Below are 141,866 nucleotides of genomic sequence, written 5' to 3' on the forward strand. Positions count from 1 at the left end.
ACACCGTATGTGAGTAAACTCTCTACAACCCCTCTGGTACCTCATGAAGTAAGGTCTCTGCTGGGCCTGTTTCATGGTCATGGTGGTGTTGACCAAGTGAGGTTCTCAGAGAGCTGAACTCCAAGGAACTTGACGTTGCCCACTCTCTCTACTGGAGACATATAAATAAAACTGAATCTAATTCAGTGTCCATGGTTACACAGTCTTGCCATGAATCACTCAGAAAGCCATTAAATTTGAGTGAATCATAGGCACTATTGATTTTTGGGCTTTTATTTTTATCTCAGCACTCTAGTTATGAGTATTTACTAGATGCTCCATTTAGCCGTTGAGGGTCGGATGTAACACAAATAGAGCTATGACGCATTATATCACCCACATCTGATACTTTCCCTTAACCCCACCCAGAATCACCATGGCATCATTTCTTATGCCTGCCTCATCCTGGCTCACCCACACTTTGCTATCCTCACTTCCCTGACCCCCTACTTCCTCCCCCTCTAACCCAGACACCCCCTGTGCAGCCTCGCCCTAAATCCCCCTACAACCGTAAAATTGTCTTTTCCAAATGTCTATCTTCCACAGCCCGACACCTTCAGTGCTGCCAATCTTTGAAAAGATAACTTCTAGATATGTTCATGCCCAGATCAGTTTAACTAGTAACTAAAAATTAAACAAACAGTTTTTTAATTGGTTAGACAGAGGAGATGTGTTGTTATACCTTGATATACTGTATATGCACTATAAATGTGCAAGCATGTGTGTGAAAGTGATTTCCTGCGTGGGTCAGTGTTAGCATGGTATATGCGGTGTATTAGTGTGTCAATCCCCCTGTTAAGCCTCAGCACTGCAGGGGTGCACTCCTTATTTAGGTCATCATATGGTTAAAGAGTTAAACTACTCTGGATTGCTCCAGACAAAAAAAAAAAAAAAAGTGGTTTCAGCTCCAACAGCTGGTCCATGTGGGCTAGATACTGCACGCCACCACATGAAGGCAGCCAACTGAGCTTTTTGTTTGTTTTCTTGTAGCATTTCTCTACTGGTTAACAGTTTTTATTACATATTCCTTCAGTATGATTTTGCCGATAAACAAACTAAGTTCCCACAAGCTCAACTACTCTTATGCATTAGCCACCAGGAAAGGTTTCACTTTTGGTACGCTGGAGCAATCGGATTTAGACGTGAAGAAAATCATTTATTTCAGGACAACAAGTTACACAAGTTACCTCCAGATCACAACTGTTTTTCCTTTGTGTTAAACCTCATTTTGTACCATTAAAAGTTCCTCCCTTTGGACTGCGTTTTTTCCTTTCAGTCCATTTTTTTTTTTTTTTTTTTTTTGTTTCATCAACAGACAGTTTCTATCAGAAAACACAGTTGCTCACTCACTTTTTCTGTATTTCTTTAAGGGAATCGAGGGCATCACCAGGCCTGAGTAGCCCCTGTCTGTCTATTTGTCCTTGAGATAAGCCAGCACCTGTATGCTTTGATGCTGAGACCTCAGGCCTGGTTTGTTTTGGATGGAGCGGGGATTCTCAAGACCCCCTCTCTTTATACGTTTTAGCAGATGTATACTTTCAATACAGGGTACATATATTCAATACCGGTTGTTTGTAGTATCAGTATGTAGTATCGCTAACACCACTGACAAAGCATCAACTACAAAAGTGCTGAAACTTTGAATAACAAACACCAGCCAAGTTTCTTAATTTTAGTGTACCCTGAAACCCTTTCCATTGTCATTTGTGCTTCTGGTGGTACATTTCTGTATTTGCAGCGCATAAGTTGTTAAACTAATGAAGATATTTTCTTATTAAGGATCGACCGATATGGATTTTTCAGGGCCGATACTGATTATTAATAACCAAGCGAATCCGATAGCCGATATGTAAATATTCATTTGTAGTAAAAATAAAAATTTTGGTGTCAAAATTTAGAGTAACACATCTTGGATTCGAATGAATACAGCATACTGTTTGTTTGTTTTGTGTATACTATAAAAATGACCTTAACCTTTTGTAAAATAACACAAGCACAAAATGCGTAACAGTTTAATTATTTTAAAACAAAAGTGCAGGGGCCTTCTGCCAGCATTTCTTAAAACTCACTCAAATGAATAAATAAAATAACTCCCTAATTTTTTTTGAAAAAAAAAATAACAAAATAAACTGAACTGTTCTCAAATTTGGGATTGAGTTAGTACTTCCAATCTAGTAGCACCGGATTGTTATTATTGTGCGTCTGGTCCCAGCTCTAAAGCGGTTGCAGCATTTATAATATAGCGATGGATCATCATGAAATGGCCTACGCCGCGATGTTCTGAACAGTTTCATCTCCAGGGCCAAACAGCAGGTTGTCCTCCCTTGTACTTGCTACAGCCTACCGTCATTATGTCTACTTTTATTATTATTATTATTAAACAAGGAGCTTCAAGTCATGTTCACTTAGTTACTTTTTTATTTTTATTTATTTATTGTCGTGCATGATGCAAAGTCTTGCTTGATGTGCTTAGACAAGTAGGTTGGTGAAATGTCGACTCTGGACCTGCATGTTATCACTGAAATTTATCATAAGGTTGTGGTGTTTTTTAAAACTTGATCCTAGGGGGTTTTGAAACTTCGGCTGACTCTGCCCTACCTTCTCCGCTGGCTCACTTGAGCAGTGGTCCGCTTCTCCTCCTTGTCTGAAGCACTGCATGTAGAGGCTTCAGTGTTGATTGGCTGTCACTGACTCACTTGTGCCGCGTAGCCAATCAGTGAGGGCTGTGGGCGGGACATTGTTACAAAGCCAAGAGAGTAGTGACTTCAGGCAGAGAGACGGCTGCATCAGAGCCAAAGGAGCGCGTTTAAAAAAAAAAACAAAAAAAACATGAATTAATTTTATCGGTTATCGGTGGGGAAAAAAAAACCAAAAATAATAAAAAAAGAACGGCCGATGATCGCAACAATGCTGAATATCGGCCGATGTTATCCGTCAGGCCGATAATTGGTCGATCCCTATTTCTTATGTTGCTTGTTTATGTTCTGGATATTTGCAAGTGTTGGGCTGCTTTCACAGTCACCATAGTGAACACCGCTCTACTGGAGTATCACCAACGCCACAAAAAGATGCAAAGTACTGTCTCAGCGTGGCAGAGAAGAGCTTAACATAATCTCTGCAATAATAAAGCAGAGGCTAACTGCTGAAGACTGGTCATGCACGGGTGAACCATTTCAGGCTGTGACGGGCAGAGCAAGGAGCAGGTTGATCAGTGCAGAGCTGGGCTGGAGCACTGTGACTGGTGAGTAGTGAAGGGTTAGTGTCAGGTGTGCAGACAAATAGCAAAACAAGAGACGGCTGGGGGGCGGCACAGTGGCTCGGTGGTTAGCGCTAACGCCTCCCAGCGGGACCGCGGGGAAGTCCAGCTCTGGGTGGAGTTTGCATGGTCTCCCTGTGTCTGCGTGGGTTTCCTCCCACCTCCAAAGACATGCTCGTTACTAAAACTGATTTGGTCATTTCATTCCTCCTGCTCTGCTCTGTTCCTTATTATGGATAAAATAATATTTAACCGCAGCTATTTAACCTTAATGACCTTGAATGGTCCAGTGACATGGTCTAGCTAGATTATACCTGATTTAAATATCTGGTGTGGCAATTTAAACGCTTAACTGCACTACATTACAGTAGATGACAGTTTAAAAATGAAGCCAAAGAAAGTAGAGCTCCCACTGGTGTCAGGCTGCAGTATAGGTCATAAGCTCCACCCCATTATGTTATTGGAAGGGACTTGGGTCAAATTAAAACATGAAGGTACACATCATTTTTTTTTCTTCCAATGATGATTCCTGTCGTTTTAGATAGTTAATAAAATGCTGATGTATGCTCAAGTGTCCATTTTCCAAAGAGGTTTTGTTGTATTTGGTTATCTAATGCTATAGAAAGTGGATGTGACCTTATGGTCACTACAAGTTGCCATGCCAACCGTGAATGACAATGAGAGTTGGAAAAATTGAATTAAAAAATCAGTGCAGTCTGTACTGTAATCCAACATTTCCTTGGTAGAGGTAGGTAAGAGCATAGTATTAATTAAATGAAAACGCGAGTGAGTCTGGAGCAAGTGTGGGCATGTCATCGATATCGCAGTTTCAGCGGTATAGTAGCTCCACTCTCAGACAGCGCAGATGCTGGCTGAAAACCCACAAGATGGCGCCACCCTTATCTGTTTCTCTGCTCATGAACTGGTTTGCAAAGCTGAACAATCAATGAGAGCGATCTGTCACTGATGAGCTCAGCCAAGAGCCGCCAACCGGTCTGGCTAGTGCCAACACTGCAGGACAGACTGCCAAAACCAGCCCAACACTGGCCAATAGCTGACTGTCAGATTGGTGTGCTATGGTCCTTATGACTGTGGTCTAATTCCACACTGTAACTACTGTATGGGTGCAAACAAGAAAATAAAGCAATTGCCAAAGTGTTTCAAGACACAAGACACACAACTACAGTGACCATGTCTGCTGTCTGTTGTATAATATAGCCTTCTGTTCTCCTGCTAATCTACTGTCCGCTGCAAAATAAATGCACATTAAAAGTTATTGTTTGTTATCATTTTGAAAACTAGTATTTTGAAATGAGAAAAACTATGACTTTTTGCACTACAGATCAGGACTAATTGTAAAGTTGGAACATACTAATAAATGGTGAACAGCAAGCTCATACAGCCAAACCTCTCATTAACTAAGCAAGTATTTGTCAGATGTTTTTATTAACTGTAAAGAGAGATCAGTGAACAGACAGTACACTTTATGATATAATATACACTGACTTTTCTATATCACTGTATATAATAATAAGACGCACATCTGCATCTTACCTTAAAAACTAGGGAATTAAAAGTCTAGACCAGAGCTGCATGCTCATGAATTCCAACATAACAGAGCAAGTTTGTGCACATAGTGTGTCATCCAACTACAGGAACAACTACAGGATCATCAGAATGTTGAGCATTGACAGTTGCTGAAGACTTCATCTTTGTCATTTCCGCACGTTTTAATGAGAGATGATATCAGGAGGGCGATGCAATATAAGACAAGTAAGACTGAGAATGAGAAGAAGGAATGATACGGCAGAAGAGGAACGAGAGGGAGGAGAGATTAGATGGTGCGACAGACAGACTGAGTTTTGATAAAAAATGAATGGAGATGCTGATGATGCAGGCAGGATCATTATGTAAGAGGCTGGAAGACGGGCGAGGGGGGTTGATGGGCTGTGACGCAGTTTGTGATTGAAGGGAAACCACCCCTGACTTCTCCTCAGCGTGAACCTGAAGAAGAGACAGACACGCCCTCTGGTTTGAGTCATCAAGAGTAACTGCAACAGACATCCACAAGAACTCAGACACACCTCAGTTTATTGACCAGCCGAGATGGAGGGAATGTGGCTTTTAGTGGGGCTTGGAGATGAGATTTATGATTGTTTCTTCAGGGGAGGTCAGCCAAAGTTAATCAATACTTGATTACAATAAAGATGTTTCAACAGAGGGACACAATGATTTAAAGGAAGCAATTTACACAGATTAATTGTTAATGATAAAGTCACAAACATCAATATTTTATGAATGTTTTGTTAATTAAATTCAGTTGATGAAATGACTATAGAGTAACAAGGCAAGAGAGGGAAATCACCTAGGAAGAGCATGCAGGAAGCAGGACTGCTCATAATTTCCCTTTTGCCATAATTTTCCTTTAATTTGTCTGATTTAGGTTCTGGAATCGTCTTCAGTTCAGGGCTACAGCTCAAAACAGCTACAGTGTTTATGTATGCCCTCACCCTGACTGCTGTTAAAAGCTCATCTTACCAACAATATGCTAATGTTATTTTGTTTGCAATAACTGCCCGGTATTTTCCATTTTATTGGTATGAGCTTGTATTTTAGGGGCTTCTACTATCTTAGATATGGATGGATGGATGGATGGATGGATGGATGGATAGATAGATAGATAGATAGATAGATAGATAGATAGATAGATAGATAGATAGATAGATAGATAGATAGATAGATAGATAGATAGATAGATAGATAGATAGATATTTGTATTTGACTGCAAATATGAACAGTTTATATGGTTCTGTGACCAGACTTTGTAGCACTGAATACTGTGTTGTTTAGAGTCAGAGTTGCCCATACTATTATAATCTGAATGACAACCACACCATGGCAGTTTGGGTTCAGTACCCCTATGGGCAGAGGACAAAGCAGGTGTGATGTCATTATGATATCCATTTAAGTAACACTTAGTTTAGTCAGCACTGCAGTCATTAATCACAATCCAATGTTTGATGTAACATTGTAACGGTACTCATTATTTCACTGATTCATTTTTGTGTTTTCAAGTTGAAACTAAACTGATTCTTGACAAAATTTTAAGGTTGGTAAAATCAAAATTAGAAGTATGAGGACTGCTGAAGGGCAGCATTTTTCAGGTTTGTAGACATTTGTGACATCTTTTGACTTCCCAAGTTTTTCCAGGAAATCTTCCTGCAAGTTCCTCCCACCTCCAAAGACATGCTCATTACTAACTAAAACTGATTTGGTCATTTCCTTCCTCCTTCTCTGCTCTGTTCCTTATTATGGATAAAATAATATTTAAGCATGGCTATTTAACCTTAATCACCTTGAATGGTCCAATGACAAGGTCTAGCAGTGAGGCAGTCGAAATGACTATGTTTTATGACCTGTCCTCTACATCGTCACTTTAGCTGTCCAGGCAGACAGGACAGGCCACTCCAGAGAGCACCAGGACGGGAAGAGGCGTCGGCTGACTAAGCAGCTGAAGGAGATGAAGAGATGTTGGACCACCCAGGAGATTAAGGAGGTGGTGAATGTGAAGGGGCGTTGTAAACCAGATCAGACTAAACAGGATCAAGATCAGAGCTGACTTCAGGAATGGGAATGACCCCAGGAACAAGAAGAGAAATGACCCTGGGACTGGACCCAGGGATGCGCCAGCAGAATGGATCCGTGGTGCAGGCATAGGTCGGGCACTGAACAGTGCAGGGGTGGGCTGGGATGCAGCGTTGGACTTAAGTTGACTGTGAACCCAGGAGCTGTCTCGGACAAGAAGATGGTCTCTAATGCCAGAAAACAGAGGACGTCACCAGACCAGGACACTGGGAGATCAGGTGGAACAGAAACAGCTCGCTGGTGGTTAGCAGGTTGGCGGCTAGCAGGCTGGGGAATCAACAAAGACCATGCCTCCCTATCGGGGTCCTCATTGCGACATGAGTGCTGTGAATTTTGTTAAAGGAAAATACTTTGAGATATAACATGGAGGTATGTATTAAAGAATCTGCATCTGTTTGTACTACCTGCCCTTTCCTAAATTAATTCCCAGACTGCTGATTGCTACCTGACTGTTTGTTTTTTGTCGCTTGCCTGCACATCCTTCTTGGGAATGGCCACCTTATGTTGGACACCCTTTCTCACCTTACTTTAAATGCAATCTTCATGGTTGGTCATATTGTCATCCATGATACTAAGCTTCAACAGGATGCTTTGGACTCCCTGGAACATAAGATGATTACGGATCAGATAGAGATGGGAGCTTTTACATGAAGGGTGCCGCCACTGTGATGAATATACAGAATCCATAAAGATGGGTCATCAATAGGTGCTGACAAATCCTGACTAAGAGGATCCGGAATGATAAAATCACAGCTGATCAAATAAATCATTATTTGATCAATAAGAGTCATTGCTGTGTAGTTTGATTGATAATAGTTAAAATAAATCACTGTCTGTAAGGGCAGAGGATGCGCTCTGTAAATAAAGACATTCTCATTTGGATGTGTGTACTTAGTGACTGTTTTTTTTTTTGTTCTTGCGTACTGTACAGTATGTGATTTTTTGTGAAATAAACAACAGCAGCAGATCAAATGGGAGCCATAATCCGAGATAATCCTATAGAACCCTATGCCTCTCCATCAGCCAGTGAGTCATCTGGCTAGCTAGCATCTCACACAACCTTTTCTGTCCTCCACTTTCACAATTTCTTATATATATCAGATATATAAGAAAACCATTACAGCAGTTACCATTACAGCAAGGATTTTAATTCTATTAAATTACTTTTTCCTAGTTTCCTGCCAAGGACTATCATCAGATCAGGATATTTTGCAAATGCTCTGAATTAAAAGTAAAAACAGACAAGGCAGTCAAGATGATGAAACCTAGGATAACCTAAAGATAATGTGCCCATGTTGTAGAATGTGCTTGTGTAATGTCAATTAATTCAAACTCTGCACTTCAGCACTATGCATGCTTCCAATTTTAATGCCAGCTACTACAGAAGGGTTGCCTTGTAAGGTCGCTGTCTTTTTCTCACTAATTGGTGAGTGAAATGTATTTTAAGTGATATTGTGGTATAATAATAATTACAACAACAACACTACTAATAATTTCCCTTGTATGTTCCTTGTATTTCAACTGCTACAGAGTGTGTAATAAAAGAATCAATGAATGCAAAGACATAAATTGTGGAAAAGGCGTTACTAAACTTTACATAAACTTTACATAACAAACAAAGACATTAAAACAATACGAAACTAAAATCAGTAGTTATTATACTATTCGCCACAAAAATGTCTAATAATGTGTTGTTGTGTTTTTGCTGTATTTTTCTTGTTCTACCTAACCATCTGTCGTCTTCCTGTCTGTCTTTCAGTCACTTCTACAGGTGAATGTGTTTCTAGAGATGCTGTTGATAGCTGTCTCTGTTGAATATCTGTCTTTTATGACATTTTGGTGATGGGTACCCCGTTTAACAGCATTTCTTGTTACTGATGTTATTAGTGGTAGCAGAGGTAGCCAAGGTAAGTCAGGCATTGGTAGAAAAGCCTAGTTATCTTTGCCTCAGGGCCCTAATTTCCTGCTGTACAGCACTTGATGCAGGGCTGCTGTTTGTCACTGGCTCAGAACATGGTCCACGTGATGGTCTGAAATTATTGCTTTAAGTATGCAGTTTTTTTCCTGGTTTGATGCTCAGAACCGGCACAGTAAACCCCAGGCCTAAATTAGTATTATCATTTGCCTTGGGTAAAATTCTTCCCCAACTATCTATCTATCTATCTATCTATCTATCTATCTATCTATCTATCTATCTATCTATCTATCTATCTATCTATCTATCTATCTATCTATCTATCTATCAGCCTGCATGACAGTCCTTTCAGGTTACCTGGCAGAAATTATGTCTGCCTCTTTTTGTTACCAATTTGAGCTGGTAGCAAACATAACTACCATCGTTTCTCCCCATGGTAAACAATCAATCATCATATACTGTATAATAATTGCACACTTTCCCTATCAAGTTAACTGCATTTCAGTAATCTGATGTGAAACAACTGTCGGATAAGATAAGACAGGATAAGATTTATTTATTTGTCGCATACATAGCACAATGCCAAGTGAAATGCCAAATAATAATAATAAAGTCAAATAATAATATTATTAATAAAAATTAATAATTACATACAGCACATAAGACAAAAAATATGTACAACTGAGGAAATAAAGGGGGGGGGGGCTCGTATATACATGCAGATTATTTTTAGTATTTTTAAAAAGTGTCAGTAAATTCAGGCATGTGGTGTAATGTAGTAATGCAGTGAGGACAGTGTGCAAGACCAGAAAAATGATCACCGCTTCATGAGTTAAGTCACTGTGACGTCACAACAGTGAGGCGAACACTGTCACTGTCAACCGTAAAAATGTAAAACCTAAAAGGCAAAAACACTAACTAGAAGTTTTGTCACATACCGGCCACTGCCAGTCATAGAAGATTTAGGTTGAACTGGATTAAAAGGACTGGAATGACAATCCACAACAGTCATATTTGCAGTGCACACTTCATATAAGGTAAGATTAATATGTAATGCATCATCAGTTTCAGCCTGGATAAGGTCATGAGTTAATAAACAATAAATAGTGACTGAAATTACGTCATATTGATCATTATTTGGGGGATTCTTGTTAATGCTAATCCTAACCGCTAGGTTAGTGAACTCAAAGTTAGTGTTTCAGGAGTATCCAAGCAGAAGTTGTATTTGCTACGCTAATTTCCACAGTGGTCCCGCTTACTTCTTGTGATATCTTTGTTGGAGAGGCTTCACTTGATAAAGACAGACCAGACTTCGTACTCTCTGTGTCCTGTCAAACCGCCCATCCAGTAAGTGAAAGTAGTGAATGTATTCCCATCAGTCAGTCATTCTTGCCAAAACACTCCTGCTAACCCTTACAATCAAGCAAATTTGAGATGTTTTGCCTCCACGTAAGCCCCGCCCCTCAAAATACGTCACATTATTTACAAGCAGTGAAGGGTTATTTAACATCTTGGATCCAAGTTGGATATAGGTTACTCATTGCGTGACAACAATCTAGTCATCACCTTTACAGTGATGTTTTAGAAAACAGCTAATCCGGCTACCGACCAAACGCTTATATATCCGGCAGCCCGTGAAGGAGGCAGCCTCCCCGAGCTGCCTGCAGACTCACAAGACTCCTTTATATCGCTCCCGGCTCCCGATTGGCCCAGCCGGCTGGGATAGGGGGCGTGGTCTGCGCCTGAGTCCTGGCACCAGTCTGCTCTGCAAGCAGCGAGAGGTGGAGAGATTTTCCCCATCACACACTCTGACTGTCACACGCACACACACGCACACACACACTCTCAGCGAGAGAAACGGGACACATCCTAAACGGTGAGTGGATAATTTTACTGTTTTTCTCACATTCGGGACGTGTCATGGCGTGATTGTCTTCATTTTCCCGTGTCCCCCGATCTGCACCGTCCTCCTCTTCCTTTATAAATGAATGATGATTTTTGTTCATATCCGTAGCGTTATGCAGAAACCCGGGTCTATATATAGCTTATATGTACATGTTTAATGGCGTGTAGACATTGCTGTGTGCTTCCCCATCACAATGGCAGAGGATGGTGGGCGTGTGAGGAGATGGGGATGGAGGGGGAGGGGGGTGGGTGATTCTGTGTCTCATGCAGAGGTCCGTGGATTCGTGTCTCTTTGTTATGGTGGTGCCGCAGTCGGGATGGTACACCCCTCCTGCTGAAAAATCACCAGGCTGCTGTGGAAGTCAGAAGTGTTCCATGGTACTCCTGAACCTTGGGATCAGGGTAAAGTGCAGTGGCCTCATTGCATGTGATGTTTATTTGAGACTCTCCTTTACTATTATAATATCCGTATATGGGTCTACAGTAAGATGTGGAATGGGATCAGTGGTACTTATCTCTAGTATGTAGGTAAACAGCTGCACCAACAGTACCCAGGCCTTCTTATGTAAAGGCTTTCTCCCCCTTATCTTACACCGGTTTTAGGAATAGTCTCTGGTGTTCTATAGGGACTAAGCCAGCCAGTATACAACGATACCCTCCTCCCTGCTCTACACACTCAGACACACACTGCATCCTCTGTCCTTGCGTGGATTAGCACACATTGTGCCATCTAATCTCATATTTTCCCTCCCTGGTCGTTTTTGTCTACAGCCTTGTTCACACGTGAGACTGAATATTCTTCCATCGATGATAATAAATGCCCTGTAGGCTCATTAATGAATAGCTTTCCGCCACAGCACAGACCCTATGAGTACTATGGGATGCTTATTGCACACTTAGCATAGAAGTGGCTCTGAAGTTCTTTTTAGTAAACACCGTAGTATCTGTTGTGTATGTGACCATTGCAGCACTGATGCAACGCTGAGTAAAATCTTTGAAGTCGAGACACGTGGCTGCACCATTACGTAAAACAGTAGTCTGGGGCCTTGTCTTATACACTATATATGTCAGCCTGACCGGTGCCTTTGGGAACTCATGGATCTGAACACGAATTGGAACTAATGTGTTTAATGTGCCATCCTCTGCATCTGTCAGACATACCGCAATGTATTTCACCATAATGTCTAATTATTCATCCGTTCTTTGCCCTGCCACAAGCAATCGATCTCATTCATTTGCTCAACTGATCAATTCATCTTTCTAAAATAGTGAGACATGCCTGCAACAGTTTCCCTCCAAAGTCCAACATGGCCTCTTCTACGGCCTGGTTGAGTTTTAACGTTGATATGAAACAAAGAAAAGCAAACATCTACCAAGTTGATCAGAATGTTACCAGTTCATTTTCCATAACTCCCAACGACTTGTGACATCTAATTTTAAGTCTATTATTGCAAAAAAAATGTGTGATAGAATTTTGTGAACAGATTTTTTTTTTATCAATTGTTTTGTGTTTTTACCTAATGATCAATCATTACCATTCTACAATATGATGTAAGTACTTGTACAGATGGTGTATCTATGCAGACTACTCTCCAGTGTTCTACAGGAGGTTTTTTTAATGCATTTTGGCAATTTTAATTCAGCATTTTTTCCTTTTTTTTTTTTTTAAAAAGTCTGATCTCTTCCTGGTACTAGAGGAGAAGAGGTAACAGAAGAAGTGGTGCAAAGATGTGAGGTATATTTAAAAAGCGCCAGTCAAAACTCACAGTAAAAAGAAAATGGCAAGTAATGGTATTACGATGCTTTTGGTTTGTACATTACTTTAATGAAGGTTACACTTTTCTCAGAGCTCAGCACTGATGTAGTGAATGTATGCATTGTGTTCAGTTTTGCATTATTTGATCTGCCATTTTTTCCACATCCTGAAAGCCTGTAAATTTTCTTCAGATGTTCAAAGATTTCCATGAACATTTGGAGAGACTTTTCTGCACAAATTGAAAATAAGAAACCATGCAAAATATTGATGACAGAATGCGAACCCAAATACAGTCTATATGTGATTCACTTGGAAGAGAAAAATATAATCCATTCCATTACATTGCAAGTGCAGTAATAAATGAACAGAGAAACAGCTCTCATGCACAGAGTAATATACATATTTACACAAATCCGCTATATTAAATGTTAAAACCAACTTCCTAATATTGTGTAGGTCTCCTTGTGCCTCCAAAACAATTGTGACTCATCAGAGAATGGACATGGTCCTTCTGAGGGTGTCTAGTAACAGGATATTGTTAGTGGGGGTCTTTGGGTTCTATGGGTTGAGGGGAGGGACCTCTGTGGATCATCCCACAGATACTTGATCAATTTGGGATCTAGTGAATTTGGAGGCCAGGTCAACATCTTGGGCTGTTCTTCATGTTTTTTAAGTTGTTCCTAAACTATTTGTGTGTGTGTGTGTGTGTGTGTGTGTGTGTGTGTGTGTGTGTCTCCATCCTGCTGGGTTTGTCTGCTGCCATCAAGGAGTGTCATTGCTATAGGGTGGGGGTGTCTGGTCTAGGTGGGTGCTACATGTCTAAATAGCATCTACACAAATGCCATTTCCAAGAGTTTCCCAGCAGAGCAAAGAAATGTCACAAGATGGTCAATGTGATTTACTTCGCTTGTCAGTGGAATTGTGTATGTAGACATTAAAAAGGGGAAATTGCGTAGTGTGGAGGAAACTGAGGTAAAATTATTTGGACTTCAAAATGTGTGCTTATTCTACCAACCAGATAGTGTTCATGTAATCCCATGATGCAGTGTAACTAACTTTACATTACAGACTTTTAAAGCCATATCAGACATTAATAATGATTATAAAAACTAGTGTCCGAAATATAACTTTTGTGTTTTTTTTTATTATTATTTATTACAGTATAAAGTCCGTCAGTGATATGCCTCAGCCATATTAGATGCTAATAACCAATACCTTGTGCCCTGGGGCTGACTGAGGTCAGTTGAAATGATCTAAAATGATCTTATACTGTGAGGTAGGTTCCCTGAGCCTAACTATGCCTGATCACCTGTGGTTTGGGAAATTTGATGCAATTTCTGCAGCTCTGTACAATGGGTAGAAAATCAGGAGAACAAGCAAAAGCCAGGCCAGATCCCTGTCTTTTGTGATCCCATTTCACAGTTGTTCTTGAATATCTGAAAGCGATGAAACACAAGAGACAGGCGGATGATGCCTGTGACTACATGCAGGAAGCTAGATGGATTATTAGAGATGTTCTAATGCATAGCTGTTGTGATGTTGAGTCCATGATTTCTGCCTCAGGGATTGGTGGGATTATGTGCAATCCCTCTCAGATTACCAGCCAAGGCAGGCAGGAAGTCAGTGGTCATCAGCCAGGTATATTCAGAGTTTTCAGTCCATTTGCCAGGCAGGAAGCCACTGCAGGAGGCAGTCACTGTCACTAAGATGGCCAAGCACTAACTATGTATGTCTTTTTACATCATAATAATATTGGGGATAATCAACTGTTTCTGTAGGAAATGTGTGAAGCTTCCCAGTCATTCAATAGTTCAACAGACAACGGCTGTACAGTAGAGATGGGATCCAACAGTGTTGTAGTACCCCTAGGCAATCTCAAAGCCCTAATAGTGGTTTGTAAAATTTAAGATTATGTAACAGCTTGAGGTCAAAGCATGAGCTATCTCCTAGTTTTTCTGGCCCTCATCAACTCAGGTTATATAAAGACACTGATAACACTTGCGGTCATGAAGATCACTTTCTGTCTTTCTACTTCTTTAGCCATTACAGAACAGGAATGAGTCCAAATACAACAAAGTACAGATTACTATTCTGCCAGCAGTCTGAATATGTAATACTACAACATATGAATTCCACAGCTTGTCCAACTGACATGGATGGCGTGCAACATGTGTCTTTTGCTACAGTTTGAATGGATTAGCAGCTTCATCGTGGAGACTGAAGATCAGACATAAGATGACTGAGTTGGCTATCTAGTATACTCTTTTTCTTTGCGTCCACAAATTAACACCATTCAGGTACCCAAGCAGAGATGGTATATATTTCTACATTTCAAGAATATAAAGCTTTTAAGAATGTCATCGGAATTCTACATCGTTGGTAACGAGTAGAGTGCTTAACTTCACCGTCTACTCCTACTGATCAGGTTAATATACTTCCAAGTTGGGATGTCATCGATTGGTTTTGACCGTTTTTGCAGTGGCTGGCGTGAATCCAGGTTGCCCTTTCTGCTACCTTGACCCGAGTGTACTTGGTTAGAAGGAGTTCTTTCTGAACTCTTTTACCACCACCCAATCACCTGGATTCAAAGACTGAGGAGCTGGTGTGGCAGGAGGCAGTAGTGTTGCTTTTACCTGTTGAGAAATCTGAGAAAGAGCAGAGCAGCAGACAAGTTCTTACAGTAATGCTACATATCATTTTCAAACAGGTCAGTAGAGGGGAGAGGTCTGGTTCCAGGGACCACTCCCATGGCTGGTGGTTGTCCAAACTGTATCTTAAATGGGCTGACATTTACTCTGGACCTTTTCCTCATACGCATGTACATCAGTTCCACTGATAAGACCTGTATCCATGATAGTCCTGTTTTTGGGTTACATGTATAAAATATAGTATAATAATGTTCAGAAAACATCAGAGTAAATCAGAGTAACTCTTAAACAAATTAATGTCCAAATAGTCAAAGATTTAAGTCTAGCTCTAGTTGTTCCATGTCTATTAATGTAAATTCATCAGGACACAAACAGAACCCTTAGTGCTAACGTTCCTCTGTGTATGTCGGATGTGTTAAAGCCGTGTCCTGTTGTTTCTGGTGTTTACACTTTGGCCCGTGTGCCCAAATAAATCAGTTGATGCAGATTTAAAGCTCTGGTCTGAAAATCTTTTGCTCCAGGCGTCTTTACTTAACTCTTGCAACCTTATATTGTTCAAATACTGGCTTTCTAAACATTTCAACCCCAACCAAAGCTACTTAATTAGAAATTAGAATGGTTTTGCAAGCGATGTAGTAGTGTCACCAGTGGGTTCACATATCATTCATACTATATTTTCCTTTCCCTTTCAGTATCTAAATATAGTCTAGTCAGATTCAAATAGCAATGATGGGAATATGTGGGCAAGACCAGTCACACTTCAGCGCACTTAATGAGCAATAGTAGTTCTGACTCATTACTGATGACCATAGAGAATTACTGAAGTTATGAGTTATAAGTTAGAAGCCTTTCTTAGCGCCACAGTTTGGACATAGGACCTGAAATCCCTGGAAAATTACGTCTTACTCACAGTAACTCAGTCACTGAAAGAAAAATGACTGCACTATTGTGTAGGGGGCACAATACAGACTGATATTATCAGCTATTAAGAAATATTATTGAGTTTTGTGTCTTCATTGTACTGTTATCTAAAGCGCTGTTGAAATTTATTTGACTTAAATGTTTCTCTTCATACGAGGAGTAGTGAGGAGAAGGTCTCCTGAACAGCCTCAACTTGGATCTACTTTAGTTGTGGTTACCATGGTGACCTTTCTTGGTTAAAAGTAAACCACCTTTGTGAAAATGAAAGGCCTGTGTTGAATCACTGACTCACTAACACACTATTCTTGGTTTGTGTGAGAGACCCTGGCAATAACAGAAGTCTTTTCACTGATGACATGAACAGAGCTGTTTGTGAGAGCACTGATCTTTTAGGCTTCAGATTACTTGAAAAGTTTTAAATTTGCTATCTGTGGCTAATTTAAGTAACGCAAGAGCAATTGACACGTATGACACACTAATGGAATTATGTTTGTGCATTTTAACTGTAAACACACGGGGTGTCTGTGGAGATATACCTGTGCAAAATCACTAGCCGTACATATTTTGTTATGTTTATATGGCCAAACAAATAAGACTTTCATATTATAGACACTGAATGACTTCAGATTTTTAAAAGTTGACTATTGTGTTGTGAAAATTGAGTCCACGTTGACGAGTCGATAATGTTACTAAAATAAACACAGTTGAAAGTAATGCTTAGCAACAATGAAATCTATATTCTTGACCTGAATACACATTGTAGAGTCTCCCACAAAGGAAGACATGGGGACTTTTCTTCAAAGTAATTGAAGCTTGAATACGGCTACTATTGGCCCACGTCAACACCATAAACACCGTCAGTCAGACACTTCTCTCATCTCTACCATGACCTCTGTCCCTTACATGGTGCATTTACTGACATCAAGAACAAAAAACATGCTCTGCAACCACAGCAACAAGGTCAAGTAATAGAACACAACAGAACTGAAAATAAACACTTGAACAGCATATTGTAAGAAAGAATAATATAGGTGTTAAAGGCTTTAAAAGTATCCTTAGGACTGGTCTGACTTTACCTTGGCCATGCAGTGAATGGATCAAACAGACACTTCAGAGAAAACAACAAAGGTCATCCTCTCCTGCAGAGACAAGAGGCTGAGATTCAGATATGAGCTGACATCATGTGATACAGCAAAGCCAGGGAAACACTCTTTGTTTCCCATCTTCATCATCCTCTTCCTGAGAGCTTCCACCAGTCTGTCTTTTGTGATTCTGAACAAGCAAAGGTCATTTCTGTCCTGCTGGTTGTAGAGTTTAAGATTGATATCAGACCTGACACCAGACAGTACAGCAGATGTAGGGCAGAATAAGCATAAAATGTCTCCTCTATCAAGTGTCCTCAATGCATTAAAGTGTGTACCCTGTACACTGCATAGCAGTTAGAGTTCATAATTTGACCTTGGAATCAAGAGTAGAATAAACAAAGTTAATTGTGTTGTGATTTCTTTTAATGGTGCTGGTGTAATTAATAAATAGGAATATGTGTACTTTTGTGTCTTGTCCTTACTTTAACCTTCACTTGTATGATAAATATTCTATATGCGTGTTCATTGAAAGTAGCACTTTATTGCCATGACTGATTACTATTTTATTGATGTTCAGGAGAAAATCTATGTTGCAGACAGCTCTGAGTGCTGGAAGTTCTCCCCTGCAGAGTACTTGGGTACATTATCTTCGAGTGCATCTAACGTTGTGACAAATGTGACCAATGTGTATGTATGTATGTATATTATTATTATTATTATTATTATTATTATTATTATTATTATTAAAACATGACGATGCTATTGGCCCCAGGGGAGAAATTACAAAGGACCTAACATCTCGACTTTGCACCCTAACATCCGTCAAAACTTTGGTTTACAGAGGCAGAAAAAATGTCACAAATCAAACAAAAGTCTTGAAAAAAATGGTGATATTGGTGACATTAGCTGCTTCTGACACAAGCAATTCTTTGAGCTAACCTTCAACTCGCAAGTAGCGTAGGGGTATGTAGTTGTCAGGTTTTAAGAAAGACAAAACATCTAGCATTATTGGCACTCCATGACAGTTTAGATTTTGTCTGAACTGTCTCATCTCTTTCATTTGCTCTTGTAATCTTCCTCCATCCCATCCCCTACTGTGAAGTCTTGATTTTGCCAGATCACTGTGAAAACACACAGACTCAAGCACAGCACAGAGCCACGTCTGGCAGATTTATACATTTGGTGATCAGGCTGGTTGAATAGATGCACCTTGCTCTGATATAATCATGCTGTGTGTGTGTGTGTGTGTGTGTGTGTGTGTGTGTGTGTGTGTGTGTGTGGTTGACACAATGTGTTGTCAGCAGTAATTTAAACTGCTGCTCATCAGGGACACACTGTGCATGCATGTGTGTGGGTGTGTCGGAACTTGTGCCCATCATCAGGAAGGAGACAGCGAGGAGTTGCTGAGTCACCATGGCGACTGGCTGGGTAGCCATGATGAGATTTTATTAACACGTTAGACATGACTCTGGAAAAAAATGGAGCTTGTCTTCAAGGAGCAGCCGTGGTTGTGTGTTTTCCTTAACTTGCCCTATCCCTAATAGTTGATCAATGAAGTGGGCTCTTTTTTTCATGTGCACACTATTACCCAAATTGTTCGCATCCTCGTTCCACACTGATTTCCTTTCATCAGATGTAACAGATTTTTACCAACAACATAAAAAAGGAGAAGAAAATGAGAGAACGTGAATAGAGCTTCTCAGTATAATGTAGTCCTCGACATGACCAGCACTTTCAGAGTCAACATTTTTGAACCTCCTAATGGACTCCCAGACACTTTTCAGCTGCCTAGATTATTAGCTCCTAACTACATTAAGAGACTCATTTATCCTCTGCGTCTGTCGGCCTTGTCATCTTAGGCGTTGACTCTTTGAATGTATCAGTCAGTCAGTTTAAGACCTAAGTCTTGTTTGTCACTGACCACACAGACAGCAAGCACAAAATAGCGTAGTTCCTTATTGGACTATTGCAATTTTGCATTTTTGTTTTATGTAGAAATGATACTAAGTGTTAAACTAAATTGTGTCCATGCTCGGGCTTCCCCACATCAGAGAGGGCAGTGTCAGTATTTGGACTTGTTACAGCGAGCTTTGTCAGATTGTTGGTTGATTCCTCCAAGACTCTCCAGAGATAATTCTGGCAAAACTTAAACCTGCTACCAAGGTACATGGAGGAGGAAAAGACATTGAAGAAAGGTCAAAACTCCAGCAGAACTTGTGGTAGTGTATGAAAAAAACTTTATTGTCATTAATGGTCTGTATTACAGTCATGAGGACTTTGTTTTGCCTATATATTCCTAAAGTTAAGCAACGTACTGTAGATTTGTTCAGTTTTTTTCTTTCTTTTTTTTACTACTGCCTGTAAGTTTCGAAACTTTTCTTGTTAATCTTAGATTTTTATTAACATTACACTTGAAGGGAATATAAGCAAACTTTTGCAGATAAATAACTCATACACTCAAACTGCTTACACGTTTCAAATACACTGGAGAGCAGCATTGTCGTACAGCCGTCGCATCTGAGGAGGCTTTTTGGCGTTGTTTTTGTGTCCTTGTTCGAGGCACTACATAAATGGACACAAGGACAACTCACAGGCACTGACTAGCAGACAAATGGAGAAAATTATCTGTGCTCTAATAGTCCAAATTAACATGTTGAACTGGGTAGTGTTGCCTCTGTCAGCATGCTTGAGTGTTGCTGCAATTTTGTTTTGCTTGTCCACTACTGCAAATCTTTTTATCTAAACTGGTTGTTTATCCGTTACGTAGCTAAGAGTTTAAATCTGCATATGATGTAATATAGCTTTGGATCACTGTAATATACATTTTTTAAAATTATATTGGGATTCCTCTGTGTTTAAAATCCATTTTGACTTTATTGTGACTTTATACACACACATAATGGTTTACTAGTTTTATCGGTGGTTTTAGGCTGAATATCTCTAGAGATTAATGGTTATTTTCCTATGTGCGGCCTTACATTTAAGCTGCTACAACACAGTATTGTATGTTGTACTGATGTTCAGAAAAATGGATTTGGCAGATATTCAGTGTAGAAGGATTGTATGGTAGGTTTCTGTAGGTTATATTTTATTTAAGTGTGCAGTTTTTGATAGAACAGAAATAACAGATTCTTTTTCACTGATGCTGATTTCCTGCATTAGGGCTCTTGAGTTTTCTCTTGTCTGCAGTAACTTGATAGGAGGTTTGGTAATGTAGAATTTGGCTCTTTTGTGACTATTTCTTCTCCAGGCTCATCTACATAAAGTTTCATTAGCTTAATAGAAGTTGGCGTTATATTCAGGCTGACATTAGCTCAGATATAAGTAACAAATGCTATGCGAGGAGGGGGCATTTTGAAAATGTAATAAAGCTGAAGTAGTGACTATTACAATTTTCTACACATGGGCCACCATTGTAGCGTACATGTTGCCAAGAAAGTCAAAAAAGAAAATGCAAATGGATCAGTCTATCTTTAGAAAGTAGACAAGAGTGTAAGAGTTATGTGTTAGTTCATCATGGTGATGCTAAACCTTTACTCAGGTACCATTCCATTAAACCACTGCAAAAGAAAAGAGCACAGTGAGATATTGCATGAGCACTACTAAAACCTTAATCTCTTAAACAAATGTAGAAACCATGATATTAATACGATGTTAATTTTCTGTATGTTCGTTTGATGAATGTAACGGTTTCCTAATTGCTAGCTTGAGATTTCTTCTATCCATACACCAGTGATTTCAAGTGTAGAAATGTTGCAATATTGCACTGTAGATCAACATGAAAACTGCTTGATGGAATGCTCATATGGTCATTCAACCAAAAGAGATTGTGTTGATGTCCTTCATTTGAAATTTTTATGATAGAATGTTTGCAAACTGACAAGAATACAAACACACCCTTCATTATTCTGATATTGTCTCTCACACTCACTCTCCCCCTCTCTGTCTTACTGTTTCTCTCTTGAACTGTGTGTGGACCCAGCAGTAGACTGGACAACGAAACTGGAAGTTGCTGTGTTGTACACATGCTGTTCTGTGAGTGGAACTCAAAGCATGCTATAGCAGAGATGAGTGAATGTTCTGCCGGGAAACGTTTGGGCCTATTATTCACGTGGATGTTAATTAGATGTAGCACCCACCTAGACCAGACCAGACACCCCCATCTCATCGCAATGACACTCCTTGATGGCAGCAGCTATCTTCAGCAGGATGCAGCCTGACACAGACACACACACAACAACAGTTTAGGAACAACTCAAAAATCATGAAGAACAGCACAAGGTGATGAACTGGCCTCCAAATTCAACAGAGACCAAACTGATCAAGTATCTGTGGGAGGACCCACAGCCCATAGGACTCAAAGGCCCCCACTAACAACATTATGGTACCAGACACCACAGGAGGCAGAAAGGAGACCTACGCAATATAAGGAACATTGTCTTAATGTTATGCCTGTTTGGGTTACCCAAGTGCTCCAACTACCAGCTGCTCTTTTAACCCTTTTCTCAACCTTTTTGTGTTCCTTCTTTCTGATGTTGACAGCTGGTATCGCTACATCTATCACCACAACCCTCTTCTGCTCTTTGTCCACCACCATTATACTCAGTTGGTTAGCCAGGTGTTTGTCAGTCTAGAACCGTGGTCCTATATGCACATCTACATAAAATATATATAGTGAAAATGACCATGAGTTGGTTAAAATTTTTATTTATACATTATATGCTGTGGCAACGTATATATTTTTTTAAACAAACAAGATATGTATGAATGGAGATGATTCGTATTACAAACACTATGAATACAGGAAGGAGTTGCTCCCCAGGGCAACTAACCACTCTGTTCACTGTTGTTACATCATTTGCACACATATTGTTCTATGAGTCATTGCGGAGCTGAACTGACCTGCGGCTCATCTGCAAAGCTAACTAATGTCCCGTCATGGAGTAAAAAACAGCTGTTTTCTGCTGTGTAGGCAGATATGCTGATATGATATAGTATGGGAGACATGTTGACTCCTGCTCTCTCCTGCAGAAAACCACTTGATACCCAGTTAGTTTTTTAATTTTCCTTGGTTTATACCGTGGCTCTTCACAGAATGTGTTAGTAGACTCACCATAATGCTAAGTACCCTGGTAGTAAGCCTATTCCTCCATCTTGTCCACTGTTCTATTATTCAGAAGTCAGTGGGGAACAGAGAGTAATCACAACATCTCGTGGCTGTAGACTCCTCAGATTTTCCTGGGAATTTACAATCACATTGGCTATGGTATTAGACTGTGGCCAAGCAGTATGCTTAAGACATATGCAAACCAAGAACACCATTCAGTAGAAATACAGTAATTACAGCACTTAAGTATAATCATTGTGATTGGTCAGTACAGGCATGTGATTAGCTCAGCTGCTAATTTGACTGCACAAAATGACTCATTGCTACTTTGAAGTGTTAGTTCAACATGTTAAAACTGAACTACCTTCATTTTAACATGTTTTCTGTATCTGGATACATTATCTGCATAACCAAAGCTGTTCCATGTTTTAGCTGGGTGAACTTGTCAATAGACATGTCGTGTCCCAGGACAAGGGGAGCAATGTTATGACACGTGTCCTACATTTTCTAAATGCTTTGCATGCTTGTAGCCCTCGATGTTAGCAAAAAGTAATCCAAAAGGCGTCAGAATAAGAAAAAGCTACTTAGATGAGCGGAGAAACGTCTTCTCTACAAGTCCAGTTGCCTTTTTTAAAAGCCTTTTACGAGAGCTAGGCAACCTTTCAGTTTGTTGGCTAATTCAAGTGCATCACATTGCTTTCTGCGTCTTCTAGCAAAACACATTTAGTCCAGATAATTATTCTGGGGTAACAGCATTTATTAAGTTCAATAATAAGGGTAGTTTAGGAGGGTAGTTCATTCCTGGACCCGAAAGCTCCAGCAGACGGACTTCTCTACCACAGAAATAGGCAGATCATCCGATGTTATTAGAAATACAGATGAAACCCAACAAGACTGGTCATAGTCACTATTTCTATTCTGCAAATCAAATTCAATTCAAAAGGTGTTCTGAAGGCTTGGTGGAGGTGATATAAAGTATTCACAGAGTTCCTGGAGTCTTTTCTTCATTGAATATTTATTCGTTATGCAGGATAAGATGTTACAATCCCTTGTGCCAAAATCACAGGTAAAACACATTTAGGAGCCCAGTCAAACTGAAAAACAGACCAGCAGGCTAGCAGTCAGCTACCAGCTAGCAACCAACAAGAAGACACCTCCTACCTAGGCTAGCCAACGGCAGTAGGCAGTATGCCGCAGATCATTGGGGTTTTCAAGAGGAAGTACACATTTTTCTTTCATCGTAGACAATATGAATTTTGTGGAAGGAACTACAAATTATGGAAACACATGCTCGTTAGGCTAATTGGTGACCGTAAATCTTTATCTATCATGATCCCAACAACAAACATTCATGAGCTTGCCTGAAAGCAAGAAGAATGTCCACTGTTTTTTAAGATGCAAAGTTGGTTTGGAGTCACACCATTGGTATCTGACTACCTTTGGCAAAGACTGGTCCAATCAAATTGTTTGGGTGGGCTTTATGTGGTGATGAATACAAGAGTAACAACAGCAGTCATGCTCATATGCAACATGAGTGCTGTGGAGATGAATATGGTCACAACAAAATGGTTATGATAAGCTGTATGATGAAACGCAACATAATGAAATCCAAAATGAGTGTTACATGACTCATTCTGATATATATATATATACACACATTCTGATATATGCTTGACAGCTTTGCAGCAAGGAATCTCAAAGTATATATATATATCTATATTTGTAGTACCTACAGAAGTTTAATTAAAAAAAAAAAAAAAAACAACAGCAACAAAACACTGCTCTTAAGTTAAGACTTTTTTTTTTTTTTTTTGTAAAAAAAAAATATAAAACTGCTACTGCAGCTGTGCATACAGCAGCCGGCAACAATAACAGGACAATGGAGCTTATTTTCAGTGATGTTTTATGTTCACATTCGATGTAATCTACCCAACCTATTTTTTATAATGACAGTAAAGTGTTTGATTTCCTGCCAGTCTGCTGCCTGTGTAAGTGATTACGTGAGAACTGTCCGGGTTTCAGAGGATGAGATGATTATAATACTTCATACATAACCCTGATATTTTACAAGTATTTGATGATTGTCGCTACTGTTAGCTTTATGTTTAAATTTCATGTAACATGCATCAACTATATCGGTTCTCTTGTTTGTATCATTAGTAGATGCTAGATGTTTGCTTTATTCAGATAAATGTATCCTCTTTCTTGCCACTGTTGCTTTAGTGCGGGCTCTCTGGGTTTTAGGCTCTGGGTTCTGTAAAGCATCTTCAAACAAGTGGAACGACTAATTCCTTCTAAAAATGTGCATTCAGTTTAAGCCATCAAGCCTGGTTCTGTTATATTTACCACTGCATGCAATGTAGAATTATTTTTAAGTCAAAATTTACTAGCTTTTAGCTCTGTTCGGGTCTCCACCAACACCCTAGAGAAACCTCTTTACCAACTGTATTCACCATCTAGTCACTCACTGTCTCTTAAACAGTTAGTGTATAGTGGGTCCGTCCGATCAGCCTGCTCCTGCTGCCCGCCATCGAAAGCAGAAGTTCGACCGACCCAAATAGACTGAACAGCTGGTCTGAGCTGAGCAGAACTGCAATGATAAATAATTAACACAAAAACAGGCTGAATGGGTGACAAAAAAAAAAGAAAAAAAAGCTCCATGGAATATCCCAGCTTATGAAACCTCTCTGTCGGAGTGCTAAATATTGCAAAATAATATGTTCAGAGTGGAATGGATGTTAAGAAGCTCCTATTTAGGACTGGTCCATTTTTATATTGCACTCATGACATTATTGTGTGTGTGAGAGGGGGAGAGAGGGAGGGGAGGGAGCAACAGTGTGTCATTAGAACCAATGTGAGACCTTCTCATTGAAGGGAATTGTTTGGAGAAATTGTGTGTGTCCAAGACAGAATCAAAGCCAAAATCAAGAAATTCATTTTCGGAATAGAATAATACAGAGAAACTACGTCCACTGTACTGTGTCCCTCCCCTGAAACAATGGCCTACAGTTCTTCTGAAGGCCTGATAACGCTCTACTGTATGTCCTCTGCTGGCTGCTGGCCACAGTGTGTGTGTGTGTGTGTATGTGTGTGTGCGTGTGTGTGTGTGCGTGTGTGTGCGCGTGTATGCGTGTGTGTGTGTGTGTGTGTGTGTGTGTGTGTGTGTGTGTGTGTGTGTGTGTGTGTGTGTGTGTGCGTGGTGGATGGAGGTACACATTCAAGACAATGACAGCTTGTTTGCCGGGAGTTTGCATGAAGGGATAAACAGAGACAAAGGGCAGAAAGATACAAGAGTTTGTACAGGGGTCATGTTGTCTAAGTGTTAGGACACCATGTAGATTTCATGCTTGAGGCATTTAGGAAGAGAAGTTAAGGGTTAACTCTAAAGTTACGATAACATTGAATAATTTTTTTTTTTTCATTCTATGTGGAGCTCTTTCCAAACACTCATGTAGTCATGTGGTTTGGTTCTTGTTCACAGGGCAATCTAGTCCTATGCTTGCAAACAGATAACAGCGCTGCTCACTGAACTGTCAGACTTGCAGACTCATGTGAAGTGGTCATTTATACATAATAATACGTGTGGTGTCCACTGTGACTCAGTAAGCAAAGAATAATATAGTAATTACACTCTTTTGTTTCCCTTTCCTCTCTAGTAACAGGACTATGGACCTGAGCCTGCGAGATGCTCTGGGTGGTGGTGGTGGTGGGGTCCCAGGTGGGGCCCCTGCTGAGGCCCTACTGAAGAGAGATTTTGTGGCCACACTGGAAAAGGAGAGCTATGATGACAAGGTGGGGGAGACAGTCTCCAAGAGCGACTACCGACCTTTACTGGATGGAAAGGATACCAAGAGTGGTAAGTCGGCACACGCGCTCATGCGAACACATGAAAATCGGCCAATGCCTTTGGCAATGTGATGTTGGTCATATAGGGAAGTTCACTTCGTCCAGTGAGGTCAAATTTGAAATTGCTGGGAGGCATTTCAGGTTTAAGTGAGTAGTAGAATTAAAATGCGCCTCAACCATTCAGCTGTCTGTTTGCCCAGATGGGTAGACTGGTTTAAGGCAGGGGATGCCTGTCTCTCCTGCCTTAAACCGGTCTACCAAAGGGCAATTGTTGCAGAGATATGGGGATGGTTTGGCATGGGAAAATAAGCAAGAAACAAGCAAATTCAGTGCTGTAAAGTCAGCTTGGAATCATTTGTACACTGAGAAATGAAAGAATCTGTCAAAGATTGGCAGAGAAGCCAAAGCTGATATTTTTAAGATGAGCTGATGAGCCAGATTCAGATGAGAGACGAGAGACAAGAAGAATCAGAGCAGGAAGTGTTCCCATGTGTACTCGTGTACTCGAGGACTGAGGACTTGTGAAATGTCATCATTCACTGTCCAAGTAAGAAAAGTACACATTGGACTAAGTACAGCCCAAATACCAGGATGTGTACTTGCCTTGTCTGTTTTACTGGGCGATACATTTTGTGGACCTGTTACAGCCACATATTCCACAATGGATTTTGCGACAGAACTGAATAATAAACACACTAGAATTAGAAAAAGTAAGTTGGACAATTCTCATTAATAGAGTCGTTCATTTGATGATAACAGTTTCAGAAATGTAATAAACAGAAGAGAGAATAGCTGAATAGAGATGATCCTCCTTATGCTCCTGCTCCTTCCAGTTGAAAAATCATCAAAAAACCCTTAAAACATTTGCACACCCTCGACATTTCTGGAGCAGGCTTTCTTTTAAGACGTTTCATTATCCTAGCTCCTGTCTTCACATCTGACCACTAGTGATCTGATCCCTCAGGACACATGTTAAAACCAGGTCTGAACAGGGACCGGTCCAGAACAGGACCGGTGTTAACACCTTCAGAGCAACACAAGGCATCACCCAACAGTCATATCCCTTGTGACTACTAAAATGACCCTTAGGTGTAAAATATCCCATAGCTAATTTGACACCTTGAAGTTATTTTTAAGATAATGAGCAGCATATTTATCTCAGATCTCTGCCAAGAACTGTAGATAAGCATGTGTTTGTCTGGAGGCAGGTAGATCTGAGTAAAGTTCTGTTAAGCTCAGAGGAGATTGATTATATCAGTAAGTAGGATAACTGGCAGAACGAAACCGCACACAGTTAGCAATTAGGAATAATAAGAATGAATTAGCCCCGCCTCTTTAGCCTCACACAATGTCCCATCTATTCCTTGAAACAAGGAACAATGAATAATTCCATCAGTTGCAAGTATTCTGCTGTGGATTATAGTACAGCAGCACTACAATGACAGTGCCGGGAGATAGCATAAGCTCTTCCATGTTTACCTTTCATAAATGAACTGAACAAAGGAGGGATGAGAGAATGATGGGAACGTAAAGCCTTCTCTGAGATTAGAGCTAAGTAATGCAGATACAAAATTGAACGGTGGAGATCGAGGAAGAGGACAGTGAAGGATGGAGAGCAAGGCAGTCATCCAGACTGGAGAGTTAACTAGAGCAGACACACAGAGACACGGTTTGTTAAAACCTATAGAGGGGGATTTGTTCTGATTTCTAGGGGAGGGTGTCATTTGTGCTAACAGGGGACTACAGTAGTATTATTATGAACTATGTGACTGTAGCACCATTCGTGGGGAAAATTCTGCATTAACCTACTGTGAATATATTCTCTATTAACCTATATCTGGATATGAATCATCACCTGATGGATCCAGAGGTTGCTGCTAAAGCAAACTGACCCCACCACTGGAGCTTCACATTGAAAAGCATTTAACTGAGAAATGTTCACAAGAAATGCAATGTGTTACCAGTGAGCTTAGCACTTATCACTATTATTTGTCACAAATGCATCTACAAAACAACAGTTTTTGACAGTGGATGAGTTTGAGAACATTCCAACGAGTAAGGGAACAGGTCTGAGCAGCTACAGAGAGCTGATAGATGAAGAGCTGCAGGCCAACTCCAAGGTATCCTGGTGTTCATAGACATGTACCATGTCAGTCATCCAGGTCATGATATATAAAAAGGAAAAGCAGAAACAATTGCAACTGGACTTACAGAGTTTCTTGAAATGACAGTAACCACCTTCGTTTCAGCCTAAGGCCAGAATGTACAATTAATCCTGATCACTTGATATAATACACACTTGATTGAAGGTCTGTGATGTATTTGTGAGAGCATACGCTGGCAGCACACACTCTGGTTCTCAATGTCGTGTCCATACAGAATGGAGCCTACAGGCCTATGTAATCACCAGTGTTTTAAATCACATACACATAGTCATGTTTCTGGCAGTTTAGTAGAGACATACCCTAACCCTGAATGCTAAATCTATTCCTTAACCTAAGATTAAAGTGAGTCTTCATCCTTATGATTTACCCTATGGTGACCTATGTTTTTTTCCCATAAAGAAGCTGAGATAGTAATTTGTGTCCACACAGTAATGAGGATGCAACTACACACACACAGCTGCGAAATGTGTGCCTGCTTTTGATGATAAGTATCATGCCAGCTGCGCATGTACATGTCAGAGTCCATGTGAGATGTTACAACAGGCTGATGGTTTATCATAAAGGATTAAAAAAAAGCATGCATGCAGCTTAGACTGATGTGCCATCTGTGTTTAGCATCATAGCAATCACATGATTCCATCTATCTGTGGACTTAACTAGTGTTACCATTTCATTAGCACAACTTACTGTATCTATGACATTAACTTAATAGGTTATAAATAACGTTTGCTGATCGAAAGTCACTGTGAGCCATACGGAGAGTAATATTAAATGCGGAACAACTAGTTAGAATTTAGCAAAAATGCTAAATATGCTCCTGCTGCATTAGTTGGTTACAAGCATTTCAATTAGCATGTAAAGAACAGTCATGAGGTCTATTATATAGCTCGGTAATGCATGGCACACAGAATTTATCCTCCACATTCATTTTAATGTGGTAGCATTAAAACTGTAGAGTGCAAAAATGCTGCATTTATTTCTTATGACTTTAACAACTCATTCATTCATTTTAGATTAGCATTGACATTTTGTGTCTACATTGTGCTGTTCTGGCTGCACATTTTAAACTTTTCCTGTGTCAAGTTTTCCTGTGTCCTATAGTGTTTACCACATCAAAACTTGAAAACAGAATATAAAGAGTCTTTGAGCATGTTCTCAACCTTGGTCTTACGCTGTTAGCTCAGAGGTTTAGCATGGAACACAGGAGCCAATGTGCACATATTGGGTAATCTTTTGCTGAAGTTTATATCTAAAAGTCTTAATATGATAACAGTGCTGTATCCAGGCTGACACAGCGTAACAATGAAAGGTAGGGAGAGTGAGGAGGAAGGGATCAGACACAGAAAGAAAGAGAAAGCAAAAGAGAAACAGGTGAATCATGATGAGGGAAGATGGAGATGTACGTTTAAATAGTTTGTTTCTCGTAATTTTTGAAGTAACCCCCATTTCCTGGGAAGACTTTGTGCCATGAAGGCCTTGGGATATAAAGCACAGTCACAGAGCTTGGTTGTCTCCATTTTGTGCAGTGATGCTAACAAAGGATTCGATCGCTGTTGGACTGATATTAAAATCACACTCAGCACTTAGCATGCTGTCCCCTTTGTTGCAAAATTAATTATTAACAAAATATGTTTCTGCAACCAGGCCAATACTATTCAAGAGAATAAAGGTGATTCATTCCTCATTTTATATCCAAATCAAGATTTCAGAGGGAGACACTCCTCCACTTTTAAGGAGGTGAAGGTTTTATTTGGTGATCAATAGTTTTGTTAGATATGAATTAAACATTCCCTGGTAAATCTCTCATGAAGTGGCTTATAAATATTTATTTACTCTTGTCGTGGATATCACAGTGTAGTAGGACCAAGATATGAACCATTACTCTGGTGATGGGATCTTTTCAAGGATTTGACTCTTGTTTCTTCTATTTTATTATAACTTAGCAATTATGAATAGTTTGTGGCCGTGTCATTCATGGATGACACATTACTACACTGCTCTGTTTAAAGAGAAGCACAGTGAACAGTTCGTTCAGTAGCTGTAACTGACTGGCAGGTCATCGACAGTGAAGCATGGCACATTAAACTGCTTTAATTTTATCACTTCAAAAGTGGGTCAGACAAAAATGGGAGCTAGGCATGTGAAGTAGCTGGAGCTGGACGAGAAGATGTAGATGAAGTGTATCGACTAAAACGGGCTTCAGTCATATTGAAGGAATGTTAGAGCTAGTTACCTCATAAAAGATATTCCCTCGACTTGAAGCAATAATAATAAAAAAAAATACAAAAGAGGAGTAAGGGAACAGTGACTGTAGGACAAGGGTTACAATAATATAACATAACTGCAGGTAAAATGTGTTCGGTATTAATAGAAAATATTTCTGTCATAATGTCTTGCTTGACTGACATATCGACATATCTAGTTGGATGGTCAACACACATGCCACAATCACTTCAGTCACTGAGATCGATAGCCGGAGACAAGCACATACTTTTTTGTCTTCCATTTTTCACCATACTCTTCTGTTGCTTCATCCTCTTTCTCTTCCACGTTTTCCGCTATCCCTGGGTTCATGGTATTCAGCGGTAGGAGGTGTTTTCCTTTCTTTTCAGTGTTAATAATGTGGAAGTCATCTAGTCATCTGAGGCCTCAGCTTTCATGAAGGGCTGTAATTAACCTGACTTCTGCAATATCAACTGAACAGGAAGCCTAAAGCTCATCTGTCCTCAATGTCAGTGAGGGCAAACCTTTTAGCTGTGCCTCATTTTTCTTCCTCCAGCTCATTTCCCATGCTCCTCTTTTACTTTAAGGTTGTTATAGAACCTAAGCCAAACGATTTAAGCCGCTGAGATGCTACTGTAATTGACGAGCTAATCCTCATTATGATTAAAACATAGTCTCAGACATAACTTTACAGTGATGAATCAGTCGGTTTGTTCTTCATCAAAACAGTTATATGCCATAGACTGATAAAGATGGCTGTGGAGCTGCTCCCCAAAAGTGAAGCCAAAGCAAGTAGAGCTCCCCCTGGTTGCTGGCTGGAGTATAGATTATAAACTCTGCCTTCTCCATTTTTGTGGGTGGGACTTGGACCAAACACTAATAAACATGTGCACATACAAAGATTTGTTCTGTCATTTTAGATATTTACAACAATACTGATGCAAAATGTACATTTTTCTAATAAGTTTCATTTTTAGTTAGTTATTTTACGCGATACAGACAGGATGTGACACCATGATGACTAGAAGTTGCCACGCAACCACTCGGTGAAGCGACCCTCGTCGGACTGTGAGAATTAAAGAAACATAAGTAGACTATGTAATTCGCGTTGACCATATTTACATACAGTCTATGTAAAACTTACACTAATTGTTCTAGACAACCAGATGGTGCTTCAACAAACAAAATCTTGTTTCCCTTCTGGGTGGAACACCTGACTTGGTAAGGATTGGTTCCTATTTATAGTCACACCCTTTAATTATACCCTACACAAAATACCTTCAAATATATCTGTATTATAATTCCTACATTAGTTTGAGAGGAATGGATTGAGCAGGGGTGCGGTTTATTTTAATTTCCTCTAGAAAACTAAGACAGATGCTCTCAGATCTAGGAACAGAGATGAAATATGCTGACACATCAAATGACTTTGTTAATGTTGCCTCAAATGCAATAAGATTGCCATGAATTTCACAGCACCTTACCTACACCATCACAAACGTAGTCCTTGTTACATGGTTGTGTGCAGCAGAGCACCATGTGGCAGGGGGTTCTGTTCTTTTACAGTCCAGATTGGAGTAGATATGAGAACCTGAACTTATTGCCCCTCACTTATCCTACATAATATGCGTTAAACATTTGAGAGCGAAGTACTGGTATTTGTTGTCAAGTGCTAGTAATTAACACTTGGAATTAGGATGTGAAAAATAGTTTCAGATTTTTCTTTTTTTTAATGAAAACTCACATAATTCACATGTTACATGTCCTCACAAGGTGGAATAAACAAACAGCCCTGCAGCAGTAAAGAAGGTGCAGCAGCAACTACACTTTTTGAGAGCACTTTGCAAAAGTGAACTGAAGCAGAAGCTTCCCTGTAATCTCCATCTTTCTAGTGTACCATCACGGAGACTGTGCTGTCATACTGCATCTCTGTGTGGGTTCTGACAAAAAAAAGCAACAGACAGTGAGAAAAACAGCAGAAAGAACCATGGGCTACTCCTTGCCTTCACTGGAGGAGACCCCAGGCCCCCAAATGCCTCTGCAGAGCAAAATACATTTTAAAAGACTGAACGGTTCTCTCCTGCCCTCTGGCACAACATGCAAGAGTGCAAAGGCACGCACATGCAGTCTTAAAAATGACCCGTGGCCATCGGGCTGTAAAATTCCCATATTTGCTCTGCAGCCTTAGTGCAGTATTTTACTTATGTTCTTGCACTATTTTTTAACATTTTACATCATCTAGTTACATCTTTTATATTATTTCTTGAAAACGTATGATTGTATGTGGTCTTATTGGTTGAATATTTGAGGCATATATATCAAACCTCTCTGCTTAATAACTGTCCTGTAATAGTAACACTACTATAAAATGTACATACATACGCACAAACTGAGTGTGTTTGTGCGTTAACATTTACTGCAGTAATAATACCTGAATTTCAGTATGAGTGATCTGGTAGTATATCTTATTTCTGGTGCTAAGACCCAGGACTTTCTTTAGTGTAATTTGTGAGTGCGGGGGTGGACTCTTAATTTTTTGGATTACACACTTTTCACATATTAGTAAGGTTCTGTTGACTTTGAGTTGAGGCCACAAGGTTCACATGGATCCAGGGTGAAATACAGTTTATTGTGAGCTTACGTAGCAGCATGGTGGGAGTAAAGTTACTGCAGTCTGCCTGTGTTTTTGTCAAGCTGGGATATTGCCGGGTTTGCTGAGGCATGATAACACATCCCTGCAGTGTGTGTGTGTTTTTATTGTACGTATGTGTGATCGAGGTACAGGCGAGGGAAGGGAGAGGAGGGATGTCTCTGCTTTGACAACTTTGACTTTGTGTGTGAGTCCGTGAGGCTTGGAAACCCACAGTGACTCTGCAGCATGTATGCACTTGAGGCTTTTTGCACTCATCCACTCCTAATCCACTCCTCGGTGGATGCATTTGCATGCATGTGCGTTACACCACAAGTCACTGCAGTCACATGTGACTGCAGTACAGTGGAGCATCAGTGCCAGCAGTTCTGGTGAGGTCATCACACACCTTGACTGTCATAGCCAATAACTGGGATGTGTGTGAGGGTGTGTGCTGAGCTCAGCAGATGTGTTGAAGTGACAATGATGTAAGTGAAGCTTTAGCAGCACTTCTGGAGCAGACAGACAGACAGACAGGCAGCTGAGCAGATGTGACATCCTAAACCTCTGAGACAGACAGGGCACCATTTTATCTCGACTGTAAGAGGTCAACACCTCGTGCTGTTCTTCATGTTTTTCAGTTGTTCCTAAACCATCAAGGAGTGTCACTGGTCTGGTTTAGGTGGGTGATACAAGTTTCCACATGAATACCAGGTCAAAATGTTTTCACACAGAACTGTCACACACTTCCAAGGTCTACTTTCATAACAGAACAAAAAGGTCAATATTTTGTTTTACAAATAACAAAACTGACCGTACATTATGCTACTAATAGCAATAACTACAAAAGAGATTTAAAACAACATGTGTCTCACACTCTGTCATATATAGTTTATGTAGCCGAACTAATGTTGCCACAGCAACAGTAACATTGTAACGGGGAGCAGTTCATTTGTTGTTACCAGGGTAACAGAGATGTTTTTCATATGCTGGTTTGTTTAGATGTATACGCTGTCATTAAATTAAATATAAAACGGATCAAGTCGACCCTCGATCATTTTACATGGTGTCAGAAGTAGTTCAACGAACGTCCAAGAGATAAAGTAAGAAGACAGACGGCAAGAAAAAAAGAAGTGGCTGAGTTTAACCATTTTTAAGTCATTCACGTTTGCTCAAGAGGAGGAATGACTTTGTCATCGTTATGGGGAAGTTTACGATTACTTTTTCCTGAGGAGGAATGTTATCCACGAACGGACATATGAAAAGAAATGTGGCAAATGTAGGAAAACACAGCATAACAGAGATGAAAAGTGCCCTGCAGAAAAAGCTACCTGCCACAACTGTCACAGAAAGGGACACTAGGCCAGAGTATGTCGCAGAAGGTCAGTGAATGAGGTCACAGAGACTGAGAGGGCTGGGCAGACCTCTTACTTCCTGGGTTCAGTGTGTGATGCTAATGAAAACAGTGAACAGAGGACTGTGCTACTAAAAGTTGATTCCTCTCCAGTAGAATTTAAGATTGACACGGGAGCTGATGTCACTGTCATAAGTGAAGACACGTTTCACACACTCACCCCTGAGAGAACACTGGGCCCACCTGACATTCCTCTGGGCAGCCCTGGAGGTGAGCTGCTGTGTCTGGGCCGCTTTAATGCAACAGCCAGTCACAAAGGAAAAGATTATCCATTCACAGCCTACATAGTACGTGGACGTAGAGTCAACAGTCTCCTCAGCCGGGCCCTGTCACTAAGGATGAACCTGGTGAGGTGAGTAGATGAGTTGAAATGCATCACCAGCCATCTAACCCACAGTGAGCATGCTACTCTAAAAACTGAACCAGTCAAAATCCAGTTAAGAGATGATGCTGTACCATGTGCTGTGCACACTGCACACTGTGTGCCCTTTCTCATGTTACAGAAAGTCAAAGTGGACAGATGATGAAGGATGGTGTCATCGAGCAGGTGACACAACCTTCTGAATGGTGCCATGGTACCAATCCTGAAGAAGAACACAGGCACAGCCCGAATCTGCGTTGACATGACAAAACTAAATATGTCAGTCAAAAGAGAACGCTACATCCAACCTATCTCAGACGAGATAACAACCAAGCTGAGCGGTGCAACTGTGTTTTCTTCCCTTGATGCTGCCAGTGGATTCTGGCAGATCCCTCTGCATCCAGACAGCTGCAAGCTGACAACAATCTAACACCATTTGGCAGATACTGTTTCAAAAGATTACCTTTGGGCATAACAAGTGCACCAGAGATTTTCCAGTGGAAGATACTGGAGAATCTAGATGGACTAGAAGACATAGCAGTCTTCATGGATGACATCCTAATCTATGGGACCTCGATGGAGCAACATGATGCCCTACTTGAGAAGGTGCTGCAGCGTGTTGATTTAGCAGGGTTGAAACTCGCTTCCAGGGTCATCTCATCGACCAGTCAGGGGTCAGACCAGACCCTGACAAAGTGGAGGCCATACACCAGTTGCCACACCGCCTGAAAATTTGCAGGAGCTAAAAAGAGTCCTTGGCATGGTGAATTACCTGAGGAGGTTCACCCCAGCCCTTGCAGCGGTGGGACAGTCGTTGTATGAGCTGCTAAAGAGCAAGAACATCTGGACCTGGGGACACTCGCAGCAGTCATTTTACACACTCCACTATAGTTTGTCACTGTTCCATCTTCCTGGTAGTTTCCTGCAGGTTGTGAAAGACAATCTATGATATGGTGGGGCCCAGGGTTGGTGGGGTCTGTCATACAGACCCCGTATGTGTCAGTAAACATGATGATGTTTTTTAACAGGCAGGGCTTAGCTCTAAGCAGAATCCACAGGAATATGGTTGTTAACTCTGACTACTAGCAGTTTGTGTATGCTTGCGTGACAATGGTGGAAGACTTAATTTACAAAGATTTAACAGATGCATTTCGTTTTCTGTGAACTGAAGTTGTGCCTAGATAGGGGCAAGGTTGGAGAAGTAACCTGTATCAGGCTTAGGTTATCGTGAACAGAACCAATGGCTACATATTGACAGCTAACTGCATCTGCATGGCTGAGGAAGTTACAGGCAAACTGTATTTGTCAACTTTAAAGTTAACTACATATATATGTGATGTTATATAGCCCAATAAATGGCTACACTGGCTAATGGTAATGTCAAGAGTAATGTTTTTAGGTGTGTGCTAACACACAACTAAAAGTTAGCTTGTCTAATGCACCAATTTGGAATTAGCTGGTCATTACCAATTTTTAGCGTAGTAAACAAACCTACCTTTTACTTATTGTGGCTGCAAGTACTGCAAGTGACATTCAATTTTCATAACGGTAGCCTCCTATGCTTAATGCCATCAGACTGTGCAACAGTAGTGAGAACAGCACACAGCTCTGACCTCACTGAGCCCATATGTAGCATACTTACACCATCACTTTACTGACTTGTGGAAATGATTGTGCTGTATAAAAAGATAAATGTAACCTTACAGTGTAGAGAGAAAAAGCCTTTACAGCAAGAAAGATGGGGTGGTTGTTTAAATGTAACATGTCAGTTCATAACATCAGTAGTAATGTAAATGTAAAGTACATATGCCACTTATCTCAAGGATGTGTCTTTTTACAGCACACCAACATTAATGTTAGGTATATAATTGGTCTTTTAATGGAAAAACATTACTCCTTTATGACCACCAGCAGCTCCAGATTTTCTTTTCATACAGTGTAGCTTAAAAGTATTTGCACTACTCACATTTTCCACAATTCTGCATAAAAAGTCTAAAATATTAGCAGATTTTCCTGATAGTAGACAAACAAATGAAACACGAATGTTATGCTTTTGTGTTTGTCAAGAAAAATAATTCTTACGTAGACTGACTTGTGTGGTTGGAGATGTTGTCCTCCTACATGACCCAGTTTCTTGTAACAGTCATCTCATGGCCAGATGTCCTGGCATTTTCATTTAGAACGGTTTAATTTAAAATCCATTGGTCCGTATTTCGGTGATGAAGCAAACAACAACATTACCACCCCCACATTACTACCCCCATGTTTCATGGAAGAGGTTCTCATGCTGACATGCAGTGTTGTTTAGTCTCCAGACATTATACTCTTGGTTAAACCAAATAATTCTTCTTCAGTTTCATCCATCCACAAAACATTTCTTTAGTAGTCTTCTGACTTGTCCTCATGATGTTGATCAGACTGCGGACGGGCAGAGATGTTCTTTTTGGAGAGCAGCGTCTTTGTCCTTTCCACTCGGCCAAACACACCATGGTTGTTCAGTGTCCTCCGTGAACTCTTTGTGACCTCTAGGAATATTATGTGTCTTTCTTTTGGAGTGATGTTTGTTGGCTGAGAAGCGTCCTTTCATCTCAGTATGTACTGCACCTGCTAAAAAAACGTTGAAATGACAATAAAAAACACTATGACCGTTAATCTGCTGATGTTTAGAGTCATGTTTATGCAGAGCATATAAAACAAGAATATAGAAAATCCAGAGAGGTGCAAATACTCTTAAGCAGCACAATATCCTCCTCCTGTTTATCTTTGCCTCATCCCTGTTCGTTCTTTCTGCTTTCCACTGCCTTCCTGATCCCTCCCACACTTTTCTGTTCTCGCCGCTACATTCTCTCCCTGCTGTAAGGGCTTGTGCCTCTCCTGAGAGAGTTAAGAGCTGTGACTGAGGATGCAATGCTGTAGTTTGACATTAACCTCCCCTGCCCTTGGCAAGCAAAGAGAGCACTGGGGACATATACTTATGTACGTGCCAATATTTTCTGCATGGACTAGGGACACAGAGCAATGATAGCATGACAGCATTAAGTGATTATGATGGAGAAAAATCCTTCATTAACAGGATGTCCCAAGCCTGTCGTGTAAGGATCAGTATTAATGTAAAGGAATCATTTAATGACTGATCAACAGCTAAAACACTGTTGTGCTTTGTTGATCTCAGCTTCCTGATTTGGTTCTGGCTTTCCTGGCTCCCCACAGCGCGTCTTTCCTCACGCAACCCTCCAGCAAGTGTCACCAACAGCTGGGGGGTTGCGTGAGGAGAGACATGGTGCGGGTTCCAGACATGGGTCCAACCGTGGGCTGGCCCAGCTCATCGACACTTCCACTCCAGGGTGGGATGAAGCAGAACACTATGATCCCTGGAAAAAAATCTAACTGTATTTCTTCCAGCTGTGTAATGTGGGTTGTTTATGTGGGGGTTCTCTACTTGTATGTCTTGACTTGTCTCTGCTGGCAGAAAGTTTGAAAGAGCTTCCAGTTCAGTGATGCAGCAATAACATAAAAATAATGTTTGGGAATACAAAGGAGATGTTTGACCTTGAGGCTTGACACTGGCTGCTGTCCCCAGAGCACTGTCTGAGTTCTGGCTGTGAGTGCACGCACATACTGTAAAGTACCTCATTCATCCAGGATCTGGGGGGATAAGCTTGATTTACTGGTCTTGTCGTGGCACTTTGGACTGAGTCATAAATGAAGCTGGACATGCATGATTGAAGAGAACTTTAGAAAGAAAAAAAAAAAAAAAACATTTATTTTGAGGCAGACACATCCAGGACATCTGCTAAGTAGTGAGAGACAAAATGCGGATTTCCCATCTTTAAGTCCAACTGTCAGGTTCGTTTTTGCATGGCCCATGTTGTGTTAAATTTAAGAATGTCGTTTTGAGTCTGGCTGGAAGGTCAATTTTTTTCATCATCTCGCCCTGTGTTGAGAGCACTGGTGTATTTCAGTGTTTGTTGATTTTAGAATTTTAATTCAGACTTAACGGTATGGTACCGTTTGTGATGTGTCTGTATTTTTAAACAAGTACACTGGGATGGATTTTTTAAAGCTTTTCGGGTATGGCCAACTCTTGCATACTACAGGAGTAGAAGAAGCAGCAAAAAGAGATGTGCACTGAAACGAATGATAATAGTCAGGGGTAGAAAGACATAACCCAGCGAGCCCCAATGCTGAAGGGTGATAACCAGACACAGAGGAAAAACCAGACAGAGAAAGAAAAGGATCCTGTGGCGGTCTGTCTGGAATGACTCTGCAGTTTATGTGTCTGCTGCTTGTTTGCATGTGTGTGTCTGTGCATTCGTCACAGACCCAAAAATGGACACTCAGGCACTCATTGCACCAAAACTCACAGTTAATGCACCTTTGTTAATTATTTATGTTGTCCACCATTACAGATACTGGCAACTTGCCAAAAATATGTGTCCTCATTTACCCTGAAAGAAAGCACAACACAAAGAAAACCAGAGACAACAACACAAACAAAACACACAGAACAACCTAACTTCATGTGTCTAAATAGTTAAAGTCATTTGTGATGTGCAAGAGTAGGCTACACTGCATTTTTTATTCTTGATATTTCAGCACCATGGACAGTTACATACCATAAGATCCTCATAATGTAGCAGCAGCTAGTCATTGCATGGAAAGAAGAAATAACCAAGAGCAAACTGTTGATAGCAGTTAATAAACATTTAGCTCTGGTAATGTTTGCCACCCACATTTACTCAAGTTCATTATTTAAATTTGAATTTGAGATGCTTGTGCTGTGGTTACAGTATGTGTTCCTCACATGATCACACTCAGTCCACTCAGTCCATCCTCCCGTCTATGGACTGGGTGTTGGGATGCGGTCAAACCTGAAAGGGGCTTGCAGTTTCGTTTTCATTCATTTAGTTTTCATTCAGTGTAGAAAACCCAACTTAGCAGATATATGGGATGTTGGGAATGGGAGCTGTGTTGACAAACATACTTTCGGCTTCAGTTTGAAATAATGGTCAAATTTAATTCGGGAACAGCTAACATTGCTAATGTTGTCAAACATGTTCCTGTACACTCATCAGATGCCATATGCAGATAGTTGACATGCTCCGTGGGAGTGAGAAAGTCAGAGTACGGAGTTAAGTTGGCCTTGAGATCATCATGATTATTTTTTTTTATTATTATTAGGTGAAGATGGAAGTTTTGGAGGTTCTCGTAATGTGTTGCTAGTGGTGGCTTTCTCTCTGAAAGAAAGCTCTGTAGCTGCTCAGAAACCTTGGCTAGTGAGCGCCTCCTTGTGGTGTGCGAAGGCGCCACACAAATCGCCACACTATCGTTGCGATTTGTCATCCTTTTATTCAATATAAGAAATAGTTTTAAGAAAATCTTCCTTTTCCTGCTCCCCCTACCTCTATTAGAAACATTAAACGTGTATTTTATTTTTATTAGTCGACAGTGTGCGTGTGTGGGAGTGTTATGCGTGTGCTGGTGTATGTGGAGCACATGCATTGATCCTCTAAGACACGTCCGCCAGCAAGTGTTGCTAAGGGAACCGCAGATGCTGTCATCCTCTTTTTGCGTAACCATGGTGATAGTCCCTTCAGCGACGGGTTGTGTCTGCTTGCCTCACTGTCAAAAGATGTAGCACACACACGCACAGGCTGATTTGGGGACGTGAGGCCTGTTTGAGCGGCAAAAAGCTGACAGGGCAGAGTGACAGACAGATTCAGGTGCAGTTTTCAGTGTGTCTCACCCACTATGTCTAAAAAGTAAGCCTGCAGATTGCTGTGTGTGCCAGCGAGAAAAATGTGGTTCAGTCATCCAAGTTAGGGTATTTTTAAGGGATCTCGGTTTATCAGGAATACATTTTTACTCCTGTATTAATGTATTCCAGTGAAAACTGTTGCCATAGACTGATGAAGAAATCAGTCACATGATGTTTATTTGATGAGGATAATAGCAATGATGCTCTTTATCTCCTTTAGGTCCAGGGATGATGTCATCCACGATGTCATCAGGCGGACGCCAAGACCCACCAGGACAGCCAGCCTTCAGCTCTGACTACCTGTCTGGTGAGGGAGAAGGGGGAGTGTGCAGATCATGCTAGCACAGAGGACACTGAGTTGATATTAAAACTGTTGGCCCCTCCATCCATCCCAGCTATTAAACGTGCAGTACAATTTAAGGCTAAAACCAACTCTTGTTGACTGAGTTTTCAATCGATTCATCTTTTTTTCTTTTTCTCTTTGCTGAACTTTTGATTATTTTCTGAGTAACCCCTAGGTGATTAATGTTACTTCAACCATCAACCTGAATGAGACATTCCAACAGGAAATATCAGTTTATCCCAGTGGACGAGAGGCAGGGTACACTCTGAACACTCTTACTATCACAAGACTAGCACAGAAATGCACCATTACACCACTGTGCCACCCAAGCAAATGTGTTTTTTTTCTTTTACTATATTCTGTTTTCCAGATGGATCTTCACAGGTACAAGGATTGTAAAGTGAATATGGAACACGATTTGTCCACATCTCCACTAGAATCATCATGTGAACCTAGACTAGGAAGAAGAAGTATTCTTTAGTTTAAACAGTCATTTTCTCTATATACTAGATATGGGAAGTAGGGGTTTAAGCCATTGAACAAGCTTTTGTTGCATTAATTTGCATAAAATTATTGTTGCTACATGCACACATACAAAATAACCAGGTGTCTGGATTGCATATGCAGATCATGCTGATTTGATTTGCAATGTGTGACATTTGCTTCATCATTTGTATTTTGTGTATTTTCCCACTGTCCTACATTCTGCTCGTTGTCATTCACCTATTTTTTGTCGCCCCTACCACTCGTTGTATCTCTTTTTCTATGTCACCCTCTATCCTCTTTTCATTTGCCAATTTCTTTCTGTCACTGCATCTGTCTGTCTTTCTTTCTCTCAGGTCCTATGATGGGTGGGATGACTGATCAGTGGAGCTTGAACAAGACAAAGGACAGCAGCATGCCTGATTCATTTCTAGGTTCACTTTACTTTTTCACCTCCTGTGTTATTTTTACCTTTAACTGTACATCTGAAGATGTGCATATGAAGAAACTATGTTCATTCAGGTCGTTCTTCATCAGTTTGAACCTGGCTAGATTTTAGATTCAATTACCACTGCAAGATATTTTGTGAAACAAAAACTACCTAGGAGATGAACATGAAGCTTGGTGCAAGCTGCTGCTTTGTAGTTGTTCGGTGCTGTTGGATGTTGACTCACACATACCATATGTATGTGGTTGACAGCTCCTGCTCCTTTCTTTATATTTGACCCAGAATTTCTTTGTTATGCCACACACGCTCACTTTTGCTTCCTTTGTTGTCTGCTTTCAGGGCTGGGATGAGGGAGGGATTTTCTAAAACCATATATCACAAAGTGGCACTGCATGCAAACTCAAATTTAAAATCATGAGTTTGCCTTAATTCTGTCACAGGACCACAGTGGTATTTTACAGGTCACAGACACAAATGCACCACACTGACATTTCAAAGGCAGTTACCAGATTTCCACGTTCCCATGAATTATTTACAGGATGTATATTTGCACAGAAGGGGAAGAAAACAAAGCACATTGACTTCAAATTGTAAAAGAATATCCATTTCCAGGCTACTGGACTGATGCATTTAGTGTGGGAAGATATATTATGACGGCTGTAGATGGAATATGGATCAAGTTATCACACTTGGAGTTACTAAATCACTCTTAATAATGTGTTATGTTACAGTGCTGGAGTTTTTTCACTTATGTACCACACCTAGCATATATCTAGTGCAAGATTCTAATAAATGCTAACATTAACATACAGGATTAGGGAAGTTCTATTCTTTTTGTGCTCAAACAGAAAGCCTCAATTTAAAGTTATGCCAACATTACTTTTTTAACAAGAGGTGCTGCTGGTTGACTTGACTTTCACAGTGATTTCTCACCACATGTTCCCTTGTCTAGCTGGGTTATAGCAGGTAGAGTAGCCTTATTTTTATTAGTGTTATTTTTACTGGTTTTCATCAGTTGTTAGTCTATATTATTGTGACAACCTGTTGTATTTGGAAAACACAATTCAGATTCAAAGGTAATGCATTTTAGAATGCTAGAAACAAACATTTTAAACTTCCAGGTGTCAAACATCTATGTGATCACAGAATATTCAAAATTAGTTTAGTTTTATGAACATGCTGAAAAATTCACTAATTTTCAATATCTACATATGACAATAACAAGTGTGTAATAGTTGTAGAAAATGCACATTATACTTGTTGCCTTCATTTGTAAATGCATAGAGCTGCATGTATATAAAGCATACACTGTATATGTATATCTTTGTTCTGTCTCTCCATCAGGCTTCTCTCAGTCTGGGATGGGAGGGACCATGGGGTCCAGCCTGCCGCCGTTCCAGACCAGTATGACTTCTACTCTTGGCCAGACTGGGATGAAACCAGCTATGGACACCCAGAAGAGTTCCAGCTTGTTTGGTGTGGAAAACAAAAGCGCCACTAACACCAGTGGGAGCAGTCCCTTTAAAACCAGTGATCCATTTTCTTCTGGCAGCCCGGGAATCCACACTGTGGATCATTCTGCAGGTATCAGAAAGGCGGTTGGTTGCATGTTTTACTGTATGCTGAGCCGGCAGGGTATGTGATGTATGGAGGATTCATAAGCATTTAGGGACTAGGAGGGGGTTGGTTGGATTTTGTCACACAGCTACAGACGAGGGTGGAACTTGAACTGAATAATCCAAATCCATGGTCAGATCATACATTCAGTTTAAGGAAGCCTAAGATGTGATACCTATGGCTACTGTATTAAGTTGGCCTGGCCTTTCTGAGGCAGAGCAACAGGGACGAGAGGAGAAAGGAGTAGAGTAACAGCAAGACCGCACAGGACACACTTTCAGCAGCAGAGGGCAGTGTCTTCTGGTTGTAGTCAATATCACCAGAGCACTCCCAGCTCTGCTTTGCTTTGCTGGTGGCATCATGGCTTTACACTCGCTGTTCTCTTCATGTATCGACAGACTGACAGACGGATGGGTCTTATGCAGTGATCGTTTTGAATTAGGAACAACAAACACTTTTTCCCAGCATCTGTTTCACTTGCCTTCATTAGTGGCTGCAGTCTGAAAGAAAATCACAGGCCCCACAAGACAATTCAGCTCTCATTTGTATCGTGGGTTGTTGATATTTATCATAATCTACAGCTGCTCAAGTGAGTAACTACGGATCAATTTGGAGTTGGCGAGCAACACAGACCCACGGTTACATCATAACTTTTTGCTGTTTTCCTGTGTAATTGTGGCCAAAAGCAGCATTTCAGAAACTAGAGACATGTAGTCAGTCACAGCTTTAAGGCTGAGTCCACATGAAAAATGAAGCAGTTGCAGGATACTGATGCCCTCAGCTTGGACCTATTAAACATTTAGCCCCAGTGCTATTATTCAGCTCTTCTCCCTTCTGCCTGCTTAACGCCGGCAGTTATGTAACGTTATGTGTGCTCATGCGATATGATGAATACACACTACAGATAATCTAAGCATCTTCAAACATAAAAATATTGCCTTTTTTCTGTGTGCGTTGTGTTTAAAAATGAAAAAACTTCCAACAAAGAGCCTGCACTTGCAGCTATTCGCAAACGTTGCCAACCAGGCAGAATCCCTGCAGACGTTCTGTGAAACCCTGTTGCATAATTTCAGGTGACAACAATCGAAAGTCAAATGTAAGCTAATCTTTGACCTTACTGCTGCAAATCTTTCTTTTATTTGGCATTTACTGAGCATTTGCTGAGCATTTGCTGATCTGTAAGCCTTTTGCAAACCCAGTCTGTTGGAGGAGCCCAAAAGCAAAATAAATAGCTTAAGAATGGATCAGCAAGGGAAGATGGGTTTACAAACATAAAAACAGTGGATGGAACATGTTATTTTACGCAATTACCTCGACAGGGCTGACTCTAGCTCATACCCAACCTGGCAGTTAATGTTTTGGGACTCTTACAGTTCATTTCTCATTACCTTTGGAGGTAACATTGTCTTGTTGAACGTATCATTGCTATCTGAACTAGCCAGGCTGAGATGCTACAATAATCTCATGAAAATTAATACAAATTGATGTGAACAGAATTCAATAGAACATGCATTGTCTGTTCACAGTTAGCATTATCATTTCTTCTATCTTCTTCTATCATTATCATATCTTTCTAGGTGTTACTTCTCACTAGTCCTCTACAAGTCATGTTTTGCAGTTCATCCCGGTTGGTAGATGGAAATTCAGACAGCTATGTCTCTCTATTCCGTCCCGTCTCACGCCACTGCTTATCTAATGAAGCCAAAAAGGTTTAAAAAACCTTATGTAACGTTGCTTTTTTCACAGAGAGAGCATGTCGCTCGCCCAGGGTCGGCTTGCTGTTGATGGGAACCTTGCATCTAAAAAGAGCTATGTTTAAAGTTAGTCAGATAGTTAGACTTGAATCATCCACAAGGAAAATTTCTTGGTCACAGTAGCTTAGTTGAACGAACACTCTTAAGACCCACAAATAAAAAGAAAGATAAAAATTAAATATAAGTAACTTAAGCAAATAAATATAAGTGACTTCTGCAAAATATTGATAAAACATTTACTAGCCAGTCTTTTTCTTTGTCTGCGTTTTCTCTGCTGTACTTGAGATGCACCTGTTAAGTCTGTGCAGGGGACTCATTGTGTCGGAGCCCTAAAAAAAATTCTAATCGCCACTCAGACTGCATCTTTGCATAGGAGATGTGTTTGGAGTAGCCTGTGCTCCAACATTAATGTATCTCTTGGCAGTTTGCCCGACTCCAAATTAAGAAGTACTCCCATTAAATACCTCATTACATTAAATATTGATGATATAACCTCGGCCCTGCCTCTTCGTCAAACTGTTTATAGCTGGGGAAGCATCAGGTCACAGCGAGAAAATAGCTGTCAATTTAAATATGCAGGGAAATGTGCCAGATATAGAGGGGAATGCACCTTTCTTCTAAACTTTCATTAATATGCAATGATGCTAGACAGATGAAAGGATGGAATAAAGAAAGCCGAGATGGAAGAATAATATTTACGGACAGGAAATGACCTGATGAGAAGACTGAAAGGGTTGTAGGGGTCATTCAGTTTTTCATCCCTCCAGCTGTCTGTTTCTAACTGTCTGTTCATCTTTGCATCTCTCCTTCTCTGTGAGCTAATGAAGTACTCGTCAGTAATAATTGAGAAATACGGCTCTAGGGGGAAAAGCTTCATCCAACTGTGATGACTTAATTTTCCAATCAAGAGACGTTAGTGGGAACAGGCAAATAAGGGATCATTTTACCCCAAGTTGAACATTTTTTGTCTGTTAAAGCTTGTATGCGCCCATTGTATCGCTGCCATTTCTGTAATGTACTTTTTTATGTTTGATGTGTCATTTTGGCTCATTTCAGCATGTCCATGTGTGCACTGTGATTCTGTGATTCTTTGGTCATGCATGCGTTTCATTTTGATCACGCATGTACGACGTGCACTTGATTTTTAAGTTGCTTCCAAGCTCTGTTGATCCCAGTGCATTTGTTTTGCTTTGTTGTGTGTGTCTGCTCCCTACACAAGACCAGGTCTGTGCCCTGGATGATGATGATGATGATGATGATGATGATGATGATTTAAAAGAAAGCACAGTCCTTTCCAATCAATATTTGGAAAACTTGATAAACTACACAACATGATCATTTATAGGTGGGCCGACGGATCTTTGACTTCATTTCCTCTATTTATACTTTTTTTATTTATGGTTGTAATAAATGAGAGTAGTGGCAGCAAAAGCAGGGAGTCTTAAATAAGTGCTAAGTCTAAACGTCCACATATTTAATGTAGATGTTAAGAGGACGTCCAAACATAATCTGGCTTGTTCCCTCAACAATTTGCCAAATTCGTATCAGCACTTATGCTGCATGTGAAATGCAAATCCAAGAACATTTCAACTCCGCTGAGATGTGTTTCTGCTACGACACAAATAGTGATACCTTTAATTAAGTATTATTTACTCAACTTTAGAGAGAAAGTAAGTAAAGCAAATTTTGTTGAGTGTATTTATAAAGGAATGTACATCACATGTGATATTTTATTAATACGTTTCCAATGGTGCTTCAAAAGGGGTTCACACAGTCAAATTATGGTTACTGTTGCTGAGAGCTCCAGAAACTTGACTTCTCCATACAGTATATTTCTTGCATGGCATGCTGTAGACCATGTTAAAAAGCATGGGAGAGACTATTTGCAAAGTGTGCTACATACTGTACATCCAATACTTTAACCAGTTAAATTAGTCTAAGTTTCACAAGTAAAGATTCTTCATCTGGACTAAGCCAATTATTTTAGATTTTACATTTACATGTATACTTGCACACATAAATTTATAGACCAACTAATAGGCCAGTCGTCCAAAATCTTCCTTACTTGAAAAAGTGAATAAGTGCTCTTATTATTCACAGAGATTTCTTCTCATGAGTAGAATCGTTATCTAAACAGGTGCATAGGCACCCTGAATAGAATTTCATTCTGGCTTCTCTCTATTAATGGCCTTTGAGGAGTACTAACCCAATTTAAAATTGTGCTCTGACATTTGGCCATTTTTGGAAATAAGTTTTTTGACTTCCTTGCAACTGTCAGAATAATAAAAGATAGACTATTTTTTAGATCTGGTGTGCACCAAAGAAACTTTGGAACTTTGGACTGTTATTGTATTTCGGGTTCTTCAATTATTCAGAATCCAAGACATTTTTTTTCAACTGGTTTAACTTCAGTTGGATTGGCATCAACAATGTTAGTGGTTAATATAACTGTCTTTTGAGAAAAACGAATTCTGTGGTAGTTCACCCTTTCAAAAAACTACAATCCAGCATTGATTATGAGTAATACATGCACCATTCCTTCAGAATATGACTTGTTCTGGTATGGATCTTACAGTTTGAAGAAGACCAGGAGAGAATGAACAAGTTAGACCAAATTTAAACCTGAAATAATAAGGTCTTCTCAGGTAACTACACTCTGCTGGCTTTTTAGCAGGTGTTTCTCTGACACACTATGTGATTGGTTCCTCCTTTTATAAAACCCTCCCCCCCCTCGGCAGCTCCCGTCCTCTCTCCCAGCGGCTCAATGGATGACAGCAGCCCCACATCCTCCAACTCTGAACCCCTCAGCCCCGAGAGAGTGGGGCCGGGGGGCGAGGCTGGCAAGCAGCAGCGGCGGCGGAAGAAGAAGAGGAAGGGCCGCGACGAGGTCTACGACTTCCTGGATAGCCAGGAGAATGACGTCGGCCATTTAGACAAGCATGGGACGCAGGATAAGGGCAGAGGGGAGGCGGAGGAGGATGAAGATGAGGAGGAGAACTGGGAGTGGGAGATCAGAGAGAGTGGAGGAGGCGGTAGGGTAAAAGGCAGGAAGGTTAAGAGTCGGGCAAGACTTCCAGAGGAGTGGGGAGCGCCCCAGCAGCCTGTTTCTCCCACACCCGCTACTGTGGCTCCTAAATGGGATACAGCTACTGATCCTTGCCCTACTGAACCCAAAGCTCCAAGCTCCAGCACCAGCCCTGCTTTCCCTTCTGCCCCTGAACAAATACCCACAAGTTTCACCAACTGTTCCCATGTTAGCCTTGCAACAGATTCCTCTCCACGCTCCTATGAGCCCATGTCTGTAGATGATTTCCCCATGTCTGCTAAAGATGGACAAAAGGCAAACGAGGGGAAAGTTTCAAATAGTAAACCTGAAGCCCACACTGGCTTAGCAGCTAATGCTACCAGCAAGACTGGTTTAGCTGGGGATGTCAGCAGAAGTTTAGCGATAATGTCAGGCGACAATCTGAGCCCAGTCTCCCAGACCTTCTCGTTCCTCGATTCAGTCCTCCAGACCCCTCCGGGCTCCACCCCTGACTCACAGACCACGACCCCTATCACCAACACCCCCTTCCTTACCACCGCTTCCCTGACCAAGTCCACCCCGACCGAAGCCACCGTCCCTGCTTCACCAGCCTCTTCTGGTATCAACCCTTCCAAGAGCACTCCATACCTTCCTCCCACTTCCACTCTACCCACCAATCCATCACCATTAGTTCCTGCAGAAACGCGCTCTCCAGCGACTGCAGTCGGGTCAGCCCTCAATGTTGATGCCAAGCCGTTCATTCCCTCGGCCTCACTCATGTCCTCCACTAGTTCAACTGCAGCCAGTCCTATTGCCAGTACAGGAGTAGCAGCCTCTGCTGGAATCAGTGCTCCCATGACCATCTCAGCCACGCCCCTTAGTTCTTCAGCCTCTCCCTTTAAGAATGATGCCAGACCCCCATCATCATCATCAGACACTCCCCCGAAAAGTGCAGCCACACCCCTTAGCTCGGCCACACCCCCTCCCTCCATCGCCCACGCAGCCCCTCCCTCTCTCCCTGCACACTCAGAGCACCTGGAGTCCTCGTCGCTACAGCTCCCCCCACTGGAAGGTTGGTGAACTACAGGGAAGATTATGAATAACATGGGGCTAATTTGAACAAAAATGATCGCAGGCTAGGATGGTAGGAAGCTGTACTGTTTGTTTTCCTGTATGCATGGCTCTCTGCCTGTGGATTGAGCACGAGGCCTGCTTGGTGCTCGATCGATTTCCTCTGTGTATTTGTAATAACCAGGGCCCGACACATAAAGATACAGTGACAGACACAAATCTGCCTTTGTTACCATTTCAAAACATTTACCAGAGAAAAAAAACAAACATTTGTGTCCAGATGTATCTATTGCTGGCATGAGTGTAGGACACAAATGTACCACACTGGTCGGGCCCTATATTAACAAAACTGCAAGGATTAACCGTTAAGTTGATTTCCCTCTGCCTGCCTCTGTGTGTCTGTTATCATGATCATAACAACTGTATAACCTGACCTGCTGCTTTTGATAGCTTTCCTGTCTGTGCCTGCTCCACTGTCTGTTGTCTCATATGAGTGTCGGCTGCCTGTGTAACCTCCTGCCATCACCTTTTTTGTCTATAGAAACATATCCTGGTTCTTTGCATGGCAAAGCCAGTCTGCTAACGCCTTTTACAATATTAGCCTAGTGGCAGAGAAGATAGACGTTGACATGACTGTGACTAAGAAGACTTAAAACGTGTCTAGATCTATAAGACACAACTCACAGTTATCACGGTTTTATTGATGCCTGATTTTTGTTTTCATATTAACTGTGACTAAATTGTGTAATTACAATACAACTGTTATGGAATATTTTTGTTTTTTCCGAAATTCCAATTTGAATCCGTACCATTCAGTAAATCACACTTCATAGTAATTCATAACACTCCTTTAGTATTTAACATTCAGATTTATAAATTAAGAGTTTCAGACTAACAACAACAATTAACTTGACTTACTAATATCTTACACAACTAGAGTTTATCGTGGGACACCCTTCTGCCTATGGATAACCACTTGTCGGTGACCAAAACTCCATACTTAGGATTACTTAAGTGATGATGACAATTGCTAGTACAAATGAATCAAATCCATGATGTGGCTGAAATTGCCAGAGCACTTCTTATAGCAGACTTGAAATGATGTTGTTTGTTTATTTTTTTTCAAGGCTTATAGATACCCAAAAAAAGTTTAAGTCAAGTTAAACCACTCGGAACATAATAAAAATGTAATTGAATTATTTGTGTTTTTGTTCGGTATGTTATCCACCATGTATCAGAGTTTTCTCTGGTTGTTTTTACAAATGGCATAATTGTTTAAAGCTAATCATCCCCACAAGTGAAAAATAGCGACATTAGTGTCCAGTGTCAGGGATGGGCGAGGCAGCCCTTATCTGTACCTGACCTATTGTACCCTTGGGAAAACCCTGAGATGACCTCAGTCTATGTTTCTTCCTGTTAGTAAAGCTGAAAGTCAGTCCTGATCACTCTGTCTCTGACTAGATGCAATAGCCTGATGATGAAAATTTATATTTCCACGTGATTCCCACAATGGTTTTCTTGAGTCCTTTGTAACACCTAAAACCCGACCACCACTTGAAAAACACTTATGTGTAACATACGCATTAAAACCTCCAAATGTAAAAGTTTCTGCCACTTAGATGAATCCCAGTCTATCATTTGGATTCAGATCCTTGTACCATAGTCATCGAGACTGACATACAGTGGTAGCACTGACTAACTGTTACATTCAACCTGTAATAGTTCAAGATCTCAAAAAAATTCCTTTAACTACTAAAAACTCTAGCTGGACGTTTCAGGTTCTAGCACCAAGACGCTGAGTTGATGTTAGCGGACAGAGAAGCTGATTCCAGGGGACTAAACATAATTGTTTCTCTCCTTCTTTCTCTTTCATTCTCTTCCATGATGCCACCAACGACGTGACCTTGATTAACAGGTAGGACACGCTTTTGTTCTCCTTCTTTCATCCTTGCATGTTTTGTTCTCAGGCATAAAATTGCAAGTAACTTTGAATTCACCACAGCTGTATTTCTGAGATTGTTTAGATGGTGGTGACATCATTTAATAGAACACATAGAACATAACTCATGCAGAAACATTGTTTGGTTTTAAAAGACGAGAAAGAGAAGTTTATGGGCAGTCATCAGCGTACTATTACATTCATTCATCTGTAACTAATTGTCCTCTAGAGGGTTGCACAATACATACAGTATATGTGTACATATATATTTTCCATGTAGCCAGGCTGTTCCCAGTGCTGTGGGCACATCGCATTGAAAAGATAAATTTTATGTTTTGTCTGTTTAACTGAAAGCTGACACAGCACTCCACAGCCAGTGAGTAGAACCAAATTAGAGAAAAACTGTTGCTCCGTTGTGATCATGCACTAGCTTTCAGCTTTGTGTCCCTGTGAAAGGCTGCCTCTGCTGCAGAGGCCTGTCCACTTTGCTTATTCAGTCAGCACTAAGTTGCCCCAGAGTGAATGTGTGCTTCTGGTCTCACTGCTACAGTACAGTCACACAAACTTCGTGGGATTTGAAAAATGAGGTTATTGAGACTATTTAGAGTGAAATACAGTGTGTTATTTAAAAACTGATACAATGCTCAATAGAAACCCAGGCAAAAGGGGTTATCCCTCAGCTTAACCTTAGGTGTTTGTTGCTGTTTTGCTGCTGATTGCCATCCCTTTCATTGGACTGTCCGGACATGACACAGAGAGAGAGGTTGATGCCTGTGGTGGATCTGTGGACCCACCTTTTTCTTTTTGGTTGCTATGATTCTTTATTGTGTTGATTTCGTGATGTTTCCTTTCAAAATGAAGCATCACATTTCGAAAATCTCTCTGTGCTTTGTAAAAACCTGCCATACACTGCCTGTCTAGCACCAGTCATCTAATGGACCCAGTCAGGGACTCACTGGTATGTTGTTGAGCATTTAACAGCCTAAAAGAGGTAGGTAGAGGTCAAAAACAGAGCTAAAAGAGACATTTGTGAGGCCCGCTGACAATGTTTCTTTGTGATGACATTCTTGCAGGTTCATATTATGCTTTATGTTCTCTACATAAATATCTGAACTGATGAGGTAAAGCTCAGTGACTTCTTTTAAATCGCTTCTTAAAACACATATCTATTGATTTGCTTTTATGGGATGTCATCTTTAAATCTTATTATCTTTTTATTGAATTTTTTATGATCTTACGTTGTTGACTTTTCTAACTTTGGCCATATAATTGCTTTTATTTAATTTCATGTTGATGTTTTTATGTATTAATTATTTCTTTTCACCCTGTATTACATCACATTTTGGCTTTGGCTATAGTTTTTTTTATTTTATTATTCTCAACAACCCCAGCGTCACATGCTCTTGCTAGCATTTTCTGTCTCCGCAGCTTCATGGTCTTCGCTTTGACTCTCATTAGAAAGGATTCGCCTACAAACTAAACAACACATGCTCTACGTGTGTGACACTCAGGACAGTAGCTGTCCCCTAAAATTACAAAGGACATGGCTTCAGGTACAGGTAGTCATCACTAGATTCAGTATGTAACATTGGATTTATGTAACCCAAGGTTCTATATAGAAATACACAACCGTGTGTTTCGAAAGAGAGTTTGGATGTTAGCTGAAAGCTGGAGAAATAATACGGCTGGAGATCAGAGACTGTGATGGAATTTGTAGTCTACCCTTAGAAAATAAATACTGTCTCTTTTAATGTTTCAAGCAGCCTGCCACAGTTTGCCCAGTACAGGGAGAGGGCTTTTATTGTCCAGTCATCCTTGGAACCAGTGAGCATACTGTAATGTGCGGCTCTATTATTCTGTCTCTGTCTAGTTCTTTCTTTCTTGTGTTTCTATCTTGTCTCCTTCTATTTATAAACCTGCATACCTTTCTTCTCTCATATACAATATTGATGGACTTGCCTGTTTCCTTATATAAGACAAACATGACCTCACTTATGAACCATGTGCGTGTGTAAAAAAAACAACAAAAAAAACACACACACACAAAAAAAAACATTCCTTCTGCATGGACATCATTCTTATTTGTGACACAAAGAAAGCTTCCCAGTCTAGTAAGCAAAGCAAAGCTATCTTTTTCCAAGATGCAGTGACCTGGTTTTGTCCTTGACAGTGAGCCAGTGAGAAGGAATCAAGATGAATTCCATAAACTGAGATAAGCGCCGGGGACCCTCGTGTGTTGTGGTTGGCTGTGCTGCGTTGCAGACAGATAATCCTGTTGCATTGTGCGTTGGTTGGAAAACGCAGGGGGAGGTTGTTGTTGGTGTTTCAGCCTTTGCTCTTTGGCTCCATCAGGTGTCTGCTGAAGGGAACTTCAGCTGTGAACACGATGTAGCTGAGGAAAGACAATGAAATGAAAGGCAATTGACTGCAGAATGAGCTCATGAAGCCAGTATTAACAAGGTACAAATATAATACACTATTGTTATGGTTTGAACTGAAAATGCTCTTTTGACATTGCTGCTAAGAGGAAAAAACAACATTGTAAGGCACCAGATTCAAATTTTCTTCTCATCTTATTAAATAAATAGATTAACTGGACCATCTTGTAGGTGTTTCCTTCTGGTTCAAGTATCTAACTAGAGGCCTGGCAGCTTTAGGGTCCTGCACAGTATCTTAGTTGTTCCCAGCACTGCATTTTTCTCACTAAAAATCTTGTCTTCACTTCCTACATGTTTTTTTCAGCCCTTAGTATTTCTCAGTCTTCTAATATTCCTTCCTCTTGATTGCTAGTACTGTTTGTCCACCACTGCCATGTCCTGTTGGTTGGCCATCACCAGTTTGTCAGTTCCACAGGATCTTAGCTGGTTGTTCTCTGCTACCATGGTTGCCTCCTACTTTGATTACGAGGAGTCCAGAATGGTTATGGTATTCTGCGTACTGCTTGCCTGCTACCATCCTACATGATTGTCTTTAGGGGCATCTTTGCATCTCTTGCAACTGGTGTCCAGCCTTATTTTGCATTTATTTAGCCTGTCCTCAATTTTTCAACTTTTCATGGCTTGAAGTGTTAGAAAACTGATCATTGTTTTCGTACTACTGAAGAATATTGTCTGAACTCTATGGTGTTGAGGCTGATTGGATGACGGCCCAATGAACTCCACACACATATTTAAGCATCTGTGTATTTACTGGCCAGCAAGGGGAAAAAAAAGATGGTTCCATGCTGAAAGAAGAATTTAAAAGATCACACATCTATTTTGCATTTTTTTACTGAAGTTGCATAAGAAAATAGAACCATTTATGTTTCTCTAACGCAAAAGATTTAGAATTTTGTTAAATAATATTCACTTTCTGGCTCAAGTTTAGATAAGATAAGATTAGATTAGCTCTTGTAAACTCTTATCTCTGTCTATGCGTGCGTTAGTTTAGTATCTGATGACAGTGTTGCTCATTTCATTTCCCTGCATGTGATGGATCTGTTAGCTAGCTTCTCACAGCAGGATACCAGTGCATGGGGGGGAATGAAATCTTATTTTACAGTTTCTCTTACAGCTAAATTTCCCCTCATGAGGACTGTGTTCTGCGGGATGTCATTTAGGTCTCCTTAATGAATGGGTTGGCGCTGAAGGTTATCATCGTCTTTTGCCTTTTTCATCCCATCTTTATCAGTAGTCCTTTTTCTGCTGCTCCTACCATCTGCTGTTCCTCTGCAGATGTGTCGTTAGTCATTGCGTTCCTGCCAAGTCTGACTCAGTGACATGTAATATTATTGCAATGTGCCTGTCAGTCTTTTCTTTTTTAAGAATAACTGTCGTAAAATCGGCATTTTCTTGATTTTTGGGAAAACTTATCACCAGACTCTAGTATCCTCCTTTATCTCTTGCCCTATTGCTCTCATTCCTCTCTCTGGTATTTTCCTCTCAGTATCTTAATTCTCCTCACATCCTCCATCAATCTTGCCTTCATCTGTTGCCCTTCCTCATTTCTCATCTTTATCTATTCCTGGATTCTGCTCTCCCTAATTCTGTTTTCCTCCTTCCCTCTGTCTACCTTCCCTCTCTCTTTATCCTTTCCTATCCCTGCTTCATCCCTCATTTTCCTCTCCCCCCATCTCTTTGCCCTTTCTGTCTCCTCCATCCACGTCACAACTTCCCCTCTCCTGCCCAGACTCCCTGTGTCGCTGCGGCACCATAATAATCACTGCATCGCCGATTTAGGCGTGTGGGGGGTCGTGGGGGTGTTGGTGGCGGTGGGGGGGGGGGGGGGGGGGGATGTCAGGGAGAAATGGGAGGCGGTTGCCGTGGAAACAGAGAGACTCTGCTAGTGAGAGATGGAGGGATACAGAAGGGGTGGACTGGGTGTGACAGTCAGTGAGGTTGAAGAGTAAAAATAGAAACGTTCTGACAAGATCCTTCCCCCTCCTTCTTCTCCTACCACCCCCCCCCCACCCCCTCCTCCTCCTCCCCACCCACACCAACCCCTTCCTGCTCACTCTCTCCCTCCTCGCCCAGCGCCAACCAGCTGTAGTGTCTCTCCTCTCTGTTTCCTCCATCTCCCATCGATGTTCAACAATCCATGACTTTCAAGGGCAGGATTTGCGGTGACCTCTAAGATTTTTGCTTACGCTTATTTGTTATATACTTATTTGTTTGTTTTTTTTTCCAATTCTTGTGAATTTGTCTTAATTCATTTCTGTCCCTGGTGCCTACATTTTTCTATTGTTAGTTGCCAAAGTTTTCATTAAGCACAGACTTTTACATAACCCCTTGGGAATCATTTGAACGAGTTCAAATTTCTAATCCTTAAACTTTTCACAAAGGATTTGCTCCAGACTATTTAAAGTTAGAACAGCCCATTTATAGGCAAAGTGCAGCCATATTAGCAAACTAATGAAAAGAAAGATAGAAAGGGATTGAGAAAAGCAGGGGGAGAGAGGGAATCAAATGTATGATATGAATTTCTACCAATGATATTATAACTGCTGGTTTAAAGAATCTAACAACAAGCTCAAAGGTTGGAACAGCTACAAATGTAAGCATGTTGCGTCAGAACAAAATGGAAAGCATGAAAACTGCAGCGCCGCAGAGAGGGAACATGTTCACTAATGTGTGAGTTAATCTCATCACTCAACCATGCTAGCAGCTCTGTGATGTTCTACTTAATGTAGGCACATTGATGCTTAGAGCTAAATGTAACATCAGCATGCTAGCAAGATTACTATGAAACTGTCAACATGCAGATGGTGAGAAGCTATAAAGTAATCTTTACAATGTGCACCCCTGTGCTATGGTTTCCTGGAAATAAATAAACACAAAGCACAGCTAAGACGCATTTCAGTACAAATTTTTATGCCATTTGATCTAATAGCTTACAAAGCTGACATGTTTTGTAGGATAAATGATTCTGAGGAGGTGGAGCTGTGCAGCCTGTCATCTGCAGCTCTTCATCTAACAGCTCACTGTGGCCGTCTCTTTTTGCTTCGTTACACCATAAAATATTTCAAACTGGTCCTCTGGGTTTCCTTTGACTAATGTTGGCGATCACTTAGCATGTGTTTATTTAAATGAAAATCTTGTTCATATAAAACTGTAAAATCAGGACATAAGAGAAGGCCATCAAATAGGAAGAAGGAAAAGAAGAGTTTAAACACATTGCTATATTTATCCATTGATTATTTTAATGAGGAGTATTTAGTAACCATGGTGCAGGAGTTTTTTTTTTAAACAATTTGTGTGTGTGAGTTTTGCATTGCATAATCAACTGTCCCCTGACTGATACCAAAGCTGATCCTGGTATTTGTCCCATCGACATGGCAAGAAGACAAGAAGGAGATGTAGCAACTTTGTTCTGTGATAACATTTGACTAAATGGTCTGTAAAACTTAGACAGACAACCATTCCCTGGTTTGCCCTTTAGTGGACCATGCACCATGTTTTGCTGATGACAGACTAGTGTGTTAAACAGCACCACTTACTGTGTTCTACTGTATTCTATCTTTGAGACTATGTAGCAGAAAGTTGCTGGAAGGAAAAAAAAACGGATGGTTGTAATTTAGTACACAACATAATACAACAAAGCAAGGCTTGTTGGTCAAATGTCTTCTTCCCTCCTGTGTTGGCATCCATAACACCTTGTCGTACACAACAGGTGAAAAATGATGAATAAATTCAGTGACCAATGAATTTACATTTGGCCATGAGAGAAATAAGTGAACTGACGAACATCAGCAGGCTGAAGGTCAGTACTACAAGCTTTCAGACATTACAGTAAAAGACCTAATGAACATACCACAGACCGTTAGCTTCACCAGACACAAGGTGATTGTAACCATTAGCACATTAAAGTGATTGTAGTCTGTGAAGAGGGTTGAACACAGTTAGCTCTAGAATTCCTTTGAATGTGAACATGAACCCAAACTTCTAAGTCCAAGTCCATTGAAACCAAACAAAAGTCTAATGTGCTCCTCTCCGTCTCTGTGGCTCACTGCTCCTCTGAGGTTACAGTAGACAAATTGTTTATAAAGGGATTATGTAACAATAATTTTTCAGTTTCAGTCAGGCTTGATGAGCTGCTCTTGTTATTTTGGCACAGGCCTTGGGTTCGTTGAGGGCAGCTTGGGGTCCGTGGGAGGCCATCAGCTCTTAAGCGCAGTGTAAATCTTGAGATGGATGTCAGTAATTCTTTTATCAGGTATTTGTATTTGTTGAAAATGATAGGTTCAACTTCCAAACCTGGCTTCCAATTTGTCTTTGTTAAGGCACCATTATACATGCATTTTTCAACAGTAGAAACCTTTAGCTCACAAGGCTTTGGAAACATAGACATACAAGCAGTACAGTGACCTGCATCTGTCAAACACTGCATAATGATGGCGAAAACAGCTCAGACTTACTGATTTGAACTTTGTAAGACCTTGGAAGCTGTCCTTTGGTAGCTGCTTGGAGCTACATCAGACGTGGGTCCGATTTTTTCTAGTGCACTAACCAACGTCCTGTCACAGATTGATGGTTTGTACTTAAACCAATTTCTGTAGAAACTGATCATAGAGTGTACAAAGATGGCTCCTGAAAAGTCAAAGTAGACCTAACCATGGCGTCTGGCTGCAGTATAGGTCATAAACTGCACCCTCTACATGTTATTGGATGGTACTCGGGCCAAATTAAAACACTAAAATACAGGTTTTGTGTGTGTATATATATATAACCTGTATATAGATAGATAGATAGATAGATAGATAGATAGATAGATAGATAGATAGATAGATAGATAGATAGATAGATAGATAGATAGTATAATCTAGTGTAATCTTGAGTGTCAATTTTTCGGAGTTTCATTGTGGTTATTTAGATGATACCATAGGAACAGGATGTGACATCATGATGACCAGCTGCCATGCCAAACGATCTGTTGTCAGAGTTGGAAACATTTTTTTAAAAGTAGTGTATTATTAGTACAGTGACTGGTGGAGGTACAGCAGCGTGCAGTATTAATTAAACGCACAGTAGATTCAGCCCAGAGAGAATACTGAATTCCAGATGGTCGCACTCCTTGAGTCAGTTTAGTTCATGAGGTTAGTGCTACCCAGAATGCCAGTTTACTCTGGATAGCATTAGTTAAAGGCCTAGAGAGTGGCTGGATATTTCAGTTAGTTTGCAAACGTATCCACCTCATGTAGATGTGATGTAATACTGGTACCACACACAAATAGAGCTTCTTGCTTAAATCCTGGAATGTCAGAAGTAGGCAAAAAACGAGGAGAGGAGAGGCAGTGTGGAGGATGATACCCTCTGTCATCAGATGGGGTTTAATCGTCCTTATGAAGCTGTAATGTAAATCCCATGCAGCGTGTGAGGGAATATTGCATCTTAAAGTTGCAAAAAAAAAAAAATAAATAAAAATGTTCTTTTTAGGTTGGAAGAGGCAGCAACCTCAGGTCACAGTTTTGTTTTATTTGGGGTTTTTTTTTGCTTCTTTTTTTTTTTTCAATGTGGTGACCTGACAATGTGTTGGGCTTCATTTTAACTGCATTAGTGGAGATGCTACATGGGCGTCATTATCTAAGGGACCCTGTAGGAATGGCATTATGCTTTAACTATTAAACAGTCATACAGTGCAATCAAATCATGAATGGCTGACAATTACGGTATTATCAACAAAACTATGTGTTGCAATCACCAGTGCACAAAAAAGAGAGCCACTGTTAAACATAATGACATGCTCATTCATCTTAGATTGACCAAAAATGTAACACATTTGGTTTCAGCTCTCAACTGCTTCCTTTCCTTTTTTCTCAAATATTTTCACATATTTTTTCTCAGTGGCCTTGTCTTATTTGGAAAAACGCATATCAGTGGTAATTATGAGAGTGTTTTATCACACATGCTGGCATATTTAGCAAGTAAGTTTCACATTTGAGAGTCATAACCGATTTATTGGGGCATTATTTTATTGCAAAATTAAACACCAATCTATCTATCACACCTCCCCTCTTCTGCTTCTTAGTCAACCCCAGGTGTTTATATTCTTGTTTTATATAATTTAAACACTAATATAGACAATGCAGTATTATAGACTAATATAGACTAATGTGACCACTCGTTGTCTTAACATAAGGTGTTGTTTTCTTCAAGAAATGCCACGTAGTCCAGAGTAAAACACAGTCTCAGTTTGGTTGAAGGTAACCTTTAATATAAAACATTCATAAAGTACTCAAATTCTGTCTACCTAAGGGGTCCCTCCTTTTTAAGGGTCCTAAAATAAAGTAGTGTTGATGTTATGCATGAATGTGGAGGTTAATGTCTGAACAGCTCTCTGCTGCGGTTGAAAATTACGAGAGCGGCAAGTGTGATGCGTTCTCTATAGACTCTTCACTACAAGTGAAACCTTTGTCATGTAATACATTTCCATCATTACTGGTTTAAGGAAGTAGATTTCCCACGCCCTGTACAATGAAATAAACCTTCAAGTTTAATAAATAGTGTAATCAACTTAAATTAAACCAATTATGTGGATGACATCAGAAAATGTAAGAATCAATGGCACAAGGTTCACAACTGAAGATGCCGAGATTATATACGATGTCAGTTTTCTTGCTTTTGTGCCCAGCCATGAACGAATATATGCTGGAGGCTCAGGATGACTACAGTCTTCAGTTGACTCACTAATCTCCTGGTGTCTCTCACAATGTATCAACATGTGAACACTGGCTGTCATATGGCAGCTGAGTAACTGTGACAGCCATTGATCTGTTTGTGCGCGCATGTGCATGTTTGCTACTGTACGTGTGTGTGTATGATCTTTTGTCCTCGTGTGTATGCCCGTGCACGTTTGTCGCTAGGGGCGAGATGCTGAAATTTTGCTCCAGCGAATGAGGGAATATTCCAAGCTGTCATGTGACGGTGTGATGTCAGAGAGAGCGAGAGAGGAAGAGAGCGAGAGAGACAGAGGGAGAGAGCAAGGTGCAATTTAGCCCCACAGCTGATCCATGCAGTGCTCATAGAGAGACTGAGACGACCAGACGCACACACACACACACGCACACACTCTCACTTGCCTCGCTTGTAAACACACACGCACTTTGCATATACACTTGCAAAATACATCTCCAGAGTTGCACACAGAGGCAACTGCGAGGCATCACTCTAAAAAAAGAAAGGATGCGTTTCTTCCTCTTCTTCCCAAGCTGATAACACTTTGGATATTGAGGACATAGCTGCCTCCTGGACAAGAGTAAAACGACACTTACTGAAGACAGAAAAGAGCAGGAGACGGGAAGGAAGAAAAACTACCATAAGGACAAGAGGACAAAAGAGACTAAAGAAGAGATCAAGCAAGAAAAGGACCAAAAGAAAAGGATTGAGAACAGTGTGGGAGAATGTCTTTCCTGTCTGGTTCACCCTGGCAGCAGCCTGGCATTATTAGTGGCGGCCAGGAGTATGGACAACCTTCCAATGGACATCAGCAGCAGCAGCAACAGCAACACAAACCTTCCATTAGTCTCTCCACCGCCAGTGTTCCTGCGGTCCGGGCCTCCTCTCCAATGTTGCCCTCTAGTTCAGCCTCTGCCCAGAACAGAGAGTGGCAGATGGCACCAGGAGGGCAAATTGCTACTGCCATCCAGGCAGAGTCTAGAATATCTTTGGGGGAAGATGACGTGAAATTGGAGCGAGGCAGGACTGAGGTGACACCATCTGAAATGGCAGTGGATGTGCCAGGAGTGGCAAGCTCCAAGATGCCAGTGCTAAAGATAGAGGATGAGGGGTTCAGAGGGGGAAGGCCAAAGGAGGGTGGACAAAGAGGAGGAGGAGCCTTATTAGGGAGTGCAGGTCAGAGCCCCAGCAGCCCCTTGTCTTCACACTCCTCCCCTCCCTCTTCGATACCCTCCCCTTCTATCTCACCTGGGAAAGCATTTCAAAATGCTACGCTAGACCCTAAACCTACATGCAGCCCCAACTTTGGCATGCAGCAAAAAAATACTGGCAGCAAAGATGGATTTTCCATCCAGGGATCACACCTGGCTGCCCCAAGCCAAGGACCACTTTCTCCAGCAAAGCAAGCCTTGGAGCTAGGGGACAAAAGCACACTGAACACGTTATTAACTGGAAGTACCGCTGCAAGTCTAGGAATCAAGGAGGATGGAAAGAAACCTGTTAGCACCTCCATATCTGGGAACCAACTTGGGAATCAGAAGGACAATTCAGTTGAGAGAGTTGGAAATCAAACGTTCAAGCCATATTTAGGAAAGCAAAGCGTTGATACCCGACCTACTGGTATTACTTTTTCTGCTGCTGACCTAAAAGGGAGTAAAGCTGCCACTGAAGGGTCTTCAACAGGCCCACCTGCAGCCACGGCTATCAAGGCTGCCATTGGTTTTGGGGTGGGTGGTGGAGGAGAGAGGGGATTGGAAATAGAAAACGTAAACCACACTGAAAAGGGCAAGACAGGATCATGTACTACACCCAGAAACATAACAGAGAGCAGCCTTGCAAGTCACAGCTTGTCACAGAGTTTAAGTCGCACTGAGGATGGGAGAGCAGGATCATGTGCTACTTTAAACAGAGAAACTAAAGCAGCCTGCACTACTGAACCGCCACAGAGGACTGCAGTGAGACGTGCTATGTCTGACTGTTCACATCTGTCTGTTCCTATGATAATGGCTGGAACATACCCCACTGGGGTTGGGGGCTTACCCGTGATGGCTCCCAATGTGCCAAATTTTGCCCTGATGGGTGCAGCGTGCCCGCCCAGGCCCCCTTACCCACACGTGGCTGTGCGGCGCTCGTTCACGGTCACGGACGGGACAGAAGCCGCCGCTGCAATGGCTACCATGATGTCATCCCCCTTAATGACATCACCTGTGTTGCCGTCATCCCCGCCCCCTAAAAGGCATCAGGGGAGCTGTGAGACTAGTTTTTTACTTCCTGTTCCATCAACTGTTGGAAGCTCCATTATCAGCACGCAAGACAGTAATCTGAAAACAACGGGTAAGACGTCCTTCTTGTCTGTGCAGGTGTGTGGGATGGATATAAAAATGTAGAAGAAAGAAAAGTAGGTAAAGGTAAATTAGATTATAACATAGAACAATATAAAGCTTTCCTTGCCTGGTGAGAGACCTCTGATCATTGATTTGTTCCCCAAAACTCTTGTCTATCATAAGTCTTGTCACAACCACAGATGTCAACCAACCAGAACATAGTTCTTCCAAAATAGGGACGTCACCTCCCAGCCTAGCTAGCTAGCTAGCTGCCTAACTGCATTAATGAAAAAAGATGTGGCAGACTGGTGCAGTAGCCCTATAAACATCAGTTTGAAGAAACATTACATTTCTTCTCTCCAGTAACAACTTCCACTGCTTTAATATCAACGCCTTAATGAGATGTATATTAGAAACTTGTTGGAGCAGTGTATGATGACCACCATTTTCCAGTGTCCATGAGGAGGGGTACATTAGCTAAAACATAGCCACAGGGTGTGTGTGTGTGTGTGCGTGTGTTGTCTGTTGCGTTGCCACAGCTCCTTATAGTCTAAAGGAACATAAAGCCTTAAATTCCATTTGCTTGCTAAAAAGTGGATCGAAGCAAAGCCTTTAAAGTGTCTGCAGCGGCATGAAGACTGTCCCAGCTTTCATGCTGCTTCGCCTTCATCTGGGCATGTGTGACATGTGAATATCATCATTATACAGCCAAGCGTGCGAGTGCCTACAGTTCTTTCTTTGTCCTTCTTTCCACTGCACCTCACCTGAACACATGTCATTACAGCTCACTTGCATGTGGATAAATATAGGTTGGTGGCTGTGCTTTCTTTTCCAACATTAGCAATGGGTGAATACAGGTCTATTTTAGTAAATCAGTAGCAGGCTGCCACACTTTTTTTTTTTAGTCTTGATAGAAGTCCCTTTTTGTGGCATGCAGAAGCTGTTGGTGTCATTCTAATCGAAGGCAGTGGTAAATCAAGTTAATGAGCTGAGTTGAAAGGGTTGTACAGCTGTTGCACATGTCAATACGTGAGTAATGAACGTACACAAGGCAGATCTTTACCATACTTCGAATGCCCCCTAAAGTGTTTTGGGATTTGATCAAATTTGAGAATTTGTGTAATAGTAGCCAGTGATGGATGTTGTTACAGGTTCTGTAAATGCAGTCTGCTTTAATCTTGTTCCAAAGACACAAATTCATAGGCAAATGAACAACATTTTACACTGTGGCACAATCTGCACTAATGACTAAGAACTAAAACTGTGTGCCAGCTGTTTTGATCAAACAGTTGTTAGGTTAAAATATACATGTGGACCTCACTGATACGAACACCAAATGTGTACAATATCAGTCTCTGCATTCATTTACTGCAAGAAATTAATATTTGGTTTGTTTTATACTTAACATTTAAGACTAAAACTTAAGAAATTGGAATGTATTTCTTGTCCTTTAATGCGGGCAATTACTGTTGGTGCTATGTAACCCAGTATCCACTGAAAGTTCTGTATATCATTGTGCTTTAAAACGATGACTTGAGTTTTTAGAATATTACAGATCTTTGCTTTGCAAAATAGGACACAAGTGCTGTGGGCTTGGTTGAGTCTTATACAGTATTTTTATTTGATTTTATTTAACTTGTTAATGTGTATGTGTTAGATAATGGGTTATTTCAACTGCTGTCTCTTGGCCAAAATGATAATAAATGAGAACATTCAAGCATGTATAGTAAACATGCTTCACTTTTTTGGGGGAGAATAAGAACAACTATTTATTATAGGAGGATGTTCCAAAATGTTGAAGCTGTTACTGTAAAGGCTGTCTGGCCCAAGGGTGTTTTCCTCCTGGCGTCAACACTGTCTCTGCTTTTTCTGGATGTGATTAATCCGGCCTCAACATTTTTATTGAGCGAGTTCAGGAAAACAAGTCTTCATTTTTATCTCTATGTTAGAGGTTAAATCTCTTTTAATTGCCATGTCATCTCCTAATATTGGTTGTAATGAGGTAAGTCAATATTGGAAATGAGGTCTAGCAGTGCCCACGTCATCACTGTGTGTCTGTTAATTTGATAACGGTCAGACTGACATTATCTTTCCATTATACTGCATTATTTGATTAATATTAGGGCAAATTAAAGGCTAAAGGACATTTTCATAAGTTGGGGGTGATGAAAACTGAAAGGAGCATGTAGACAATTATGGAAAGACTAGCCGAGGACTAAAAACCTAAAAATAATGTTGATGTGGGTTCTTTATTTTTATATGACAGTTAATGAAATAACTAAGTTTATTAATACACTTCTCCCCCCTGTTATTATAATTTGTTCTGCTCATTTATATTTAGTATATGCTGTAAGTGTCTGACTACGTATCCTGCAGTGCTTTTCTGCTTTTCAATGTGCAGTCGACAGAAAGCTGCGGCATTGATTAGACATTGACTCTGACTGCACTCATTCAAATATAGAGCAGCTATTTCTAGCAACTTGTGTGTGTGCATGGGTGCACGTCGGTATGTGTGTGGAGGTGAAGCGCTGTCACTGACGTGAATTGCACACATTTTAAAGCTACACTCCTACGCAGACACGCAGTAGACAGTGTGTCTGCACGTTTAGGCGTTCTTTCATTCAGCATGGAGACTAATACGCACATAGAAAAAAGGACACGACTGACAGGGGATGGGCAGCGTGAGGCTTAAATCTCGACCTAACCCAATCCTCAAACAGTGATAGTACACTATCAGTTCATCAAAAAGATGGTCTCAGCCACTCGTGATCCTAACACTTCTCACATTATCACATTTGTGGTTCACTGGCATCTGCTCAAAGTGCAGTCGTTCAATATGGGGGTCAAACGGCACCTAGGCGACCGAACATATCCTTCCAGTTTGTTTAAATGACCATTTGACGATCTTTGTCATTAAAACTAAAACATTCCTTACTCTGATTTATACCAAAAGAGACAGTACTTGCATGTCAACATGAAACCAGCTTACAGCAGCTTCCTGAGATTTTCCTCAGATGTTTCAGTCATTCAAAGCTGACTTTTTAATGCAAAGTAGAAAGATTTTTGTCAGGTTGTTATATTATCATCTCTGGTTACTGGTGGTAAGAGCACACTGCAGCATTTAAAGCAAACTCTTCTTCACAAGCTGCTTCATCAGTAGTACAATCTAAGAGCATTTGGTTTATCTGCTTGTTTTATTTTGACATAATGTGGTGAAGGGATTTGATTTCATGCTGCACACTGTGAGTAGCTTCACTCGCAACAGCAGGGCGCATTAATGTATCTTTGTTAGCTTTCCTGTTGCTTTTCCTTGGGATTTTTTCAGACTGACCTTGCCTTGTGTCAGTGTTTTAGATCATCTTTAAGTTCATAAGCAGCATTATTCTTATCTTGTGTCTTTGAAATACTGATGTCACTTGTGTAAATTACATTTTGATTACATGCATCGCATGCATTGTGTCTTGTTCAACCCTTGTGCATGTGAAGACAATTGGGATCAGAAATCACCTTCATGATTTGTTAAAGGGCACACTTCACCACAGTCCTAAAATATTGACAGTATAAACAGTGAAGTTTTACTGAATGAAAGTTCTAACTTTAAGAAAAGCTGTACAGTAATTGGGTTATTGTTGATCATGCTAACAGCCTAGAAGCTGGGCCGACTTCTCCTGCCCTCAATTTCTTTGTGAGTGTTGTTCTGGAGTTGCTCTATTGGGAACTGATAGTGCTAGGTCAAATATCTGCTGGGTCAGTCAAGTCGTCTGAACCGAACGTATGCGGTGACAGACAGAGGACTAGATGTCATCTAAGCATCTGGGTTTAATTTGTTCATAAGAGGATGTGTCTTGGTGGTTGTAGGGCTATCCATTTGCGTGTGTTTTTTCTTTGGATTGGTTGAAACGCAGATAACTAAGTCCAGACTAATATTCTGAGAAGAACTGAGTCTGGTTATGCCAAGCTGTAATTCTAATTCTAATAAATTCCATTTAGCTTAACTTTTTAACTTACTAACTTATTATAAGTTCAGTGGTGTGGGTACAATTTATTACATTCACTACAGTGTTAGCAATTAACAGCAAATGGCAAAAGAGTAAATGTTTTGTGTGTGCTGTATACAGTGTGAAAGTCATTTGGGTCATTACTCTGTGCCAGTGCAGTGTGTCAATTGATTTTCTTGACGGTGTGGTAACTTCATAGCAGTCAGTCTAGCTAGCAGGAGTTACGGCAGTCGATACTCAACTAAGGTTTATTTGAGCATAAATGATAGAAAGAAGGAAATGTGTGTGTGTGTATTTGTATGTGTGTTTGTGCTGAGAAGACCGCCTGCAGGAAATGTCCTTGCACCAGCTCTATGTCTGGTTGTGTTAGTCATGCTCTGATTTATGTGGCAGTCAACTCTCTCAGTATTCTTCTCTTTCTGTTTGCGACCAGACACACCAACGTACGCAGCTGGTTGCCGCCAGCTGTGTACTGTAGCGTGGTAGATGTAGATGGATCCACTGTGTTCTCAACCAACAGTTTCATATCGGATGAGTCATAATGCCGGTGTTGCAGGACACAGGGGTGCAAGAGCATGAGCATGAGCAGTTTGAATGGAGGTACACTCTTTCGTATGTTTTTATTTCTATCTTTTAAATTATTCAGGCAGCGTGTTTTTGTATGTTTCTTTTGGGTAGAACTAAATTGAACACAACTGAAAAGAAAGTTGCTGTAAAGAGTGATAAATATTCTCAACAACAGCTTAGGTAATCATTTTTATGTCCAAGTAAATCTGTCCAACCTGGGGGCTTGCGTTCTGTCTGACTGTTTCAACTGGTTGTGTTTCTCGACTCATCTGACTTTTTTGAACAAGCATCAGTTTTGAACCTCACCACTGAAGGATATTCTTGTAACAATCCGTCCCAGCATGTCCTCAGATAAAGACAGTGTGTTGAAAGTTCCAAAGTGATATGCACACCTTGTAACAGATTTGGTCTACAGGCCATACAACAGTACAAACTAGTTTCTCTGAAAAATGAAAAGTCATATCTAAGGATGTCACAATACAGTTTTCCTTAGTACAATTATTGTCAAAGAATTTATCCTGATATTATGATAATCACGATTATTATGTGTTGATTGATTTCACAAATCTATTCATATGTAAAATCACATGAACACTCCTTAAAGGTCTTAAAGTTTCCTTTATTTCTATCTTTTGATGCCAAAATACAATTGTATCACTAATTATATGATCCAATATTTGTATTTGTACACACATACACCTGAGCAAAAACAAAACCACTCTATGAAACGTCAGATAATTTAACGTGCAGCGTCGGTCACTGCCATCATGTGATATTGTCAACAGACCACCGTGTAGTGAGAACGCCAGCGCTCATAGGAGATAATAAACAGAAACGGACATGTCGTGTTAAACTTCTGGGCCACAATAACCTCGTTCTTTATTGATAAACCGAGCGCGGTCCAGCGGATCGAGACACTTGAGGAAGTTTACAAAGTGATCGGTGGTAATCGGTAGATTAAGAACCCCAAAGAGTAGATGTAGATACTGAGCAAGATAGTTATCTGTTGTTTACCTTAGTAGTTGCGAGTACCCGAGAGACATGCCTGAGACATGCGGCAGTGGTGTATTTGCGTCAGTAAAAAAAATATGAAGGAGCGGTGGCTAGGATTTAGGAATTGCGACCCGCCGCTCCTAAATGAATGTAGAGGAAACGCTGCGTGGGTGTTGCGTGACTTTGTTTTCGTTCCGTTTGAGTTGCCCTTAACTGTGGTTCCGCCATAATATTTTCTGACGGTATTCAGGAAACGTTACTTATTACCGTGATTAATTGTGAAATCGAGTAATCGTGCCGTCCCTAGTCATATCTTATGTCAGTGTTATAATGTGATGAGTTAAACTCAACACTCCCTGGCATCATTTTAAAGCCCCTTGTTGCTGTACAAATGAAATGGATGCAAATTGTCTCTGTCATATACCCGAAACTAGCCAGGTCCAAAACACTGCAAGGAATCTCAAAATCAAGGATATTGTAATTCATGAAGCACGCAGATTCAGCATAAAGCACAAAGTCAGGGATTTTGTAGGATCATTGATGCAGTGGTCGATCAAGGCAACAGATGAAAAACACCAGAAACCAATGGGACCCAGTTACACTTATCGACTGCCTGGAGAAGTCTGTTCAGAAGTGACCATGAAGAGTTGAAGAGTGCAGCCAAAAATCCATCACTCTGACATGGAAACAAGGCCAAGAGACTCAACTATGTAGAAAACGTAGGAACTGAGGACCAGAAAAATGGCAGCAGATGCTCTGGACTAATGAGTCCAAATTTGAAATATTTGCTTGTAGCAGAAGGCAGTTTGTTCACTAAAGGGTCAGAGAGAGCTACAATAATGTGTGTCTGCAGTCAACAGTGAAGCATGGTGGAGGTTCCTTGAAAGTTTGGGGCTGAATTTCTACAAATGGGGTTGAGGATTTGGTCAAGATTAATGGTGTCCGCAATGATGAGAAATATAGGCAGATACTTATCCATCATCAATACCATCAGGGAGGAGTATGATTGGCCCCAAATGTATTCTGCAGCAGGACAGAGACCCCAAACATACAAGGCAAAGAACTTACTTCAGCATAAAGAAAAACAACAAGTCATGGAAGTGATGGCATAGCCCGCACAGAGCCCTAATCTCAACATCATGGAGTGTGTCTGGGATTTCATGAAGAGACAGAAGGATTTGAGGAAGACTACATCCACAGAAGATCTGTGGTTAGTTCTACAAGATGTTTGCACCAACGTACCAGCAGAGTTCCTTCAAAAACTGTGTTCAAGTGTACCTACAATATTTGATACTGTCTGGAAGGCAAAGGGTGGTCACACCAAATATTGATTTGATTTAAATTTATCTTCTGTTCATTCACTGCATTTTGTTAATTGTTAAATTTTTTATACCTGCCTTTTTCAAACTTTTGCATAGTACTGTATATATAACCACAATCCAGCTGTGAGAAATGAGCTTCTCTGCTTGTCTATGGTGTCATGTAGATTATGGTGAACATTGTTCACGATGGACCATAGTCTGTTTAAGGTCCTTGCATCTGCTAATATGTCAGGGACTCCAGCTCTGCCTCTACCACAGAGCCCGCTTCTGTTTCAGTTTGTCCAGCCGCAAGTTGTCCTTTTTATTAGTGCTGTCTCCCCAGCGTAGAAGAGGGCACTAGCAATAAAAGTGTGGTAAAACATGTCCAACAGTTTCTGGTAGATGTTAAACAATCACAGTCTCCTAAGGAAACAGAGACTCTGACCTTTTTTGTATACTCAGTCTATGTAATCCCACCAAAATGTAAGAAGGACAACCAAAGTCCAAGTGCCAAACATACAGTGTGGTGTTTTCTCTTTGACTGCATGGCCACATGTGACTGGTTCATATGAGAATTTGCTCATGGACTATGTAAAGTGGCATAACATCATGGAGAAATCATAACAGCAGCAACTTGACATCATTTTAGAGGAGACAATTGTCACACAGTGAAGCTCAGAAAATAGGCAAATGAGGGGTCACAGCATACGCAGGCCTGTCCAGTGCCACAGTTACATAAGAAACAGTATGCCTCTGTGGCAACAAAGATCCCTTGTCTTTTTCTGCCCCTCAGTTCTGTTTGATGTCTGTTCCCAATCACCCTTTTAAACCCAACACATACTTTCTATTATTACACTAATCATTTTTCCTCTTTCTATTCATAAACACATTTCTACTCAATATACATGGTTTAAGATAAAATGCTAAAAGTCAAAGTTCATCAAGTTTGTGTATTTTGGACACTTGCTTTTCTGCTGTGACTCTGTTGGGGTTCCCCAAGGCAGTGAATTAGAACCACTGGTCCTGTAGACTATATATGCATGCATACTTGACAACAGACAATACAATTCATGCACACATCATGTCAGAAGATCTTGATAAGCCCTGGCATGAACACTTTATCTACTACTGCGTTGGTAATCTGAGAACTATATTCATCTAAACAAAGACAAAACCAAAATCACACCACTTTACCTGAACTTGCCATTTTCCTGCAGATTGGGAGAAAGATCTACATCTAAATCCAAATAAGAATACAACATATTAGACAATTAGAAAATTGAGAAATCATCAAGTTTATAGATGAGACAAATTGGCCCGTATAAAACTGTTCACTTCCTCTGTCAGAGTTTGATATGACAAGGCAGATATGGATTTTAAGAGTACGCTATTGGGAGTGCTTACATGAGGCAGTGCAATAAAATAAATGTGGTTGGCCTGTTTACAGATATGACCCAGAAGCATGTACCACCACGACCTACATAAAATCTTCCACATGGACATTTGAATCTATAAATAACCAAAGTAGATTGGCAAATATCAAATCACTTGATATTATAGATAAACTTGGTAAAAAAAAATACATACAAGTTACATTCGAGTTATGTTAGACTGCCTAATGTGTTCGGAGTATTCACGTCTGTGCTCAAGATTGTGATTGTCTGGTATTTTATAGGTTTGTTATATGTAACAGACGGGATTTCTCTCTGGTCTTAAATCAAATTGTTTATAATGAATTGACAAGGATTTTGTTTGATCATACAAATAAAGATGTTCATTTGTCATAATTCGAACAAATTCCTGTAAAATATTTCGGGATGGGTGGATGTGCCAACATCCCAGTCTAAAAAGAGCCTGATATTGACCACAACATTCTTTTTCTCACAGTGAAAACGGACAACAAGGACAAGCAGGAGAAGGCAGACATCATGTCCAGCAAGACGGACAAGATCGACAGCTTTGACAAGAAAGAAGAGCAGAAGAAGGACAACGGCCAAGACAAGAACCAGAAGTCTGAGAAGATCCTCAAAAACGAGGAAAAGATGGAGAAGATGAATGCAGAGAAAAACCACAAGGCCAACGAGAAGGCAGAGAAGGTGGACAAGCCAGAGAAGACCAACAAAGATGAGAAGAAAGAAGAGGATAAGAAGCCAGCTGAGAAGAAGGACGACAAGGGAGGAAAAGGCACAGCCAAGTCTCCAACGGGCAATGGTAGCAAGACCCTGCCAAGCCCTGACAGCAAGAGCAAGGTGGGTCAAACACACACACACCAAACACACACCAAACACACACCAAACACACACACACATTACTTGCCCACAGATCCACGCAATCAAGACAGCAGGGTGTGCATTGGTTATGCAAAGAGTTTGGTCAGACAAAGGTCCTGGTTTTGAACTCTCACAGGTGGTGTGTCCTTGAGCAATACACAAACACCTTTACCTGTTAGGACACAAGCAGATGGTGAAGCTGATTGCACAAGATCCCACACTGCTTTTGCTGCTTCTGTCTGTCTCTTGTGCGTCTGTGTGCATGCGGCCCTCTTAAGGTCAGGTCAAAATAACACTTTAATCCTTGGATGCGCATTGAACCTCCTCTTTTGCATCACGTTGACCAATACATAATTATCTGGGGTGAAAAGAAAGCTAGAGAGGCAGCTAACAGAACTTATTTTTCTGGGCCACATCACCGACCTTTATTTGGGACTGGAACTAAAATTATGATTATTTTATGTTTGCCTTGTTTGAGAACCATCTGTTATGCTGTCGAACTAAAATCTGAAGGTACGATAGATAGATAGATAGATAGATAGATAGATAGATAGATAGATAGATAGATAGATAGATAGATAGATAGATAGATAGATAGATAGATAGATAGATAGATAGATGGATGACTGTCATGGCTTGTTTGCTGAGAGGGATCATGTATGAATGTGATACCTGATTTCCATAATTGTGTGCTACTTGTAGATTGCTGCTCATTTCATTTTATTGGAACATTATAATTTTATAATTTATGCTCATGGCCCCTCTAAGGTGGTTACATATTTCTAATTCAATTTTATAATTTATGGGCTGTTTTATGATTGCCACATGATTGCAAGCTGTGCTGCCATATCATGCTGCCATTGCACCCATCACTGCTGGGATTTCATCTCTGCTTTTTCTCTCTCTCTTTCTGTTTGTCTTCCTCTTTCTTTCTTTCTTTCTTTTTGCTGTTATTTTGGCTCTTTCAATTCCATCATCACCAGCCTGATGTGGGTTCAACCAAACCAAACTCTGCTAAATCTCGCCCATCCACCCTCTCTACCAATGGTGAGGCCAACTCGGCCAAACGCCCCTCCCCCACTGCAACTTCTGCAAATAAAAAAAGCCCTGTACCCAAGGCAACCACACCTACTGCTGCCAAGCGGGCTGCAACAGCAAGTGGCCCCACCAAGGCTGCCAAGGTGAGTTTAAGACATATAGGTAGACATATTGCATTTCATGAAAGTTTAATGAATGAGAATGTCTTATTCAGTAAACTTGGGACAGGAAAACATACTCAGTCTGTGTTTGTGTAGACACTACCCTACAGTTAAAAAAAAAAAAAAAAAAAAAAAGATAATTGAGTGCGCTGTGTTCTGATCAACTTGGCAAAGATACAAATTGGAATATACTACCCTTTAGTCAGGCTTCTTATCTTACAAGACTTCTGACAGATTGTCATTTTCCCACAAATCTCTTGTCTAGTCTAACTTTAAAAGCACTTATGGTGCTGTATGATCTATAAGGGGTGAGAGCTTACAAGCTATGCTTCATCTCACTCCTTTTCAAATGCGTAATTCATTTTTTTTCAGTTTTGTTATTGTTTACTTCCTCAGGTTTTCATTTTTGTATTGTGTTGCGAGGGGAATTTGTTTGGTAGCAATAGGGAAATCTTGTATTGATTGCATATTCGTCTGTCCAATATGTGTTTTTAATGTCACAATAATTAATCTCTTAGCCTTCTTCCGTGTGTGTATCTTTGCCTTCTTTCCTCTTCCTGCTTTAACTCTGCTTATGTAACATCTGCATGATCAGCCTTTTCATAATGCTGGAAAGCAGGATACCTTAGCTGTTGTCTACATGGCAGTGCAAGCACACACACCTACATTCAGGTGTATGCATTAACTCTCAAATACAAAAACACACCCATAGCTGCTTATCTGCCCTCCATTTTTATTTTCAGGCTGCTGAAAATGTCGAGAAACGCCCACCGGTGCAAAAGGCCACGCCCACACCCTCTCCAGGCGCCAATAAGAATGGGTCATCTACAACTTCTGCAAGCAAATCTGCAGGTACATGAATGTGTCGGCCATGTCTCTACTTAACCAGTGTGTGTCTGATTGTGTGGCAACAACACCGTTGTCTCAGACATTTTTTTTTTTCGTTCTGCTTCAGCTGGTTCATTGCGTTGCCAGTGTATCATGACCTCTACAGCAGCACCTGAACTCTCTACAGTAGCTGGAAAAATGACTCACATTGCAGACTGGCACCACTCCAGGCAACAGGCTAACTGAATTGCTGCCATATGTTACACTTTATTGGATTCAAGAGCTGGCTTGAGACGACATCAGACTGATATTTTTATCCACGCATCGCAAACACAATCTCACCTCTCTAAGTGAGGGAGTTATGAGTCAGTCTGAGACGTGTTAGTCAAACAGGCATTTTGTGAATTTCAGCTCAGTGCCCTCGCAGAATATGATTCATTCACCCATTTCACACTCATGGGTGTTATGTACTGCAAGGTACTAATATTTCACTTTAGTTGCATGAGTGAAATCCATTACTTTAGTGAAATCCATTACTTTAGTGACTTTTGCCACTAGGGCAAAAGTCAGTAAAGTAATGGAACATCATAATCATAATGAAAATACAAAACACTAGACACCACGGCTGTATCAACAATAACTGACTCACATTATGGTCAAACCAGAACTAACAGTCCTCATGTCACCAGATGTCCTTGAATCACAGGATCATTTAGCCAATATATGAGCAGTCAGCAACTGCAAATCTTGACTGTGGCAAAACCTAGCAAATATCAGCCCATCACGTCATTGTTTTCCTTTTGGACATGATTTTGGCAACAAGAAAAGAACTGAAGTTGTTCCCAGAGAACAGAAAGAACTTTACCTCAAGATAACAATCTCACTGACTATAATATTTAAAGCATTTTTAGTCACCCTTGACTATTTGTCTAGCATTAATTCTCCTTGTAGCTTTAGTATGTTGTCCACAAAATTGTCTATTAAGTGGCTAAACATTCTTCTTTTGAACGTTGCAGGTTATTGCAGATAGCAAACAGTGGGTACATTGGTGGCTCTATTCTGCATAAAAGTTCATAATCTTCATTTTTATTTAAGTAAAGGTAAAAATAGACTTGACTATTGGATTCTTTTTTACCAGTTGTGCAAGGTGAATGTACCATTATTTATACAATATGCTCTCATGAGATTATATACATATTTAATTTGTATAGTCAGTGTAGATGTACTTGGTGAATTACCCACAGTTGTTTATCAGGGCTTCTTCATGGAAACAAATGTCTGCTATTGCTGGAAACCATATAGAGCAGAATGGTGAAAATAGACTAAACCTTGATGTAAAACCAAACCAATGGTAAACGAGCCTACAAATATTTAATGCTGCAGATCCAGGTGTTCTGTGCTTTCCATGTTACACCTGGTTGATTGACTTAACAACCACTGGAAATTATTAGTATATAGTAACACATCAGTGACTTTAGCAAAACATTGCACCTTGACCAGTCAGCTATTCGCTTGTGTATCTAGATGGTAACTTATTCAAATTATTGGAATATTGCTTGGCTCCTAATTTCATTTCTTTTAATGTCAAAGGTGTGTGTTAACTGTGACCATATATTCTGTTTTTCTAGCCACAGCTAACAAGAATGGCAAGACTGAGAACAAGACAGGAGAGGCCAAGAAACCTAAGGCTACAGGTGGGGAAAAATAAGTAAAATGCTTAAACAGTCAGTGAAGAGGTTTGTGTCGCCCGTTTATTTTGGGCCACCACTGCAGTCTCTAAAAAGTCTAGTCCACAGACTATAACTAACTAAACTTTTTTGACTTAGCTGATGCAACTTCTTTTATCGTGTGTAAATAGGCAACTACATGCGAGGCAAAACGTTTGATTTCTGTCCCTGTAGCCCGTCCTCGCCCGGCTTCCACTGCCGCTCCTGCCACTCCTGCTGCATCCACTAACGGTGACTCCGCCACCACTCATCGCCGTCGGGTCATCACCAAGCCCCCCGTGCCCAAGCAAACCCCAATGGAAAAGAAGCCGCCGGTCCCCCGCGCTCCGCGGACCCCTCGACCAATAAATGCACCAACACCAGACTTGAAGAACGTGCGCTCCAAGATTGGGTCCATTGATAACATCAAATACCAGCCTGGCGGAGGAAAGGTAGGACAATGCAGACGACGCAAGAGAGCTCTATGAATAATTCAGAAAAGCGAAGTACCTGTCAAGATTCCTGAAGTGCTTCAGTATGATTTTTTTTGTATCAGCAAACGATTTGGCACCGGCCAGTTTGTAATTCAAATAGCTGCTGTGTGCTGTACATCATAATATCATGTCTTACTGAGAAGACTTTCTCTACCCTGGGATCAGACTGACTGTCAGGGTAGATACTCTACTCATGAAAAGTTATAGAAATATTAAAGTTCTCTTATGCTCAGGAATCATGCGTGAGCTGGAGGATTTTAAATGACCAAATTAAAATGTAAGTCCTTCCAGTTTTTAATAATGCGTTGGACAGTTCTTAACCCAGTTTTAGTAGTTTCTGCTTCAGTCTCCTTAGATGTTTTGTCTGCTTGATATACGCCAATGATTTGACCCTTCTCAAACAGACTAATTTCTTTTCCACCACCACAGGACGTGTCTTGGTTGTTTAAGAAATGAGAAGCTACTCATTGCATCAGTTGGGGTTAAATAACTTGTTGCCAGCTGAAAGATAATCACCCATGCAGTAATTATTTAATAGGAGCCAAGCACCTATTTGCTTAGTTAAATCCAGGTGGTGACTTTTTTGGCCAGGCAGTGTATACGCATTCAAACTGCATTTTAAATCTTCTTCATCCTTTTCACTAAAATGTGAGGCAGATGTTTTAGATTCAATCACTCTTGAGAGTTTCCAAAAAACAAAATGAGAGGTAAAAGGTGAGATTTAGCGTGCACATTAAGCTAAAACAACAAGAATTTAACCAGAAGCTGCAGAAATGTTCTGTTAAAACGTGCAAGCATCAGAAATTTGATCTGTTACACAGGCTCTTGTTTATCAGGCAGGGCAGTGGAAACAACTGATGGCTTACATAGAAACAGTCAAAAGACTTTCAACACAAAAAGTATAATAACATTAAAGTTCCAAATTTGAAAATTGAATTGAAAATATGCCATTATCCAGAAGAAAATGTCTTTCAGTCCGGTAGCAGATCATTCCTGGTCTGACTGGTAGAGTAGAGTAGTAGAGCGATGAAGCATTGCGAATGTGTTCTGATCCTAGTGCTGTGCTGCAGTCAGGGTGATGGAGAGAGACAAAAGCACCGTGTTAACGACAATGCACAAATTAGCATCTGTACTGAGTTCATATTATCTGACACCATTAAAAGATCATCTATTACTCAAAAACACCTTTGCCTTAGAGGCTACTACATATTAATTGGGGAGAGGGCTCTATTTTGTCTTTCTGTTTCCCTTAACCCCTTTCAATCCTCCCTTTCTGCTGTCTCACTCTGTCTGTCGCTTTAATAGGATCAGATTCTTATTAATATTTATTACTGCTGAATGCAGAAAATCTAGTCCCTCAGACATCACAGTGTCACACACAGTGAAAATGGTTCTAGTTTATGCATGCTACCTTTATTCCACACGTCATGAACTGACATGGTTGACCCGCTTGACTGTGTTGCCTGTGTCCATTCAGTGTTTGTGACACTTTGTCTTGGGGAAAGGATTGTGCTGTCGCTTTGAATCACGAACGTCATGTGCTCTTCGTCTCCCCTGCCATCCGATGTAATGCGTCAGTCCAGTTCATCCACTCTTCCTTTGTGCTGTCTGTCACAGAGTCAGATCTCGACATGTGTCTCAGCCTCAGATTGCAACAGATATATTGCAAAACATGCTTTTGTTGTTTCTTGCTGAGAAGATTGATCCCACTCTCATATGTCTTTGGTTACCATGAAATCTAGAGCTGGGTCACTTGGTAGCAGGGAGAAACAGCCTGTTATTTAAACATACGACTGGAAATTAACATTAACCTGTTCTTTCATGGAGCAAAAGTAATTTTATAATTGACACAAGAGCTGTGTTATGGACAGGCCTTCACCAATGCCATATAAATACAACCTGGGAGTGTTTTAGAAAATAACTAAAATACCAAGAAAAGGTTACAGTGTCCTTAAATATATGGATCTGCCTGTACATTTTGAAATGTTGGACATAGCCACATTACATGTTTCCTCAGGCCTCCAGTCTTTAAATTTAGACTGGGACAGACTTCATGCAACCAATAAGAAATTGCACATAAAAAAAAAAACACTCTTGAGAACCAAAAGTAAAAACAAAGATTAAAATAAAATAAGGTAAAACTCTAGTAAAATAAAATAATGTAGTAATGAATATATTCCATTCATCAATCCTGCACTAAATCCTGTGTCTGGAAGGTGGGAGTTTAACTAGATAATAATTCTGGAGGATGTAGTTTGTGGTGCTGTTGAAGCGTATTTAATTAAACACTAAAATGCTTCTGTAATTTATCCTCACCCACCTCACCCTCCATTAAAATGGAGCTGTCAAAATAATATTCAGTAATATTCAACAGTTCGACAAACCACAGCCTCCAAGATGAAAACACAGTTGAATCAACTGCTCTTTAAGTTATATGAAACACATGCTGAGTGCCACGATTTAGTGCAGGTTATGTTAGAATGCATTTGTTTTCACTAGTGTACCTAATGAACCTTAAATCAGTTGCTTTTTAATTAGTGGGCTTCAAAGGAGCGGGTGAGATATTTATATTTGAATGTCAGCTGACAGTTTCACTCTCTGGTTCTAGCTTCATGTTTAACATATCGATATGAAACTCCTGGTAAGAAAGCCTACATTCAATGTTGAGCCATTTACGTATATTTGTATACAATCTACACTGCATGCCAGTCATAATTTACTCCTTCAGGCACTACTTTAATTTATTTTTTTGCATTCATTATAGAGCACCATCTTTCCTTGTGTCATTCTTTGTCTATTGAAGTATAGAATATTAATTTATGTTCTTTTGTTTTAGTTATTTGTCTGCAATACTCAAGCTGTTTCATTTGCCTCGGCTTTTATATGTTGATGTACATTTACCAGAGATGCAAATGTAAGCTATACCATTCTGTGGTCCAGAATAGGAGCACTTTGATCTCTTTTACTTTAATATCATCCTGAGACATCTATCCATATTCCATTAACCTTCTGCCTGGTCACAATCAGAGCTGCAGGCTAACACACAGCAGTCTCTGGTGCAGTTCACAAACCATTTCGCCAGCATGGGTGTGCACAGACACCATGTCTGGTCTTTATTTATCCAGGGAAATGGAATGCTCCTTTTTAGCAACACCCTATTTTATATTCACTGTGACTTCTCGCTTCCTCAGCCTGTAGCATTCAGACATGATCACATGGCCAATTAAAGTTAGATACAGTACGTGTAAAGATGGAGCGTGTGTTTATCTGCGTGCAACAGAGGAGCACAAGACAGGAAAAATGTTGCCGAGTCTCTGGTTGTCTGCATCAAACTGTAATTATTGGGCACTATTCAGTCTCTCGGGGAGGTGCACTGTGTTTTACAGGAGCAGCTCTGTTCCTGCTGTGATTTCTCCCTTACCTTTCAAAATAATCCTTCTATATCCTACTGAATCACTGACCTGTGTCATAATAAATGATACTGGCTCATTCTACCTCCTGTGATTCTGATATTGGTTTGTCTGTCACCTTTTTTTTTATATTTTCCATTCAGCAGGAGCTTATCGGGCCAACAGCCTTTCCATCCTCAGTATTTAGGAATACTACTGCTGGTGTCTGTGTGATAATATTACAATATACACAATATTACATTCTAGTAATGTGACATTTGATCTGTCTTTTTCTTTGTAACTATTCTCACCCTCTTTTTCGTGCTGATACTTGCGTGGTTTCTGGCACTAGTACAGGACAAATGTTGTTGGTACTAATCCTTTGTGCTTGTTTTTAAAAGTGTTCCATTTGCTCCACTTGGTGATTGCCACCATCCATCTGATACACTGCATCCAATCCTCTCATTCAAGATGACCCATAAATAGGCCTTCCATGTTCTTGCTCGTACTATCAGTTATTTAAATTTACTCATACACCCACGTAACATATTTGGTTCACTTTGGGATTTCATCTTTATCCATGCCTTTTGTTTCCTCCCTTTTGATTGGCTGTTACAGCCCTAACACTCGCCCGATTGGTTTCAGACATTCCTCGTTATGAACAGCCGCCACACCTGCTCTTCCACCTCAATGTGCTGTGGCGTGTGGTTGCTTGGAGGTTGTATTGACAAAGGGGCTGGTTGTCTCCCCAGGTCTCCTCCACCCCGAACAACAAGACATCAGACCCCTCCACCCCTGCCGCCAAGGCCAGAGTGAGTTCCTGCCATGAACACCCTCGCACCTCACACGCCAGTACCTCTTCCCTCCACTCTGTACTCACTGCATACACCGACAATTCTATAACTGTGCACGATACATCGCACTTTGCTGCTCATACTTACATGGAGATGACCACAAGTCTGCATTTACTTATTCTAAGAGTTTCTTATAGTCGGCAGCGGTTTCATGAAAACAAATCTGCTTCATCTCAGTCTGCTTTTTTATAAAATTAATAAATGTCCATTTGTTTCATGTTAGTGTAACAGTAGGAGAAAATACAACATAACTGAACTGTGCCAAGCCCTGTCATCTCACATATAGTTAATTGTACATCTTATCTCCATTTTCATTCATTTAAAAGAGTAGTGTATGGGAAATAGATACAAAGCTTCCCGTTTGGATGTGTTCCCCACTGCACTGAGGAGTTTGGAAGCTGGCCATTTGTGACAAACATGGGACAGTTTAGCTTATGCAGAAACCTAGCTTCCAGATTTACTTGGTAATTCCATCAACCACAATTAGCATTTTCTGAGAGTGACCATGTCCTTGTTGCTGCACATTTGGAATTTGACATACGATCCTAGTACATACCTAAAAAAAAAACGTGAAAAAGAAGAAGAAAAAAAACTTTGGTGCCTGTTGTATATTCTTAAGGTTAAATTCCTCTCGTTCATATATACATCTCAGCAGCTTTCCAATATGACCAGTGTCATCATCCATGTCTCAATATCCTCACACAAAATAGAACTGATTAAGGTGTCAGCTGTGTGTTCCTGTGTTCGTTTATTTCGAGAGTTTCTAAAGATACATGACCTCTCCGTGCGTCTTGCACCAGTCTACACGCTGCTGCTGCTGCTTGTGTGTGGACCACTGCAAACCATCACTAATGCGTCAACGCGAATGTTGAAATGTGAGAAACTGAGTCAATTCATTTCCCTCCAAAACAGACCGTTAACAAAGAAAAACACCATATGTTGATGACAGCACTAGAAATGAATACATGCAGGTTTGCGCCTGTTCTTGGGTGCTATTTGTAGATTTCAGAGAGAGAGATTCTAGAGTTCCAGTATGTTAGCATGCTGCACTGAGTGCACAGAAGTAGAAGAGAAGAAACTCTCCACTCAAATGATGATGTATAGGCTTTGTTATGCTCGCTGGATCATGGCCACCTCTCACAGATTTGTTTCACTTTCACTTGTTTCTTCACTTGCCGTAATATGGTGGAATTCTCCGAGCCCACTGCATTTTCCCTTCCCTTATAACTTGAATGAGATCCTCATTCCTCATGTATATTAAGGAGATGCGATGAACTAGAGCTTTCAGGCACTTGAGCTGTGCTGCTTGAAATCAATTAGGCTGTTTATGATGTGCTATCAGAGCGACTGAATACTGTTTACAGGCGGCTGCTCTTTCTGTGTGTGCTCACACATGAGGTGTACGTGTGCTAACTGCTCAGTGAGTCATCCTTTGCTGGTGCCACCTGCGTCATCATGCCGTTTTCATCCTGGAGAAAGAGACCAAGACAGAGAGAATGGAGGGAAGCGTCTTACGTGTGCTGCTGGGCTTTTATACAATAAAGTCAGACACAATAGATCACAACGGCACAGGAAGCTGTTGCCTTATTTAGGAAGTGTGTTGATTCCATTTCCCATTGGTAAGACTACAACAGCTTGCTTGATGCACAGAACGTGATTAGTTCAGTTTCAATTACAAATGAGACTAGATCACCACGAGTTTTGGATACTTGGACGGTGGACTAATAGGCACTGTTTATTCTCTAGTTTGACAAAAACCTTGTGAGCTGTTCTTTTTTTAGTGCTGCTGCCATACTCTTTATCCTGATTTTATTCTTTGTATCAGCCAAGAACACATCTGATCATGCTGGAGAATGTCCAAAGTTGTAATTCTGTGTAGAAGTACATACTGAAATCAAGCTGGAGATATAGTGATACTGTATGAGGCTTCAGTAGCCTGGGTTGGCCGTATGAAATGGACATTTTCCAGTGTGACGATAGTCAAAGAGGAATTGTTTTACTAAAAACACTGCAACTTATTGACTGACGGTTGAATCTGTTCAGGAAGGAACCTTTTGACAGTCAGAGTGGACAGGAGAAACATTCATGTAGTCAAATTAGTGATTGACACAAGGGCATACATTTTAAAAGATGTTTAAATGATGCCTTAGCTGTTCCTAATGTTAACGGTTATGATCTCAGTGTTGGCTGAACATTTCAATGTAAGAATTTCACAAGGAGGGATAAGGGGGATATTGAGTGTCTGTTACACAGAGCAGCTGTGGCTCAGGTGGTAGAGCAGGTTAGTTGCTCTCAATTGCAGACATCTTACATGGCGGCTTCCACCATCAACGTGTGAGTGCGTGTGTGAATGGCTGAATGACAAACATTGTTAAGTGTGACAGTATGATTGCTGCTTCTCTTATACACTACAAGTCACATGTTTGGACACACCTTCTCTTTGAACTGAATGTGAAGGCGTGTCCAAACGTTTGACTTTTAAAAGCTTACAGTTATGGTCAACAACATATTTTGTGAGGCCACAGTGTCCTTAAACTTTGACTAAATTCTGTTCAGTTCATCCTTGCATCCAAAGGAATATATGCCAGATGTGAATAAATTCCATCTAGGCGTTTCTGAGATATCAGGCTCACGAGAACAGATGGATAATTAGAAAACATAACGACTCTGGCCACAGCTATCAAGTCTTGTCAGCCGAAATGAAAAAATGCAAAATGGCTGCATTTCACTTAACAAAATTACAGGACACTTTTAACTGCAAACAAGTTTAATTTCTATTCTTTGTGTTGGTATGTGGAAGGTTTGTTTTGTGATGTCATCATAGTGTAATGCCAGTGTGCTGAGTGGGAACCTCCATGTGCTTGTAGGGTTGTTCAATAGATAGTTTGATGAGCAGCAGCTTCTCAAAACTGAAGCCAAAGCAAGTAGAGCTCCCCCTGGTGTCAAGCTGCAGCATAGGTCATAAGCTCCACCTGATTAACAGAAAGGAGTGCGTGTCTGAAATGGTCTTTTGTAATGTGCCCTGTAGCTGTCAAAATATTTATCTTCTTTGTAGCTTTAGGCTGAAACAGCAAATGACTTTAACTTTGGCTTTATATTTATATCAACACTCTACCCAATCTTTTCGAAGATTTTGTAGTAAGAGACATTTTTCTCTTGGGACGGCTTTGTTTTTTTCCCTCAAAAGTAGTCCACTCTATAAACCTTAAAAAAACATCTTTTTCTCCTGAATTAGTCACTCACAGTTGCTTCTCTGCTTATATCAGCACGTGTGAACACAAAATCCCTTACTGTTATTTTTTTGCATGTGCTCTGTCTCATCTTTCCACTGTTTGTCTTTGGCTTTTTTTTTAACTGTAGCTAATGCTGTTTATGGAAGCCCTCTGTTGTTATTCAGTCAGTATCCTCAGCATTTGGTTCCTCAATATTAGTTTTTCAAAACAAACTTGCAATGGTTTTTATTTCTTTTACAATCTGTCTCATTAGCATCCTCTGAGCCACCGTTGCTTTGTTACATAATGTCCCAAAAGCATTCTTTCACAGTGCTATGTCCTGATTAATTATCACATGAGGCGGGCATTCACGTAATCTCTGTGTAGACATAAATAGTTTGAATTAATAACAGCATAACTTCCATACTTACAGTACAAAGCTACTCTGTTTCCTGTCAACTAAAACTGCCAGCTGATCTGCTCTTTTCTGCTGCCTGTCACACATTCTTTCTTTCGTTATTTTTCTTTCACTTTCTTCCTTTTCTTCTGTCTTTTTTTCCTCCTTTCACTTTCCCCCCCCTCTTTCTTGTCTGTGTGTCTGCCTGCTTGTCTTTTTAGGTTCAGATAGTGCACAAAAAGCTGGACTTCAGCCACATCACCTCTCGCTGTGGCTCCAAGGACAATATCAAACATGTCCCTGGAGGTGGCAAAGTAAGTACTGCTGGAGCTGGAAGCAGACTCCGGTTAGGATGGATGCACATCATACTTTATGCTAATTTGGCTTTATTTGGATTGTCTTGCTGAAAATGGTGATGCACTGGGAATAATCATCGCTGGAAACACTTTGAAACCTTATCAGGCTGAATTTACATATAGCTCATCTTATGACATGGATAAGAAGCCTTTCTATTCTCTTCCTTCTTCCCTTCTGTTCTCTACTAGTCTGTTCTCTTTAGACACAATTCTGAGAATTTGATCATCTCACTGCAAGATAAAGCCTTCTCTTTTCAGTATCAAACATTTACATGAAAGCTGACCACATTTTCAAAGCAATTAAGAATGAATGCATTGTAATTAGCAGTCAGCAACTCCCATGTTTGCATTTTGGATTGATTTAGATCCTCGTGCCCACCTATCCAGATGTTGTTTCCATCTGCTCTAAACACCTGCTGCACTATCAGGTTCCATCTCTGGCCTGCTCTCACAACCACCACTTTGCTGTGTCAGGTCAATTAAACTAAATACAAAAGGTATACTGGGAATAGCTTATGCCTGAGTGAATAAATTGCTCCACAAAATGAGCAAAAGATCCTTTTAATATTCGACAAGCCTGTAATATAATGCAAACCTCCTATTTTTTAAAAAATAATTTTTAAAAATAATTTAATCACATAATGTTTTCCCATACACCTGTGTCATGACTGCTTCAGATGCAGAAATACAACAAAGCTAATCAGCCTTAACTGATCAACCACTAGGCCGTGGCTGTGGCATATGTTCAGGTTGGACATGAGACGTGTAATGTAATTAGCACTAATGTAATGTGATTACTATAATTACATTACCTGTTTATATGTGTTGTTGTTTTACATGTACAGTAAATGTAAAACAAAACCATTTAACAACACATAAAAGCACAATAAAATATGGATTAGCATGTTCCATACTTTATTTGGAGCAGCCTCACTATGGTTACTTTGTTCCTACTAACATACGCAAACCAATACAAATCATATGAGTATTATTCTTGCAGTCCAAGGTTACTACACACATTTTTGGGATTGCTTTAAGGGAACGTTCCGGTTCAGTCCTGCGGTCAGGAGTAATGGTGGCTTGTGTTGCTAATGAAACTTTCAGCAGCGCCAAGGGCTCGTGGCTCACTGTTGGTCCTCCAGTCTGTCATGAAACACGTAAATCGGACTGACCGTAGCACACACTGCCGGGCAGGTCACAGGCTCTTGAAATCCATCAGAAGCAGCTGTTGTCAGACTACCCAGGACTGTGAAAACAAACTTCTAATGACTGCCTGCTTCGTTTTTCCAGTTATAGCCTGTCCTGATTTATCTGTATAAATGGAGCCTCATTAACAAGGCTAACAAATCAATAAGGCACGTTCAGTGAGAATAAAACAGGTCAAATCAGAGAAGCATGATTAGATTAGGTGGAGAAGCATTTGTGTCGTCTGCTGGTTTCTCACATTATCCATTGTATAGTACTGAATGTCCTGCTCTATGAATGCACCAGGTGCATGATAATGAATGTCTGTAATTTTCTAAAGTGAACAGAATGGACGCTCAAGCATACATGCATTGTACCAAATGCAGTTTCTGGTAACTATAAAAACATTATTAAAAACATTATGATATTTACTCTCTCCCAGGTGCAGATTCTCAATAAGAAGGTTGACGTGAGCAAGGTGACTTCCAAATGTGGCTCCAAGGACAACATCAAATACAAGCCAGGTCTAGCTTGAAATTTCTGCTTTACTTTCCTCCCTTCAAACTCGATTTTATCTTTCTTCCTTACTAATCTTCTTTTTTACCCCAGGTGGTGGTGATGTGAAAATTGAGTCCCATAAGCTTAACATCAAAGCAAAGTCTAAGATTGGATCCCTTGACAACGTGGGGCCAGGCAATGGGCAGACCAACGGACACAAGGTCAAAACTATACACAGTAATCAGCTCGTAGACACTTCATTTCTCTGGTTGTGCTGACTCACTGTGCTGTTATAGGCAGAGACCACTAGAGGGTGTGGTAGCATGTAAGTGTACATCAGAGAAAGAAAGAAAAAAACTGTTCTCTTTCTGTGTGTGTATGTGTGTCTATATTTGGCTGCAGGAGGAGAAAACAGAGGAGAAGACATCTTCACCCCCAAGTGGCGCTCAGACAACCGGACCAGAAGGAGTTGCTAAGGCAACAGCACCAGGAAGTGTTGCCAAGGAGAATGGCATGAAGGAGCCCACACCCACTCCTTTTGGGGGGGATGGATTGAGGGAGCCCCTCAGCTTAGACAAACGCATCACTGAGACAAGTAAGCGTAAACACACACACAGAGCTATCGGCTTTAACAGCATTGTGGGGATCAAACACATATTTAGGGGTTAGGGTTGTTAGTGTTAACCCTCGGAAGTCTCCTAGGACAAATAAAGATCTCGGTTGCTGCTTTAGCACTATGGATTTGTAGATTTATATCCCTACACATTCACTGAAACCACACACACGTATCATACTGTCTCCAACATGTTTCCCACACCTGTCCCCCCAACTTATTTATTTATTTATTTTTTTGCATTATTTTTGGATAGTAGAGCTTATTAGAGAAAATACATGTTCGACAAACATGTTCGATTTCTCAATTTCTCTTTTTAACCACGAGTTAAGGAGGAGCTCAGTAAAATAACACATCCAGTAGAAAATGAACTACAAGCAAGGCTGACGTGGATGTAGAGTAAGTCTAGGTTGTTGGTAAGCAAGTTAGCTGGACATGCTCAGATTTGTCGCTTACATTTGGCAAAAGAAACACACTGTTTATACCTCTTTTGTTTTATGCGTCTTGTTGGCCTGATCACACCCACAACCCACAGTTTATCTGACCTGCTGCGTCAATTATGATTGCCAAACAATTACTGTGACAATTGGCGTTCTCTGGTTTAGCGAAAGGTCAAACGCTGAGACAATTGCGTAGACATCATGTGGACACATTAGTCTATGCCTCCTCTTTGCGACGTGTCTGACAGAGTGGTAAAAATAGGGTGGCCGTTGCCAAATGACATTAACAGAGAAGATTAACTAGTATTAGTGGATAAAAAGATATCTGGCACTGCAGCTGGCCTCCTGAGTTCAGAGGAAAAACAGACTTCTATCACCTGCTGTGGTGGTCAGACTGGCCTAATTGATGGATGACTGTTGTGCTAATACAATAAAAACAGAAATGTTTTATAATTTGGCCCATTATTCACATGACCCTGCGTCAGACATGACAGCCTATTAGGTAAAGACCGTCTGGCTGGTAAAATTCAAACAATTTCCAGGCCTTCCTCTGAAAGATTATCACATTCCTTTCTGTTTCCTCAATCCTAACTTTTCCCTCCACAGACTGAGTCCCAGTGACCTGCAGATTTTGGTGGGACACACATGGCACTCGCCAACCTGCCAATCAACTGACCAACCAATCTACCACGGCGCAGTCACTTCCTTCTGGCCCCGCCCTTCATCTCGCCCCACCGCAGCACCAAACCGACTGATCGCCTCTCAGTGTACCTCTGGGGTCCGCCTGCCAGCCTCCTGCTACCAACCCCAACCTTACACCTCTCGACCCCCTTGACTTGACCTTTAAGCCCTGCCTTCCACAGAGAAGAGTACCTGCTGTTTGTCTGTGTTTCTTTGTGTGAGGTTCCACCAGCTTCTCGACTGATAAAATTTCCTCGTGAGCACTGACTTAGAAGACATAGACCCTAAACCCCAAATCTATCAGCCCTGATGCAATAACCCCACTATCAGTCAGTGCTGTACATTTCAAAACCACTTAGACCCTCCCAACCTTGTCCACAGACCTATGCTAACACTTACGATTTCTTACAACAATCTTACAATTTATTTCTCGTCACATATCTCTGTGTCATTGCACCGCTTAGTCTCCTCAAAATTCATCATAGTGTTCCTGATGAGTCCAGAGGACAAGATAATCTAGAATGCAGTGACGTCTGAACATAGGTCTAAAGATGGATTTTAGCTTTAGTGCAGAAACCTCTAGGATGTCAGACAATTACTCTGTTATTCCTGCCAAGTAAATATGAAGAGGCTTTAACAAAGCAGATGAATTTACTACCACTGGAAGCATAATTTAATGATAGTGTGTGATAATCATCAAGGTCAGAGGAGCAGGAACTGGGGAGGTCTGTTGCTTCTCTGTGAGGCCTTGGATTAAAAAGGATTTGCCAGTGAAAACAAGTATTTGATCTCGGAGCCAGAATTTTTTTTTTTTTAAAGTTAAGATCACTCCTTCCCCCTTGAAGGCTTGATTCAGACTGAAGGAGTGATTTTGAACCACGTGTTTAACTTCATGAAGATGAGTATTAATCCCTGGAGTTAAACCTCTTATTGCAATTTTCAGTCAGGCAACGTGAAAGTATTGATGCATGGTACACTATGTATATATGTAGCACTTGGACAGTGTCAACCAGAGTTCAGTCACACCAGCAAAATAAATGGCAACATTTCAAGGGTAGATCAGTACTGATCAGTGGAGCTGCCGTCAGTCATGGTTCACTTGTGCAGGCAAATGGCTCACATCAAGTTTAACCTTATTTAAGTTGCTACAGAGCTAACTGACTTGCTAATTTTGGGCCATCAACCATTAACCTGCTGCTCTGACATTACTGACCACTGAAAAACAGGAAGGTGGACGCTATTATAGCTCATTCGTGTGTTGCTCCTGTGTTTGGATATGAAAAATGATAAGGAGTCAGTAAATTCTACAAACACAACTCACTTGCTTAGAGCTCTCCTTTCCCCACCTCCTCAGTAAATAATTTAAATGATATAAAATCATCTAAACAAAAGGCCAGGGCAGAGTACGGAGAAAATAGAGGGCCTGAAATCTAGCACTAGCATGCTCGCCAGTCGCAGTGTTCAGTACGTAGAACGTTTGTCCATATATCATGGTGTACACAGGATGGGGCATTTGCCTCTTGGAATAATGAGGATGATGCTTTTGCACCATTTAACAGTCATGTTGCAGAGGTGATGTTGTGGCGCCCCGATTTGGATCAGTCCTGATCACGTGGTCTTAGCACAATCTACTGCGGACGTGTCAGTGCTGCAGTTTTTCTCAGCTTGATGAAAGTACTTTTAAAAAGCTACCATAAAAAGCACCTTAACCAACTATTTCAGTAAATGACTTACAACCTTTAATCTTGATCTGTAAATAACGCAGCGTATGTGTATGATCTTTTGCATGACATGAACTTCAGTCCTGTCAATAACTGCAACTACGTCCCCCTGCACTGCAGTTCTTCAGTTCTCGCACTGAAAACAAACCTTCCACGGTTCTTTCATTCCTTTTCCTACATGAGCGCCCCCCTGTGAGAGACCCCAGCGGTCACCCTGAGCTGTGTCTAGTATTTCCAGTTTGTGTGTGGCGATTAGAGACAGACAGACAGCACTTTCCTTCTCTTGTGCGGGTCTCTTGTGGCAATTCCCGGCCGCGTGGTTCCCCCCAGCGCAGAGGGGCTGGCGGCGCTGCAGAGCCACGGCCTCCTGTAAAGTCCTCCCTCTAGCCGGCGCATCATAAAATGCACTCTGTCGAAGCCGCTAGCTTACTTCACACACGTACACATAAGCACAGATGGACACAGGAAAGCACACACATGCTGGTTGGGGTGCATGCACACATACAAACACACACAAACAGTTTACTGCACATAGTTTAATGCAAATAAAAACGGTACGTCTGTTCATAAAGAATTTCTCCATCCTAGAATGAAACCCACTCTTTATTGTGTTTTGGTGGTCTATGCTGATACTGTTAAAACAACGATGAGCTGTGTCGGTGTGTTGTTCCCAGTGTGTAGTCACTGTCTGACATTCTCATCGTAGGCTCACCTCGCCCTGCCTCCTTTTGTCTGTTACCTCTTTCCGAGTCTTCAACTCTCTGACAGCAATATAGCGACATATTAGTAGGGAAGGCCTCCTGTTACTCGTGCATACACATGACGTACAGACAGAGATGGACAGAGTTAACCAGTAGTTTGGAGAGGAGCAGGTTCACCTGCAGGGAGGGATGTTAGTTAAAAGGAATAATGTTACATTCATGGCAAATCTGAAGCTGGTTTGCATCTGGTTGCAATCAAGCCACTTATAGTGACTACTCATATTAGCCAATGATCAGGTTTCTGGTCTTATGTGTTTCCTGGGATTTCTTCTACCCTTTATCACTAGTGTAAATAGATAAGTAGTTAAGTAAATAGCTTTTTAAATGCTCCCTTTTACATATTTGTTCAGCTTTTTTGTTGTTTTATATAGCATATCCCTAGATACATTACATACAATAACAAAGTGTCATTCTTAATTTTTTTTTTTTTTTTTTTTTAATAAAAGAATATACTACACTGGACATCAGGAAGTGCCCAGCTCCAAAAAGCCATGAATGCAGCAGTATGTCAGTGAGGTGGATCCAAGAAGATACTGTTGTTGAAACCACCCAGTGGAACTTTTAGTTGTGAAGTAGTGAACAAATTTGGGGCTAGGTGCTTGCTCAGGGCACCTTAGCCATCAACCCCAAAAGTGCTTCTCTTAAGCACTACTCCACAGCATCCCCAACATCCCTGATTAAAAGCATTTATACTTTGGTCCCATAGTTGTTAAATGTCAAAAATGATCTGCTGTGGAGGAAATAATTCGTTTCAGTCTGCCATGTGTTATCTCAATTCAGTCAATTTTAGACTCTAAGAATCCAACACTGTGATGTGAGGTATTTACACCAGTAATATGAGTAGTAAAAGGCTCCGTCTGCTCACTGTGCCATAAAGGGGGATGGTCTCTGAAAACGCTGAGGGATTAGTGACATGTCTGTGGGATGCTGCCGTAGTTGTCAGATGTGTGAAGTGTTACTACTGCATCCATCCTGTAGAGAGCGCTGCTTAGCCTCTGGAACACTGATAGTCTGGCTCTGTGACTTAAAGGCTGACTGAGAAACCTTTCATCACCACTGAAGAAGCTACAGTAGAGATCCATATTGTCCTCATTTAAACAAGCACTATATTATCGTGTCTGGAACACTAAATATTATCAAAATGATACAGATCATGTACTGCTCCCCTAAAAACAACAAAAAAAAATGTCTTGTGCACTTTGAACACAGTCAGTGATATAAAGTGGCTTTACTGTGTATTGGTAATTCATTGTCAGCTGTGTACTGTACATGTGTGCTTCAGAGAACAAACCAGTCTTGGTAGTTAGATGAAGTTATGATAATCAAACAGCAAATGATCAAATAGTCAATAACAAAAAAGACTACTAAAGCACCATTTAAGCATATTTAATATTCTACTGTTCTCTCTAAACCATTCCAGTAAGTTGCCTGAAAGTAACACACGTCACATGAGACAAGCGTGACTCATATATGAAAACAATAATGTGAACCTTTTTTCAGGAGCAGAAGAACTAAGGTATGAAAGCACTTTGATAGGTGTAGGCGATGGTGGATTATGTGTGTGTGTACATATATATATAACTAGGAACACATTGTAGTCCTACTGTGTTTCGGAAGCTCTGTTTAGGAGCGTGTGACCACATGAGGGGCTGATATAAGTGTTTAAAGAACACATTGGTGGCCCTTTATCTCGGTCAGCTTAGTGGATATTAATGGATCTGTGGTTGTTGTGTTGTGCTAACGATGGTCTAACACTCCACTCTCCAGTCTGCCCTCATGTTGTTCCTGTTAACATTCTCTGGTTCTTACGTTCTGGCCAAGCTACAAAGCGTTTACTTAGACATGGTCGGTTAAAGGACCTTGCTGAACTTTCATTAAAGCTTTGGTCGCCATATTTGCCAGCACTGGGAGGGTTGGCATAAATCTACATGCAGCTGAACAATTTGAGATGAACCAGTTCAACTCTGACAGCATACTATGTGTTTGCAATTGCAAGGCATTTTCCTGACACTTGCATCAACGCAGTGATCTATAAGAGCCCCTGATCCCTCTGTATCCTGCCATTCCGGTTAAAACGCTATATAATATGTTGTTGCACCATCCCTGTAAATGATCCTCTGATATGTGTAGCAGTCTATAAAATGCTATCCAGTAGAGGTAATTATGGTCCCAGACTTCCCTCTGGACCCCCTGCTCCTTTAAGATAATTCCATCCTGGGGACATGAGGTGTAAGTTTATGTTGCTTTGCAGCTTGGACAGAAAGTAATACACCAGTTCACTCTGATGTCTCTTCACGACTGTTTAATTCCTCAGTTATAGCGCTTGAATACCACCCTTCTACTAGTATCTCACAATGTCCCTTGTATATAGACACCACTATGTTTTTATCACTCCACAAGTATCTCAAATGAATTAAAATCAAACAAAAAAAGTCTTACTTCTTAACAGGGTGTTTTGGATGTTGACAGATGAGCGTTCACGTTCGTAAACCTGTCAGAGTTAAGGTTGATGATGCTATTATTATTATTATTATTATTATAATTATTATTATTATTATAGGACTGAAAGCATAAGAAAGGAAAAGTGTACTTTTTCTTTTCTCAGAGTCTGCCTTTTTTCCGCCAAGAGAAGGGCTGCTGAAGTTTCAAGAATGTTTTTAAAATGTATTAAAGATGCAAGATTATGAATACATGTATGAGGTTTGTCTCTGTTCTGTTTTGAAAGATAGATCACACGAGGCAACTCTGTTTACCGGATTCAAACAGGCGGGCAGGAAGGGGGGGCGGTGTGTGTCACGTAGGGTGCGATCTGACAGATCTGACAGAAAGAGATCTGAAGCATCTGGAAACTTAAGTTGGGATGGCTTTCCAGTGCAATGTGAAAGATACAGACACACACTGTCCAGTCCTTTCTTTCTTCTGCCGACCACCACCCCGTAGTCAGACTAACAGTAACCAGTCTTTTGGCATGTGGTAGCAAGTGATGTCATGTATTAAACAGCTCCTCTATAGACACCTTGACATACCTACCAACACGGGACTGGATTAAGACAAGTCGTGGACACATTTTGGACCAGTTTGCACTATTAAAAACCAGATGATAACTTATTGAATGCTGAGCTCAAACTAGGTTTGAAGCACCTGAAATGTACACAGAAACAATCAGAACAAAAAGGAGTGTTGGTAGATATGCACCTGGAGCCCCTAGCTGTGTGACCCACCTACAGAGGCTTGTCAGCACCACAGCACTGAAAAGCAGCACATTTTAATGTGTCTTTACCACGTGTACAGCGACTTCCAGCTGGAAGTCCAATAAAACCAATACTCCAGCTGTTTAAATGTCAAGGGGAGGGGAAATAATAAGCTTGTGCTAAAGTGTTAGTTGTATTTTAATCTTCTGCTCGCCCTTACTCTGTTAACTTTTGAATTAAAAGGCCGAGAGGCCAGAGGCGACTGAACCTACTTTTCAGTACTGTGGAGGGAATCCACTGTAGTGCGTGCTCCGTTATTCTGTAGGGCACAACACCATAGCAAGAGCATGCAGAAGACAACAAACAAACTGCTGGTTGTTAGAGGCATCCGTCCTACTAGATAGAGCTCATCTCCCCCTTCAATTCTGAATATTTGGTATGAAAGAGATGTTTATTGTGATTAATTGTTAACTAGTGATGTGAATATTAATCATGGAATAAAAAGATGAGCAAACTGTGTCACTGCTGTGTCATTTGTTCACACATTTGTTAGTACATTCACTGACCTTTTATGACCTTCTAAGTGTCATCTGTGTTTGAAAATTGTGCCTAGCCTCAGTTCTGTTTTAGGACCCAAAGCTAATTTCAGTCATGTTTGCCAGTGGGTTAGTGTGTCTTGGAATTGTGTAGATGACAAGGTAAGATGGATGGAAAAGCAGCTCTGTGAGTATGCTCTCTTCAGTGAGATGATTCTGACTAAGACTTTCCTTTTTTTGATGGTTTTCTTGCTATTGGGCAAAGATCGTACTGGAAAAATATGTGTGCATTCTGTTCAGTCAAAGAGAAGGAAGAAGGAGCAGCTCTTTTTACACAAACAGAGGCAAGACTCTCACGACAGTCAGCAGCTCCTGAAGAAGTCCAGATAGAGGGTTTATAGTGGCAGCTATTTAGCCTGGTACCAACAGATCGATAGAGGAGTTCCTAAACTTCTCATCTTATTTACTATACTAGCATTAACCACTGGTGTAACCCAGACTGAAGAGGCAGTGGTTTATTACTGTCAGTTCTCACAGTCAGAATGTGTTCACACAGTAAAAAACGGTTGTAATTCTAACCGAATGTTCTTGTTCGTTTTGCTGGAGAATAAAGAAAAGACAGACCGGGACGGTAAAGGCTACAAAGCTTAGCCATGACCTTTGACCTCAGTTCAGTCTCAACTACATCCAGCATTAATAAATATAGACACACATAAATCAGTCACATGAAGAAGGGGATCTTCTTTTAAACATCCTGACTGTTTTCAGTTCCAGTCTTAGTCCATTCTCTGTCGTCTGTCTCCTTCATCTCCTCCTCAGGATACTTTTTATTTTACTTTTTCTTCATGGACTTCAGCTCTTGTCTTCAACACCATCCAAAGACACTTGATGATCCTGTAGTTGCACCAACTCATATTCCCCCTTGCCTGATCCATCTACTACACTATTTCCTCTGTGACAGACGACCAGTTGTTCAAGTAGGAACAACAACATTGACTGTAGTCACCACCACCTCCACCACCAGTGCTCCTCAGGGTAACCATAAGCACATTCATCTCAACACCAGGAAGACTAAAGAGGTAGGTTCAGATACCATCCTTTATCTAACTTGCCCTGGACAAAGAAGTCTTTGAGCATCAGGAAACTTAAAAAAGGAGAAACTAAAGATTAACAGCAATCCAGAAACTTAAAGGACTCTATGTTGATCTCCACCTCCTCCTTCTATTCTACCAAAGCATTGTTCAACCTATCTTGATCTACCCTCTTCAAATCTGTAACAAATCAGGTGCATAACAAACAATACTGTCAAGATAAAAGGTCTCCAACTAATTAAAAATCAATTATAAACACATTTAACACATTGTAATTGCAATAGCACATTACACAGTAGTCACTTTACTTTCCTGCACTCTGACTACAGGAGTAGAACCCTCAGGTTCAGGAGGGCTAATTTGGTAACTGAACTGAAGAAGCATATGTTGAATCAGTGTTGACACCTTTTCTTCTGATCTGCCTGTAAATGATGTGCGGTGTTGTGTTGTACCTCATGTTTCTCTGTTTGTCACATCTGTGTGGGAACAAGTAAAACAGATGTCTGTGTTTTGTCCCTGGAGACATTGAAGTCTAATTCAATAAGAGTCAGATCATTTTCATAGAGAGTCACTTTGCATCAGCAGCACCATGCTCCAGTGCTCTGGGAGACTTTATAGTCCTGAGAGTTCAACACTGGATGACTGACAGCTGTCCTTCATGACAACAGAAGCCATAGAAATCCTCCTCATCAAAAACATGACTTTGATCTGCGTCCTCATCTGGACTCTCCTCTGCTGCTGCTTCACAGGTAAAGTCCAGAGAATCAAACTCCTCTCCTCTATAAACATCCGTCCCTCTGAAATGAAGCCCACAAAACCATCAAGCTGCTTTATGTTTTTGTCTCTGTATCCTCAGAGTCCAGAGGCCAGTATACACTGACTCAGCCTGGAGTAGTGAGGTCTGCTCTGGGAGGATCAGTCACCATCACATGTAGGACCAGTCAGAATGTTTATGATGGCAACCGTTTAGCCTGGTACCAACAGAGAGATGGAGGAGTTCATAAACTCCTTTTTCAGTATCTTGGTAGTCGAGTATCAGGGACACCAAATCGTTTTACAGACGGTGGATCAAACTCTGACTTCACTCTGACCATCAGTGGAGTCCAGACTGAAGATGCAGCAGTTTATTACTGTCAGAGTTTTCACTATCCCAACAGTCAACATGTGTTCACACAGTGAAAAACCGTCGTACAAAAACCTCCCTCAGTCAGACTGAACAGAAACTGAAGTGACTGCTGCAGCTGGAAGCTACTGTACAGACTGATACAGTTCACTGAACACACAAACCAGACATTGGTTAAAACTTTAAACTTTAAACTTTAAACAGTGTCATGTTTTGTTGTTAGATTCAACAAAAGTGACTTCAAATATGTTTTAGACATGTGAAATCTGATTGTGTCCATTTAAAAATCCATCAACTTCTCATCATTCCCAACATCAGAAAATGACGTTCTATTTGATCAATGAAATGATCAATTCTCTCATTTGGTTTAAATTAAAATATCAGAATAGTCCTAAATCACTTAATGCTGATGACATCGTGCTTTTAGATCTAAACCTGAGAAATGGAATATTAATGAATTAATTTAAATATACATCATCAGAATTATTAATATGAAATAATTTAGGACAAATAACAAGAATCTGCCTCTGAAAGAACAGACACCTGGATCATTTAACACTGACATGGTCTCAACATGGATTTGAATGAAAACTGATCAAACTTGATATAAATATAATGATAAAAAATAAAAAAATCTCCTATGAACGTTGACATTTTTCTTCTTACAGTGTCTTGATTGTTGTAACGGATGTTCTTAATTTACGTTCATGTGAACAAAGACAACTCGTCAAAAGAAGTTTGATATGTTTTTATTGTTTGGAAACGTATGCACTTACAGGATTACATCAAGCAATGAACAAGTGAAGAAAGAGATTAGAAGAAAGAGAGAGAAAGCCGAGAGACAGTGGAAGCAGTCTGAGAGTCCCAGTGAGTCAGGTCAGGACTGGGAACACTGGTCTCTCCTCAGTGTCTCTGAGACTCTCTGAGTCTGGGAGCTCTGGCTGGCCTCACAGCTCACAGAGACCACCTTGCTCCACTGGTCTGCAGGGAGCCTCAGGTGCTGGCTCCAGCTGTAGTGGCCGTCCTTCTGCAGCACCCCGGGGCTCCTGTTCTCCTCCCACTTGAGGGTGCTGCTGCCGTCCAGCTTCCAGGACAGACTCCAGTCTGAGGGGAAGCCCTTGTTGGCCAGGCACGTAACGGTGGCCTTCCCCTGCTCCAGCTCATCCACGGAGGGAGGCAGCACCGTCAGGGTGGGGGGGGCATCACCTAGGAGGACAGGGAGCACACAGCTGTCAATCAAATAGCAGACACTTGGACACCTTGACTGTGAGAGAGTCCATTTCCTCCTTGAAGAACTTTCTGTCAGATGCTTTTTCTGCTCCACCAGTCACTCACTCACACATGGTTTCACTTCCCTTCCACAAAGCTCTCATGAATATCAGCACAGAGACAATCATCATCCAGTTTGACCTCAAATATGTCCAACTACACTGGAAACTAAAGAAGCACATGTCTCAACATTTCCAAGAAAACTTTGTCTTCAACATCATCAACATCTGAACCAAACATGACTTCAAAGGATTTAGTGGAAACAAGTAGAGAAAAGCAGCTCACTGCCACAAAATGATCTTCATGTGGAGTTCAATCATTATTTAACAAACTCTTGACATGATTTCAAAGTAAATCTCAACTAAAAACACATTTACAAATCCACATCTTTATCTTCACTCTGTCCAGTTTGACGTGACACAAGTCAAATTGAATCCATCCTAACAACAGTTATTTTGATGTTATATTAGAAACTGATGACAGGAGGAATGAAGTTTGAACCTTTCTACTCTTCAAGGTTTGAAATTTCACTTTGACACAAACATGAGAATCAAACTTCATCAAAGCTGATCTGAGTTAGTCTCCATGAGGAGATAGAAACATGAAGACTGAAACTGTTGGAAATAAAAAAGACATATTTGACTCTTCTTCAAACAGTCATAAAAAGGATTTGAAAACATGAATCTACAATCTAGTATTTAGTAAATACAGTAGAAACTTACTTCCAACTTCCAGTCTGGTTCCGCCACCAAACGTGCACCACAGTGATACAAACTCATTGAGCCGCCGTACAAAAACCTCTGACTGGAGAGAGACACGTCTCTCTGACTCTATCAGACTGAATTAAACCTACAAGCTTTCAACATTCAACTTGACCACTGAAACCACAAATAAGGATTTGTCCTCTGAACCACACTAATGGTTTATATTCATTGATATGAATCTTAAAGAGGTGAAGTTAACTTTGTCTCTTGGTGCAGAAATATAAATAAAAAATATCACATGGAAAGATGTTTAGATTTCCTGCCTGATGAATAAAAGTCAAGAAAACAAAGAGAGAGAACAGCCTGTAAAATAAAACAGCTTCAAATTTGACTTACTTCCAACTTCCAGTCTGGTTCCTCCACCGAACGTCAACCACAGTGATACAAAGTCATTGAGCCGCCGTACAAAAACCTCTGACTGGAGAGAGACACGGCTCTCTGAATTTGAAACAAACAAACTCAACTCAGTCATTCACTGCTTGGATCATTTTGTCAGCTGATAAGAAAACTGGAAACAACACAGTGAAACACATTTAATGGATTTATATTTTTATTTACAATTAATTTCATATCAAATAATTTTTTTAAAGTCACATCGAATATCATTTATTTTGAGACAGAGATTAATTTAAAAACTGATAATATTGTAACACATGCACATGCAATACATTTTAATAATTCATGCACATATATGAAGACAAAATATAAAATATTGTTCCAGGTCTGATACTGATAACTGACTGATCACCTGACTGAAAAATAGGAGGATAAGGAGACAATTTAAAGAAAGATACATTTAAAAATGTAAAATCTTTCAACAACTTCCTAATCAATACAACAATGAAGTGATTGATCCATTGATCAACAGCATGATCAGAGTGATCCAAGTCCCTGTTGGAGTCTCTCAGAGCATTTCCATACAGAGTCACTTTGCATCAGCAGCACCATGCTCCAGTGCTCTGGGAGACTTTATAGTCCTGAGAGTTCAACACTGGATGACTGACAGCTGTCCTTCATGACAACAGAAGCCACAGAAATCCTCCTCATCAAAAACATGACTTTGATCTGCGTCCTCATCTGGACTCTCCTCTGCTGCTGCTTCACAGGTAAAGTCCAGACAATCAAACTCCTCTCCTTTATCAACATCCATCCTTCTGGAATGAAGCCCACAAAACCATCAAGCTGCTTTATGTTTTTGTCTCTGTATCCTCAGAGTCCAGAGGCCAGTACACACTGACTCAGCCTGGAGTAGTGAGGTCTGCTCTGGGAGGATCAGTCACCATCACATGTAGGACCAGTCAGAATGTTTATAATGGCAACTATTTAGCCTGGTACCAACAGAGAGATGGAGGAGTTCCTAAACTCCTTTTTTACTATGTTGGTAGTCGAGTATCAGGGACACCAAATCGTTTTACAGACGGTGGATCAAACTCTGACTTCACTCTGACCATCAGTGGAGTCCAGACTGAAGATGCAGCAGTTTATTACTGTCAGAGTCTTCACATTCCCAACAGTCAGTATGTGTTCACACAGTGAAAAACCGTCGTACAAAAACCTCCCTCAGTCAGACTGAACAGAAACTGAAGTGACTGCTGCAGCTGGAAGCTACTGTACAGACTGATACAGTTCACTGAACACACAAACCAGACGTTGGTTATAAAGTACATACAGATCATACACTGCGTTTGGTAAGACAAAACTTAATGCAATGTTCAACAGAAGTGATCCAAAATATCTCCTAGACATAAAGGACCTGTTCATTCAATCAACACTTTTCTGAAATTTGATTGTTTCCATTTTAAAGTCCATCAACATCTCAGGCATCATCCCCAACATCATAAAATCAACTTGTTTTATTACATTTTACAAAACCTTCATCTTCCCATCAGTCACTTATTAATCAGATCCAAAGTCAAAGCAGGTTTTCTGCTTCTCATTCCTATTTTATACATCCTGTATAACTGTGACAGTTAATGAGAACAGCTTGGTGATGACCTTTGACCTCAGTTTGATGCTGCATGACAGGTTTCTCACCTAAATCCTGTTAAAAGAAAAGTGAAGATGCAGATCATCATCATCAAAGTCTCAGATCAATAGTTATTCTGTCATTAATATTCATATGACTGAGAATTATCACAAAGTCTTCTCACAGTTCCAGTGTTGATCTCCACCATCAGCTCTTCATTTACTTTTCACACATGCAGACATTTGTTTGTGATTATCATGCAAACTTGGAACTTTAAATATACTTTTAATAGCTGTCACCTTAATCATACCTATCTTTAATTAACAGTCTCTGTAAACAAATGTTAAAACCAAACTTTAAAACTCAAATATGTTGTATTTGTCTGAAACGCAGTCTAGTCCTCAGAAATATAGTTTCCTGAGTTCCTACACAGAGAGAAATAAAGACACACAATCAATGTGAACGGCAAAATTAAAAAATTACGTTAACCATATAATTTTTTCTATGTACTCATATATAATTATAACTGAAGGTTTGCACATGGAAGCAAAAAATTAGTCACGTGAAGAAGAGAATATTCTTTTAAACCTCCAGTAACTGTTTTAAGTTCTAGTCTAAGATGATCTGTTAGGACCAGTGCCAGTTGTTCTGAACACCCCTTGAGTATACAGCAAAGTATGTGGTCCGGACCTGCAGCTTTACGTTGGTTTGGGTTTTTTTTTTTTTTCAGGGTCCGACAGACATGAGCTGGGTCAAGACTAGAGATAGGCATTCAGAAACAGTTCTTTTAAAGAACCGGTTCCAACTGGTTAAATTCATTGATATCATTAGCCTTCATGCTTATTGAATCTTTCTGAGCCTAATCTTTACATCCCGGTCCAGACGGTGGCAGTAATGCACCTAAAAGTTGTTTAACAACCACCATAAAATAAAAGAAGAAGAAATTTTACTTGGATGCACATCTTTCACATTACATGACAACATGATGGCAGAAAGACTGAAATTGGTGAAAATGTGGCTACACATCTCCAGAAGAGACTGTAACAATGCAACATGCAATTTATGCAGCACCGTAATTTCAAGCAAAGGCGACAACACCACCAACATGCTGAAGCATTTGGTGATGACACACAGCATTAAATACCAAGAGCACCATGTGTTCACAATACAGCAGCTATTCTCATTCTCAGCAGAGCAGTGCTAGTGAGGATCCAGTGACCAATTTCCTGTTTGTTTTTTTACACAAGCTCTTATCTCTCGTTTAGAAACTCAATCAAATTTTGTTGTCTACACAAAAACATGAACATACACTTTTCTAGACCAAAGCTTCATAGGAGGAATTGATAAGGGAATCAATAAAGAATCACATTGATAAGCAGAACCGATAATGACATCGGTATCAATAAAATCTTACCGATGTCCATCCCTAGACTGGAATCAGGACCACCTCCTCCTGAAGTGGGGTGACCTTGGCTGCTTGATTTTTATTGAAGTAGCTGTTGAGTTCATTCAGGAAGTCAGTGTCGTCATCGCATGTTGCAGGGGTGATCTTGTAGCCTGTGACAGATTTGATTCCCTGCCACAGTCTCCTGGTGTCCCTGTGATCCTGAAACTGTTCCTGAATCTTATGTCCATGGGCCCTTTTAGCCAGTCTGGTCTTGTTCAACTTGGTCCTGGCCTTTCTGAGACACCAGTGTCTCCAGGAGGAGGCGTCTCTTTCTTTCAGCAGGGGATGTATCTCAGATGTCATCCACAGTTTCTCGTTTGCCCTTACAGTGATGTTTTTTGTGACAGAGAGATCGTCCAGACATTTGTAGATGTAACCAGACACAGTGTCAGCATACACAGTAAATTCTACAGTGTTAAATATGCGGTGTCAAAGTACAATGACTCTTTCAGAGTTATTACAACAACAGCTAGAGTAAGATACCGGCCAGTGTTGGTGAAAATATACTTCGTTAAAATACGTCGTGTCAAACGTACTCTGGAAAGCTCCGCCCACCTCCTCCTCGTCTAACGTACATTTCAGGCCGCCATTTTCTTCGTGCCGAAGGACAGCGGTAAGTGTCTCCTTATTGACTATTAAACGCAATATTTGTCCTTTCAACGGAAGCAGCATTTTAGAATGACTTTATATTATTGTTAACTGTGAACTTCACCTCGTTTTATGTCTTCAAATGGCGAATTTCAGAAGGCTATGTGTAGTGACTGAGTGAACGTCAAGTCCATGTGCGAGCAGCATTACGGTAGCTAACGTTAGCTAATTAACATTAACTAGCAAACACTCAAACTATCAAAAGTTATGGTAACTTTGTTAATACAGTGTGGATGTGTGATCGTGTAGTTCTTTGTGACGTTCAAATATTATAGTGGAATAGCATTGCTTGTGTAGGGAGTTGGCTAAACTAGCTAAAGTTCATGTTAGCTGGACTATCCGTTGCCTTTGCATGAGCGGGTAGACATTAACTCTGGGTACTGAGTAAGCGTTGTATTTTATATTTCAAAGTTACTGCAGGTGTTACTGACAGACGTTGTCATTTTTAATGTGTTGGTTAAGTTTAACCCGAAACCCCACCGGGCACGTCGCTATCACGTGACGCTGTTTTGGTTAGTACTAAAAATGTCATAAAAAAATGTCAATATTAACACCAGCACTGATATGTTTCATCACAGTACAGTCAGTAATTAAGTTCATGCGTTTGGTTAGAGTACCTCTTTAAAAGTTGGCCAGGTTTCTAAAACTGTTTTTGATATCAGTATTTATAATACTGTATTTTCCCATGTTATGTAGAATCAGCCAAAGAATCACCTGATGAAGACATGTCTGGAGGACCAACTGTCAGACGAGAGTCTGAGTTCGTTCCGCAGACGACCCCGACTGAAGATGAGTGCAAAGAAGCAATCTCACTGATGAAACATTCAGCTGATGAGGAGACTGTCAAGAAGAAAATGAAACTGACGTTTGTCTATCGCCGCAACATGGTCCTTGACTCCCAGCAGTCGCGCAACATACTGTCCGACTTTTCACGTTTTAAAGACGTCAACGGCTTGGTAATTGTCCATCATTATTTTGAGAATATTATGACAGTTGAATAGTTTGTATAAGACGGTAGACAGGCCTTGTAGTCATACTCTAATAACTATCACCCGTTAACTTTGGTTGCCTGTCAGATAATTGAAATTGTCACCCATCACCAGCCCAGGATTTCGTTTTGATGTTTGGAGAGGATACCTCAAGCAAGCTTCTGGAGAGGTGGCCAGTCATGTTCAAGAAGAAGATTATCCAACAATGCAGAAAGCTTCTATCCACAAGTGAGCTTGAAGAACTCTTGCTGGCAGCTGATCCTCCTGTGGATGGCACTGATGTTGATGTTGACTTTGGTAAGATGATTGTTCTTGTTCTTCTTCTGTTGCTCTCATATACTTGGAATATATAATTATCATGTCTAAACATTTACATATCAGCATAATACTTGTAAGAGGACATTACTCAGTATATTGAACAAAACTTCAAAAGCACTGAAGTGTTTGTCTTATGGTTTGAATTGGATAACTTCTTGTGATGATATAAAACTGCTATCTCTCTGTTATTGTTTTAAAAATATATATATTTTAAGTGCTGCTTCCATCGCAGAGCCACTGAATTTTGTTGACAGCCCGCATAACCGAAGTGTGTTGAGATTGAACACACAATTGTTTTTACGGGTTGGGACAGTGACCTTTCGTTGGTTTTATTTATACACCTGATTCCACCCTCTGCTCAGGGTCGGAAGAGACCAGGAAAGGTTTCGGCATCCCAAGCAGAGAAGCATCTTGTGGTCTTCAAGAAGGTTTGTATTTTTGGAGGTTATTGAGGAACAAATCTTTTAGAATTGCCTAATAGTTGTAGAATATAGTCATGCACAATAAGACATTAATAAAGTGCTTTTTAATGAGTACTGACAGCCAATATGATGCTAGCCTGTATTCTAATAAGCAACTAGTTGGTGGTGAATATGTCTAACTTAAAGTGTTTTTGTTTTGGTTTTATGTATGACAACTGTCCAATTGTAATCATATCTTCATGTGTTTGTCTTCGCAGACTAGAACAAACATTCAAGAGCATCTCGATGCCATCACCACCAGAGCTCAACCCTATCTCCTGGCTGTTGGAGTTGAGAAGAATGCAATCCACCAGTTCTTCATCATTCTTGACAAGAATGCCATACCTTGCAGGTCAACCTCTTCTGCTTTGATAAACTGTTAAAGGCTCATTTTGTGTTTGGCACATCCTACAACAGCATGCTCCACAACATGTACACTTTCATCCAAACCACAGTGTACAACATTGATGTCAGCAAGGTCAAGGAAAGCCCTTGTGTCTCTGAAGTTAGGGCGAGGTTGCTTCATTAGTGCTCCTCTATCATGCAGTGTTTTGTTTGTCAGGCTGAGTTATCAAATTCAAATGTGCTTGTTAGGCATTTACGATTAGTTCATGGTTACTTACCTGGAAAAAATCTCAGGCTTAAATGTGCCCAGACTGGATGTGGATGTGTGTTTGGTACGTTTTCTGGTTTTAGGAAACATTTAAACACCAAACACACTGAGTATATTGACCAGGACGTTGACACCGATGTTAATTTGAGCAGCACAGGAGAGGTGGTGACAGCTAATGTAGATGAGACAGCCACAACATCGCTGACAGCTAACAAAGATGAGGTAGCCACAACATCTGAACTGTTGAGAAACTCCAGTAGGAGCACTCTAGATATGTGTGCCTCTGCTGTTGCACAATAATAGTAAATACAGTAAATAGTTTTGTTTCCTCCGTGGAAGAAGTGTGTTCTGAGATTCAAAGTCAAGCTAAAGATGAAGCTTTACAATGCTTATCTCCACAGGACACAGAAAATAGGAATAAAATAAAACAATCTTTCCAAAAGTTGGAAAACCCATTCACATCCTTAAATTCAGAAACTAAATGAAATAAACACTTCAAAGAAAAATGGGGAATTGTAGAACCTGTTGAAAAGGTGATTGGAACAAGATTTGACAACAGAAGAAACAAAACAACTGGGACATACGATCAGGTCATTGTAACCGATAAATTTGCATATATTCCTATTTTGGAAACACAAGACAATTTTTAAAAACACAGAACTTTCAGACATGTTCAAGCCCAGTCACATGCCCAAGGAAGGTGTGTATGCAGAACAGCAAATCCTTTGGGGTCTAAAAAGGGTATAAACAAATCAGGTGCTATATACTTCACATTAAGGAATTTCCCTCCAGTCTTTAATTCATCATTGATTAATATTCATTTGTGTGCTCTTTTCCATGCACAAGACATCAAGCGTTATGGTTTTAATTTGATACTTGAGCCACTTGTCAGTGATCTTAAAGTACTTGAGACAGAGGGACTTCAAGTTCACATGTTTAACGAAAAAATTCATGGTACCATAGTTCAGGTCACTGGTGATTATCTTGGGTTGCATAGTGTGTTTGGCTTTGTGGAGTCATTTGGGGCTCAGTATTGTTGTCGTTTCTGTCTCCTTGAGAAACATTGTTTTCAAACTGTATTCTGTGAAGATGATCCAGAAGTTGTACTAAGAACTGTCGAGATGCACAAACAACACTGTCAAACTGTACAAACAGATCCTACGCTACCTCATGTATATGGTGTCAAACGCATTTGTGCACTGAATTCACTTCATTATTTCAACACAGCAAACTATTTTTCTGTAGATATAATGCACGATATTTTACAGGGTGTTGCCCAGTTTGAAGTCAAACTTGTCCTTCATTACATTCAGAACAACTTCCTAAATGTTGAACAAATCACTGGTAGAATTCACACTTTTGATTATGGTTACAATCAGCAGCGAAACCGTCCGCCTAGAGTCAAGTTGCTTGATGGAAGTAATGATTTAGGGCTGAATGCCACACAATCTTGGTGCTTATTACGTAATGTGCCTTTGCTATTTGGTGAATTAATACAGTCAGATGACAAGCACTGGCATCTTCTACTTTTTCTTCTGCAAATTGTTAATATTGTATTTTCACCCATCCTTTCAGAAGGAATGACCATTTACCTCAAACATTTAATCATTGACCATCATCGGCTCTTCAAGCAGTTATTTCCGGCAATCAGTCCGTTACCAAAACATCACTTCATGATACATTACCCTCGTACTATAAGAAACATCGGCCCAGTTCTGCACATGTGGTGCATGCGTTTTGAAGCTAAACATCATTTTTTTAAGAAACAGTTAAAAAACTTTACAAATGTTACAAAGACATTGGCTAAAAAGCACCAAAGTTGTATGGCATTGTATCAGGAGTCCTTTAGCAAGGAAAGATTAATTTCAGGTCCAGGCAAGATCGTGACACTTCATGAGTTCAAACAAGGTTCAGAGATTGCTTCCAAATTTGGAGCTGTATAGTCTTCCAGTGTGTTTTCTGTGAAGTGGATAAAATATCATGGTACAGAGTACCGCCGTGACTTCATCATCTGTACTGAGGTAGCATTTGAGATGCCTGTGTTTTGTAAAATCAAAATTATTGCTGTGAAAGATGACACTGTATTGCTCTGTGGAAAACTGATGGAAACAATGTGTTTTGATCACCATTACCATGTCTTTAAGGTCAGGCTGCATCCAGACAGGGTTCTAAAGTGTTTGAACATGAATGAGCTGCGTTACATCAGAACATTTGATGTACAATTGAAGTATGGAACCACAGATTCCTCCTTGTATGTTGTTCCATATTGTCATTTCATGCAGACTTAAGGTCAATGTTTTGAATGTAGGTTTGTATTCTACATGAGCTGCTTTGATGAGTTGATATTTACTATGCCTGACATAGTTGAGAGCTGCTAATAAAGTTCTTAAATGCATTATTTTGTGGAAACTTGTGATTTTTACATGCAAATTGACACTACAAAAGAGTAAATTAGGTGTAAAATTAACACTGCAAGAGAGTAAATTATCAACACAGCAGTGTGTAATATCAACACTTAGCAGAGTTGTTGTACCCGCCAGTGTTAACTTTTAATAACTCCACGCAGTGTTAATCTGTACTGGAATGGAACTCAATCAGAATTGATTTGACACCATAAAAGAGTCAATGATCAACTCTACCAAGAATAATATTTACACTCTTAAGTGTTATTTAACCTTTGGTGTAAAATCTCAATAACACTATTCAGTGTAAGCGAGTGTGAAATTTTTACTCGATTTAGAGTTAATTTAACTCTGAAATTCTAAACACTACGGTAAGAGTTAATTTAACACTAATTCCGAGTGGGACCAAATACACTCGGAAATGGTGTTAAATTTAACTCTTTAAGTGTCACTTTAACACTGCAAAATTTACTGTGTACTCCTCAATGTCCATGGTCTGGTCTGTGGTGGTAGCCTCTATGAATACTGACCAGTCAGTGCATTGAAAACATCCCTGCAGTGCTGTCATTACTCTCTCTGACCATACACCTGTTTGATGGAGGGTTTGTTTCTGGTAAGCAGAGGTTTGTTAGCTGAGGTTATCATGATGGAGGTATGGTCAGATGAGCCAATGTGAGGGCGAGGGGCTTCTATTAATGCTGCTTTGATATTGGTATAAATATGATTCAGTGTGTTGGCTCCTCTTGTGGCAAAACTCACATGTTGGAAAAAGTGGACAGAAACATTCTTCATGTTCACTTAGTTAGTTCCCAACGACAATGAATACCCCTTCTGTGTGTGAAGTTTGCAGTTTGTTGATATGGTGGTAGAGAGAGTCCAAGGCTGTTAACAGCATCAGGAGAAATGTAAAATGCGATGATGTAAACTTATGAAAACTCACATTGAAGGTAGAAAGACTGACATTTTACTGTCAGGAATTCAATATCAGGACTACAATGTCTGACCAAGTCCAGTAAATACACTGAGGAACAGGTATCAAAAAGTACCAACAGAGGCTGGAATTGCTGGACAATTGACACAAATTTACAGGTAAGAAGATCCGTAGTCGTACAGTCAATGAATAATGATATTTATTTGCAAAAATTAAATAAATGAAATGACGACCTAAAAATAGAAAACAGATGGTTATAAATTTCATAACAAAGTCTTTTTATCATACAATGATAAGAATACTAAAATGAGTACTATGCCAACTACTAAAATTAAATTATTAACATAAATACTAGACACGGTACAGCCATCAATCCTCAAAACAATTTGTACAATATATAGACATCAAGGATAAAACTACAAGCAGTTGAACAGTATGAATGTGAGTCAGAAAGGTAAGAGTTTCCCAGTCCTTTAACCAAATGGTTAGTTACAATCAGTCCTGATGATACAGCCTGGTTACATTCATCCCGACAAAGCAGCAGTCTGGCACCAAATCCGTCAACAAGATAAGATTACTGCTGGAACTGGCCCAGGTACGGTGACTGGCTCGGTGCAGTGGCTCGACCAGGGGAGCAGTGAAACGCAAACTCTTCTCCTCTTCAACAGGGGGTTACAAACTCATTTAAACAGGAGTCGTTTCACCAGACAGTAGCTTCACTTATTCCTACACATCAGTCCTACCTGACATCCAGAGGCCCCAGACAAAGAGGCAGTAGTTGTCCACACCTGAGCTTATGAAGGTTTGAAAGCTCCTCCCTTACCTAGATGGGCGGGACTTCCCACTCAGGTGTCAGCCCTCACATCTGTGTAAAAGTTCTTGCACTATCTGTTGTTTATGTAGATGCACACCTCTCTGCTGCTTGTTTTCTCCACTGAATGTGCTGTTTCTACCAGTACTAGCCCACTAAGCTAATAGCATTGTTTATTATTGTCTCATTCAGCCACATCTCAGTGTAAACAAAGGCAGCTGTCTCTCACCTCACCTTATTTTCCATCAATTGGATGTTCACCACCAAGATTAAAGGAAGCGGCATGCAGCAGGGGCTAGCCTTAGCCCTCACACTAACCCCTAACTAATCAGAGCTAAATTATAAGGCTATTTTACACATTGCAATAACAACATCACATTACACATCCACTTTATATTCACTTTACTTTCTTGCACTCTGACTGCAGGAACAGGATCCTCAGGTGTAGGAGGACATGTTTTGTAAATGTCTAGTAAAACAAAACAAGACAGTGAAGACAGAAAAAAACACATGTATGGAATTAGCATATCAACTAATGTACAATAAACAGAGATGGAAGAATATACAGTATATACAAAGGAATAATAGTCAGGTACAATATTGTCCATTAGTTAACTATTACAGAAAGACATGTTTGTCTGTTTATCATATCTGTTTGGAAACTTGTGCAACGGATGTGTGTTTTCTCCCTGGAGACAATTAAGTATAAATAAGACTCAGATCATTTCCATACAGAGTCACTTTGCATCAGCAGCACCATGCTCCAGTGCTCTGGGAGACTTTATAGTCCTGAGAGTTCAACACTGGATGACTGACAGCTGTCCTTCATGACAACAGAAGCCACAGAAATCCTCCTCATCAAAAACATGACTTTGATCTGCGTCCTCATCTGGACTCTCCTCTGCTGCTGCTTCACAGGTAAAGTCCAGAGAATCAAACTCCTCTCCTCTATCAACATCCATCCCTCTGAAATGAAGCCCACAAAACCATCAAGCTGCTTTATGTTTTTGTCTCTGTATCCTCAGAGTCCAGAGGCCAGTACACAGTGACTCAGCCTGGAGTAGTGAGGTCTGCTCTGGGAGGATCAGTCACCATCACATGTAGGACCAGTCAGAATGTTTATTACAGCAGCTACCACTATTTAGCCTGGTACCAACAGAGAGATGGAGGAGTTCCTAAACTCCTTTTTTACTATGTTGGTAATCGAGTATCAGGGACACCAAATCGTTTTACAGATGGTGGATCAAACTCTGACTTCACTCTGACCATCAGTGGAGTCCAGACTGAAGATGCAGCAGTTTATTACTGTCAGAGTCTTCACTATCCCAACAGTCAGTGGGTGTTCACACAGTGAAAAAGCGTCGTACAAAAACCTCCCTCAGTCAGACTGAACAGAAACTGGAGTGACTGCTGCAGCTGGAAGCTACTGTACAGACTGATACAGTTCACTGAACACACAAACCAGACGTTGGTTATAAAGTACATACAGATCATACACTGCATTTGTTAAGACAAAACTGAATGCAAGTTTCAACAGAAGTGATTTAAAATATCTTTTAGACATGGATGAGCTGTTCATTCAATGAAAACTTTTCTGAAATTTGATTGTTTCCATTTAAAAATCCATCAACATCTCAGGCATCATCCCCAACATCATAAAATCAACTTGTTTTCTTATATTTTACAAAACCTTCATGTTCCCATCAGTCACTTATTAATCAGATCCAAAGTCAAAGCAGGTTTTCTGCTTCTCGTTCCTATTTTATACATCCTGTATAACTGTGACAGTCGATGAGAACAGCTTGGTGATGACCTTTGACCTCAGCTTCATGCTGCATGACAGGTTTCTCACCTAAATCCTGTTAAAAGAAAAGTGAAGACACAGATCAACATCATCAAAGTCTCAGATCAATAGTTATTCTATCATTAATATTCATATGACTGAGAATTATCATAAAGTCTTCCCATAGTTCCAGTGTTGATCTCCACTATCAGCTCTTCATTCATTAATTAACAGTCTCTGTAAACAAATGCTAAAATCAAACTTCAAAACTCAAACATGTTGTATTTGTCTGAAATGCAGTCCAGTCCTCAGAAATATAGCTTCCTGAGTTCCTACACAGAGAGAGATAAAGACACACAATCAATGTGAACAGCAAAATTAAAAAATGATGTTAACCATATAACTTTTTCTATGTACTCATATATAATTATAACTGAAGGTTCTTGTTTGTTTTGCTGGTGAATAAAGAAAAGACAGAGTGGGACAGTAAAGGTTACTAAGCTTGGTCATGACCTTTGACCTGAGCTCAGTCTCAACTACATCCAGCATTAATAAAATATCAATTAATATAATCAAAGATGATGCACATGGAAGCAAAAATGAGTCACGTGAAGAAGAGAATATTCTTTTAAACCTCCAGTAACTGTTTTCAGTTCCAGTCTAAGATGATCTGTTAGGACCAGTGCCAGTTGATCTGAACACCCCTTGAGTACACAGCAAAGTATGTGGTCCGGACCTGCAGCTTTACGTGGGTTTGGGTTTATTTTTTTTTTTTCAGGGTCCGACAGACATGAGCTGGGTCAAGACTAGAGATGGGCATTCAGAAACAGTTCTTTTAAATAACCGGTTCCAACTGGTTAAATTCATTGATATCATTAGCCTTCATGCTTATTGAATCTTTCTGAGCCTAATCTTTACATCCCGTTCCAGACGGTGGCAGTAATGCACCTAAAAGTTGTTCAACAACCACCATAAAATAAAAGAAGAAACTTTACTTGGATGCACATCTTTCACATTACATGACAACATGATGGCAGAAAGACTGAAATTGGTGAAAATGTGGCTACACATCTCCAGAAGAGACTGTAACAATGCAACATGCAATTTATGCAGCACCGTAATTTCAAGCAAAGGCAGCAACACCACCAACATGCTGAAGCATTTGTTGATGACACACAGCATTAAATACCAAGAGTACCATGTGTTCACAATACAGCAGCTATTCTCATTCTCAGCAGAAAAGTGCTAGTGAGGATCCAGTGACCAATTTCCTGTTTGTTTTTTTTTACACAAGCTCTCATCTCTTGTTAAGAAACTCAATCAAATTTTGTTGTCTACACAAAAACACGAACATCCACTTTTCTAGACCAAAAATTCATAGGAGGAATTGATAAGGGAATCGATAAAGAGTCACATCGATAAGCAGAACCGACAACGGCATCGGTATCAATAAAATCTTATCGATGTCCATCCCTAGACTGGAATCAGAACCACCTCCTCCTGAAGTGGGGTGACCTTGGCTGCTTGAGTTTTATTGAAGTAGCTGTTGAGTTCATTCAGGAAGTCAGTGTCGTCATTGTAGGTTGCAGGGGTGATCTTGTAGCCTGTGACAGATTTCAGTCCCTGCCACAGTCTCCTGGTGTCCCTGTGATCCTGAAACTGTTCCTGAATCTTATGTTCATGGGCCCTTTTAGCCAGTCTGATGTTATGCCCCGGCCTAGGGATACCTAAACACAACATAAACACCAACTCTCCCTCTTATGAAAGGGAACACAGAACACAGGGAGATGCAGTCCAAAACGAAGGGATTTCTTTACCCAAGTGAACATAAAGTCTTCGGGGTGAGCATCACCTAAAACAATAAACAAAACGAGCTGGATTGAAAACTGACTTGCCTAACCAAAAGAAAAAAGGAGTCAACAAAAAAACAGGTTTTCTACCCTCACTCCCTACCACCAAAACAAGAGAAAAGATGGACAAAAATAAAAGGCTACTCACCCCTACTAATATGGTACTGCGAACTATTACTACTATTTACAATATTTACAGGAGAGATAAACATCTCCTCCGTACATAATCGAATCAACAGGAATCACAAGAAGGTCAGATCGGATTGGCGTCGGAGAAGGTCGCGATGAGGGGGATGCAAGGCAGCCAAGGCGAACCAGCGAGAGAGACTGTGTCTGCTGTCGGCTCCACTTTTGAAACCGCGGCCTCCGGACTTCCTCCAATCAGCGACCTCCAGCTGCACGCGCCCATCCTGGAAAACACAAGGACACAGCTCCCCCCTGGACAGGGAGGGACACCACAACAGAAAAAAATAATCCGAATCCAAATTATGACTCCTACGGTCATAACACCCCCACAGCACCAGCACCATGAGCGCTTGCGTCTACCTCCACCTTAAAGGGACGCTCAAAATCAGGTGCAGCCAGTACTGGCGCACTGCAAAGGAGGGCTTTGGCAGAGTCAACGGAGTCCTGACATTCAACTGTCCACAAAAACTGGCGGGAAGGACTCACTAAGCTGGTCAGTGACGCAACAACACTAGCGAAGTTCTTACAGAACCCACGATAGTAGCCACACATTCCCAGAAACCGGCGCAGCTGCCGCCGCGTCTCTGGTACAGGAAACTCCAAAATGGCCTGAACTTTGGTCGACAGGGGGCGCACTTGTCCCTGTTCGACTTGTTTACCCAAATATGTGACCACAGCTTTACCGAATTCACACTTTGCTAGATTCACCGTCAGAGAAGCACTTTCTAAGCGACTGAATATTTCCTGCAATGTGTCTAAATGCTCAGACCAGTTGGACGAATGTGCCACAATGTCATCCAGGTACGCCTCACAGTTTTTCACACCTGACAGGACAGTGTTCATCAGCCTTTGGAAGGTGGCGGGTGCGTTTCTCAACCCGAAAGGCATAATATACTGGAGGAAGTGATCTGGAGTGACAAATTTCACTGAAATTTCGGATGCATGCTATGTAAGAGGCACCTGCCAGTAACCCTTCAAGAGGTCCAGTTTAGTGACGTTTTTGGCAGATCCTACTCTATCAACACAATCATCCATGCGGGACAGTGGAAATGAGTCGGGCTTAGTGATGCCGTTCACGTTGCGGAATTCGTTACAAAAATGAGGAGTTTGATCGGATTTGGGTACCAGGAGCGAAGGTGCGCTCCACGGACTGGAACTCGGTACAGCAAAACCATTTTCTACCAGGTGTGCAACCTCCGTTTTCATTACCGCCCGTCTCACAGGATTAACGCGGTACGCGTGTTGCTTAATTGGCCTGTGGTTCCCAACATCAATGTCCTGATGAGGACTGTGGTCTGAGTGGGCTTATCCCCGAATAGCGCAGCATGACCACGAATGAGGCAGCAAATATCAGGTTTAGCCGGATTACATAAATATGACAAATGCTCCTACAAGTATCCCAAATTTTTGGAACTCTCCAGACGTGAACCAGGAACTGAAACAGACCGCTCACACAGTCCATCCTCTTTCGGACTGTAAGGCGGTGAAACCACAGAGGCTACAGGTGAGGCGCATGCACAGGACTCAGGCGGTGAGTGTGTTTTTATCATACTGGTTTTTTCATCTAAGACTGTGCAGCGGAGAGGGAACTACGCGCCAGCTCACATGCAGTGTGTAACCTCTCCCTGAATGAACTCACGAAGTCGAGGATATTGTGCGAGGGACCGTGCCGGTCTGCAAGTCACCTCTCTCGCAGAAGCCGTAGCGGACCACGCACCGTGTACCCAAAAACTAATTCGGCTGGACAGAAACCAAGAGACTCCTGCATGGTTTCCCGAGTGGCGAACAGGAGCAGTGGCAGACCCTCATCCCACTCCCTGTTAGACTCAGCACAGTATTTACGAAGCATTGACTTTAATGTCTGATGGAATCTCTCCAGTGCGCCCTGACTCTGTGGATGGTACGCACTGGACACTTGATGCTTGATGGACAGCTCCGACATCACCTGTGCAAACACCTTAGACATGAAGTTAGATCCCTGATCAGTTTGAATGTGTTTTGGCAAACCAAAGGTGGAAAAGAACTTAACCAGAGCCTTTACCACCGCCTCAGGAAATCGTGTGGCTGCGCACATCATGGTCAGCATGTACTGATGTCCCGTCTTTGTTTTTGGCAAGGGACCGACACAGTCAATAATGACATGCTCAAAAGGCTCAACGATCGCTGGAATTGGGCGTAACGGAGCCGGGCGAATAACCTGGTTCGGTTTGCCGGTGGTCTGGAAGATATGGCAAGATCGACAAAACCTGGCAACATCAGACTTTAGCCCTGGCCAAAAGAAATACTGGAGCACACGGTGATATGTCTTTTTAACGCCCAGATGACCGGACAAGCTGTGATCGTGGGCTAAACTCAGCACTTGAGGACGGAACTCTTTTGGCACAACGACCTGAGTAACCACGTCACACTCCATACCAGACATCGGGGACCATTTACGCACTAACACACCTTCATCAAAGAGGTAAGTCATAGGCAGTGTATCGCATTTGTGTTCCCGAGCAGCAGACAGACAGGCAGCCAGCGTACTGTCAGATAGTTGTGCTTTAATTAATTGATCTTTGTTTATTGCCAAACACAACTCTTTGTCCTCGGTTTCCACCACAACAGAAGGAGATTCGTTTTCCGGTTCAGGAGTGGGGCTGACCGAGAGCCCAGATGTGCTAATAAAAGAGTCAGAGAGATCTACTATTTCACCAAGTTTACGAGCTTGGGCACGGGTGACGACGCACGCCGGAAAGACCGACTGCGCGTCAGGTATAGCGGGGGTGACACACAAGTCAACAGTGGGATTCTCAATCACCTCGGAGCGGACGGAAAAGCTTTGTTACCACCCAAATCATTCCCCATGTAGTGGTATGAGGCACCACTGTCTTGAATACTTCCGGTTCACCCTGCCCTCTCTGGCCAATCATTAGTCACACAGAGAGGATAAAAGTAGGAGAGGTTTCTCCCCCCTGGCCTCTAGCTTCCTGCCTCGTCGGCCCGCCCACTTCCAGGTTGTCCACGCTGCTCACCGCATCGGACAGGTAGGCACGCATTAGCATGCCGGTAAAAGTGCACACTTGTTAGTGTCAGTTAATTCAAACATAACCTTTCCGATAGATCCGGCATCCTTGACGCGGTCCTGGCAGGGCACTGGGGTCGCTATCACTGGCGTTTAGGTGAGTTGCGGTGTGCTGCTGCTGCTAATTGTCTTGGCCAGGTGTTGAGCCTCCTCCTTTCTCCACTCCTCTCCCTCTAACAGTGCTGGTTGTTGGTGTTGTGGTGGCTGTCCCCCGCCGCTACGTCGACCCTCTTCACCCCTCTCCCTTTTTGGTAGAGACCGAAACCGACCGGGTAAAAGGCCGGTAGTTTGGACGCCAAGCAGAGTAAGACTGGTACTGAATAATCCCGGCTGATTAGCCACGGCTGCCTCGCCACTTCGCTACTGCTACCTTGCTACTGCTACTTCGTTGTTCCTGTTATTTCGCTGCTCCTGACTTTGGGTTCTTGACGGCCGTTTTGGGTCGACCTGCTTCGCGCTGCTGGCCCGGGTTTTCTGCTGCTATTGCACGTGTGGCGGTGCGCGTTCGTGGGTGTGTGGCTACCGCTTGTGCTGGACATTACGAGCCCAGTCCGGACCCTCAGCCCCTAGTTTGGATTGCGTGTGTGCGTGAGTGCCCACGTGTGTGCGTGAGTGCCCACGTGTGTGCGTGAGTGCCCACGTGTGTGTGCGTTTTAAATGTAATTCTCAAGGTGTGGTGTAATTTTGTTTATTCATTTATTTATATTTTGTTTCTTTTTCTGATTAATAGTAAAGTTTATTGTGGTTATTTATTTTTTGGTTAAGTGGTTTGCTTTGCTTGAGTAAGGTGTCATTTTGGGAGTTTATTGTAATTATTTATGTTCTATTTGGGGGGAAAACTTCTTAATTTCAGCCCTCAGTTACTTGTCAGAAATGGATTAGTTACGATTACTGTTGAGTAGATATCTCTGGCCAGAGACTCTTTAATCTGTTTAATTTTTTTGATTTTTGATTAATCTAATTGTATTATTCCTTAGTGTATTAATTGATTATTCTTTAATTCGTTTATATTGTGGGATATTGTTTGTTTTCCTTTAATTGTGAGCCCTGTTAACTGTGTTTTATTTTCCCTAGAGCTGGAGGTGGACGGTGGTGGTGGTTCTTCCCCGGGTGGTGTTGGTTCCCTGTGTGTGTGTGTGTGTGTGTGTGTGTGTGTGTGTGTGTGGTGGTCCCTGCTTATTTTGTGCGCTCCTCACGTTTTTTTGGTTGTGTGAGTGGGGTGCCCCCCTTTTCATTTTTATTGTGGACGTCACTCCCCATGTTGGTTCCTCCTCCAGCCGGTAAGCCCAGCTCGTATCCTTTTTCTCAGTTGGCTCCGTTTTTTTATTATTTTCATTTTGTCCCATGCCTTGTTTATTTTAGAGTGCCAAAATAAAGTTTTTGTATGTGATAATTGAACTCCGTCTCCTATTCTCCCTGATTGAACGAACCTGTGTCCTTTTGTAATAGTTGGTAATTGACCTTTTAATACGGGTCCTTGGGCCCTAACCCAAGGTGGCGTTGTCGGTTGTATACAAAAGAGAAAAGAGTTTTGAGACATAACTGAGAAAATTATCCCTCGTGTTGCCACACCCAGAATAACATCAACTCCCGCAATCGGCAGCTGATCACGCACCGCTACTTGTACTGTACCAGACACCAAAGAACAGGAAAGATAAACGGTGTGACGCTGCGCACGGATCTCGCTCAATTTAATTCCCCACAACAATAAATCAGAGCCACAGTACGACTGATCCGAAAAACAACATGCCACGACGAGCCACAGAGTGTTTGGCACCAGTATCCCTCAGGATAGTGACCGGAACCGTGGCCCCATTTTCAGTCAGAGAGGCAAAACCTTGGGTTATAAATGGCTTAAAAGAGTCATCAACCGCGGTCAGATTTTCCTTCTGACTTATAGAAGGCTCTGAATGTATCAGACCCACAGCAGAGGGATTTTTACTCTTTGATTGTTCCTTTGATTTTAACACCGAGGCTTATTATTCGCCGCAGACCTCGGCGTTTCCAGGACAGGTGACAGACGCCTCCTCTTGTGAGTCAGAGCAAACTCATCAGCGAAAACAGCAGCTTCAGACAGAGACACAACTTTTTGTTCATTTAATTACACAACGATGCGCTCCGGCAGTCACCTTTTGAACTCCTAGAAGCACCATCTCTCTCAGCTGCGCAAAATCCTTCGTCTTGCTGGCGTGACACCACTTATCAAAAAGCACGCCTTTTTCACGTGCAAACTCAACATAGGTCTGGCTGACATTCTTCACAGTTTCTAAATTTTTGCCTGTAGGCTTCGGGTACTAACTCATAGGCACGTAATACACTAGCTTTAACAATGTCGTAATCTAAGCTCTGTTCAACAGTGAGGGCGGCACACACTTCCTGAGCTTTTCCTACCAGCTTACACTGGAGCAACAGAGTCCAAACATCCTTTGGCCAGTTTAAGGTGGTTGCAATGCGCTCAAACGCGTTAAAGTAGGAGTCCACCTCGGACTCTCTGAACGGAGGCACCAGTTCAATGAGCCGACTCACGTGTAGACTCTGCCGGAGAGAGTGTGGGTCTCGCAGGGTGACAGGGGAACGGGGATCGACATTTGGCGTGCGTTCCAGCTCCAACGCTTTCACCCTCAGGTGCATAGCTTCCACCTCCAGCTGCCTATTCCTCAACTCTATCTCCCTAATGTGGAGTGTCAGTCGGAGCTCTTCCGCTGACGAACCCGGCGTAAGGGGAGGATCAGAGCACACAGGCGTGACAGGCGGCACAGGTCCCCGAATCTCCACGTCACTTTTACCATGAGATTCTGCAACAGCCGAAACAGTTAATCTCTCCGACAAATTCCCCACCAGGAGCTGCCTCAGCTCCTCCTTCCTAAGACTGGGAGGCACTTGCACATTATACACATTTGCTATGAGCGTCAAATCCTCCTTCCTGCATTTGTTAATCTGCTCCAGTGTAGGCTGCCTAACAAAACCATCCAAATCAAATTCCATTGTACCACTAAATGAAACAGTGTCTGCCAGAAATATGCAAAACAAACGAACCGCGAAAACAAACCAAATCGATCCGGCGCCAAAAAAACACGGAAACACATCCCGGACGAGCCCCCAATTATGTTATGCCCCGGCCTAGGGATACCTAAACATAACATAAACACCAACTCTCCCTCTTATGAAAGGGAACACGGAGATATGCAGTCCAAAACGAAGGGATTTCTTTACCCAAGTGAACATTAAGTCTTCGGGGTGAGCATTACCTAAAACAATAAACAAAACGAGCTGGATTGAAAACTGACTTGCCTAACCAAAAGAAAAAAGGAGTCAACAAATAACAGGTTTTCTACCCTCACTCCCTAACAACAAAACAAGAGAAAAGATGGACAAAAATAAAAGGCTGCTCACCCCTACTAATATGGTACTGCGAACTATTACTACTATTTACAATAGTTACAGGAGAGACAAACATCTCCTCCGTACATAATTGAATCAACAGGAATCACAAGAAGGTCAGATCGGATTGGCGTCGGAGAAGGTCGCGATGAGGGGGATGCAAGGCAGCCAAGGCGAACCAGCGAGAGAGACTGTGTCTGCTGTCGGCTCCACTTTTGAAACCGCGGCCTCCGGACTTCCTCCAATCAGCGACCTCCAGCTGCACGCGCCCATCTTGGAAAACACAAGGACACAGCTCCCCCCTGGACAGGGAGGGACACCACAACAGAAAAAACAAAACCGAATCCAAATTATGACTCCTACGGTCATAACACTGATGGTCTTGTTCAACTTGGTCCTGGCCTTTCTGAGACACCAGTGTCTCCAGGAGGAGGCGTCTCTTTCTTTCAGCAGGGGACGTATCTCAGATGTCATCCACAGTTTCTCGTTTGCCCTTACAGTGATGTTTTTTGTGACAGTGACATCGTCCAGACATTTGTAGATGTAACCAGATACAGTGTCAGCATACTCCTCAATGTCCATGGTCTGGTCTGTGGTGGTAGCCTCTATGAATACTGACCAGTCAGTACATTGAAAACATCCCTGCAGTGCTGTCATTGCCCTCTCTGACCATACTCTCACCTGTTTGATGGAGGGGTTGTTTCTGGTAAGCAGAAGTTTGTTAGCTGGAGTTATCATGATGGAGGTATGATCAGATGAGCCGATGTGAGGGCGAGCGCCTACTTTTAATGCTGCTTTGATATTGGTATAAATATGATTCAGTGTGTTGGCTCCTTTTGTGGCAAAACTCACATGTTGGAAAAAAAGTGGATGAGAACATTCTTCATTTTTACTTAGTTAGTTCCCAGTGACAATGAATACCCCTTCTGTGTGTGAAGTTTGCAATTTGTTGATATGGTAGTAGAGAGAGTCCAAGGCTGTCTTAGGAGAAATGTAAAATGCAATGATGTAAACTTATGAAAACTCACATTGAAGGTAGAAAGACTGACATTTTACTGTCAGGTATTCAATATCAGGACTACAATGTCTGACCAAGTCCAGTAAATACACTGAGGAACAGGTATGAAAAAGTACCAACAGAGGCTGGAATTGCTGGACAATTGACACATATTTACAGGTAAGAAGATCCGTAGTCTTACAGTCAATGAATAATGATATTTATTTGCAAAAATGAAATAAATGAAATGAGGACCTAAAAATAGAAAACAGATGGTTATAATTTTATAACAAAAGTCTTATTATTATACGATGATAAGAATACTAAAAAGAGTACTATGCCAACTACTAAAATTAAATTATTAACATAAATACTAGACATGGTACAGCCATCAATCATCAAAACAATTTGTACAATATATAGACATCAAGGATAAAACTACAAGCAGTTGAACAGTATGAATGTGAGTCAGAAAGGTAAGAGTTTCCCCAGTTTCCCATCATCAGGACTGACTATAACTAACCAAATGGTTAGTTATAGTCAGTCCTGATGATAAAGCCTGGTTACACTCATCCCGACAAAGCAGCAGTCTGGCACCAAATCCGTCAACAAGATTACTGCTGGAACTGGCCCAGGTACGGTGACTGGCTCGGTGCAGTGACTTGACCAGGGGAGCAGTGAAACATAAACTCTTCTCCTCTTCAACAGGGGGTTACAAACTCATTTAAACAGGAGTCGTTTCACCAGACAGCAGCTTCACTTATTCCTACACATCAGTCCGACCTGACATCCAGAGGCCCCAGACAAAGAGGCAGTAGTTGTCCACACCTGAGCTTATGAAGGAGGAAAGCTCCTCCCTTACCTAGATGGGCGGGACTTTCCACTCAGGTGTCAGCCCTCACACCTGTGAAAAAGTTCTGTTGTTTATGCAGATGCACACCCCTCTGTTGCTTGTTTATTCCACTGAATGTGATGTTTCTACCAGTACTAGCCCACTAAGCTAAGAGCATCGTTTGTTATTGTCTCATCCAGCCACGTGTCAGTGTAAACAAAGGCAGCTGTCTCTCACACCACCTTATTTTCCATCAATTGGATGCTCACCACCAAGATCAAAGGAAGCGGCATGCAGCAGGGGCTAGCCTTATCCCTCACACTAACCCCTAACTAATCAGAGCTAAATTATAAGGCTATTTTACACATTGCAATAACAATATCACATTACACATCCACTTAATATTCACTTTACTTTCTTGCACTCTGACTGCAGGAACAGGATCCTCAGGTGTAGGAGGGCATGTTTTGGAAATGTCTAGTAAAACAAAACAAGACAGTGAAGACAGAAAAAAACACATGTATGGAATTAGCATATCAACTAATGTACAAGAAACAGAGATGGAAGAATATACAGTATATACAAAGAAATAATAGTCAGGTACAATACTGTCCATTAGTTAACTATGACAGAAAGACATGTTCGTCTGTTTATCATATCTGTGTGGAAACTTGTGCAACGGATGTGTCTTTTCTCCCTGCAGATAATTAAGTATAAATAAGACTCAGAGCATTTCCATAGAGATTCACTTTGCATCAGCAGCACCATGCTCCAGTGCTCTGGGAGACTTTATAGTCCTGAGAGTTCAACACTGGATGACTGACAGCTGTCCTTCATGACAACAGAAGCCACAGAAATCCTCCTCATCAAAAACATGACTTTGATCTGCGTCCTCATCTGGACTCTCCTCTGCTGCTGCTTCACAGGTAAAGTCCAGAGAATCAAACTCCTCTCCTCTATCAACATCCGTCCCTCTGAAATGAAGCCCACAAAACCATCAAGCTGCTTTATGTTTTTGTCTCTGTATCCTCAGAGTCCAGAGGCCAGTACACACTGACTCAGCCTGGAGTAGTGAGGTCTGCTCTGGGAGGATCAGTCACCATCACATGTAGGACCAGTCAGAATGTTCATAATGGCAACCGTTTAGCCTGGTACCAACAGAGAGATGGAGGAGTTCCTAAACTCCTTTTTCACTATGTTGGTGGTCGAGTATCAGGGACACCAAATCGTTTTACAGACAGTGGATCAAACTCTGACTTCACTCTGACCATCAGTGGAGTCCAGACTGAAGATGCAGCAGTTTATTACTGTATGAGTTTTCACTATCCCAACAGTCAACATGTGTTCACACAGTGAAAAACCGTCGTACAAAAACCTCCCTCAGTCAGACTGAACAGAAACTGAAGTGACTGCTGCAGCTGGAAGCTACTGTACAGACTGATACAGTTCACTGAACACACAAACCAGATGTTGATTAAAACTTTCAAACAGTGTCATAAAACACTTTTGTTGTTAGAGTCATCAAAAGTGACTTCAAATATGTCGTAGACATAGATGAGTTTTTTTTCAGGTGTGAAATCTGATTGTTTCCATTTCAAAATCCCAACATCATAAAATGACGTTCTATTATATTTCACAAAAACCTTCACCTTCCTGTCAGTCAGTTATTAATCAGATCCAAAATCAAATTTGCCTTTCTCATTCCAATTTCATACATCCTTTTTAACTGTGTTTGTTAATGAGAAAAATCCTTGGTCATGACCTTTGACCTCAGCTTCATGCTGGATCACAGCTTTCTCACTTTAATCCCATCAAAAGTAAAATTGAAGACACAGATCAACATCATAAATGCTTTTGATCAATAATCATTCAGCCATTAATATTAATATCACTGATAATGATCACAAAGAGAATATTCCAGTAGAAAGTCACTGGATCAGTTTCCCAGCAGACCATCAACATCGTCTACATGTCATTATGTGAATATGTAAATATGTTGAGTATTAACAGTGAGAGGGAAACAGCATGATATGTGTTGGACAGCTGTAGCTGATTGACCCTGTGTGTTTGGACATGTGTCCTGCCTCTGTCCAGACGTCAAGAGGCCAGTATTGATCAGAGCATGTCCAGGCTGTCCTTTCAGAACCACTGACACACCAGCAGCACAATGATGATGTCACTGACTCTACTGCTGGCCACCCTGGGGCTCCTTGTTCAGGGTGGGACTCTCGGCTCAAAACTCTGCTTCAGGATGAAACCAGGTTGAACACAGTGATGGAGAAACTCTGAACCAAGCAGCATTGATCTTCTTCCATGTGTTCTCCATGTCCAACCAATGATCCTCTTCTGGTTGGACGTTGCTCATCTTCCTCCAAGCTGGATTTGTCTCAATAACTCATCTCCTCTACTTCATCTTTTCCAGGTTCATCAGGAGAAATCATCCCGACTCATTCTCCTGGATCTCAGTCTGTTCTTCCAGGACACTCTGTCTCCATCACATGTAGAACCAGTTCAAGTGTTGGTACATGTCTCAGCTGTTACCTTCAGAAACCTGGAGAATCTCCTAAACTCTTAGTTTATTATTCTACAACTCTTCAGTCTGGAGTTTCAGATCGTTTTAGTGGAAGAGGATCTGGGACTGACTTCACTTTGACCATCAGTTCAGTCTGAATATTCAGGAGTTTAATATTGTAGTGGAAAAAAATCATTTTGCTTTTTCTTGTAAAACTTTATGTCCAGTTTCCTTTGTCTTACCATGTGGAGAAAACAGTTGTGCAGTGTCAGACTTACAGTTTGTGACCAAAAAGAATCCAGTGAGAGCTGATTGATGAATGAAGCCGGAGTTTGTTCTTTTTAGGGTGGTACACCCCATGATGTGGTAAGTACCAAACCTTTCCTGGTGGCTGTGTGAGTTCCTCCTGTGGGATTTCCTCAGCATTGTTGTTCTTGAGTCTGTCACTGATGTACGTGACATAGTCCTCTTTGAATTGCTCATCCTTTTTCACTTTCTTTTCTTTATTTCCAGTTTCCTTTGTCTTACCATGTGCAGAAAGCAGTTGTGCAGTGCAATTATTTGTAAAGTCAATAAACACACAAATTAAAAGACATTGTTTGCATAAGTCTAATAACTGGTAGGACCACGCTACAAACGCCAAACTAGATTGTAGCTCCCCATGCAGCTTCACAGGCTGCAGTCAATGATGGTCTCTGCTGGTCTGCCTTCCACCCTGATGCATGATGGGCGGCTATTCAAACAGTGGCACCATCACCACCTGTAGAGGGTGGACACTCACAAAGACAAAGACGTAGCAAATAATGGAATACAAATAAACTTAAATGTGGCTCCTACAATTCAATAAACATTCCCAACAAATTTTTTTATTCAGAACAGTCAAACACAGAGTTATAATTAATTCTCAATCATTTAATAATGAAACTCATTGTTTGTTGTATCTACTGTCTAGATTTAGTGCAGCGACATGTGACAGCACTTCCACATTCATAATATTCACAGAGATAGATGATTGGATGAGTAGATATTTAATATTTTAACATGTTGTCAACATTAGAACAATCAATGGAAATGACAGTTTATTCATTCTGCTGACAGACACCAAGAGACACAGACTGTGCTGTTGTTTTTACTGTTAAAATCAATTCTCTCATTTGGTTTAAATTAAAATATCAGAATAGTCTTAAACCACTTGATGCTGATGACATCGTGCTTTTAGATCTAAACCTGAGAAATGGATCATTAATGAATTAATTTACATATTACTAACAACTAACAGCTGGATGATTTAACACTGACATGGTCTCAACATGGATTTGAATGAAAACTGATCAAACTTGATATAAATATGATGATAAAAAATGCAACAAAAAAAATCTGCTATGAACGTTGACATTTTTCTTTTTACAGTGTCTTCATTGTTGTAACGGATGTTCTTAATTTAAGTTTATGTGAACAAAGACAACTAGTCAAAAGAAGTTTGATATGTTTTTATTGTTTGGAAAGGTATGCACTTACAGGATTACATCAAGCAATGAACAAGTGAAGAAAGAGATTAGAAGAAAGAGAGAGAAAGCAGAGAGACAGTGGAAGCAGTCTGAGAGTCCCAGTGAGTCAGGTCAGGACTGGGAACACTGGTCTCTCCTCAGTGTCTCTGAGACTCTCTGAGTCTGGGAGCTCTGGCTGGCCTCACAGCTCACAGAGACCACCTTGCTCCACTGGTCTGCAGGGAGCCTCAGGGTGCTGCTCCAGCTGTAGTGGCCGTCCTTCTGCAGCACCCCGGGGCTCCTGCTCTCCTCCCACTTGAGGGTGCTGCTGCCCTGCAGCTTCCAGGACAGACTCCAGTCTGAGGGGAAGCCCTTGTTGGCCAGGCACGTAACGGTGGCCTTCCCTGCTCCAGCTCATCCACGGAGGGAGGCAGCACCGTCAGGGTGGGGGGGGCATCACCTAGGAGGACAGGGAGCACACAGCTGTCAATCAAACAGCAGACACTTGGACACCTTGACTGTGAGAGAGTCCATTTCCTCCTTGAAGAACTTTCTGTCAGATGCTTTTTCTGCTCCACCAGTCACTCACTCACACATGGTTTCACTTCCCTTTCACAAAGCTCTCATGAATATCAGCACAGAGACAATCATCATCCAGTTTGACCTCAAATATGTCCAACTACACTGGAAACTAAACAAGCACATGTCTCAACATTTCCAAGAAAACTTTGTCTTCAACATCATCAACATCTGAACCAAACATGACTTCAAAGGATTTAGTGGAAACAAGTAGAGAAAAGCAGCTCACTGCCACAAAATGATCTTCATGAGGAGTTCAATCATTATTTAACAAACTCTTGACATGATTTCAAAGTAAATCTCAACTAAAAACACATTTACAAATCCACATCTTTATCTTCACTCTGTCCAGTTTGACGTGACACAAGTCAAATTGAATCCATCCTAACAACAGTTATTTTGATGTCGCATTAGAAACTGATCACAGGAGGAATGAAGTTTGATCCTTTCTACTCTTCAAGGTTTGAAATTTCATTTTGACACAAACATGAGAATCAAACTTCATCAAAGCTGATCTGAGTTAGTCTCCATGAGGAGATAGAAACATGAAGAATGAAACTGTTGGAAATAAAAAAGACACATTTAACTCTTCTTCAAACAGTCATGACAAGGATTTGAAAAGTTGAATCTACAATCTACTATTTAGTAAATACAGTAGAAACTTACTTCCAACTTCCAGTCTGGTTCCTCCACCGAACGTGTACCACAGTGATACAAACTCATTGAGGCGCCGTACAAAAACCTTTGACTGGAGAGAGACACCTCTCTCTGATTCTATCAGACTGAACTAAACCTACAAGTTCTCAACATTCAACTTGACCATTGAAACCACAAATAAGGATTTGTCCTCTGAATCACACTAATGGTTTATATTCATTGATATGAATCTTAAAGATGTGAAGTTAACTTTGTCTCTTGGTGCAGAAATATAAATAAAAACTATCACATGGAAAGATGTTTAGATTTCCTGCCTGATGAATAAACATCAAGAAAATAAAAAGAGAGAACAGCTTGTAAAATAAAACAGCTTCAAATTTGACTTACTTCCAACTTCCAGTCTGGTTCCTCCACCAAAAGTCCACCACAGTGATACAAACTCATTGAGCCGCCGTACAAAAACCTCTGACTGGAGAGAGACACAGCTCTCTGACTTTGAAACAAACAAACTCAACTCAGTCATTCACTGTTTGGATCATTTTGTCAGCTGATAAGAAAACTGGAAACAACACAGTGAAACACATTTAATGGATTTATATTTTTATTGACAATTAATTTCATATTAAATTATTTTTAAAAGTCACATTGAATTTAATTTATTTTGAGACAGAGACTAATTAAAAAACTGATATTGTAACTCATTCACATGCAATACATTTTAATAATTCACGCACATATATGAAGACAAAATATAAAATATTGTTCCAGGTCTGATACTGATAACTGACTGATCACCTGACTGAAAAAAATAGGAGGATAAGGAGACATTTTAAAGAAAGATACATTTAAATGTAAATGTAAAATCTTTCAACAACTTCCTAATCAATACAACAATGAAGTGATTGATCCATTGATCAACAGCATGATCAGAGTGATCCAAGTCCCTGTTGGAGTCTCTCAGAGCATTTCCATAGAGAGTCACTTTGCATCAGCAGCACCATGCTCCAGTGCTCTGGGAGACTTTATAGTCCTGAGAGTTCAACACTGGATGACTGACAGCTGTCCTTCATGACAACAGAAGCCACAGAAATCCTCCTCATCAAAAACATGACTTTGATCTGCGTCCTCATCTGGACTCTCCTCTGCTGCTGCTTCACAGGTAAAGTCCAGAGAATCAAACTCCTCTCCTCTATCAACATCCATCCCTCTGAAATGAAGCCCACAAAACCATCAAGCTGCTTTATGTTTTTGTCTCTGTATCCTCAGAGTCCAGAGGCCAGTACACAGTGACTCAGCCTGGAGTAGTGAGGTCTGCTCTGGGAGGATCAGTCACCATCACATGTAGGACCAGCCAGAATGTTTATAGTAGCAACTCTTTAGCCTGGTACCAACAGAGAGATGGAGGAGTTCCTAAACTCCTTTTTTACTATGTTGGTAATCGAGTATCAGGGACACCAAATCGTTTTACAGACGGTGGATCAAACTCTGACTTCACTCTGACCATCAGTGGAGTCCAGACTGAAGATGCAGCAGTTTATTACTGTCAGAGTTTTCACTATCCCAACAGTCAGTATGTGTTCACACAGTGAAAAACCGTCGTACAAAAACCTCCCTCAGTCAGACTGAACAGAAACTGAAGTGACTGCTGCAGCTGGAAGCTACTGTACAGACTGATACAGTTCACTGAGCACACAAACCAGATGTTGGTTATAAAGTACATACAGATCATACACTGCATTTGTTAAGACAAAACTGAATGCAAGTTTCAACAGAAGTGATTTAAAATATCTCCTAGACATAGAGGAGCTGTTCATTCAATCAACACTTTTCTGAAATTTGATTGTTTCCATTTTAAAATCCATCAACATCTCAGGCATCATCCCCAACATCATAAAATCAACTTGTTTTAGTACATTTTACAAAACCTTCATCTTCCCATCAGTCACTTATTAATCAGATCCAAAGTCAAAGCAGGTTTTCTGCTTCTCATTCCTATTTTATACATCCTGTATAACTGTGACAGTTAAAGAGGACAGCTGGGTGATGATCTTTGACCTCAACTTCATGCTGCATGACAGGTTTCTCACCTAAATCCTGTTAAAAGAAAAGTGAAGACGCAGATCAACATCATCAAAGTCTCAGATCAATAGTTATTCTGTCATTAATATTCATATGACTGAAAATTATCACAAACCCTTTCCATAGTTCAAGTGTTGATCTCCACCATCAGCTCTTCATTCATTAATTAACAGTCTCTGTAAACAAATGCTAAAACCAAACTTCAAAAGTCAAATATGTTGTATTTGTATGAAACACAGTCTAGTCCTCAGAAATATAGCTTCCTGAGTTCCCACAGAGAGAGATAAAGACATACAATCAATGTGAACAGCAAAATTAAAAAATGATGTTAACCATATAGCTTTTTCTATGTACTCATATATAATTATAACTGAAGGTTCTTGTTTGTTTTGCTGGTGAATAAAGAAAAGACAGAGTGGGACAGTAAAGGTTACTAAGCTTGGTCATGACCTTTGACCTGAGCTCTGTCTCAACTACATCCAGCATTAATAAAATATCAATTAATATAATCAAAGATGATGCACATGGAAGCAAAAATGAATCACGTGAAGAAGAGAATATTCTTTTAAACCTCCAGTAACTGTTTTCACTTCCAGTCTAAGATGATCTGTTAGGACCAGTGCCAGTTGTTCTGAACACCCCTTGAGTATACAGCAAAGTATGTGGTCTGGACCTGCAGCTTTACGTGGGTTTGGGTTTTTGTTTTGTTTTTCAGGATCCAACAGACATGAGCTGGGTCAAGACTAGAGATGTGTTCATCAACACAGCAGCTATTGCTCAGTCTCAGCAGAGCAGTGCTAGTGAGGATCCAGTGACCGATTTCCTGTTTGTTTTTTAGACAAGCTCTCATCTCTTGTTTAGAAACTCAATCAAATTTTGTTGTCTACACAAAAACACGAACATACACTTTTCTAGACCAAAAATTCATAGGGGGAATTGATAAGGGCATCAATAAAGAATCACATTGATAAGTAGAACCGATAATGACATCGGTATCAATAAAATCTTATCGATGTCCATCCCTAGACTGGAATCAGAACCACCTCCTCCTGAAGTGGGGTGACCTTGGCTGCTTGAGTTTTATGGAAGTAGCTGTTGAGTTCATTCAGGAAGTCAGTGTCGTCATCGCAGGTTGCAGGGGTGATCTTGTAGCCTGTGACAGATCTGATTCCCTGCCACAGTCTCCTGGTGTCCCTGTGAACCTGAAACTGTTCCTGAATCTTATGTCCATGGGCCCTTTTAGCCAGTCTGATGTTATGCCCCAGCCTAGGGATACCTAAATACAACATAAACACCAACTCTCCCTCTTATGAAAAGGAACACAGAACACGGAGATATGCAGTCCAAAACGAAGGGATTTATTTACTCAAACGAACATAAAGTCTTCGGGGTGAGCATCACCTAAAACAATAAACAAAATGAGCTGGATTGAAAACTGACTTGCCTACCCAAAAGAAAAAGGAGTCAACAAAAAAACAGGTTTTCTACCCTCACTCCCTACCAACAAAACAAGAGAAAAGATGGACAAAAATAAAAGGCTACTCACCCCTACTAATATGGTACTGCGCACTATTAGTACTATTTATAATATTTACAGGAGAGACAAACATCTCCTCCGTACATAATCGAATCAACAAGAATCACAAGAAGGTCAGATTGGATTGGCGTCGTAGAAGGTGGCGATGCGGGGGATGCAAGGCAGCCAAGGCGAACCAGCGAGAGAGACTGTGTCTGCTGTCGGCTCCACTTTTGAAACCGCGGCCTCCGGACTTCATCCAATCAGCGACCTCCAGCTGCAAGCGCCCATCCTGGAAAACACAAGGACACAGCTCCCCCCTGGACAGGGAGGGACACCACAACAGAAAAAACAAAACCAAATCCAAATTATAACTCCAACGGTCATAACACTGATGGTCTTGTTCAACTTGGTCCTGGCCTTTCTGAGACACCAGTGTCTCCAGGAGGAGGCGTCTCTTTCTTTCAGCAGGGGACGTATCTCAGATGTCATCCACAGTTTCTTGTTTGCCCTTACAGTGATGATTTTTGTGACAGTGACATCGTCCAGACATTTGTAGATGTAACCAGATACAGTGTCAACATACTCCTCAATGTCCATGATCTGGTCTGTGGTGGTAGCCTCTATCAATACTGAGCAGTCAGTGCATTGAAAACATCCCTGCAGTGCTGTCATTACTCTCTCTGACCATACTCTCACCTGTTTGATGGAGGGTTTGTTTCTGGTAAGCAGACGTTTGTTAGCTGAGGTTATCATAATGGAGGTATGGTCAAATGAGCCGATGTGAGGGCGTGCGCCTACTTTTAATGCTGCTTTGATATTGGTATAAATGTGATTCAGTGTGTTGGCACCTCTTGTGGCAAAACTCACATGTTGGAAAAAGTGGACGAGAACATTCTTCATGTTCACTTAGTTAGTTCCCAGCGACAATGAATACCCCTTCTGGCTGTGAAGTTTGCAGTTTGTTGATATGGTGGTAGAGAGAGTCCAAGGCTGTCTTAACAGCATCAGGAGAAATGTAAAATGCAATGATGTAAACTCATGAAAACTCACATTGAAGGTAGAAAGACTGACATTTTACTGTCTGGAATTCAATATCTGGACAACAGTGTACAAAAGTTCTTGCACTATCTGTTGTTTATGTAGATGCACACCTCTCTGCCACTTGTTTATTCCACTGAATGTGCTGTTTCTAACAATACTAGCCCACTAAGCTAATAGCATTGTTTGGTATCATCTCATCCAGCCACATCTCAGTGTAAACAAAGGCAGCTGTCTCTCACCTCACCTTATTTTCCATCAATTGGATGCTCACCACCAAGATTAAAGGAAGCGGCATGCAGCAGGAGCTAGCCTTATCCCTCACACTAACCCCTAACTAATCAGAGCTAAATTATAAGGCTATTTTACACATTGCAATAACAATATCACATCCACTTAATATTTACTTTACTTTCCTGTACTCTAACTGCAGGAACAGGATCCTCAGGTATAGGAGGGCATGTTTTGGAAATGTCTAGTAAAACAAAACTAGTTTAAAAAAAAAATATACAGAATTAGCATATAAACAAATGTACAAGACATAGAGATGGAAGAATATACTGTATATACAAAGGAATAATAGTCAGCTACAATATTGTCCATTAGTTAACTATCACAGAAAGACATGTTTGTCTGTTTATTATATCTGTGTGGAAACTTATACAATGGATGTGTGTTTTCTCCTTGGAGACAATTAAGTCTAAATAAGACTCAGAGCATTTCCATACAGAGTCACTTTGCATCAGCAGCACCATGCTCCAGTGCTCTGGGAGACTTTATAGTCCTGAGAGTTCAACACTAGATGACTGACAGCTGTCCTTCATGACAACAGAAGCCACAGAAATCCTCCTCATCAAAAACATGCCTTTGATCTGCGTCCTCATCTGGACTCTCCTCTGCTGCTGCTTCACAGGTAAAGTCCAGAGAATCAAACTCCTCTCCTCTATCAACATCCATCCCTCTGAAATGAAGCCCACAAAACCATCAAGCTGCTTTATGTTTTTGTCTCTGTATCCTCAGAGTCCAGAGGCCAGATCACAGTGACTCAGCCTGGAGTAGTGAGGTCTGCTCTGGGAGGATCAGTCACCATCACATGTAGGACCAGCCAGAATGTTTATAGTAGCAACTCTTTAGCCTGGTACCAACAGAGAGATGGAGGAGTTCCTAAACTCCTCATTTACTATAGTACCAGTCGACAATCAGGGATTCCAGATCGATTTTCAGGCAGTGGATCAAACTCTGACTTCACTCTGACCATCAGTGGAGTCCAGACTGAAGATGCAGCAGTTTATTACTGTCAGAGTTTTCACTATCCCAACAGTCAGCATGTGTTCACACAGTGAAAAACCGTCGTACAAAAACCTCCCTCAGTCAGACTGAACAGAAACTGAAGTGACTGCTGCAGCTGGAAGCTACTGTACAGACTGATACAGTTCACTGAACACACAAACCAGACGTTGGTTATAAAGTACATACAGATCATACACTGCATTTGTTAAAACAAAACTGAATGCAAGTTTCAACAGAAGTGATTTAAATTATCTCCTAGACATAGAGGAGCTGTTCATTCAATGTACACTTTTCCAAATCTGATTGTTTCCATTTTAAAATCCATCAACATCTCAGGCATCATCCCCAACATCATAAAATCAACTTGTTTTATTACATTTTACAAAACCTTCATCTTCCCATCAGTCACTTATTAATCAGATCCAAAGTCAAAGCAGGTTTTCTGCTTCTCATTCCTATTTTATACATCCTGTATAACTGTGACAGTTAAAGAGGACAGCTGGGTGATGACCTTTGACCTCAACTTCATGCTGCATGACAGGTTTCTCACCTAAATCTGGTTAAAAGAAAAGTGAAGACGCAGATCAACATCATCAAAGTCTCAGATCAATAGTTATTCTATCATTAATATTCATATGACTAAGAATTATCACAAAGTCTTCTTATAGTTCCAGTGTTGATCTCCACCATCAGCTCTTCATTCATTAATTAACAGTCTCTGTAAACAAATGCTAAAACTAAACTTCAAAACTCAAATATGTTGTATTTGTCTGAAATGCAGTCCAGTCCTCAGAAATATAGCTTCTGAGTTCCTACACAGAGAGAGATAAAGACACACAATCAATGTGAACAACAAAATTAAAAAATGATGTTAACCATATAACTTTTTCTATGTACTCATATATAATTATAACTGAAGGTTCTTGTTTGTTTTGCTGGTGAATAAAGAAAAGACAGAGTGGGACAGTAAAGGTTACTAAGCTTGGTCATGACCTTTGACCTGAGCTCTGTCTCAACTACATCCAGCATTAATAAAATATCAATATAATCAAAGATGATGCACATGGAAGCAAAAAATGAGTCACGTGAAGAAGAGAATATTCTTTTAAACCTCCTGTAACTGTTTTCAGTTCCAGTCTAAGATGATCTGTTAGGACCAGTGCCAGTTGTTCTGAACACCCCTTGAGTACACAGCAAAGTATGTGGTCTGGACCTGCAGCTTTACGTGGGTTTGGGTTTTTGTTTTTTTAAGATCCGACAGACATGAGCTGGGTCAAGACTAGAGATGGGCATTCAGAAACAGTTCTTTTAAAGAAGTAGTTCCAACTGGTTAAATTCATTGACATCATTGGCCTTCATGCTTATTCAATTCAGTTTTATTTATATAGCGCCAATAACAATACAAATCGTCTCAAGATGCTTCACAAAAACCAGCCTGCAACCTCCAGAGCACGCCTGAGGGCGACGGTGGCAAAGAAAAACTCCCTTTTAACAGGAAGAAACCTTGAGCAGAACCCAGCTCATATGGAGGGACCCATCTGCCGAAGGCCAGCCGGTTAGAAACAGAGAAGATAGAGAGAAAAGAAGAGCAGGAGAAACAAGACAAACAAACTTCTGTCATAGATACATACATCAAGCTGAGGGAAACATGTAGGATCTAGTAATATAGCACATAGCTGATGATCTGTGACAGTTTGTGAGTATAACAGGAATTATGGGCAGGTTGGTGAATTGTTCATCTAGGTAGGAGTGGACAACTGGAGGAGGCCATGATGACTGGGACAGATGTAGTTTATGGAGCTCCACAGGTCTGATACACAGCACTCCAGACCATGAAGACTGGGCTGGTTGATGAGGCCACAGCAGCAGATGTAGCTTAGAACTCCACAGGTCAGATATTCAGCACTCCAGACCAGAGACCCTCACAAGATGATGGAGGGGGAGGGGAGCGGAGGGGAGAGAGTAAGACACAGTGGTTAGTAAATTATAAGAGATAGAAAATAAAATGATAAGATATTAGAGGACAGGAGCCAGAGAAGAAAGAGGAGAGGACATTTACTCAGTGCATCGTCCCCCTGCAGCCTAGGCCTATAGCAGCATAACTAAGGGATGGTTAAGTCCAGCCCTAGCTATAAGCTTTTTCAAAAAGGAAAGTCTTAAGCCTGACCTTAAACGTAGAGACTGTGTCTGCCTCCCGAACCCAAACTGGGAGCTGGTTCCATAGGAGAGGAGCCTGATAGCTGAAGGCTCTACCTCCCATTCTACTTTTAGAAACTCTAGGAACCACAAGTAGACCTGCACTTAGAGATCGTAGTGATCTGTTGGGACAGTATGGTACTAGGAGGTCTTTCAAATATGATGGAGCTAGGCCTTTCAGGGCCTTGTATGTAAGGAGGAGGATTTTAAATTCAATTCTAGATTTTAAAGGGAGCCAATATAGCGAAGCTAATACTGGAGTAATATGATCTCTCTTGCTAATTCCTGTCAGTGCTCTTGCTGCAGCGTTTTGAATCAATTGAGGCTTTTTAAAGAGCTACTTGGACAGCCAGACAGTAACGAGTTACAATAATCCAGCGTGGAAGACACAAATGCATGAACTAGTTTTTCCGCATCACTCTGAGAAAGGATGCTCCTAATTTTGATGACATTACGAAGGTGGAAGAAAGCAGTCCTGGTCACCCGCTTTATGTGAGAATTAAAGGACATATCCTGGTCAAATATAACACCAAGGTTTTTCACAGTAGTACTGGAGGCCAGGGTAATGCCATCCAACAAAAGCAGGTGATTAGATAATGAATCTCTGACATGTTTAGAGCCAAATACGATAACTTCAGTTTTGTCTGAGTTTAAAACTAGAAAATTACAGGTCATCCAAGCCTTTATGTCTTTAAGGCATGCTTGGAGTTTAACCAGCGGATTAGTTTCATCTGGTTTCATGGATAAATATAGCTGGGTATCATCTGCGTAGCAATGGAAGTTTATGCCGTGCTTTCTAATAATATTGCCTAAGGGAAGCATGTATAATGTGAATAATATTGGTCCTAGCACAGAACCCTGAGGAACCCCATAGCTTACTTTGGTATATATAGAAGAGTTGTTGTTTACATGGACAAACTGGAATCTGTCTGACAGATATGATTCAAACCAGTCTAGTGCAGTTCCTGTAATTTTGATCACATTTTCAAGTCTCTGTAGTAGTATATTGTGATCAATAGTGTCAAATGCAGCACTGAGATCTAGCAGGACGAGTATAGAGACAAGTCCATTATCTGAAGCCATGAGGAGATCATTGGTAACTTTAACCAGAGCTGTTTCTGTGCTATGATGAGCTCTAAAACCTGACTTAAACTCTTCAAACAAAACTTTTCTGTTTAAATGATCAAGCAACTGATTGACAACAACCCTTTCCAAAACTTTAGAGATAAAAGGAAGGTTGGAAATTGGCCTATAGTTGGCTAAAACATCTGGGTCAAGAGTGGGTTTTTTCAGTAATGGTTTAATTACAGCAGTTTTAAAAGACTGGTGCACATATCCTATTAATAAAGTTAAGTTTGTCTGATTTAATATGGAGGTATTAATTAATGGATAAACCTCCTTGAGCAACTTAGTTGGGATGGGGTCTAGAAGACAAGTTGATGGTTTAGATGCTGTAATAACTGAAGTGAGCTCAGGAAGATCAATTAGAGAGAAAGAATCCAAATATTGACTAGGTCCTACAGAGGTTTCTAATGCCACTGTACTTACATCTTTGACAGATGGAAGGGTGCTATGAATTTTAACTCTAATGCCAACAATTTTATCAGTGAAGAAGCTCATGAAATCATTACTGCTGAGGTCTGAAGGAATAGATGGCTCAACAGAGCTGTGACTCTTTGTCAGCCTGGCTACAGTGCTGAAAAGAAATCTGGGGTTGTTCTTGTTTTCTTCTATTAATGAAGAATAATACGCTGTCCTAATCTTACGGAGAGTGTTCTTTCCAGCTTTCGAACTGTCTGCTTTGAACTACGTAACTGTGAATTATACCATGGAGCTACCCTCCTTCGATTTACCACCTTCTTTTTAAGAGGAGCAACTAGATTTAAAGTTGTACTAAGCAAATCTTTGTACTATTGAATCTTTCTGAGCCTAATCTTTACATCCCAGTCCAGACGGTCGCAGTAATGCACCTAAAAGTTGTTTAACAACTACCATAAAATAAAAGAAGAAGAAACTTTACTTGGATGCACATCTTTCACATTACATGACAACATGATGGCAGAAAGACTGAAATTGGCGAAAGTGTGGCTACACATCTCCAGAAGAGACTGTAACAGTGCAACATGCAATTTATGCAGCACCATAATTTCAAGCAAAGGCGACAACACCACCAACATGCTGAAGAATTTGGTGATGACACAGCATTAAATACCAAGAGTACCATGTGTTCATCAACACAGCAGCTATTGCTCAGTCTCAACAGAGCAGTGCTAGTCCAGTGACCAATTTCCTGTTCATCAATAAAATCTTATCGATGTCTGTTACGTCCATCTGGTAAAACCAGGTGTCAGACAACACGACAACCAGTAAACAAACAAGTCTTGTGAAAATGAGCAAGCGTGATTTATTGTAACAAAGGAAAACAGGCTAAGGTGAGGGAGGATGGGACAAAGAGGTTGTGCCAAATAAAATGAAAGTAATATAACAAAAGACGGCCTGTCTGAGCTACCTCTGGGAAAAGAAAATCAACAAAAATGCCTAACTGGCTTGTCTACCAAGAGACTTTCCCCAAAACAATACAGCGGTGGCACAACCCATAAACCTAGTGGAATAACAATAATCACCTACGTGAGTGCACAATATGTACAGGGTACCCCATCTTACCTAGTCCCAAAACCCTCCAACACAAACCAGGAGAAAAGAGAGTGAAGGCCTGAGACGTCCTCCATCTTAAGGTTTCTCCTCTGTTGTGATTGGCCAACTGACGAGGTAATCATCCAATAGCCTGTCTACACAGGTGAGCAGCGTCTCTGCAGCCATTACCTGAAGAAATAACAGGAAAGGGGAGGGGAGACACAAACACACAGAGTACCTGGCTGCCTGGCACGTAACACCCCCACCCATCTAAGTTCAAACATCATGTTTGGAACTCCATCATTCACTAGAACTACAAAGCACGTGACAAGGCATCAGCCATAACATTCTCAGACCCCTTTTTATGACAAATTTCGAGGTGGTAGCTCTGAATGATCAAAGACCAGCGCATGAGACGTTGGTTGTGATTATGCATCCTGGAGAGAAACACAAGAGGATTATGGTCTGTGAAAACCTGAATGGGCTTCACACTGGATCCGAGATAAACTTCAAAATGTTGCAGGGCAAACAGTAGTGCAAGAGTTTCCTTTTCGATGGTAGAATACTTAAGTTGATGTGTGTTGAACTTTCGTGAAAAGTAACTCACAGGATGAGCGATGCCCTGGTGGTCCTTTTGTAGAAGAACAGCTCCAGCACCAACTGCACTGGCGTCAACTTCAAGCTTGAAGGGTAGTGAGAAATTTGGTGCAGACAAAACAGGAGTGCAACACAATAGACTTTTTAGACTCTCAAAAGATTGTTGGCACTCGCTAGACCAATTGAAGGGTTTTGAGGGACTGGTCAAGGTGGTCAACGGAGCAGCTACAGAGGAGAAGTTTTTGCAGAACCGGCGATAATAGCCAGCCATCCCAAGGAAACGCCGCAACTCTCTCCTGGTGGTCGGTATGGGAAATGTAGTGATGGCGGAGATTTTTGCATCCACAGGACGTACCTGTCCCTGACCAACCTGCTGACCAAGATAAAGCACAGTGCCTTTTCCAAATTCACATTTGGCAAGGTTGAGTGTAAGAGATGCACCGGACAGACGGGTGAAAACTTCCCTTAATGTAGCCATGTGACTAGGCCAATCATCTGAATACACAACAATGTCATCCAGATATGCTCTGCAGTTTGCCACTCCTCCCAGCACCTTACTCACTAGCCTCTGGAAAGTAGCGGGCGCATTGCACAGACCAAAGGGCATCACAGTGTACTGGAAGAAGCCGTCAGGGGTTACAAAAGCTGAAATCTCTGAAGCATGTGGGGTTAAAGGAACCTGCCAGTATCCTTTTAGCATGTCAAGTCTACTGACAAAGTTGGCTGGGCCGATTTCATCAATACAATCATCAATAAGAGGTAATGGATGTGCATCTGGAACAGTTACAGCATTTACCTTGCGAAAGTCGGTACAGAATCTTGGACTTCCATCCGACTTTGTATCCAGAAGACAAGGGGAGCTCCATGGACTAGAACTTGGTATTGCGAATCCATTCTGGAGGAGATAGTCAACCTCTTTCTTCATGATCTCCCTCTTAGTGGGATTAACCCGGTAGGCATGCTGTTTGATCGGTACTGGCTTTGTCAGAACAATATCATGAGCAACAACAGACGTTTGAGACTGAATGTCATTAAACAGACCTGGGAAATCATGGATAAGCTTCTCAACATCACAACGCTGGTCCTCGGAGAGATGAGACAAGTGGTGGGACAAATCAGACAATATCTCAGTGTTACTGAGCCTAGCCCCCTGTGCTGTAGCACTATGCATCACCAACCCATCATCATCGTCAAGTGAGCTCACCTTTGAGATGGAAGTCATAGGTGAGACGGCGATCTGCACATCTTGAGTCGTAGCTGACGCATTCCGATTCTCCCTGGAGCAGTACTGTTTCATCATGTTGACATGACACAGCCTGGACCGACGCCTATGGTCAGGGGTTTTGATGACATAGTTCGTCTCACTGAGTTTTTTCTCTACAACATAAGGACCAGAGAATTTAGTCGAGAGGGTAGAACCAGACACAGGCAAGAGAATTAGAACTTTGTCACCCGGTTGAAAGGAGTGGACAGTCGCTCTTCGATCATAAAGTCTCTTCATCTTCACCTGGGAAGAGGTCAGGGCGTCTCTAGCCAAAGAGCAGGCTAGCTGGAGTCGATCCTTGAGCTTGGTCACATACTCAGAAATACTTGTGACTCCTTTCTCTGGCATAACCAGTTGCTCTTTAAGGACCTTTAAAGGACCCCGGACCTCATGTCCAAACACTAGCTCAGCAGGACTGAAACCTAGCGACTCTTGTATGGCCTCACGTGCAGCAAACAAAACAAATGGGACACCATCATCCCAATCCCTCTGAGACCGATAGCAGTGCTTGCGCAACATGGATTTCATGGTCTGGTGAAATCGTTCCAGTGTCCCCTGGCTTTCCGGATGGTATGGACTAGATGTTATGTGATCAATGCCTAAAGTTTTAAGCACCTGGGCAAACATTTTAGACTTGAAATTGGTGCCTTGATCCGACTGAACGACTCTCGGCAGACCAAACACAGTGAAAAACTTTACTAAAGCCTTGGTAACAACTGGAGCCGTTATTTTCCGGAGTGGGATGGCTTCTGGAAACCTGGTGGAAGCACACATCACGGTTAGGAGGAATTGATTTCCAGCCTTAGTTTTTGGCAACGGTCCTACACAATCCACAATGACTTTCTCGAATGGCTGCCCCATGACTGGAATGGGACAAAGTGGTGCGGGGGGAATGACTTGGTTTGGCTTTCCAGTAATTTGACACAGATGACATGTACGACAATGATGAACCACGTCAGATTTGAGTCCTGGCCAAAAGAAATGTTTAAGGACTCTGTGGTACGTTTTGGTCACCCCCATGTGTCCTGACCATGGGTGATCATGAGCTAAGGACAGTACCTGAAAACGATAGGCCATAGGAACAACGATCTGGTATGTTGCACTCCAATTTTCATTTTCATCCGAAGCCTCGCTAACCCAGCGACGCATCAACAGGCCATCATCATACACATAAGCCACTTTCTTCGTCCTGGCTTCCCTTGGGCTGAGAGCAGAGGAACGACATTTTAAAAGTGTACTATCACCTTCCTGGGCTGCAATAAATTCCTCTTGGCTGGCTGGTAGGTTCATAACCTGCGAGCTGGAAGAGGATGACGCAGCGTCAGCAGGTTTGACCTTTACCTGAGTGTTGAACTCAGGTATCACAGCATCAGGATCCTGCTCAATAGCCATAAAGGAGTCAGACACGTCCACACCATATTTCTTCGACTGGGCTCTGGTTATCACACAAGCAGGAAAGATAGCAGTGTTCTTGGTTGCATTGTCAGACTCAAGGTTGAGATCAGGTCTGTCCAGCACCTCAGGGGCAGGCACAACCTTGTCTCCAGCTATGTCATTGCCAAGGATGAAATCAACACCTTTAATGGGCAAGACAGGAAGAACAGCCACTTCAAAAAATCCACTGACCAAAGGAGACTGAAGATGGATCTTGTGCCGAGGAGCAAGAATGAAACCCATTTCAACACCCCGCACAACTGCACTTGAGTGACATGATGATTTGGATGTTAAAGGTAGGATGCCCTCTAGAATAATCGACTGGGCTCCTCCTGAATCCCTCAGAATAGATACTGACCGGTGATCTTTTGGATCCCCAGTTAGTGAAACAAAGCCTTCTGAAATAAAGGGTCTAAAACAGGGATCAGGTTCATCATCATCAGCCTCATTTTGTGATGTTGCAGTGACAGGAAGAGAAACAGTCTTAATGAGGCTCATGCCTTTCGGTTGGGAGGAGCTAGAGGGAAACTGTTGCTTACTCTTCAGAGAAAGACAGTCGGCAAGAACATGGCCCTTCTTGTGACAGTAGAAACACTCACGAGGGCCATGAGGGGGCAGCTGTGGTCCCCTAACCTTTTCAAAAGGAGCGTAGCCTGCATCAGGTTTCATTGGGCGTGACAGTGGCTCTCTGTCAGGGCGGGAAGATGACATAAACACATTCTTGTGAGTTAGAACAAACTCATCGGCCAAGACCGCTGCTTTAGATAGGGTAGTAACTTTTTGTTCATTTAAGAAAATCACCATCCTCTCAGGCAACGCATTCTTAAAGTCCTCAAGCAACATCAGCTCACGAAGGGATTCAAAACTGTTCCTGACATCATTAGTACTGCACCATTTGTCAAAAAGAACCCCTTTTTCTCGTGCAAACTCAACAAAGGTTTGCCCACTTGACTTTTTATGATTCCTGAACCTCTGCCTGTAGGCCTCTGGCACAAGCTCATAAGCACACAAAATAGACTCTTTGAGCACCTCATAGTTCAAGCTATTCTCTAAAGAAAGAGAGGACATTACTTCCTGTGCTTTACCCACAAGCTTACATTGCAGAAGGATAGGCCACATCCCCGTCGGCCACTTTAGTGCGGTTGCAATTCTCTCAAATGCACTGAAATAAGAGTCGACCTCTGTCTCTCAAAATGTTGGCACCAGAGCAATGTTTTTACTGACGTCAAAGCCTTGTTCATGGAAAACTGTCTGTGAAGAGGCGAATTTCTCAGGTGCGTGTGCCATAACCTGTGCCGAGGAGATTCTCATGGCCTCTACCTCAAGCTGCCGTAGCTTGACTTCTTTATCAGCCTCTATCTCTAACCGGCGAACCTGTAATTTAAGGTCATAATCTGCTTTGCGTTTGCTCTCTTTTTCCTGTGCCTCTAGCTGAAGCCGGGCTAACCGAACCTTTAGCTTAGCATCGCCGCTAAAACCATGACTTTCTGGGGAGAAAGGCTCAAAACGAGGCAACGTTGCAGGAGGGGCCTCACAGACGGCTTTATCAACCCGAGGTGTGGCCTGTGCCACCTGCGGTCCCCCTTCTTCATCTAAGTCAGAGGAAGCACTTAGTCTAACCACTGAAACTCCCTCTAG

The 141,866-nt window shown here is 41.1% G+C and overlaps 1 protein-coding gene, 1 long non-coding RNA gene, 1 pseudogene and 7 gene segments (V, D, J or C); 8 read left to right on the top strand and 2 right to left on the bottom strand.

Moving 5' to 3' along the window:
- Positions 1 to 10,584: 10,584 nt before the first annotated feature.
- map4l (microtubule associated protein 4 like) lies at positions 10,585 to 93,994 on the top strand. Of its 5 annotated transcripts, XM_047588773.1 has the most exons (17): positions 10,585 to 10,731; positions 25,934 to 26,133; positions 40,894 to 40,980; positions 41,856 to 41,933; positions 43,292 to 43,531; positions 48,057 to 49,415; positions 71,573 to 71,934; positions 72,939 to 73,136; positions 73,898 to 74,006; positions 75,611 to 75,676; positions 75,884 to 76,140; positions 80,324 to 80,383; positions 84,256 to 84,348; positions 86,018 to 86,099; positions 86,185 to 86,294; positions 86,476 to 86,668; positions 87,733 to 93,994. In XM_047588773.1, the coding sequence occupies exons 2-17, from the start codon at positions 25,944 to 25,946 to the stop codon at positions 87,735 to 87,737; spliced, it is 3,489 nt and encodes a 1,162-aa protein (XP_047444729.1). In that variant the 5' UTR covers positions 10,585 to 10,731; positions 25,934 to 25,943; the 3' UTR covers positions 87,738 to 93,994. The 5 variants fall into 5 exon arrangements, with proteins under 5 accessions (XP_047444729.1, XP_047444730.1, XP_047444732.1 ...); XM_047588774.1 differs by lacking the exon at positions 84,256 to 84,348; XM_047588776.1 differs by lacking the exon at positions 72,939 to 73,136.
- Positions 93,995 to 95,803: 1,809 nt separating this feature from the next.
- Positions 95,804 to 96,319, top strand: LOC125010156. The segment is given in 2 exon segments: positions 95,804 to 95,856; positions 95,964 to 96,319. Coding segments are annotated over 2 exon segments (375 nt in total).
- A 644-nt stretch (positions 96,320 to 96,963) lies between these two features.
- On the bottom strand, positions 96,964 to 98,751 carry LOC125010669. The segment is given in 3 exon segments: positions 96,964 to 97,436; positions 98,600 to 98,681; positions 98,740 to 98,751. Coding segments are annotated over 3 exon segments (423 nt in total).
- Positions 98,752 to 99,316: 565 nt separating this feature from the next.
- On the top strand, positions 99,317 to 99,814 carry LOC125010155. The segment is given in 2 exon segments: positions 99,317 to 99,369; positions 99,477 to 99,814. Coding segments are annotated over 2 exon segments (375 nt in total).
- A 2,418-nt stretch (positions 99,815 to 102,232) lies between these two features.
- Positions 102,233 to 104,938, top strand: LOC125010158. The gene is made up of 5 exons (XR_007113020.1): positions 102,233 to 102,289; positions 103,021 to 103,280; positions 103,428 to 103,610; positions 103,994 to 104,059; positions 104,311 to 104,938. It is a non-coding gene; the product is annotated as an uncharacterized LOC125010158 (long non-coding RNA).
- Positions 104,939 to 109,686: 4,748 nt separating this feature from the next.
- LOC125010154 lies at positions 109,687 to 110,417 on the top strand. The segment is given in 2 exon segments: positions 109,687 to 109,767; positions 109,875 to 110,417. Coding segments are annotated over 2 exon segments (381 nt in total).
- Positions 110,418 to 121,815: 11,398 nt separating this feature from the next.
- On the top strand, positions 121,816 to 122,298 carry LOC125010671. The segment is given in 2 exon segments: positions 121,816 to 121,868; positions 121,976 to 122,298. Coding segments are annotated over 2 exon segments (375 nt in total).
- Positions 122,299 to 124,929: 2,631 nt separating this feature from the next.
- LOC125010672 lies at positions 124,930 to 126,716 on the bottom strand (annotated as a pseudogene).
- Positions 126,717 to 127,280: 564 nt separating this feature from the next.
- Positions 127,281 to 127,790, top strand: LOC125010094. The segment is given in 2 exon segments: positions 127,281 to 127,336; positions 127,444 to 127,790. Coding segments are annotated over 2 exon segments (375 nt in total).
- Positions 127,791 to 131,671: 3,881 nt separating this feature from the next.
- On the top strand, positions 131,672 to 132,360 carry LOC125010095. The segment is given in 2 exon segments: positions 131,672 to 131,726; positions 131,834 to 132,360. Coding segments are annotated over 2 exon segments (375 nt in total).
- The last annotated feature ends 9,506 nt before the right edge of the window (positions 132,361 to 141,866 follow it).

This window comes from Mugil cephalus, chromosome 7, assembly GCF_022458985.1.
Source record: "Mugil cephalus isolate CIBA_MC_2020 chromosome 7, CIBA_Mcephalus_1.1, whole genome shotgun sequence".
Lineage (NCBI taxonomy): Eukaryota > Metazoa > Chordata > Actinopteri > Mugiliformes > Mugilidae > Mugil > Mugil cephalus.

What these genes read in the sequence shown, in the direction of transcription:
- map4l (XM_047588773.1), top strand. Translation starts at nt 25,944, where the DNA reads ATGGACCTGAGCCTGCGAGATGCTCTGGGTGGTGGTGGTGGTGGGGTC. An exon ending in CACTGTGGATCATTCTGCAG is followed by an intron (nt 43,532 to 48,056) that starts GTATCAGAAAGG and finishes CCCCCTCGGCAG; the next exon opens with CTCCCGTCCTCTCTCCCAGC. An exon ending in ACAGCTCCCCCCACTGGAAG is followed by an intron (nt 49,416 to 71,572) that starts GTTGGTGAACTA and finishes TTTTTCTCACAG; the next exon opens with TGAAAACGGACAACAAGGAC.